Raw genomic sequence first — 142,452 nt, forward strand, 5'->3', positions numbered from 1 at the left:
CTTTTGTTAATTAAATAAATATTTAATTATGAAGATAATCAATCACTTATCTTAAATGAACTCTTAGAGAACATTCATAATGTACAAATGTATTATTAAGTTTGTATTTGAAAATATGAGTACGTGAATTTTTTTTTATTGAATAGAAAATAGTATATTGTCCTACAAGAAGGACAATTATTAAAGCATACAAAATTATTTAAAAGAAAACAAACTTTATATATTAATTAAGACATAAATAAAGTGAATGACAAAAATTATAATATGACAGCTTTGTAACTTTTTTGTGTGAAATTTTCTCAAATCAAATGATAAAGGAAGTAGATTTTATTCCTCCGTTCATTAATTGACATAAAAAGCTTTGATCTATTATCCTACATGTATATATGTAGTTTCCAAAATACACATAGAAATTGTGTTTTAACAGTCATAAAAGAATATATGTTACAGTAATTACTGCAAACTAGTTTGGGAGGCCACTGCCTGTGCCCTTCTTTCTTAACATAGTTTTTATGACCCATAAAGTTTAAACTCCAAATATCACTTAAGAAGATAGATCAATCAAACTCATAACTTCTTGTAATTTAATGTAGTATTATAAAATTCAAAGGACTAAAAATATATCAATATTTTCTAATAAAACATCTCAAAATTACATAAATTGTTTAAGTTTTGGACAAAATATTAAAGGTAAATGTTCTAACTCAATATGAACAAATTAAATTAAATTAAATTAAAGAATTTACTCAACTCAATTAAATAATAAATTTGTAAAAATCTAAATTGAACCATCATACAAGTGCGCTTATTGGAGGAAGGGAAATTGAGGATAAGACTCCTTGATAACTAAACTAGACCTTATCACACATTCTTACACCTCATAAGTCATTTATCATTTCTCTCAGATTTTCTTTATTGTTGATAAGCCTCTTTCTTAACTTGTCTTGTCATATTCTTACATATCAATAATGCTGCTGGTGAAACAGAAGAAACAAACAAAATTAACAGATAAACATGAAGTATGCTAAATAATATAGGAAACTAAAATCAATCGTGATAATTAAACTGAAATTTTTTTCTCCGATAAATACAAATGTATAGATGATATTTTGAATTGACCAAATTTAATGACAACAAGGCCTAATTTATATGTAGGCCCAATTTCCCTTAGTGGGTTTGCATGTAGCCTTCGTTTTCATGAACTCAAACCCACACGATTCATTATACATTTTTTCTTTACGGTGATTATGTCCAAATTGAACTGATTATTTTTGTGCTACTTAATTTGCCTTTTATAAATATGATTATCCGTCAAAGAAGAAGAATAGTATATGTGTAGCGATCGGATTCAATGCATGGAGATTGACACAAACATTACTAAAATATTTTTTCTTTGTGCTATTGATTAGTAAATGTTTGAGCTTGGCACGCTAACTAATTTTTTTTTTAATAAATCGGTAGGTGAAGTTTAATTAGGACTTTAATTTCCCATGTTTCAAAAAAGTTTTTCGTAATAGACCACGACAGGAGGATTTAATTTTGTTTGGTTGTCCTTAATTTCTTTAGTCAAATATAATTTTATGCGAGTTCTTTCTAGAAAGGCAAAAAGAAGTGTAATTAAGCTATTTTAATGCTCTTTTTGTGATATAGTTTCTTTTTTACTTACAAAAATTGAGTAATGAAAACAAATTTTATTTCTAAGTTGAACGATTGAGGAACTCCATTTTACATTTGTGTATCTTATTCTTATATCTTAATGAATGCCTTTTTTGTTGTTTAAGATATTGTTATTTTTTATTTTATATGTACATAAAGAAATTATAACTATGAGTATTTCATTAAAGAAAAACCAATTAAAATGGTTAACCTACTTTTTTAGAAAACATTAATTGTAATTAATTTAATGACTGAAATTTATAAAACAATATTTACATTACATTAATAATGATTGTGACGTAATGTGTAGTAGACATCAAACATTAGAAGCAAAAGTGTATTCACACTTTGCCTTGTTTGTTATACCAACTTTGGAGTGCTCTCTTGTATATTTGCCTGAAAGTTGCCTTGTATTATACTCTCCCCAATTTTAAACATGAATTAAAAATCACAACTTCATGAATGCTGATTTCAAATATAAATAAATTAATTTAAATTAATTTTACATTATTTAGTAAAAATATATTTCTAAAATATCCTTTAATGAATTGATTTTTAATTTTTAACACGCTTATTTATTTTTAATGTCAAGTTTTATAAAAGATAGTTAAGAAAGAATATTACTTTCAAAATGGCAATATTACAACTAAATGGCACTACCTAATTGTTCTAACTAACATATGTTTTTTTGTCTGTATTCAAGATTGGAAGGAGTAAATTTTAACTTCTATAATAATTATGTGAAAAATCACAGCAAATTGGTTGCTAGTGTAAATTTACAATAATATACTACATTAAAAAAAAAAACTTCTAATAAATAGTTTCTACTGGATGTATATGAAAGTCAATTGAAGAGAAAAACAACTGAAAGAATGTGATTCAAAATGAAAATAAATAGAGAGAAAGAAAATGGATACAAATGTTACTCAACTTAAATATAAATTTTAAATGTTTCCATAAAGGTATAGATTACGATACAAGTAAATATGATGAACAATGAGAATTTCATTAAGATGCTATCAATTAGGATGAATTACTTTTGAAATAACTTTAATTAATCCTCGAAATCGATACCAAAAAGAAAAAGCATTATTAAATACAGAATAACATGAAGCTATCAGGTTAGTATAACTTTGGTTTTGGTACAACTGGATGTGCAAGCACATATACCTATATGAGGACATAAAAATCTAAAAATTTATTGCAATCTCAACAAAGGTGTGAAATATAATTCAGATATTGACAATGAAAAGAAAAATCACGATGTACATCACAGTAATTCTCTGTAATACCAACAGACTTAACAAGTTCCCCAGAAAAACCTCTGTATAAATGAAATCCAATAGATTAAAACTATAAAGAAAAAAAATGGAGGTTTAAAAATGGGGGAAAATGGTTATACTCCTTGATAATAAGGAATTAACCTTAAGAAGCAAGCATGTAGCATGACACATTTTTAAGCAGATGGACTCCAACACCAAAAATGGGACAACAGAAGATGTTCTTTCTTAATTTGACTCTACAAGAATGTACCTAGTATCTAGGCTGGGATTTTCTTTCCTTTAACTTTATGCTTCAGAGTTCCCTTGTATGATTTTGACAAATCCAATGCATCATCACCAGTAGTGTGTTTCTTCTGCTTACTAATGTTGGCAGGATTACCAATTGGACCTGACCAAGCTTGGAATGATTCCTTTGAATAGGTGTACGAGGTTGAACCCAGAGAGATGTCAGAAGGAATAATATCTGGATCAATGTGATTAGAAGATCCCAAAGGAAAGCCAAGTTGTCCATCTTCATGCGGTGGAGGAAACTTTTCACTCTTGCTCTTTGCATTTGCATGACTGATTAATCTCCTTCTCTGTTGCACACGAAATCACAGCAACCAATAATCAACGTGACTTTCTTACTTTCAATCATAACTATAGATTTTCAATTCCCAATCATAAAAAATGAAAAAAGAATTTTATTACAAGGAAATTAGCCAAAACATAATTTAAGATAATCAATAGATAGAACTAATTTTCTTGAACATACATCCACATTGGATTGAAGCTCAGCATTGGCTTCTGGAGCAGGAGCAGGTTTGGCAGCGCGATCGCGAATCCGATGCTTCTTTGGACCATCAACACCAGTTTTGCCTGCAGCTCTTGATCTAGTCATCCATATTTGCAGGGAATGTCAGTTAAATATAATAAGATCAACAGATTTAAACTAGCATATGTTAATCAAAATGAACACTCTTCACTCTGCCTGTCACTGCAAGCAAAATTGAGGTCATTGTGTGTGCAAGGTGAAGCAGATTCAGTCATAACATTAAAGCATGAAAAACTTTAATTTGCCACCTATATAGCTAATATAAATAAAGAGATCATGCAAAGTTTTTCAGTCTCCACTTTTTATCATAAAAGATATATTTGTGATAAGTGTCATTGAATAACTCAGATAAAATAAAATATTATTATTAACTGATATGTTTGGCCTGAATGTGTTCCTAAATATATGTTTTTTTTAAAATGTTCACATGTGTGTACATCCCCAATTCTAGTGTGCATCAAACAAACTTCACATAAAGGATACCTCCTTGCTTGATCATCCCGTCTTTTAGCATCCATTTCCTTTGTTGGTGGATATTTTGGAAGACTAAGAGGATCACAAGCATAAGGTTCTGTGGTAAAGAACTGCAAAATAATAATAGAAGGTTGAACAAAATAATAAGGGTTGATTTTATAAAATGGAAAAGACATCTAAATTCAACAAAATTACAATGTTTCCTCAGACAACATTCAATATTTGATGAACCAATTTCCTATAGCAGCAATTTACAACAATCATGCACATTTTTTGGCATAAGACATTAGAGGCAAAAAGCTGAAAAACCATGCCACCAAAGTTTTTTGTCAATAATAGATGCACCCACTGGCAATCCTTGTGGTTAAGAATCATACAGCCTAATAAAACTAGTGATGCACCACAAGACAAAGGTGCTGAAGAAGTTCAACATGCGGCTTATTTTATGTTTCACGAAACAGTCTGGAATATGAGCTTCACTAAGAATATATTAGGATAGAAAAGATGTCTAGTAGCATGAAATAATAATATAAAAATTGAGGAATTTTCAAAATCCCACCTCACTTCTTAGAGCATCTGAGGCATTCTTTCGTTCTGCTGGATCAATTGCAAGAAGAGTCTCGATAAGGGGAAAAGATGAAGGTGGAAAATCTTTAAATGTCTCTCTTATACACCTCCTGTATGGCTGTCGAGGTTTAAACAAGGTTGCATTAGGCATCTTTGACTTCTTCCAATACTCATCAGAAGGTGATCCACAAAGTTTGTATATCTTATGCAGTTGTTCCACCTGTGTAAGTTATCAGTAAAGGGTCAGAAAATATCCAATGAAGATTACAAATAACCAGTAAAAAAGTGCGAGTGATATATTGTTAATGCAATACAAATTCCTTCAAACTAAATAAGAGATGGTAGAGCTAAACATAAAATCTAGCATGTCACTTAAAAAGTGTGATTTGTGGAAAACAGACAAGGGGTGCATTTAAACAAACAGAAATCTTGTAAAGATAATGTTTCGTAGTTATCAGTCTGCATTGATTTGATAACTGAACCAAAATTATTATAACTATCATCGTAGTCACTAATAGTGCTGCAAGAGAAAGTGTGGCTGGAAGAGAAAGTGCTGCAAGATATTCTATTCCTAGCACGGTCGTAGCTATCATGATTGCATTACACATTTCAATATCCTATGACATGTTTGTCGGGCTTTGCATGATATGTTGGAATCTTGGCATTTCCTTTCTGATTTCCTCTCAGGTTCTTTGGGACAATGTATGTATGAGGCAGGGTATGTACTTGTGATTGGCTGGGAGAGGGTGTTATGGAATATCTTATTGACCAACACTCAACAGATATAAGAATCATGCTCCTTTATAGTATTGTAAAATTTTTATCTCCTTTTTACCCAGTTTTTGTTTTCAATAGTACATGCACATTAAACAAGCTTGAACAAGGGATATAAAGGCAAAGGTACTAGGGCTACATCAGAGAGACTAGAAGTAACTAGTTACAATATCTTCCACTGGCATTTACATTATCTGCGCTACAATTTGATGTGTTCCACTTTCACCCATCATGTTTCATGGCTCAACAGAGGCATATGCAGTTGTCTACGAAGTAAAATGGTTTATTAAATCATGAAGTAACTCAGCAATTGGTTCTCATACTTTTTCAGTTTCTTAGTTTATTTCTCATTGATTGCATGTCTTCATATTCATTGCAGATAAGCAGATAAACATAATTAAAAGTTTATCAGATGCATATTTAGAAAGAAGAATGTTCCATTATATAGCTTCGTTTTTACCGTTTCAGAAACATAAAATTTGTTTGATTACCATCTAAGTGTTAGGCACAGATTTGAGGGAAATGAAAATCCATATAAACTAAAACAAGAAAATTTAACTTTTCACCTCAGTACGTCCAGGCATAATAGGTTTCCCAGCCAATAACTCTCCTAAAATGCAACCAACACTCCAAAGGTCGATGGCCACACCATATTCTGTGGCACCAAGAAGCAACTCAAGGGGGCGGTACCAAAGGGTAACTACACGACTAGTCATGGGATGCCTGCGGTCTGGATCAAAGAAAGTTGCAAGGCCAAAGTCAGCAATTTTAAGTATCCCTTCATCGTTAATAAGAAGATTTGATCCTTTTATATCACGGTGAAGTACGTTTCGATTATGACAGTGCTCAAGTCCTGATAGCAGTTGATGTGTGTAACATTTAACCTGCAGTGGGAGAAAGTATTTGGAGACATCAAACACAGCAAATTGAAAAGAAACCAAAGGGTATCTTTTATTTCTTAGATTATTAAGGCAAACATGGTCTAACCTGTGGCTCTGTAAATTTTATGTCAGGGCTTGCAGCAAGGCCAGCTAAATCATGCACCATGTAATCAAACACCAGGTACAAACTCAAGGACATTCTGGATGTAACTAAACCTTCTAGCTTTATAACATTGGGATGATCCAATCTTCTCAAAATAAGAATCTCTCTGGCCATGAATTTTACACTCTCAGGTTCCAAATTGTCAAATCGAACCTTCTTCAGTGCAACAATCTTACCCGTCAATGTGTCTTTAGCTTTGTATACATTACTATAAGTTCCTTGACCAATCTAATACAAAGAAGATTTAAAGAAAATAAAACAAGAATGAGAAAAACAGAACATTGCATCTCAATGAGCAGACTCAATTGGACTTCAAACCACATCAACAAATCCCTGATACGGCAAGACTCATTCAATGTATTTCCATTTTAAGTTAAATGTAACACAAGCACCTAAACTAATAAAGTTCAAAATATTTTCCAATCAATACAAACCCACCTTATCAATTTTCTCAAATGTGTCAGCCCTTCGCGGAATCCACCCACTAAGGGCTTCACCACACACTGCTGTTAGCCAAGGTGGCCACCCAGCTGCTACTTGCTCCCCCTGCAAATGCTTCGGTGGATTACTTAGCCTTGGATTTGGCTTTGACCTTGACCTTCTTCTATCACCCTTCGTTCCCCGGACTCCATCGCTACCACCATTCTCTTCCTTCTCCTTCTTACCGTTCAGAGCCTCTCCCACGTTCTCCTCAGCTCTGCTTGTGGCCACTTCATCAACTTTCTCGTTGGATTCAACACTCACACTCTTCTCCTCTTTCACCTCGGAGATAATTCCCGATGATACTTCTTTGCCAATTATACACCCCATTTACTCTATTCGAATCCAAGCTTCATTCCCTTGACATGGCTCGCTTTTGTGAGGGTTTCTGATCACCACACTAATCCAATAACAACAAGAAAGAAAGTAAAACACGAGCATGATTAAATGATTGTGATTATGACTATGACGAGTAAAAAACATTTTACCCTTGATCAACCTGGTCATCCTGCAACAATCGGTAACCTCATCCGCGGAAAGCAACAAACTTAAGCATCAAGTGACGAGTGAGGGGAATTTGGAATAAAAAGCAAAACTTTTTGACGTCTTGAACAACCACCGGCCTACAAGGTGCCGGAGCACAAACATACAGAGTCACCAATTAAGAATTCAGTTGAAGGGGAGGTCAAAGGTAGCACGATTCAGTGCGCCGTCAAAGTGATCTATCTGCATACACAAAAGGAAAGTGAAAAAGTAGAAATTTTCATTGTTTAATTATATTTTTCCAGATAGAGGAAGCACGTGATGGGTTGTGGAAAAAAGAGGGGCAAAGAAGAGAACGGAAAAAAGAGCATGGCGTGTTGCAGAGCGTGATAGAGAAAGAGTAATTGGAGATTGTTGTCTTGTCTGAGAAGTGTGGGCACTGTTTACCTGCGTTTGTTTGTCTGGTGATGTTGTTTGGTCTTTTGTGGCTCTCTCCGAACGAGACGAGGAATATAGAGAGGGAGGATGAGATCTTCCAGCTCTCACAAAGTCAAACCTCTCAAAATCGCTTTCTTACAACACCCATTTCATTTGTTTTCAACTTGATTCTTCTTTCCAGCCTCCTAAATTGATGCCTATTATTGTTAATTTCATTTCTGTGCCCAAAGAAATTACAAAATCACTGGAAAAGGAAAATTGATATACTCAAGAACCAACACACAAATGATTGCTAATTATTATTATTATTTTTTTCATTTTGAATTCTGTTCAAACTTCAAATATGTTTGGCTGGAGGAAGATGATGAAAATAAGTAGTGATGGAATTCCATTGATTTGTCTGATCAGATGAAAAAAGAGAGTTAAAAAGTGAATAAGTTTTACTAGTCTTTTATTTCATTCTCATTTCTTAATAAAACTTTTTTAAATTTTACTTATTTTTCTTTTACCATTTTATTTTATATCTGTCAAACGGAAATTAACTTTTTATGTGTTAAAAGAAGAAGATATATACATATAAAAAAAAAGTGGAGGGGAAAAGAAAAAAAAAATGAAAATAAAGTAAAAATAAAAGTACGAGCATGTTTTCTTTTTGTTAAATCAATATAATTTTTCAGTGTATATGTTAAAATTTTTTTAAGAATTTAACTTTTTTAAATGACTTATTTTTATTTCTTAATTAAAAAAGTACTGATTAATATTTATTATTTTCTTTTGAAAATAAAATAATTGAAATAATCGGTACTTGTAATTTTAGGACTGATTTAATGTTTTAGTTTGCTAGAAACTTTAATGGATTTTTTCAAGGGAAAAAAATAACGAAACTCGTTTTTACTTATAAATTGATAAGTTAAAGTTATAAAACAGATAGAAAATAACTTCAATACATAAGTTTATAACTCAATTTTAACATAATACAGTTTAATTTTTTAAAAATGGTGAAAAACGTTATCCTTCGGTTTTTTGTGCTTATTGTTTCGTGTAAATTACTGAGTTAAGTTGATTTATTACAAGTAACTTTTTGAAGAATTGTGAAATATATGTTAAAATAAAGAAAACTCACTTTTCTTTAGGTTAAATGAATTGGAGCTATAAATAGATTACCATGAAAAGAAGATGCTAAAAACTTCAATATCATTCCACGAATATATATATATATATATATATATATATATATATATATATATATATATATAATTATACAAAAATAATTATTTTTAATAAAACTCATTCTTTAGTGTATAATTATTTTTAGAAAAACTCATTCTGATTAATTATACAAAAATAATTATCATATACAATTTTAAATAAAACATAGAAGCGAGAATTTATAAATTATAAAATAAGTGTAAGTTCATCTTTCTGGTTATCTTGTACAACATCAATAATTTTTTTACTAAAGACTCTTAACATGGAATCTCACCTCATCAAAAGTTTGGAACCTCAAATTCATCGTGACAATGAAAATACTACATAGGATATATTCAAAAGCAACCAATAAAGACTTAAGATAAAAAGATAGTTAGTAAATAAGTTCACTTACACTAACATTCATTATCAAAGTCTTAAATACGAACTATTATTCAAATGCAATTAAAGTTTATCCTTACATATTCAACAAAGTAGTACGCAAAATTTGTCATCAATTTCTCATATTTTTATCTACATAATCTAGATTATTACTAAAGTTTGAATATTTTATTATTGTAATAATTTAAGTACTCAATACTTACATTATACATAAATTAAACCAGCTTATCATATCAGTAAACAACATTCTCACCAATTATACAATTTATATCTAAATCCCAAATCATTTATTAACACACAACCTTTAAAATTTTAATAATAAATACAAAATATTATATAACAATATAATGACATTTGGAAATATTTTTAAACAATGAAACATGTCATATAAAACATGAAAATCTCTCTTAACAAAATGTTATCATTTTTTTGTGATATAGTACAGAAAAAAAAATAATACATGTAAAAATCTCTTAAGCAATTGTTATTTTATTTAAGTAAAATTTCATTTAGTAAACATATAAAATATTTAACTCTCTCCTTGTTTGAATAGAATTTTGTCACTTGAGCAATAAGACTTATTGTTTGAAGGTAGGAATGACAAATGAATCTATCTCTATGAGTAGTGTCTAAACTTGTTTCAATTTTGATGAAAAATTTCTGCATTGATTGAATACAAGTATGAGTATGGATAATACTTAATTTTTTAAATTGGATATGAGAGCATACATATGTATTAGTTCTGTTATCATCTTTTTATTTGTCCCATCTTAAATTATTAAAACACCTTAAATTAGTTAGGTGCTCTAACAAACTTGTATTAACCTTTATTAATTTGGTTCTTTTCTAAAAAAACACTTTTGATCATTTTTACTTTTATTTGATATTTTTTCAATTTTTATTTGATATTTTTAATTGATATTCATACAAGTACAATTTTTTTCTTGACATATGACATTGGAGAAAAAAAAGTATTTTTTTAGCATTGAATACTTGATAAGATCATGTTTTATTTGTTGTATTTTTAAATTTTGGTAAAAAATATATATTTGAAATAATAAATGGACGGATATATACATAAATACAAATATACATGTTATTTGATAAAAATGAGAATGAGACAAAAATTTCGTAATAATTAGATATAGGAGTGATAATAAATTTTTATTATAGGATAAGAATGAAATAATCAAACTCACACCTACTTTACAAAAATATTATCCTAAACGAACGACACTTTATTACTTGAATGAGAAAATACACCTATATAATACACAATATATTTATTATGTTATTTAGAAGCTCAACATTTTGATCAATAAATCAAATCACTACCTCGTAAGTTTTGCACTTCTCATTTTATGAATTGATACAATGTAGACAACATAAAATGGTTCCAAAGATATGTTTTCACATTCAGATTTGGCTAAGGAATGTTTATTTCAAGATTTGGCTAATTTAACCAACATCAACTCGTACATAATAATCTAGTTTAATTTTTATTAAAAATACAAGTGTGTGTGGTGGTGTATTTCACCTTTAGATATCACCATCCATTTAAGTGTTTTGCACCAAATTAGAAAAAGTGGCAACATTAAAGTTTAGATGATTACATTAGCTTTCAAACAAGATAACACCAACCAATATTACATTTAAACTCCACAAATGTTATACGGTATGCAGAAGTTATAATAATAATAATAATGGATATGATAATTTAGTTAAATTTTACTTTCCAAGATGTTGATGGAAAAATGTTTAAATTTGGAAGCGAAATTATTTTTATATATAGTTTTGTGGGAGATGGTGATTTTCAAGGAGGTAATACTATTTTTTTGTGTGAATGTAGTATAAGTATTGAATTATAGAAGGCCTTGAAGTAGTCGGATGATGAGTGCCCAACAACCTTCACAACATACATTTGATGTAACAATAAGAGATTCTTCTACAAATAATTTGACGGACGGATATTTTTCTAAAAAATATGAAAAGTATTTGTTTCTAGTATTCAAACTATAGTATTTTGAAAATGATCCAATCTTAATATTATTTTATATTAATATTTTATATATTAATTTATTTTTTCTACTTTGTTTACTTTGTAATTGTAAGAATGATATATTGATGGCCGAGGAGATGATAGTGTAAAGATTACAATAATATATATATATATATTATAAATTTATTGGATTTACTTTTATTAAATGAACAAATAAATTATTTATATTAATGGTACACATTGGCCTTTTTAATAATTAAATATTAGTTTTGATAAATTGGGCATTAGATTATAACATTAAACATTGTACTATTGTTGTTCAATGTTTTTAAGTTAATAAGTACATTTCATAAACATTAGTAATTAACAATAAATGTTGAATTGCATAAGGAAAATGATGTCCAGTTTTTAATTTTGTTACAATTATGTCTTATATAGTAAAATACAAATGATGTTTGAAATGATCATTTAAATAATAACATGATTTTGTTAATTGTGTATGAATTATAAAAAACATGTTAATATATTGAGAGGTTTAATTATAAATATTAAATTTTAAGAAAAAAATAATCAATAGAAGTCATATAAAAGGATTATATATGGTTATTTACTATTAAAAAATCATATATAAGTTAATCTACGTAATACCTAAAAGCCAACCCAGATACGCTTCCAGTTACTTGTTTTAAGGAAATTAAAAATTGTTTTATCAATTTATTGTTTATTAATTATTAATATGTTTTTTACTCATAATCAACAAGAAGATAGATATGAAAAATATGATTTAATTTATAACGAGTATAAGTAAGAGTGATTATTTTAAATAACACTCCACATCTTTTATTTAATCCAAACATCTATAATATACAGAGTCGTTTGACATTTTGTTGGCACTAAAACCAAGTACACACATATACTTATAGATAGCAATGGCAACACTAACAAAGCACACTGAAGACATAGATATTGCTAATTATTAATTTTGGTTACGTAATTAGATTGTCATGCCATTAAACCTTCTCTCAGCCTCCTTGTGATCGATGACTCCATAATCAGGACGTTTCACATCATTGAAATTAAAGAGTGGTCGTTGCGATGAAAATCTCGAGTTTCCCTTCGCTGGACTTTCAGGCGCTTTCGTCACAATCTTTTTTAGCTTTTCAGTTTCATCAACCAGATTCATCTTCTTCTCATTCCCATTTATCATTGCACCTTCTTTCTTCAACAACTCCATGGCCTCGTCAATATCATTCATCGGCTTACTTATCGGAGTCCCTTTTTTTGGTGTTTCCATGATTTTGGGCCCGGGCCCAACCACCTTGTTGGGGTAATTACCATGGCCACCATAGTCGCCTCCAGTTGGACTTGAGCCTCCAACACCATATCCATTGTTCTTATACACAGGAATGGACTTGGGTTTCGACCATTCGTAATTACCGTGGTCACCACCATATCCATCATTGTAAACGGGACTCTCGGTGGGCTTAGGTTTGGACCTTTCTTTATTGTTGACGGTACCATAGTCATCACCATATCCATTATTTTTAACAGGACTACCACTGGACTTGGGCTTGTACCCTTCTTTGTTGTTGTAGCTTCCATAGTCACCACCATATCCATCATTATAAACAGGAGTGCCACTGGGCTTGGGTATGGGCTTATACCCTTCTTTGTTACTGTAGTCTCCGTAGTCGGCACCGTATCCATTATTATAAACAGGAGTGTCGCTGACCTTGGGCTTGTACCCTTCTTTGTTATTGTAGTCTCCATAGTCAGCACCATATCCATCATAATAAACGGGAACGTCAGGGGACTTAGGCGTGTACCTTTCTTTGTTGTTGTAGTCCCCGTCATCAGTACCGTATCCATCATTGTAAACTGGACTAAAAGTGGGCTTGGGCTTGTACCTTTCTTTGTTGTTATAGTCTCCATAGTCAGCACCGTATCCATCATTATAAACAGGACTTGAAGTGGGCTTGGGCTTGTACCTTTCTTTGTTGTTGTAGTCTCCATAGTCAGCACCATATCCATCATTATAAACCGGAGCAGAAGAGGGCTTGGGCCTGTATCTTTCTTTGTTGCTGTAGTCTCCATAGTCAGCACCGTATCCACCATTATAAACAAGATCTGAAGTAGGCTTGGGCTTGTACCTTTCTTTGTTGTTGTAGTCTCCATAGTCAGCACCGTGTCCATCGTTATAAACAGGACCGGAAGTGGGCTTGGGCTTGTACCTTTGTTTGTTGTTGTAATCTCCATAGTCAGTACCGTAACCGTCATCATAAACTGGAGTGGAAGTGGGCTTGGGCTTGTACTTTACTTTGGTGTTGTAGTCTCCGGGGTCAGCATAAACGGTGGTAGCAGTGGGCTTGGGCTGGGAGAAGTGGCCCGAGTGAGGTGAAGCAACAGGAATGGACCTTGGAGAATCAACTTGATGCGGGGAAGCAGAAGGATGATGAGGAGGGTTTGTTCGACGTTCACGCTTCCGTTCATCATCGCTCTCGTACTCATAAGGCCTCCTACCAACTGGAACTAATTTTTTGTTCCCAACGTACTCATCAGAGTAAGCACCACTGTTATATTTGGGGACGAAAGGAGCAAATGGCTTTGCGACAGTTTCACTTCTAACAACACTGCTAGTGTTGTAGGTGGATATGGTAGCGCTTTGGTACCTGAAACCAAACAGAGCCATGCCTCTCTCCTTTGCTTTTTAACTTAAATCTCCTGCAACTTCCCCTTTTATATAAGGAAATAAAGATGCTGAAACTTTGCGTTTCGACTAAGCCTGGTACCCATCGTCTCCTACTAAAATAGCTAGAGACACGAATGCAGAAGATTCAAACTTATCGTGATGCATAAGATAAGAGAATCATATGCTACTTATGACTTGTGTGGATTTTATTCATGTTCTTACTACATTCACTATATCTTTATATGCCGCGTGTGAAACAGAAGTAGAATCGTATTCCAAGCTAGTGGATGGAGGGTTGAATTAATTAATTCCACTGGTTTTAGTGACTGGCATTGTTTTTCTACTACGTAAATCAACGTTGGAATCCGACGTAAAGAGAATCAAGTAAAGCGGAAAAACCACTACGAAAAAGGAGGATGTGAATGGATTTCATTTTCGGAGAAGAATCTGTGGAAATCTACACTTCAAAAAGTATTATTCACAGTGAAAATATATACATTTAAGAGGTAAAAAAAATTAATACATAATAATAAATTTGAAAAATTAAAGAGGTGTACTTTTTCACACTGAATTCAATGTAGGTCCCTCATTTGCTCTCGCCAGTGGAGACAGTGATGGCTTCTCTCAATTTAATAAAGGATTAATAATTTCGGAGGTTCTTATGGGTGTAGAATTGTCTGTATTTTTTTCATTGCAATTAGATTTATATAAAATTGAATCAATTTTAATCTAATTAGACTGGACGACATAAAATTTGATGTCCGGTGGCATTAAGTACGTGGCACAGTAAGGTCTCTACGTAGAATTGATTTATTTTTGTCAAAAACATGAATTCTGACACGTAACAGTTGGGATAAAAAAAATACGAAAATATATTTGAGATGACTGTGTATAAATAAGAATTCCGAAATAATTAAACCTTTAATAAATTACTTAGTAACATATTCCTGAAGTGTGACTTCACTAACTTATTCGTCATATATATGCTGATTGTACAGTTTACTAAATGAATGGAGTGAAAAATCTCCCATCTTTAAAGTTTTTACGTAACGTGAGGTATAGGATTAAAATCAAAGTGAATTTGATCTAAAGACATAAATTAACTTTTAAATATTTTTTAGTATTGTATGAGTTTTTTAAATTGTAAATTAAAATCTAAATATTTAAAATTAGTTATAAATAGGTTTTTAATTAATTACAATTATTTGCAAATTAATTAAAAATTAGGACTCAGTCAACATACCTAAATGGACTTATAACCCACCTTTGTTTTGACTCAATTTAACATGATTTCAACATGACATTCTCTAATATAAGTTTAATCTTAGTTATTTCTATCTTAATTAATATGATTTCATTTGATCTAGACTTTTATTAATCAAATTTTAATTGGTTAACATATGTCTGATTTCACTCAATTTGATGCTATCATAATATTTTTTGTTTTATGTGAACTCAATTTTACTCGATCTAGTGTGAGTGACTTATCTGAGAGTAGTATAATCTGACTTTTCTTAGTTTAAGGCTCAAATTAACATGAATCTAATTCTACTCATCATGAGTTTAACTTTATTCGTATTTTTCTTGTCTCAATTTATGTTTCATCTTAATGATTTCAATTTTGTCAATCTTAACTTGGTCAGATCTAATTTGTCTCGGTCTAATGTGTACTATAGCAAATTTGATTTATTTTAACTAACTTAACTTGATTCAAGTCTAATCCGACTTTACCTATACTACATTTGGATTTGGATTGAATAAAAATATTTCATGTATATACAAATTTGCATTTTATTTTTCGTTTTCATGTAAAATCTTCTTTCTATTTTAAAAGACTATCCATAAGTTAATCTTAATCTATAAACTTGATATTTTGTTACTACGAACTCTTTTACATATATATTTTTCAGCTCCACCCCACATTATATATTGAGAGGTCTAATGGACATCTTGACCATGTACTTTTTTTATTTCTCTTTTATATACAGAAATGTAATTAAAAATTAAAATAAGAAACTGTTCAATGCATTTTACTAGTTTTAAAAAGAAGGAAACCCTGAAAAAAGAAATCTAAAGGGTAACGATTTAAATTTCAAAATGATAGATTAGTGGGGGAAAGAATTGAAGCACAAGAATATCAAAACAGTCCTGGACTAATAAATATCCTAAATAATTCCACCCTCCAAATTAAACTTTGTAACAAATGTACTGGTTATAAATATACAACAAATTCCTAATTGCTAATCTGGAACTATAATATGTGTTGAAATCTCCTCCCAGAGGTATTAACATATATTGAGTAATGGAAAAGGATTTTCCAGCCTTAAAACCTCCATGTTGTAGCATCTTTGGGACAATGGGGACATTTGCAATGGTGAAGTCTGACAAAGTAGCAACAAATTAACACTCAAGAACACCACTTAGTTCCTGACATGCAAATCCCCTTTTCAGAAAGAAATCCAGTTACATCATTTTCATATATATTTTCTTTGAAAAATATTTTTTTAACGACTATTTTTTTATAACTGTCTTACAACCGACCGACCGCTTATGTGGTAGTAGCTCGTGATTGATTCATTTCAAATATACGAATTAATAAAATAACGACACATAATTTATTATTAAAAAATTGTTAAAAAATTGTTAACATATTCCATCTTCTTTCAAATATTCTTTCCATTATTGTTTTGTTGACTGTCAACACAACTCTTACTGTCTCTATTTTTTTATCACTTTCTGAAAATATGACTAGAATATCTTTTTTACCCTCTTAATATTTACAATTATATGTTTAATATATTTTTCTATTATTTTTCAATGACCAACATGCTCTCCACTACGACTATTCTTGGGCTTTATGACATTGACAAACAACTCGTAAACTTATGTTATTTAAAATCGAATGATTATAAAGATTTTTTCCACAAGTTTTAGAAAGGTAAGAAATATTGATAGGTGCTATGAAAAAACACAACCAAGCAACAATTACCACTAGGTCGATAAAAACAAACAATCATAAAAAAATGCAACTTGATTTGTCTTACAATTACCATATTACATGTTATCATCATATTTTGGATTTTCTAATATATATCAAGCCAAAAATTAAAATCAGGTGTGAGTAAAATAAATTGCACGGTTTAAAACTACATTAAACTAAAAAATAATTTTGTCTTGATTAAACTGAAAATTAGTTTGAGTAAAATTAATCAAACTTTGTCGGGTCGAAAGTTGAGAACCTAACCTAAATTTAAGACAGATTAGGTCAAAAGTTAAAACAGATCAAGTCACACCAATTCATTGTCTTTGTTAATTGATAATTCATGACAATTAATTTTGTCCAGTAATTAAAATAACAACTTCAAACATCAGAACACACCTGGAGAAATGAATAATGTCTTTCTTTTTTCTAATTAAAGGAAGTAATACTGTAGTATCATCATACAAGTTACAAACAGAAGGATATGTTTACAACTTGTATCAATCATATGCATCGTTCTTAAAAGTTTGCATGCTCTAACAATGAATAAATGCAAAATAGGCATAATCTGCAAACAAGTTTTCTTCTTGGCAGACACAACAGGAAGGCTGAACGTTACTTGGTATTTTCGTTAGAAGAAGGTAACGAATTATTCAATACGCATTCGAGAAACCACCCTGGGAAGTCTTTTTCATCCTCAGTACCATCTAAATGGGTTAACTTCTTCCCCCATTGACCTCCACGGCTTCCCTCAGTAATAATGGAAAGAAGGGAAATGTCTGAGAATTGAAACGGAGGATAAACCATTGCATTAGTCTCAGAACTTCCATCCATTCTTGAAGTTGTATGACTTCTTATACCAATATCCTTTCCAGGTAGTAACTCCCCATTACTGGGGGCTGCACATTCCATTCTTTGCTTTCTTTTTCTCAGCCAATCAGCGAAGAGCCCTTTCAGTGTTTCTTGACCCATGTTAACCTGTTGAGTAAGGTAAAAGTCACAATCTGTTTCCTTATATCTAAAGAAACAAGCAAATGCAACCACTTTCACAATGAAATTTTATGCAGAAAACTGCAGAAGCACACAACAGAATACCTCCAACCATATATAACTCAGTTATCCACGACATGATACCATGGACACAGGTACATGGTATACAACACATTTATTAATTCATTAAGTCATATGTTATTCCCTTGTCTCTGTCACACGAGCAACTTATTTTTCCTTTTTTAGGTGTACTCTGGCATTGATTAGTGTTTACATAAACAAATACTCCTTTCTCTAATCAATTAACCTTTGATCTTTTTTCTTTCTTTGCAAAAAAAGAACCTTTGATATTCAATTAAGTCTTCACATTTCCTTTCTCAACAAAGAACGGTGTCTTCCATTCACCTTTCTTGTCTTCTTTTCAGTGCTCATAGGAACGACAGACCCGAAGCACTTCCCAAGCGAACAGAAAGGCAGACGCACCCTAAACTAGAACACACATCCCATCATAGTCAATGCCAATCAAATTTGGTGACACCCACATACTTCTAATATAAATGTATATAATCATGTCCATGTCAATAGTAACATCATTTCAAATGAACGACAATGGTGGACCCCAAATGTAGGAAGATGGATTACTTAAGCAGAGCTGCGTTAGCTTCAATAATTATTCCCGACAACGATAGCTTCCTCAAAATTTTAGGCTTAAACTTAATTCAGTTCCAAAAGTTATTTCATACGGCTTTCTGGACGTAATTATCTCCATGAAAGCAGTTTAAGGACCCAGTTTTGCAAACATACATGTCTTAGCAGTCAGTACAAGAGCGACACATTAGATGTTTCAGGTTTAAGTCTTTCAAGACTTTTAGCTATAACAGTAATCAACGAATAATTTCTTATTTTTCCAATGTACTCGCTCAAATGTGTAAACTAGATATTAATTGGTACAATACAACCAACAAATAACATGGCAAAGACTAGTAGCAAAATCAGTATGATAAGAAATGCATGTGATTCGAGATGAGGATAAACTCATTTACCTTATCATCTTTAGGCTTGCCTACAATGTTAAGATCTGCCGAGGACATCTCAGCAGAAAAGCATTGAGGAGAGTCGAAATGTACGGACAAACATCCAAATCTGGTATCCACTGTGAACCATGGAGGAATGTTATTAACCTGTGGCAGTATGGAAAAACAAACAAATAAAAAGCTAGCCCCAAAACTGAAAAACTAATATAGTTAGAACAAGTAATAACTGAGTCAAATTGGTGATGATGAATATCAATACCTTCTCGAGTAGGTCCTCCTGTTTTTCCTCTAATGAAACCTACATGAGTTCAAATGTAAAGTATGAGTTATTTTGAACCAACCGATGGGCCCAAGTAACTATAGTTGCACTTTGAAAATTATAAAATGAACACTTATGTATGCTCATTCCAAATGAATGTAAAACTAATTCTTACGTTTCCATAGTCCTCAACTAGAGCACCTTTTGTAACTTCCCACAGCTTCACTGAACCAGAAGTATCCTATAAAGAGCCATTTATCAGCACGGAAGACGGCAAAAAGATTACGGAATAAATCTCAAAATTAACATTTTTTTGCATAATAACACGAACAGAAAACACCATGATTACCTTTGTCAGGACATGTCTCTTATCATCCAAAACAGCATGTTGTACCATTGCAGGGATACCAGGAATAGTTAATGTTGGTTGTTTATATACAGGAACCTATTTGATGTTTATAATTTTGACCACAAAAAAAAGGTATCAGTGTCCCAAACAGAATACCAGAGAACATTGATTTGTGAATAGAAAATTCTTCAGACGACAGTTCCTTCATATCCCCGAAAATAAGATATACTAAAGAGGAATACATACACAAATTAGTGTAATGTGTTCCCAGAGAAATACAACAACACTAGCTAGATAAATTAATAAAATTAGCATGTTGAACTTTTGAGAGAAACAAATATAACATACAGAAGTAGATTCTTCTACTGACACCCGTACTCTCGAAAGTGACAAATTTCCAGTCAGTAGAGAATTGTCTCTTTGGAAAATCTTTCGAGGGTTGCGTCCTTCGGCACTCCATCTGTGAACTGAAGAGTCCGTTGATGTAACCCATATGTTATCATCATGCAAAGCCAATTGAAGAATAGGATTTTCCTCAGTACAGAGTAAAGCACTCTCTCTTGTTTGCAAGTCTGTCAAGTATACCTACACATATAAAACAATTAGGAATCACCAAACGAGCTTCAATGTTTAAGCACAATAAAGAGACATTACACAAAATTCAATTAATCTTTTATGCAAAACTGCACTCACTGAAAGATCTCTGCCACCACTGTAAACATGACTAAATGTTGAAGTGCAGGCTAGAGCCCAAACAGAATCTGTATGAACTACATAAGAATGAATACAACGTTGCTGACCAATATCCCAAAGCCTATAACGAAAAACGGTGAGTTTAGTCAATCATGTAATAAAAAGAAAATAATAAATATTATAACACCATACAGATGCACTTTACCTTATCCTAGAGTCTGAAGATCCTGATATGCAAAACCTGCAATAATAAATGTTAAAAACAATATCAAACGCTTGTGGGGGGAGAAGTATTGCTTAATCTCCATGAAGGGATGGAGAAAAGAGTAGAAAAACGTGTTGAATCAGCAAACCTTCCAGTACTATCTAAAAGTAAAGCCCTGATGTTATCTGTATGTCCTTTTAGCTTTGAAGTCTTTGATCCAGATCTCGGATCCCAAACACGCACAACCTGAAAAAGATAAAATCCCCACTATCTTAGCTAATGAAATTCAATCTAATCTAATATAATGGAAACGATCTTATATCCAAAAGTAAAAGCAGAAGCCAAAAGTGAAAACGTGAATAAGAATACCATACTTTACCTGTTCTGTACCACCAGAGACAAGAAGTGTTCCACTCTCATTCATTGCCAATGCATAAACAGATTCCTTATACCCTTTGACACCAATTGGAGTGTATTCCTGAGTTTGAGTAGTGTCCATGGATATATTCTTTCTTACGTTGGTGGTCACTGGTAAGGAGTTTCCTGAAGCATTAGCACCATTTGAATTATCACCATCAATCGTACCATTGCATTTTGCAACTGGAGCTAGTGCAGCTTCAATATCCCATATAAAGATCTCTCCGCCAAGACCACCAGAGGCAACCACGGTGTTCTAAAATTCACGATACTACTAAAAGATCAGAAATGGATTTGATAAGATACAAAAATATTTAAGCACACAACAAAACCAAGAAAAGCCATTTTCTTCGTTTCCAATTCATAAGAAGCATGAAAAAGTTAAGTGTACATTACATCTTTTTCAGCTGTAGCAAGGCAAGTAACATAATCTTTGTGTCGGCGGAGTGTTCTAGTACATGTTCCATTGGACAAAGCATTCCATGTCTGACGCAAACATACGACAACCAAGTTAAACAAAATTGGGGCGCAAAAACTAAACTAGTACTAATGTATTGTCATCATATGAGTAGAGAGCAAGGACAAATTACAACAAATAACAACTAAGAATCGACAAACCTTAATGGTTGTATCTGAAGAACATGAAACAAGAACATTATCACTGACAAGAACAACATCATTAACCTGCAAATTACACACATAATTAATACAAAAGCCAAAAAAGTTAAAAACAAAAGGGAAAAAAATCTTAAGATAAATAAAGATCACCCAGTCAACATGAGACTCAAAGTTAGCAGAGAATGATGGAACATCGTCAACCAATGCCCATCGTTTTAGCGTGCTATCCCGACTTCCAGTGAAGAGATAATCAAACCCATCAGATGGCGCAGACTTAAGCAGAGACAAACAATTTATGCCTGCAGAATGCTGCCGAAAAGAACAAACTTTTAAGTTAGTATATAAAATTCATCAACCAAGAATATTTTCAATTTTTTCAAGGTTTTTTTGTCTTAAAAAATGCACGTTTGATGCCAAAAGAGTATATTACATGTAATTATTGAAATAAAAATCCAAGTGCGTGAACAAAGTGATAGAGACAATATAGTGTACAACAAACTATTGATAAAGCCTTAATTGACTACAAGGTAAAACAATGGGTTTAAGGAAAATGTCAAAGAAACAATCTGCATGGATAAAGATGCAAGTTACAAAAAAACAAACATAAAATTCTCCGATTTTCGTATAAAAGAAGAACAAAGAAATTATGAGTTCACCTTTGTGTCATCAGCATTATTCACCACGTACGATAATCTCTTCTCCTTCCGTGGTCGATTTGAATTGTTTGCGTTCCTCGCATTACCAACGCGTTGCATTGCTGAAATATGTCATTCCACAAATGAAAAATCACATAGCAAATCAACAAACAAATTACAAGATATGTAAAGGTGTTATACTCATTCCCTAACCAAAAAAGAGATACAACTCTTGAAAATAATCCAACTATAACTAGAGTTCGATATAAATAACAAAATTAAACACATGAGAAAAAAAATCCAAAAACCTAATATTTGAAGTCTTAGGTTAATTATAATGTCAACTCCTTATTTTGATTAACACTGAATATATATATATATATATATATATATATATATATATATATATATATATATATATATATATATATATATATATATATATATATGTATATATATTAAATATATATATTAAATATATGACTACCGTACGTAATTAAAATATTAACAATCTTTATAGTCCATAAAATATCAACCTTTCACTCAAGCACTATAACATTGTATTAGGCATTTAATTCTTTTCGTATGGAGTAAAACAGTTTCTGTTAAGTCGAATTGCAATTGCAACTAGTAAACAAAATAACAAAACCAAATACCATATAAGCAGTTAAAAAGCCAAAGATAGAGTCGAAGTAGGATTTGTAGAATAAACAATTTCATTGGATGAGATCGTTATCAAATGATAAATAACGTCAAAATTGAACTTACCACTAAAGTTTTTTCCTAATTTTCGTTCCATTCTTTCCCTACCAATGCTCAATTTATCAATAATTTAACAACAATTTCATGCTCAGAACTTGAGTCAATAGAATACCTAATTAGTGTACATAATAAAAATAAAAAATCAAATAACAAAAGTAATATGGTGATCCCAAGGCTAAGAAATCCTAAATGGTCTGCATAAAAATTTCATAAGAAGAATGCATTAGAAATATAAAATGGAATGAAACAAAAGATGAAGTATGAAATCTCTGTGAAATCTCACCAGTTATAATTACAAAAGTGCGTTACACATTGTTTTGTGGTGTTAAAAGTTTAAAGTTTTGTTGTGTCTGATAGACACAAAGAAGAAAGAAGGGAGTGAAGAATACATGGAAATATAATTGGTGTTGGATTGGTTATTTGAATTGATATATATTCTTTTATAAATTGATAGTAAGATTGTCATTTTGGTATATATGTTGCTCAAGATTTGAGCCTAATTTATCGTATTACCGTTTCATTATTTGATTAAATCTATCCCATTTTCAGTTTACAGGATGTAACTTTAATGGAATATTCTTTTTCATCTTGAGAGAAGAGAATGAGTCTTAGAAACTAACTTATTTTTTTCAATTGAAAAAAAAATTCTTTAAATTTTAAAAAAATGTATTAATTATTAATATTATTTAATAAACATGATTATAAATATTATTTTATAAACCTGATGGACATAATTATAAATATTATTTGATTGATATAATATTATAAAAATGATTTGTCATTATTTAATTATATCTATATATTTTTATGACTAATAAATTTTAAAACAAGAAAACTTATCTTGTTTCTTATATTCTTTCGTCACTAATATATCAACTCTTACATAATTATATCAACTTCTATTTAATTAGGGACATTATTTAATAGAGATAGTTATCAATATTATTTTATTATTAATTGAAAAATATATTCTTAACATATATATCTATACATCCAATTAAACAAAAGGTAAAAAATATTACTCCTAAAAAGTTGACATAGGGTGGCGAATGAATATAAGAGATGAAATGAATTTTGTTGTTCTAAACTTTATTAGTTATAAAAAAATATATATTTACACCAATTAACTAAAGACAAAAAAAATATTACTCCAATAAAAGTTCATCAAATAATGTCCGTAATGTTATGTACACAAAATAATGTTCGAAATATTATGTTCACAAAATAATATTCATATTTATCAAATAATATTAATAATGATGTGTATTAAATAATGTCCATAATTATGTTTGTACCATACGCTACTAATATATCTTTTAATAAAATAAATAAACTATCTCAGTATATTTTCAAATTTGAATTAAAATTTTTATTAAAATTTATTTATATTTTATTAGCTAATAACTTACCTTTTTTCACCTTCTTAATTCAGTTATTTTTGTTAATTATGCCCATCTCATAAGAATATATCTTTTACTAAAATAATAACCCATAATAATATCTCATATATACTTTCAAATTAATTCAGTTATTTTTGTTAATTTAAATTTTTTAACTTTTTTATGTGCTTATAATCTTGTAACTCCAAAAATTAGAAATTTCTTTTAATACTTTTATTAATTATTCAATATTTTAAAACATTTTTAATCTCTTATTACCGTTTAACTTGAGAAATTATAATAACAATATATTTAAAAATGTGTACGCATGCAACAACAGTTTATTTTAATTATAATGTGAATCACAAGCCTTCGGCAGGAGTATTTCCAAAATTCAGTTATTATACCATGGTTTTTGAATGTATTTTCCAGTTGTTTATATTATATTATATTTTATATATATATATATATATATATATATATATATATATATATATATATATATATATATATATATATATATCAATTAAATGATTACAAGTAAAAATCTAACATATTAGTTTAAATAATATTTAAGATTATTAATATTCATCTAAAAATGTTTAAAGATCTAAAACATGTTTAAACTTTATATTAAATATTAATTTGCTCAATTGACTTGTCTTTCAGTTTGTGAGATTGTCAATAGCCACCAAAGTCCCAAATAATAATTCAGCATACCAAAACAATTTTAAAAGTTAGACCAATCCTTAACAGACCCAAAACATTAAGTTCTTTCATAACCCAATTCCTTTAAAATTTTCCTATAAAACAAAAACGAAACTTTTCATCGTATCAAAATCCAACCGAAATTTCCAACCAATTATAACATCAAATCCATCCATTTAAGCATCCAAATCAGATACATTCTACAAACAATCACAATAAATTTATTTAAATATCGGACAATATATATACAAACCAAATTTCTTTACCTTACCTTATGGATGACCAAATCGCTCCAGAAAACTTAATATAGCTTCAAATGTACAGAAAGTCTTTATATGCTCCTATAAATCACAAAATTACGATCATGGTACACAGTTAGAATAACGAGTTAAAAAATACTTACATTAACTCAAAAGTTACAAACAAATTTAATGAAACCCACATGTAACAAATATAAAAACAAAAAAAAAAAATTGAAAACTCAACACACTCAAACGGAGAAATTGATCGATCTAGATTGAAGTGGTCGTTGATCAATCATACTATTTCGATTCTTCAATTAGATGAACAGAGAGAGAGAAAGAACACTATAGAAGTCAAAAAATTATAAAAAATTAAATAAATAATGTTTTAAAATAATGAAACTTGTTCTTAATGAAACTATTTATATTAAAACTTTTAACATTAAAATAATTAAGTTTTACTATTTTTCCATCATCATCACTCTTAAAATATTATTTTTTAGGGTTTTACTTATTTAATGTGGTGAAAAAAAACAATTATAACACTATTATTTTACAAAAATATAAGGTTTTCACGTCATAAAATAAAAACAAATTTATTTTTTAAACAATTAAAAATGTCAAAAATTAAAAAAATAAACAGAAGAAAAAACATTTTAATATAATATTTAAAAATATACTTCAACTGTAAATTTAATAACTTGAAAAGTTTTCAAAAATCTAAATATATGCTGACGGATAATTTTATTTTAGTGCATTCCTATTCACCGAATTTAACTGTAGTTTGTAAAAATTTATAAGAACAAATAGCTACTTAAATTTAAATTAAATATATTTACAATTAATAAAAGTGATAAGAAATATATAATGAATTTCATTTAGTATGGAATTTTTATATCATACGCAATTATATATCACATTTAAGTTTTGACCATATATTTAAATAGACTCAAAATACGGTTTTAGTTTTGAAATCAATTTCTTATAAAATAATTTTTAAAAATTGATTTTAAAGTATGATATCTTCTTTACTGAGTTATATTTTAAATTAATAAATAATAAAATTGGTAAAATAATTATTTTAAATTTAACAAAAAATATTGAAAGATTAAATTTAAAAACAAATGTGAAAATCAGAAATCTATATATAGATATAAATTCAATAAGAACATAAAGATTGTAGCTAAAACACTTTAATTTTTAATTAGGTTTGTATTCTGTTTTAATTCATAAAAAAAGTGAATAAATATTACTTGAAAAATTTAATTTTAGTTAGATTAACTTTAAATTGAATAGTGTTTCGACTTAGAAGACACATAATTATATTAAGTTTTAATTAATTCAGTTTAAATTTTATTTGAATTTAATTCATTCAACCAAAAAGTTGAACACATGATGTAACATATGATTTAGAAAAAATGATATCCCATATGATTTTACGATTTTGTTAAACATATATATATGATTTTACAATTTTGTTCTATTATCCTAACAATTTTATTATATCATGATCAAAAGTAAAATCTGAATTAAAAAACTATACAAAATTTTAACTATAATATTATTCTTAGTTTATTTTTTAACAAATTTTAAAATGAAAAAAAAAATCTAAAGTTAAATGAGAATTCCATTTTCAACAAAATCATGCCAATAATCTCAATAACCAACCTAACACTTCTATATTAATATTTACAGACACATGTATAGACATAGAGAGGTAGCATAAGAAGTGATACAACAAATTAATAAGTACAACTTCCAAAGCTGTGCAAACCAAAATCTATTGCTTTTTCTGAGGTTTGCTAACAAGGGTAGCGCAGAGGAACACTTGAGAAGAGAGTGAAAAATTTAATATACAAAACATTTATTAAACAATTTTTAATTCATTATAACTTTACTACAACTTCTAATAAACATAAATCAAAATAACTTTAGAGTACCTCTTTTCATTTAAAAAAAGAAAAAATATTAAATAAACTCAACCATTATTTGTATGAGTTCGGGAAGATGAACTAGAAAAGAAATTAAAATATCAATTTTAAAAACAAAAATAAATGAACTTCAAAATCTGAAAGATAAAAGTGTATTTAAATCAAAATTTCATTCATGCAAGGATTTATTATTATTTTAAAAAAATTGTTTGACAAGTAAACGTGGTCATTACTTTTTAAATATTCTGGACCATATTACAACAGATGGTTGGTACATACAGAGTTCTATTTTTCTTAGCAGACGTTAAAATGCAGCTAACACACAAAATAAATAAAATAGCACAGTGACATATCATAAGATGTAGCAGTATCTGGACCTCATTTATTTATTTTCTTCATGTAGAAATTAAAATGTTACGAACTAAATACGGTTGTATTTTTTATTTATTTCTTTATATAGGGAGAACATACGTAATTATTATGCAATGCAATAAATAGAGTATAGAAGTATATCTCTCTTCAATAAATTTTTTGAATGTTAGAAATTAAGAATTTGTCTGAAACAATGCCAGAAAGGATGAACCAACCACGTTCTCCATTGCTTGCTTCTGGTCAAAGTTTAACTCAAAAGCACTGACACTGAGTAGTGAGTTTTGTAAGCAAAAGGAACATCCTTTTCGCTTTAATTTCAACTCTGCCACTCCGCTCCTCACGCTCCCATCATCAAAACTCAACCTTTGTTACACTTCACACAATTCAAGTTCAAGATCTCATCTCGACCAACAAAAAAGATTCTTACTCCAACGCTGTTCTTGATATCATTATTATTATTATTATTATTACTTGTTTCTCTTATTATTGTAGTGTTACAAACAAACTCCTTTTTTCACTCCCAATCAGTAATCAGGATCCTCCAGTGTTCAATCATTGAAAATAACCAACTTCCTCTCTACACCTTTTACTTCGTTCTGTGTGAGTTGAAAATCCGTGCTTACTTTTTTTCTTTTTGGGTTTATGGTTTACGTTACATGAATCATGGAAAATGTTTCTTCTAAATTACAATTTCATTATAACGCGTGTTTCACCTGCTCCATTGCGTGTCTCGAGGTGAAGGGGTTCAATTTCAACCTATAGTGGGTGTCTAGAAGCTTCGTTTCGTTGATCGTTGTTTCTCATGAGTCAGTTAGATTGACTTTTATCTGATAGGAGTCGGAAAAAAAAGGAAAAGAACAGATCTTTGAGTAGTACTAGGTTGCAGTGATAGCTTCTATAACTTTCATAATCGTGTCTTACATAAGGTCTTTTATTTTAGGGGCTGTGTTTCATTTCATGTTCTTGGGTAGTGATAATGCCTGTTCCCAACGGCGAAGAGCGAGTTCTGTTTGCTTCGGAAAATGCAAGTGAGGTTTCAAAGTCACCCTCGTTGGATTTGAACCCAGATTCAGATTCAGTTGATGGGTCCCCACCTGTTTCCACCGTTTACACTGATGTGGGTGTCGTGCCAGAACACCAAAAGAACGAGCTTGAGCACTTTATATCCAATTTAGAAAGTATGAATAATTGAAGACACACCCGTGTCTCTGTTTCATTGTATTGTGGCTTACGGATTTAAATCTGTGAAATAAATGTTGCTGATTCATTTTTCTGGGTCGGGCTGAATTGCTTGTGTAGGAGAAATAGAGGAGTTGAGGGTCAACCAGAAGAAATTGGATAAAAAGCGTAGAGAAGCACTGAGCAAGATATTGGACATCAAAGGTACTAATATACTAATTATATATTGACTGAATAAGGTTATGTTAATTGTTTACAAAGTGTTGAAGAATTGTGTTTTGCTATCCAGGGAGCATTCGAGTATTTTGTAGAATTCGACCAAATCTGGTAACGGAGAAGAGAAGAATTGCTGAACCGGTATCAGCTGGACCAGAAAAAATTCGGGTTAAGTGGGGAGGAACAAAGAAAGATTTTGAGTTTGATAAAGTTTTTACTCAAGAAACAAGCCAAGGCTAGTATTAAGTGTCGGTATGCTTGCGAATTTTGATTATCTTATTGTAGTTCCAAGTTGTACTAAAGAGGGGGTATTGTGCGCTTGTTTGAACTCTGCAGAAAGTGTTTTTGTTGAGGTTGAGCCAATTCTGAGATCTGCAATGGACGGGCACAATGTATGTGTGTTTGCTTACGGTCAAACAGGCACAGGCAAGACATTCACCATGGTTAGTCAATTCAACGTTGTGTTGCTATGATTTGTGTGCTTGTGCTAAACACTTGTGTTACCTAGTATATGGGGCAGCATTGACATGCAATAGTTGTTTTTAGGATGGTACAAACGAGCAACCTGGGATTATTCCGCGTGCTCTTGAAGAGCTCTTTCATCAAGCCTCTTTGGATAGCTCATCTCCTTTCACCTTTTCGATGAGCATGTTAGAAGTTTATATGGGCAATCTCAGGGATTTGCTAGCTCCAAAACCGTCTGGTAGACCACATGAACAACCTATGACGAAGTGGTAACATACTCTTGTTCCTTTTTCAATGATTGAATTCCATGGAATAGTATTTATGAAACTCTGGCTAATTGACCCTTTTGTATAGCAATCTCAATATCCAAACCGATCCAAAGGGGTTGATTGAAATTGAGGGTCTCTCTGAAGTTCAAATAAGTGATTATGCTAAAGCGAAATGGTGGTACAACAAGGGTAGAAGGTTCAGATCCACCTCGTGGACTAATGTGAATGAAGCATCAAGCAGGTCACACTGGTGGGTCATAGGTCTAGTTAGATACTTCAAAGTATTTTAATGGTTTTCTCAGCTTGATGGTTACTTTATCTGTTTAGCTTCATATATCTAGCTTAACGAGGATAAGCATATTTCGACGTGGGGATGCTTTGGAAGCTAAAAGTGAAGTAAGCAAACTGTGGATGGTTGATCTTGGTGGCAGCGAACGGTTGCTTAAAACTGGAGCCAAAGGACTGACACTGGATGAGGGCAGAGCCATTAATCTTTCTCTTTCAGCTTTAGCTGATGTTGTTGCAGCTTTGAAAAGGAAGAGGGGCCATGTGCCTTACAGGTAAATACAATGCAGATTTTGATTCTGTCATTGCCAATTATGTTCCAGCTGCTAGATCCTTTGTGTGCCTTAAAAAGCAATTTAGCTACAGAGATGAGTCCTTTTTTACTGCGGCTAGTTTTTTATACTATCCTTGTTTCTTTCTCGACAGTCAAAGTACAAGTGGTTAGTGATTCATGCTACTTTACTTGCAGGAATAGCAAGCTGACTCAATTACTCAAAGATTCTCTTGGTATGATACTATTTCTCGATTTCTAAACTAAATTGTACACCACCAACTTTTGTGCACCTTGTACAAAATTATAAATTCGTATGCTGTCTTAGTATGTGCTGTTTTATATCTAAAATATAAAAGGTCTGACCTCTGTAACCGCATACTCAAGGGTATGGCTCAAAGGTTTTGATGCTCGTGCATATAAGCCCATCTGAAGAAGATGTCTGTGAGACAATTTGCTCCTTGAACTTTGCAAAGAGAGCGAGAGCAATAGAGTCCAACAAAGAAGTGTCCGTGGTAACTTTCTTAATTTTTTCTTAAGCAACTTCCTCAGTAGACACTGTTTGAAGATTGCTGACTGCATGCATACGCTGTAGGAAGTGAAGAAGCAAAGGGAGAAGAAGATTATGGAGCTAGAGGAAGACATCAAGGAAGCTGAAAAACAACGGCAGAATTTAAGGGAACAAACAGAGAAGATTGAGTTGAAGTTAAATGATAGTAAAAAGCTCATATCAATGACAGATAGTCCTGTGGAAAGTGATGACATGAAAGCCTCAATTAGTCCCCAAGATGATGTGAAAGAGGTGATTGAAACTCCCAAAGCATCTAAGAAGCCCATCAAAAGAAACTTCTCCAACTCAATGCCTCGATTCATGACTTCAACAGTGGCAAGTCGCCAAAGGCAAAGTGCTGCAGAGCGAGACATTGGCACTGTGAAATTGAAAAGCCATAGATCAACAATGGTGTCGAGAAGTTCCATCCATTTTTCGTATTCCCAATCGTTGAGTTATTCAGATATCCGCATCAAAGCATTGCTGCGAAGTTCAAATGGAAAATCTCGGCATGCTGAAGCAGATAGTGTTCCAATTCCGGAGCCTGTTCTCACAGAAAGGCCTAAATGCAATGATTTGGAATCAAAAGTCACAACCCCTCGAAGCAGGATGGTTACATCTTCAGACCAAAGCTTGAGATTTTCGCTGGGTCGTCACAGAAGAAGGATGTCTGATCTGATCTGATCTGATCTCAAGGTTGCAGCTTTTTTGAAGGGATTGCATGTTTAACATTTTGCAATTTATATTTGTGTATAACAAATAGTAGCGAGTGGTATACTAATAGGTGTGTTTGGTTGGTGTTTTCTGGGTTGGGATCTGTTAATTACTTCATTAACATGATCTTTCTCTGTTTTCAAGCTTGTTGTGTAACTATTTGTTAAGACTAACTCACTGAAGTTTGACATTATGACCTTTTAAATGTAGATATAGGAAGAAAGTAAGCAGAGTGTTGAAGAAAATTGTCCATGAAGAATTGGAGGAACTGCTCCCTTTTAATGTTTTTTCTTTTACATCCATTGTTACTAACTGCATCCATACTAAAAAAGAGAAGAACAAAATCTTACTCCACTTCTATTGTTGCCGCTGATATCATTGCAGCACAGCAATGGCACATATTTGGGAATTTTTTAGGGTTTCTTTTTAAGATATGAGAAATATAAAAGTTATATATTGAATGAAAAAAATGTATTCTTTTATTTTATTAATTTTTTTAAATATAAAGTAAAATGTAACAGAATATAAATATTTATAATATCTTAGTATTAATTTTTTTAATTTAAATAATAACTAAATTTTAAAACTGAAAAATATTTTTAACAGTTGAATATTAAACACACACACATATATATATATATATATATATATATATATATATGGGGTTTGTTAACGCAGCCTGTTTTTCAGTTGGTACATTTTAGCAATTCTCAAAACTTAAAAAAAAAAAAAAGAAACCCCCAAACCCTTACTCACCTCTCTCATTCCTCTCAATCCTTTCTCTTTCATCTCTCTCACTCCAACCTTTTCTCTGTCCCTAATGTATCTCCAATTGAAAAAAATCAGAAACACATGCCTTTAAAAAATTTTCCTTTGTAAAGAGTTGAGTCATTGACATATTCACCTTCAAGGCAAAGGTTCAAGATCTCTTCAATTTCAACATCTTCACTAACCTCTCTAATTTCATCATCTGTATTTGTTGAATCATCATTTCTAAAAAAACCCTCCAGGCCAATTACCAATTCTTTCGGATGTCATTATGCTTGTGGAAATTAGATAAAATTATATACGACAAAAATTATAAAATGAAAACTCATTATAAAGTCTTTTTTTGTAAGAAATTGTTTAACAACTGAGTGTTTCTGATTTTTTTCCAGGCCAATTACCAATTCCTTTGATGTAATTATGCTTGTGAAAATTAGATAAAATTAGATAAGACAAAAATTATAAAATAAAAACTCATTATAACATTATTTTTTGTAAGAAATTGTTTAACAACGAGTATTTCTAATTTTTTCCAGATCAATTACCAGTTTATTTATGCTTGTGAAAATTGGATAAAATTAGATAAGATAAAAATTATAAGATGAAAACTCATTATAAAATCATTTTTTTTAAGATTGTTTAACAGCAAGTGTTTCTGATTTTTTCAATTGAGGCTACAGTAGAGATGACAGAGAAAAGATTGGAATGAGAAAGATGAAAGAGAAAAGGTTGAGAGGAATGAGAGAGGTGAGTAAGGGTTTGGGGTTTCTTTTTTTAGTTTTGAGAATGAAAATTATTAAAATACCCTTAACCTTAAAACTTGGAATCCATAATATATAAGGGTATTTTTGTCTACTAAAACCCGGTACACATTGCTAAAATGTACCAACTAAAAAACAGGCGTACGCGGGTTAGCAAACCCATATATATATATATATATATATATATATATATATATATATTCTGTTTTTTTTTTCAAAAATATTAATCTGAAAATTCAATTTTAAAAATTGTTATGAAAAACTTTTGAAAATTTTTCAAAACAGATAATTGAAATTACTTTTATATAATTTTAAGAATTATGAAAAATCAGTTGATTGATACGTCATGATTGATTTTAAAAATTCGGTTAAATTAGATGCTTATTATACTTTTAATCTATATTTCCATATAATTTTCGTTTTAAAATAATAATATTTAGAGACTAAATTAAATAATTTTATTTCAGTCTTCTAAATTTAAAAAATAATTTGTCTTATAACTTTTTTTTTTAAGTTTGTAACTCTACATACAATACTTTGCTTGCAAGGCAATCATTTTAGTTCTGTATTTTTATCATCAAAACCTCTATAATATGTTTACACATTTTTCTTTTATTAAATATATTTAGTCTAACAACATTTAAGCAATTAATAGATTTTTTTTTCAAATTACAGAAATTAAAAAATAATTTTAAATTTAGAGAACCATCAATAAATGTATTCCAAATTTGAAAGAATAAAAACATATTTAAGAGGAAAACTATGCTGTATAAATGCTCATTATGAGTACGGATACTACAATTACTTTCAAAATACTGTATTTTTATATATTTTATTAGCTACATACGCATGAAAGAAAAATACCATAAGCTTACGAACAATGACTTTATATACATACACACAATTACTAGTAATACAAGCGTGAAGTCTTAAAAAACAAAACTTAAAAATGCAGTTTTGGGACCTTTAAATTGATTCTTCTTGATTTCAATAATTTTTACAACTGTAGTCCTAAATTTTTAAAAATATATCTCAACTTCTTTTCAATTTGGCATACTTTTATTCCTTTTATTGTGACTCATTAACATACTCATTAAAAAAATACAATTATAAAGTAGCCGTAATTAAATTTTAAAAATTGCAAAATCGAACAGTCTCTCGCGTGGTATGATATGATACGGATTACTTATCGACAGACAAATAGCAGAATAAGAGTTTCATTAACAAGATCAACGTATATGGTATAGGAGCTTTGGTCAACACGTTCGATGAAACGTACCTTTTGCAAAGTATAGAAATTTCTGCTTGGGAAGTACAGTAATTTACATATTACCGAGTTTTAGTTCCTCGGACAAGCTATCACAACAAATACAAAATGGCTCTCTGCAGTTGTTTGGCCGCAGTGAAGTTGCAGTTGATATTTCCCTCAACACAAACATTTGCCGTTACAAGTTTCGATTTTTTTTTCCTTTTTATTGTATTCTTGTCACCTTTACACGCACATAAATATGCAGAATGCCTACTTATTCACACTTGAGGAGAGACTTTTCATGGGGTGGAATTTACAGAAATCTCCTGCGGCACGAGTGGAGGTACCTGGTCTTGATGCGATGGCATAACCAGACGCTGCAGAGGCTTTAGAGCCACTGTGAGTTGTGCAAACGAGGGCCGCAAATTTGGATCCCTGACACAGGGAGAGGGAAAATAAGTCTAATTGCAAAATTTCCTGAAATCATTTAATGGTGTGTGGAAGGAGAAGAAAAGGAATAAATCAAATTTAAAGCTGAACATTCTTACTGTTGCCAACACTCCCAGATTATTCTTGCAACTATAGGATCGACTTCCTTAGGAATTTCAAGTCTACGATTTTGAAAACCAACAGCACCAACAACTTGCATAGGATTCATTCCAGTCCACGGCAACCTTAGTGTAGCAAGCTCCCATAGGATGACTCCAAAACTATAAACATCGCATCTGTATTTGGGATGATGATTAATAGAGATACATTCAATAGACAGCAAGAAAAGAAACACGCAAATATTTTAATCTAAATACATGTTCAAAATGTTAAATAAAGATCATATATTTCCAGAATTTTGCTTCTAAATCTGTTATAGCCATGTCTACCAGGCGCTAAGTTTTTAGTTACAGATAAAAGTAAAACTAAACTTTTTATGAATGGAGAAAACAATTCAGTAATTGAACACAACAACGAAATAAGGGTTAAGAAAAATGTTTTTCATCAAGCGAAAATATGTAAAGAGTGCCTAGCAGATAGGGGTGTGATGTTCATGGTTTGGATCAACCCGATAATCCAAACCAAACCAATTACACTGGTTAAGATGTTCACCTCAAATTCAATCGGAACCAAACCAATCAAATCTTATGTTGATTAGTTTAGGTATTGGATTTATGATTTACAAATCCAATAAACCTAAAACAAACCGAATATATGTTTCTTATTAATATTACTATATACGAAATTTCATATATAATTATTATTCCGATTCCAAGGTATTGTCCGCTTTGGAATTTGTGATTCGTCACGGTATTGCCCTTAAAAAGTGTCTTGGAAGGTGAGAGTGTTGGAGGAACATAAGCCCCCAATTCCAATGGAGGGCTTAAGGAAATGGTTTGTGTTAGAACCTCATTATTTGTTCCACGATGAGCATCCAATTCTAAGTTCGTCAAGTGATATTCTTAGGATCAATTACCCCTCATATGAGGTATTGTCCGCTTTAGTGTTTGTGCTCCATCACGATTTTGTCTTTAAAAGGCGTCTTAGGAAAATAGAAGGAGTATTTAAACTACCTTAAGTCTTAACTCTTAAGTGATGTGAGATTATTGGGTATGATAGGAACATAAGCCCCAGTCCCAATGGAGGCCTTAAGGAAACTTAGAACCCCTTAATCAGTCCCATGGTAAGAGCCGATGTTCCTATCTCAAGTCCATCAAGTGACAATGTTAGGTCAATCACCTTTTATCCAAAGTATTGTCTGCTTTGGAGTTTGTGTTCCGTCACAATGGGATTATTGGGTGTGGTAGGAACAATTATATAATTCTTTTTTATAATTTTTGCCACTAGTTTGTTGATGTAAGTCAATTACTTACAATACAAAATGTTGCTTATTTCTTATAATCATAGAATTATTTGCAATTTTTTTACTAAAACTATGCATTTTTCCTATTTCTCAAATAGAATTTTGTATATCTGGATATCATCGGATCCAGTTAATCTAATCGCTCCAATTCATTCTTCATTGACTTAGTTTGAATTTTTATTTTTTTATTTTTTAAATCTGAGCTAATGAAAATTGATTGGTTTGGACTTGATTTCCTCCCAAATCCAATCCCAACTGACCTAGGAATACATCCACCAGCAGAACCTGTTTTACTAGTGTGTTAAAATTGCTAACTGTATTCTTTTAATAGAACCAGGTCCGATGCTGTGATTAGCTCAATCCTGTTCCCATTTTTAGAGACTCTCAGACCCACTAGAGTGAAGCAGCTATGGACAAGCATTGATTACACAAAGACGATATGAAATAACAATGACAATCAAGAATAAGAAAGACCTTCATCTAAAATTAATAACAACTCACTTTTCATTTGAGGGTTCATTGCGGAGAACTTCAGGAGCCATCCACTCCGGCTAATATATTGATAAAATAATGTCAGTGAAATGTAAAAGACAGATAAGACACGCTGCATGTGCCTAAGAAAAGACCTATACAGATTTTCCCAAATTCTCACCGTTCCAGCAGTTGACTTGGATGACAAAAAAGTGTTGTGCTTCAACCTTGACAACCCAAAATCGCATACCTGTAGAAAGAACGGCTTACTTACAACTAACATAACCAATAAGATCATATAAAATACACAATAACTCAGAAATTGACGTATACATAATTCAAGAAATCTATTTGAAAAAAAATAATACCCACAAAATTATCATTCGCATTGTAAACACACATTTTCCATATGATTACAATTTACAACTATTCAAAACCCAAGCAAGCCAGACCAAACCCAAGCAAGCCAACTACAATACTGATCTGGTTTTGTTTTCTGTATCTGGTTGGGTTGATTCAAAATCCAAATTTCAGTTTGAGTTGGCTAAGACTAGTAAATTTCACAACTGTTGTAACCCAAAAATCTGTTTTTCACTCGTAAGACTACATAATTTCAACAAGACATCATCATCAAGTTGCTGTCGTTATTATTATTATATTTTCCATATATGGTACCTCCTATATATAACTAACTAATCTTGTATACACAAGTTTAACATGAAAAAATTGATCATTTAGGTGGATGTGAACTTCCACATGTGCATCTCTCTCAGAAATTGATAGTTGGAACAACACATTGCATATGGTTGCATGTGTTTACATCACCCTTCGTATAATATACCAAGACTGGGCTTACAAAATATCATGAAAATAGAAAGGTTTCTATAGATGAAATCCAAAAAACATGCAGGTTGCACAAATAATCAGATAACTATACTCAAACACCATGTTTTTTAAACCAGTCTAGCTGACTTCACTAAACTAATGAACATATATATTTAATATAGCAGAAAAAGAATTCAGGAGCCTATACAAATGAAAAACAATGACAAGCAAGGCAAAGGGACAGTATGAGTTGCCAATCATATACCTTAACATTCCAGTTCTTATCAACCAAAAGATTCGGAGACTTTAGATCTCGGTGAACAATTATAGGTGTGCTGGTGTGTAAGCAATTCATGCCCCTAGCCTGTAAATTTGGAGAGTTCAAAATGTGAAAGTTTATTGGTATAAATGATGGTTGAAAAGGAAGAAGTGTAATTATTTCATACCACGTCCAAAGCCATTTTTATTCTTCGTTTCTCATCGATCTGACAATTAGGGCGATGAAGTAATCTGTACAAGCTTCCTCTGCAAAATGGACATCAGTAACAATAGTGAGACATGTAAATAAGGAAAGAGTAACATGGGAAACAGCTAAGGATTCCAAGGACAAATAATATGGTCAACAAGTAATTATTTTGTAAAAATGTCATAATGGAAAAAAGCTATATACCTTGGTAAATACTCTGAAATGATTGAAAGATTAGGAGGACGAGTGACAGCACCCATAAAAAGAACAATATTTGGATGACGTAATCTACGCATTATCCGTACCTTGCAGCAAAAAGGATGGAAAAACAGATTAATTTTGGCCTTTAAAAGGGTATTGATAGTAGATCCTTATCCATGAAACCACTGCCTACCAAGTTAACTTGTTCTTTTTCCCTATTGGTATTTATGCTCAAATATTCTATGTTTTAAATTGAAAGTAACAAAATTATTTTCTTTAAATTGACAAGTGTACACTATCTCTTTTATTTCTCTCATAGAAATAATAATAATAATAATAATAATAATAATAATAATAATAATAAGCAAAATCAGAAAACAAAATTAGTACTTACTTCTCTTTTGAATTCAGACAATGCAGCGCCTGAAAAATCCTGATCCAAAAATTTCTTTACAGCAACCTCCTGATATTTCAATAGCGGATCATCATTCAGAAAATCAGAGACTACAAATCCTTATGTTTTGGTTAAAAGTTCTGAAATTAAGAAACTGGGAGCTATGATTTTGAGACTTCAGTAGCCTAAAAGAGATCTCATCAATTTTTTCATCTTTTTCCTTTTCTTTCTTTCAGATGTTTTGGCAATTTAACAAGGGTCTAGTATATAAACTCCCCAAACTCTCACAGATTCTTGGGTGTTGATCTTGTTCTTTCGATTTAGCACAAGTTAAATTGAATCATTTACAAATCATGCAATCACAGTTAGTAACGCAATCATGTTCATTAAATTATTGTTGATGATGACACTAAAACGAAGACACGTTATATAAAAATACAATCTCAACTCAGCAATAATTCTATTTTCATTTTTTAACCCAATTACTGTAGTATTAAGCATCCATCTCACTTCTCTAGAATGACGAGTTACTAGGCATATAGACAACTATAGAAATTAACATCTATCCATTTTTGAAGAATGTTATCTAAATGATCTGATCAGGTAATATCTTTATATTATCATTAGCGAGATCACTTTCACATTTGAATCGTGCAGATAGAAGTACATAATAACCATAATTAAGAACATGACAATATAAGAATTTTCTAAATCAATCTATAACAATAATATTCCACAAATATGAAAAGGAATTAAAGAACTCACTGTGCCATTCATGTCGGCATGGTATACCTCACCGTATGAACCTATTAGAAAGAAAGTATGAACATATATATTAAAAAAAATTCAGAAACAAGTGCAATACTTAAAGCACACTACCAGCCTCCCCAACTATCACATATAAAATGGTATAGCGCATGGAAAAAACATAAAATATTGAAGACTTAATAGAGCTTGACATAACCATGCTTGCACAAATAGAAACAAAAATAAAATAATCAATTTAAAAATAGGGTGAAGATTAATGCTAGATTAGTGATTGATTTGCATCAATTGGGAGTCCCACTAAATTAAATAGTAAATCAGAGCAATGTCCAATTTTCAGTAAATATTATTGACGTTTCAAGAAGAAAATGAATGCAAATCATGTACATTACCTATACCAATTCTTTCACCAAGAAACAGATCCTCCCATGGAATCTCACATTCACCAACGTCTACATCATCCAATATTTGATCCACCCTGTTTGTGATGGAATCAATTGATGAGCTAGGACTCTCTGGTTCCTTTAGTTTGAGATTGTTTCCCATGAATCTATCATAAGTATGCTTCCTCCGGTCATGATGTCTGATTTCGGCATTATCTGGTTCTCTAACTGCCTCTACCATGAAGTTTTGAGAATTTTCCAGATCCCCCTGGTTAAAATCAGCATTGTGATCCTCAATCTGGTTCAGTTCAGGTACAGATGATGAAACTGAACCAGTACCATGTGCCAAAGTTTGAACATTTACATCATTATTTAAATTTGAATTATATAATGGTTTGGAACTAAGGTCAACATTTTCAGATGTAGAAGAACCATTGGAAACAAACAAGGGAGGTTTGTACTCATTAGGGTTATAATTAGTTTTCCTGGGGTCTTCATTATAGGCATGACGGTTCTTTTTTGTCAGTAGCACTGGGGGCCGACCAGAAACAGTATTATTTTTAGTACTTTTAATCTCATGAGGTTTAATTTCTACGGGTTTGTTAAGCCCAGAGGCCTTCCCCATTCCTTTTATTTGGAATGGGTTAAGATCTGCAAAAAGGTTTCGAGGGTCATTGGAGCTGTTTTGAGTATATGGTACAACATTGACATTAAGTCTCGTCCCATCACCAATTGTATTCATTCCGAGGGTCCCTTTGTACAGAGAAGTACTAGACATGGCAGGCAAATTCTCCAGTTGATTAGGGGTCCCTCTATTAGAAATTTTAGAAGGACCAACGCCAGTGTCTCTTCTCAAACCTATGTTTGAAGGCTCTGACTTCTCAACATATGATTTTCCATTCCAAGGCAGTGAATGATCTTTTATCACAGGATTTTGACTACTACCTTCACCATGAGACGGTTCGATAGGTCTGGAGTAAGAAAATTCAGTATCCTTGGAGGAAGGTAAATTGGGTAAAATCTTGGGATTAAAAGCCTTGTTAAAGGCACTATCCTTGGTGCTCAAAATATCAGCTGGCATAAGTGGGATAAGTGTCCCTGGAGCAGCCATGAGATCAACCAAAAACTCCCTGAAAGCAGAGAAGGAGATATCAGTACCACAGAACCTGAAGAACCACATAAACTTTCTGGGTAAACTTAGAAATCTAATGATTTCATCAACCAGTGCCAATAGTACACAGGCATGGATATGAGAAGCAAATGGACGCACAAATTAGTGAGCTAACAGATACATGAAATACAAAGATCCTTAACCTTTCACCCTCCAATTTTATAATGTTGACAGCATCATCCTCCACACCAGTGTAATGACTCCCTTTTACCAGTCTACAAGGCATGTTAATGTTGTCAGCTAATACCTGAATGCAGAAAAAGAACAAGTACATTATTACACAGGCAATAGATCAAGAACTATAATATTATCCTCTAAAATGCACACAAAAATTACTGAAATTTAACTGGAAGATATATTCTCAAATCTCGTGTTTAAAACTAGCTTTGCAACTACATCACAACTAAGCCAAGGTTAAAAACCTAAAGAAGCTTTACTCCTACTGATGAGCAAAGTCAGCCATAAGTTTAATGACTCAATCTTCATAAATGGAGCATGATTTCTCATTTTTTTCAGCTAAGCATACTTAGAGCAAATATATTTCTTAATGCAAGCTCAGGCTATATTAGTAGGGGATATTTTTATCAGCATGAGTAATTTTAAAGAAAACTATCTGAAGTACATTTATTAATTTATTAATGTTTTCATTTAAAGAATGTTATCGGGTGATATAATTATTTGATAGTTATAGCAGATATCACGTTCCACTTCTTTTTCTTTTAATGTAGTTGTGTCTGATTTTTTTAACAGATTATGACTGCATTAACCTAACAACAAATTACATTACAGCTAACAAGAACTTTAATTACCAATAAAAGCCACAATACTAACCTTGAAAAGCAAAGCACGATGTCTAGAGAGCCCAATATTTAAGGACCCAAGAGGCAATACAATTGTGTGAAGATTTGTCCTTAACTCTGCTCTTGTTTCTGTCCATCTTGCTAACATAATATTAGCATCCTTTACAGGACCACCCATATGACTTGTAACAAGTTCAGCAAGCCTTTGTGCCAAACTAGTGACTGGGCAGTCTAATGCAATACATTGTGCAATTTGTATCAGTTCTTCCAGTGCAGGATCAATTGTTCTATTAACAATGACCACCTCAGAACCTCCAGGATTTGCTTCAAGATCCGTTCGAGATGGCATCTTTCCTTGCATCACTGAATCATTAGAGGGCCCATATACATCATAAAAACCATCTACTACTTTCTCCTCATAGTCAAGCACATTATATTCCTGATCAACAAAATAGGAATGAAAGATAATCAAACAGAAGCAGTTCAAGAAAGGTCACTAAACGAAAAGGTGAGAAAGCACCAATGGAGGTGAAACAAGTTCCATGTTCCTTAACTACATTTTATAATTTTATTATTTCTATCTTGGTGCTGAACAGATAAAAATAAATTTATGATACCATGTTCACTTAATACAGAGAAAATTTCCAAGACAATGACATAGTTAACCAATACCATGTGATGAAGCGGGTGAGTGTGTAATAATGAGTATAAAGCATATACTTGTACAATTTTCTTAAAATTGCTATGCCGTAGAAAACTAATGCAATTCAAAACGATAGCCACAGAATGTCAAACACACACAACATCCGTACAACAATCAACGCTGATTATGGCAGAAAATTCATCGTATCATAGTGTAAAAATGTAAACTGTCCCACCAAATGTTTGCCAGTGCACCAACTCAATCACAAATATTCCTTGTTTTTTCAACATCAAGCACACAAATAAACACCCGGTGATTCTAATAACAGCATCCCACATTTATAATTCCTAGGGGTTTATTGCAATTCCACAAAAACCACCCAAATATTTAACATCATTTAACCACTGGTTGCCCTATCAATCAGCTTCTACCGGAGTTCCGTCTACTTTCTGCAGATACCAAATTTTAACTCGCTGATCAAAAACGCATTTCGAACCTCACTGGAGTAGCTAGCCCTAGACACATATAAAACCCCGAATCTAAGTTCCAATACACAACTGAATTTACTGCAAGAACAAATAAATAAAAATCTAGAGTGAAACCCGCTCTGTATGAACCTCTACAATTCACAGCTTTGCCTCAATTAACCACAACGAAAGAGAAACATTGCAAGAAGTGGATTACAACAACTGAGTAAGACCTTACCCAGTACTGCCTCGACAGCGCCTCCGACGCGTCGTCCTTGTCCCTCACCGAATCGATTCGAAGACCTCCTAGACTCAACAACGTCGCCGCGTGGATCTGATCCTTCTCAGGATCGTCGCGGAACTCCGAATTGGAAGCGCTGATAGCTAGGGCTAGCTGCACCTGAAACTCCTCCTCCGACGAGAAAAAGTCCTGCCGATTCACCACCGGGCTCATGCCACCGGCGGGACTAACCACGGCGGTGGAGGCCGACGCTGTTGCCGAGGCCGACGAGGGACTCGCAGGAGTGGCACCGGAGCTTTGAGAGTGATCGGCGGCGCATGACGGCGACGGCACAGGTGGCGAATTGTCATTGGATCGCTGAGGATCGTGGTTGCCACCTATGTGAAGCTTCTTGAAGATGTTTTTCATCCTCTCTCTTTTCTCCGTCGGCTTTTCCTTCTTCACTCTCTCACTCATCAAAGCAGCTCAGAAAGAAATTGAAGTCACTTTCGAATTCTAAATATCAATCGAAATCTCTTTCCCTGATTTTCAGTTCACCAGTCGGTTCCTTTTCTCGCCGATTTCTTTTCTCTTCAATTTTCTTCCCCTTTTCTTCGTTTTTTCTGTGCGAGGTTGCCTTCGAGGGTCAAGGGACTCCAAGGGAAAGAAGTGTTAGGAGGGAAAAACTTGGGCGAGTAGAACAAGCGTTGGAATGGCCGGTAATCAAATGGCCTCCGAGTTCCCATAAATTACGAAAATGACATGCACACTTGGATACGCTACGATCACCGCGCTATATGAACGCGTCGATTCGATGTTGACATGGGAACCTACGTGTCTCGTGAAGACTCTACGTGGAGCTCTTAACTTCCTAACTCCGCTTATTCGTTTATACATGCTTTTTCCTTCGTATAATCATTCAATTTTACTTCATTTTTCCTTTTCAAAATAATTTTGTCATTGTTTCGGTGTGAAATATGAGATCACAGTCTATATTATCATTTCATATCATCTGTTTCATGGTAGCTTAAGGTTTTTTATAAAAATTAAGAAAAATAATAAATATATCACTTTTTAAAATGACTTTATTTTTCTGAACATACCTTATTTTGGATGAGTTAATTTGAACATAAATTAAGCAAAAAAATGAACACTTCATTTAAATGCGAGAATAGTAGTTAATTTGGAATTTTTCTATGTATCTGAAATTAATCACCGTGAAAATGGAAGAAATATCAATCCAACAGTGTCTGATGAAATTATCTTCTAAAAACTACATCCAAAAATAGTGAATAGTGTGATAGTTAAAGTTAAAAAGAAAGATTACATTATACTGCACATGGTAAACTTACGGTATCTCTACTATCGAAAAGTTTGATATATAACTAACGGCTCTATAATTTATAAGCATTTATTACATACAGTATCTCTACTGTTTAATTTTTTTTTTGAATTATTTATTAATTTTGCTAAAATATCCCTGCTTTTTCAGAAAAAAAAAAAAACATAGGAGTCAAAAGATTTTGGACTAAGTTTAATTTGATCACACATCTAACCTCACATATATCAACATAATCTCTCTTAGATAAATCATTGAGGTTGTTTTTTTTTTCAAATAATCGAAATTTCACTTCTTGTGTTTTCTAGAAAAATTTGTAATGGTTAATTAACATATTGGGATAGTCTACAATAATATTTAGAAGTTAACTCATTATGAATTTGAATTCATATGTTGATAAGTGGACTAGTAGAGGGTTATATTCTTTAAACAAGAAAGTATTCATAGAAAGTTATTGCAATTGATTCTTTTTTTCTCCTTCTCGGTGCCGTTATATGATGGAGATCTACTTTATGTACGTATGAAAATAATAAATGAAAAAAACAAAAAAATATTAACTACAAAAATTAATAATATTGATAATGACTTTCACAATTGATTAAAATTCATTAAAAGTTACAGAATCATATCTGAATCTCATTAATTAAATCCGTCTAACTTCTAAATTATTTTCAAAAACAACATAAGAAGTTGACAAGCGGTCTAGCTTCTACATTATTTTCAAAATCAACATAAGAAGTTGACAAGCTTATCCTTTAGGTTTGGCTACAGACTGTTTATGATGCTCCCAAATTTTTCTATTCAATACTTCAGATATTGACTCTCCAAATGCAATGAACGTTTAATAATAATAATAGTTGTTCCCCAGACTTTATGTATTGACTGTTGAGAATGTATGCCCCCAAATTAATGTGTAAAAACTTAATTGCACACGTATTTATTGAAGAAAAAGAACCCTAAAACTATGTTATAAAATTTCTTCTTATGCCTAAAACATAATTGACATACTCCTCCATATTTTAAGATTCCTGCGTGTGGAACAGAAATTAATTTTGAGCTAAAAAGGGGACTAAAATGTCATTTTAACAGAACGAAGCTCTAATCTGTATGTAATCTTCACGCTATCAAAGACGGTACAATCAAAGTTCATATTTGGTTTAAACGAAAACATTATCTTATAACTCAATGTATTTGCTAAAAAATAAAAATAAAACATCCTATCTCTTTTGGTCTGTTCTACAGTACTTATACACAGGAACCAGATCTGTATTATAAGGGGTATAGTTCTCTAATATAACACATACGTATACCCTACCCCTGTCCTTATTATTACACTTGTTGACCATTTTCTCTAACATGTGAAATAAATATTTCACAACGGATATTTAGGTATAAGCTCTGTTAGATCTTCGTTCTCCTCATCACTAGAAATCCAGCCATAGCAAGGTCTACGCCTTTTGTGATTAAGCTGTGGAATCTTTGGTCCATGATTTTCCCGCAAAGCCAAATTTCCTGCTGGCTGAGACTCTGCAAGTATACAAGATAATTAATCACAAACATGTTTAATATGCTTTCAACCTAAGTGTCTGAGCCAATTAAAAGAATAATGAAAATGGGAAGTTGACAACCAGATTTCTTTTCTGCAGATATAGTTACAGCCTTGATGGGAGTTTCACTTGGAGCCTTGATTAAAAGTTCATTAGCTTGTCTTCTGTTTTTCGATGATATGTCTACAGACTTCAAGTAATGCACCCTACCAGTTCCACTTGTTGGGGATAAATTATCCACACTCTTGATGGGAAGTTGAAAACCAGTTTTCTTTGCTGCAGATATAGGTACAGCCTTGATGGGAGTTTCACTTGCAGCCTTGATTAAAAGTTCATTAGCGGGTCTTCTGTTTTCCGATGATATACCTACAGACTTCAAGTAATGCACACTACCAGTTCCACTTGTTGAGGAAAAAGTATCCACACTCTTGATGGGAAGTTGAGAACCAGTTTCACTGGTTACCGTTAGAGTCTCTAAGGCCTTAATAGTTAAGGGTTTATCATCAGAAGTTTGCGCTTTACAGCATGCTAGAAGGGCACCGTTCGAGCATTCAGCAGGTGTTACCTCATTGGGACCATCTCCTGGATTAGCCTCTATCAAACCAACAACCTTCACACAAACAATAGAAGACCATAAAACTAGACATTGTTAATGCTAACTTCATAAGAATATATAGGCCATCAGACCAAAGATCCACCAACAATTTTTCATAGGACTGCAGGCCATGCTTGCCAAAAGTCCCAAAAAAGTTTGCATTGTATTACAAGAGAAGCTTGTGTCGTATCTCAATAATTTTAAACCTATTGTTATGTGAATGTTTCAAAATTGTAGGCATTCACCACTATTTGAGGCTATTGAACTTACAAGAAAGGAAAGGTTTTAATTTACAAGTAACATTAGGATTATAAAGAAGGAACAACATAGGTTTTTCAATACATAATCCTATTGACGAGTGTCTTAAAATCATTAGTTAGCGTATAAAGACTTAGAAGGAGTTTAACAAAAAATAGAACATTTAATACACAGAGAACTTCAATGGCGACACTTATCATTTAAATACATATACACACAATAACATCTTACAAGCTATGGCCTTTACAAGGGTGTGTGCAGAGCATAAATTTTTCCCTTGGGAAAAAGGTGAAAGAAATAATAGGTAGAAAATTTAAAGAACTATTACAAAGTAATTTAATAGAGTCTCAGGTTTCAATAACTCCAGAAAGTAATATGACTTTGAAGACACAACAGCTCAGTGCTGCCACTATTTGATTATAATTTGAGTCACAGTCCTTCTTTACAGGATAATTGATATTGTTGAATCAAAGGCTTACCACAAAGCCAAAAGTTATAACTTGTATTTAGAATGCAACTATTTCTACTTAAAAGAGTCATAGACCAAAAATCACAATTTGATTGTAAGTTGTAACCAAACTCACCTAACCTTTGTTATAGGACAACTGATGCACCCTATGACATCAGTTGTTGAGTTACAAGCAATAAGAAATAATCTTTTCAACCAAAAAATTCCCAAATAAAAGCACATAGTTAAATTTGATGTGGTTTGACATCTCATAACCTGCATCTACAAACACTCAATATGCAACTTTTACGGTCGCAGAAAACATACAACTACCCAAATCTACAATACAACCAAGAAACTACCGAGTTATGGTAAAAACAATTGCAATCAACTATTGAGTTTGGCTGTTTACACCTAAGTTTGAAAGCTATGTATGACTTCTCAAAATATGATTTATCATTCCAGGACAACTAATGATCTTTTATCACAAACTTTAGACCACTACCTTCACCAGAAGTTGGTATATATGTCTGGTTTAAGAAAATTCAGAATCCTCGTTGGAAAGTAAATTTGGCTAAATCTTAGGATTTAAAGACTTAAAGGTTTGGAGATTAAAATATCAGCTGGCATAAGTGGTATGAGGGTCGGTCAAGCAGCCATGAAATCAACCAAAAACTCCCTTCTACTTACCAACTTAAATATTAAGTTTTATTATAAAAACCAAAAACAAAAAGAATGAAGCTTAAAAAAACAAAAATAAAAATGTAACTCTCCGTCCAAAAACCCCAAGGTATTTGTACCATTTTTTAGAGTGAAGTAAGTGAGTCAAAAGATTAAAACTGGCTGCTAATATATGCTCATTTTTTCTTTTACAAAGAGAATAAAACAATTAATTTAATTTCCAAGAAATTTATTTTCCAAGAGTCAGATGTGGGTTAAATTTCCCCTGAGCAAGTCCACAGCAGAACATAAAAACATCCAGATAAATCATAAATGAAGGGTTTTATACAATGGAAGCAACACATTACTACACAACAACAGCGGCAAATGAAAAACAGAAAAAAAAAATAGAGATTACAAAGTTGCTTGGAGAATAAGGAACAGGAGAAGTAGAGTTACCGGAGGTGAAGGATTGAGTTGGCTTTCAAGAAGAGTATCGATAAGGAGAGTGTAACTGGAGTCTTCGATGAAGACCCAGCCCTCGTTGCCACCATAAACCTAAACACAGACATTTTTCACATCACAATCAAATGAAATTAAAAAAAATAGGTTGAAGAAAGAGGAGTCAGTCACTTTGAGGAGGCTTTGAACGGTTGTTCGAACGAGTTTTTTGGAAAAGCCATAGATATGCATGGCGTCGAGAGCTGCGTCCATTCGGCTCTCTCCTACCTGTTGATCACAGAAAACGAAACACTGATTCAGTTAATGTGGTGGAAAATGAGAGGAAAGGGAAAGGTAAAACTACCTTAGTGGGACGTCGTTTCGGAGCCATGAGAACAGAAGAAGAGCTTGTGTGAAATGGTTGAAGAATGGATCAGTTCACCTTTTGGATTTGCTCACACATGGATGTCAGGTGGAGTAAGAGAAGAAAGAGGGTATAAAAAGAAAACTCTTTTCTCATTTCAATCAATTAGGAATGCAAATTAGGAGTCCCAATGATTTTCAATGCAGTCACATGGTATATTTATGGTAAGATGCTTACATGAATTATGTAAAAAGTCTTTTATTAAAATAGGTTTCAAATTATATAAAATTTAAAATATTCAATGAGATAAAGTAACATATTTTTTATCAATTAAAATAAATTTTATAATATTTTTTTTAAAATTATATGATATGTTTAATTTTATAAAAACTAAATTAAAAATTGATATAATACTTTTGTGATAAAGAAGGCATGATAGAGTTGATAAGATAAGATTTAGTTTTAACCATGTAGGTTTTGTGGTGCTGAGAGAAACTATGTAAAATTTAATTTGGTTTTATTAAGCCTAAGCTTTATTAAGTTTTTAGGCTTGTAAGTATTAATCACCATGTTGGCTTTCTAAGGGTGTGTTTACTTGGGGGTTGATGGAGGGAGATGATTTGGGAAATAGTGATTGAGTGGATTTGAGGGTAATTTTTTGTGTGTTTATTTGAGTGGATTTTGTGAGAATTAGTGTAGGATTTGATTGATGTGACAATTTTAAAAAATTTGTTTAATTGGTATAAATTGAAGATTACTAAAATGACCTTAGGTATTAAAGTAATATAAAATGATATTTGTTAATGTTATATTTAATTGTAAAAATGTTTATTAAGAGTAAAAAATTAAAAATAATTATTACAAATAATTTTTAAAAAGTAATTAAATTATAATTTAGTAAAATGAATTTATTTGAAAATGTAGTATTTGTTTGTAATATAATTTAGTTTCAAGTAGTATGAATTTATTTGTTGTGAAAGTGAGATTTATTAATTATTAAAATTAATTTTTAAAAATAATTATTAAAATTAAATTTTAAAAATAATTATTAAAATTAAATTTTAAAAATAATTATTAAAATTAAATTTTAAAAATAATTATTAAAATTAAATTTTAAAAATAATTATTAAAATTAAATTTTAAAAATAATTATTAAAATTAAAAATGTTTATAAGATTAAGGAGAGGTATTGGTAATAACAATGGACCCAGCCAATATGAAGGTGCAAAGCATTAGTTAGATATGTGTAAAAATCAAATATGGCCCAGGCTTAAATACATCAAGATCATTCTTCATCCAGGCTTATATATTTATACAGGGGTACATGCGTCTTTTTCAGTTGAATCCCTCCAAATCTCGTCTCCTTTGCGTGTGAGCAAACATTAGCAAATCCCGCAATTCATTTTCAATCGTTCTGCGCAAATCGTCGCAAGTGAACACGACTTTGCTTGCAATTCATTGCTTCTCAACATTCATAAATAGTAATTCACCCTGAAGTGAACACAACATAAATGATTATATTTCTTAAAAGATTAACAAGTTTCAAATCTTGATAAGATTGTTTTTTTCTTTTATCCAATTAAATTATATATTCTAATGTTTGTGAGTTCTGTATTTACATTCTATTTGAATGAGTTTAATTTTTAATTAAAATTTTGCAATGAATTAATTACCAAATTTTAAATTAACTTAACTTTGTTTTTGCTTGGGTTAAAAATTTTAAGTATTCAGATTGACTAGGCCATATAACTTGTGATTTTAAGAGGAAGAGAAAATTTTAGGAAGTAATTAACGAATGTCATAGTTTAGAAAAATTTGTTTCTGAATGCTGATGTCTTAAAAGAACACTCATTTTTAAATATAAATTACTTTAATCAGTAAAATAATATTTATAACAACAATTTGGTTTTAGTTTTGAAATACTCTTCCCTATTCTCAAAAATATTTTGTAAAATAGACACTTAATGAAAAAATATTTTAAATCAATGAAGTAAACTTTTGAAAGAAATGCTTTGCAAAGGTTGTGAGATACTACAAGTTACAAAGGTTGGTGGTGGTGGAAAGAATCATCAAGCAATCCCCCTCTCGTGGTGCAGTGTCGCTCTCGTGTGCGTGGAGTGGTGCAGTGCGTGTCGTGTTTCCTCATATTTGAATAAACCTTGAAATAAAATCCTAAACTAAAAAACGTAAATGGAGGTGACATCCTTCAACGGATGTCAACATCCGTTGAAGATGTCACCTCCGTTGATGTATACTTCCTCACGTTGGTTGATGCTATGGATGCTCCTTGATGTTCCTCCACACCACGACGGCGACGCTCCTTCACACCACGGCGGTAATGAAAACTTTCAAACCAAAAAAAAATTGGAAAGAAAAAGGAATGGAAGTGCGGGAGGTGAGGAGGTGAAACGAAAATGGAGAAAGGGAAAGAGAGTCCCGTGTGTGGGTGCTAGGAAAGTAAAATTAGGGTTTCAAATTATTTAAAATAGGGTAAAAGTAAAAATCTTTTTAACTTAAGGATATAATTGTATTTAAAATAGTGTGGAAAGGTGGAAGAAGCGTGGTAGTGGAAGGAGCAACACCCTTAAGGTATTAGTAAAACTTAAGGCTTTGTCACGTTACTTAATACACACGCGGAGATAATTGGTTTCTAACTTTCAACTTATAACTCATTTATTATTTTATCCATTACTTTTTAATTATAAACTTTTTAGAAAAAGAAATTGCTTATTTTTATTTGTCGTTTTTAAATATTAAAATAATATTTGTTGTCTACTACTCTCTTAATTTAATTAATATGTAGAGAGAAAATTTTATCAAATAATAGGGTAAACAAAACATAGATAACACATTACATATGTATTTAAACAAGAAAATTCAAAAAGTAGTGTGTAATCCACTTAAAACTACATTAAAAAGTAACAGCAAAATTAATTTATTTGATTTTGGTTATTTTGTGTTATTTTGTTATTTATGATGAAATTTACTAGACTAATCACTACAGTTGATTCAAATATTAATGAAGTATGAATAGAAATGTACTTAAAAGAGTTTTTATATCTCATTTTAGTATGCTATGCTTTTAAATAATATTTGTCTCACTTTCTCTATTTACTTGTTTGTATATATTAAAAATAAAATTCAGAAGTTTACTCTGGTTTCACCACATACGACAAATCGTCTCTCAAGAGACATCATAATTCTTCTTCCGAGCCAGTTGACAAACACCAATTATTAACAATTCAATAACATTCCAAGAACGAGTTTTATAACACTTACTTCTGATTCAACCCGAGATGCACATTATTTTAGAAGGACCAATAATGATCATTTTTCTAGTTATTTATAAAAATATATTGTATATTATTTTTATCGTTTTTTTTTCTTTGGTAAACTAATTTTGCACTGGTGATTAAAATAAGTAAAAGTAGTGTTTAGAAGTACGAAAGATTATGTTTTCAAATTCAACGTACACTGATTATTTCAAAAGAAAAACTAAGCCATTTACTTTTGCCAAATAATAGTTTTATATACTTCCAAAATACATATAATTGGTCCTTCCAAAATTAGAGTATATAAATACATTTTTAAAAAAATTAATATAATACATATATTTAACGTCTTAAAAATTTGTATACACTTAAAAAATATTTGGATACCCTGAAAATCTTTCAGCACCAAAGAAGGAAGAAAATGGCAACATATATAGATGAAAAGACCTGGTCAAGGCAGAGACGGTGGAGACGACACTTGTCTTCGCTTTCTCAAAAGAACGTCAAAAACCAATGGTGGGTTGAGTTGAACCACAAAAAAACAAGTTCTACCTAGATTCACCAAAACTTTTGCTCGCAACCCACCGTGTTTCTCTCTAACCTCCATCATCGTATATAAATCCCTCTTATCCCATCAATCCACACCTCTTTAATTCAAAAAATTAATACAAAAAGGTTTAAGTGAGATTGGTGTCCAACAATTAAAAAGATGAGTCAAGAACAGCCAAAGAGGGAGGATTTTCAAGAAGAGGCTATCACATACGGAGACGTCTTCAACGTTCAAGGAGATCTCAAAACCAAACCGATTGCACCGGTTGACGCCGCCACCATGCAAAAGGTGGAGAGTCACCTCCTTGGTAAGAACCCGAAGGGTGGCGTCGCCGCCGCGATGCAATCCGCGGCCATGAAAAATGAGAGAGATGGGGTGGTCGGGCACAACGATATTAACATAACTGCCACTGGTGCTAGTGTGAAGGAGACCGATGCTCCGGGGAGGCAAGTGATATCGGAGTCCGTTGGTGAACAGGTTCTTCTCATATGTATATATATATATATATATATATATGTATACGTATATATATATTATACACACACGCCAAGAAACTTTTAATTATTCTGGTTTGTTATTCATGTTTTTAGGAACGGTGTTTTCTCTTTAATTCTTACTTTTGATTAATTTGTTCCGTAGGTTGTTCAGAAATCAGTAGAGGAAAAGGAGAAGAGAGTTAATAAATTGGTTGAGGTATTAATTAAATCTTTCAAGACAAATGAACATTTCCTATGTGTTTTATACTAACAATTGGTGCTCTTGTTTTTCTGAAGAAATTTGCTTAATGCAACGATTATCAAAAGTTTTATTTTTTATTTTTCCATCCACTTAAAAGGAAGAGAATGAAGACATAAATTGTATTCTATTTTTTTAACTTTCTCTTCTATTTTACGTGCATGAATTGAAGTGTTAACTACGTTTGACATTCAGAAACACATAAAATGTTAATAATATATATGAAATGCATGAATTGCTTACACAGATGGTGGAGCAATTTAGCAAAAAGGCGCCACTGACGTCATCTTCTCCTGTTCAAGACATGGGCATTGGGGGCGGTGGGATCACCATAGGTGAAGCGCTGGAGGCCACGGTTCTCACGGCGGGAAAGAAGCCGGTGGAGTGGAGCGATGCCGCGGCGATTCAAGCTGCGGAAGTGAGAGCCACTGGGCGCACCAACATTGTCCCCGGAGGCGTTGCTGCGGCGGCGCAATCAGCCGCCACTCTAAATGCTCGGATTACAAAGGAAGAGGACAAGACGAAACTCGCAGATATTCTGGCGGTACCTGCACTAATTAAATCACCAGTGTTGTGTGTCTCTGCCATTTAAGAAAAAGAAGGATGCATAGATGACAGTTATTTTGTTGCAGGATGCGACTTCGAAGTTACCGTCAGATAGAGCAGCGACTCGGAGAGATGCTGAAGGTGTGACGGGTGCAGAAATGAGAAATGATCCCAACCTCACTACTCATACTGGGGGTGTGTCCGCAGCCGTGGCTGCTGCTGCTAGGCTTAACCAAATGATCAGTAACTAGTTCTATACCATATATGTATATTATCACCATTGCCCATTTTGTAAGTGATTCATTTTTTTTCTTTTCTTCGTGGAGAACTGAAGAACCTAAATTTTAACTCAACGAGTCCTCTGACCAAATGTTAAGGAGCTCGCCCAATTCTTTTATCTAACCGTGCTGGTTTTCTTCAAAGCAATGCGTTCATATTTTATTTCTGCTTTCATTTGTTTGGAATGTGTAACTTCATGAAATTATAATTTACAAAATAAATAAGAACGATGCCTTTACTTTTTTTAAAATATGGGGTTTTGTTTATTTAGACAAAATTTTACTTGATTTTGAGTTAATTATAATAATCATACGAGCAACGACTTATCATTAGGATATGCTTGGAATGTTGGTAAAAATGTTTTTTTAAGTAAAAATAAATGTATTGGTCGATACAACAAGCTTTGGTTAACGATTAAGTTGTATATAAAAAAATATAATTGTAAAACTTTTCACACAACTTTTTTTCATTTAAAATAAAGCTTTTTTTTTTGTAAAGATAAAGTGATACTTTTACTATTACAATATATGAAATTGTTAGATGGGGTATGTTTCCATAGTACACGGATTTAGGTAAACCTATTTAATAGTTCGTAAATGTATTTCACATGACGGGGTTTAACATAAAACAACCTAGGTGTGTATTCTTCATCACTCTTTCTAATATTGAATAAATATGCATGTTAAAAATGTATTATTATTTACGGACGTTAAACATTTATTACTTTTTATGCATGTTAACTACTATTAAGGTAGATGTAATGCCAACTTATAGTTTCACTCGATTTAACTGAAAGATTGCCATGCTGATCAACTAAATCCTACTCCTTAAACACATCGATCAAATTTAAGTCAATGCTATATTTCAGTTAATGCAGCTGCTTTGTAACAGTTCTTTACATTTTACATGTTCTCTCCTCATTGTGCACAGCTCAATTGATTTTAAATCCTGTTATACTTCTTAAAAACATTAACCATTGACATGAAGCAACTAATTAGAGGTACTATAAACAATTTTTTATACTTCTCAATATTACACTATTTTTATAAAGAAACTTGAGAAAGCTATTTCTCCAATCCAAGAAGTGTACAAGTTGTACCCTATAATTATCCTTATTGAAAACATTTCATATAAGTTGCCAATTTAAAATAAAAGTGATAAAAGTGGGAGGGAATTCCTATTGGAGATGCTCTTAGTCTTTTATGAAACCCCAACTCTTTCTGCCTTTTCTTCTCTTCTCACCAGTGACTTTAATTCTTTACAACAATCTATCAGTTTTTTTTACCAAAGCCTTCTTTGTTAACAAAGATGATATACTCGTTTATGGCATCAAGAGTACAATTTTCTCAACAACATTTAGGAATGACGATGGAATTCAGACTATTTCTTCTCGAGGATTCCGTCATATAATATCCGTTTGTTTGAGTCATAATAAATGAGATATTATACATATCATTGAACATTTAAAGGTGCAAAAAAGATTTGCATTAACAAACAAAAAATTAAGGCCTGGGCCCGAGTTTAAAAAATTGGGCCCAACATCAGACTCATTTCTCTGTGATTTTGTACAACAAAATTGGCAAGTCAAGGGGCAGCACATAGATCCTCTCACTAGGACAATTTTCACAGTTTCTTCCCCCTCCTTTGCCTTTCCTTCCTTTAGAATATCTGATTGTATAAACCACACAATTCTCTCAGCTGCTCCATTGATTTCCCAGATTTATAACTCTCCCAGTTTGAACCCAAGTAAATATGAGAACGGAAAACTTTGCTCTATCGTAACTTGAGGTAGGTCAAGGGCAAGAAGCTTGTAGAGCCGAAAGAGTATGGTTGACAATAATTTATGACAGGCAAAGGAAAAGACTGGGAAAACCTCCTATAGGTGGTTCTAGTCTAGTCTACAGAAAGACAAAAATATACAATCCTAGCTGAGGGTAAAAGGAGAAAAGCTTGGTATTTTCATAAGCTTAATTTTCAATGTAAAACTTATGAAATGGGCTTATCTGGAAGTATTCTTTTCACTCGGTAAGCTGAGCTTTTCCAGAGACAATTCCTTTGTTACTAACTGAAGTAGTCCTTGCACTAGCTCCCGTATTCTTAATTCTCTGTCCATCAAAAGAAAAACATTTAAACACAAAATAATAAGTAACAGATGAAAAAAAATGAAAGAATCTGTTTTCTCACTTCTTTACCAGAAATGAAGGTCGTTTAGTAATAAATACTTGATCGATTTTAAAAAGAAGATATTTTGGACTAGCCTCTTTTGAACTAGCTTGTGCTCTTTGGAGGTCGTTTTGAGATTGTTCGACCGCTTTAGAAGATCTTTTTAGTATTCAGTATCAATTTTTGGTAAAAGGCATGGATAGGATAAAAAAAAGAGAACTGTGCAACTTTTGTTTATATTGTGTATATAAAGTTTTTAAGAAGTCTGTTTAAGCGGTTCCTGGAAGACAGGCTTGTATCTTCACCTCCTTGTGAGTTAAAGCTAATGACTTCTGGGGTTTTATTTATCTATTTGTCAAAGTGTGTCTAGCACTTTTTTAGTGGATATATTTTTTTCTAGCATGGTGATTGGTATTTTGTGCTGCTGGAGAATATCCTATCCAACATACAAATAGTAAATATTTTTTTCTTATTTATTTTTCCCCAAGATGAGAGAAAAATAAAGTTGGAGGATCATTTCTGTTAGATATATTATATCTTTTATCTTTTAGTTAGTTTGTTATTATTTCTCATTTGTATTTTGAGCTTAACCCATATTTCTTCTATTATAAATAGAGAACCCTATGTGTGTATTTTACATAAGGGAGATTAATCCAAATATAGTTTTTCACTATATTCAATATGGTATCAGAGCAGGTTCTCTGATCTTCTTCCGGGGTCTCTGCTGTCTGCCGGCGGCCGGCAGCCCCTAAAATTTCAGCCGGCAGCCCCTAAAATTTCAGTGGGCAGTCCATTCTCTTCTTAAATCTGTGCCACAGTCAGCACCAGTGCAGCCAGTCGCCTCTGCCGTCAACCATCGCCAGCCACTGTCCGCCGCCAACCTCTGTCCGCGGCCGGCCACCGTCGCCGCCGCTGCCGTCGCCGTCGCCATCGCCGGCCACCGTCACAGTTTCGACGGGTGACCTGCGGATCTGGACCGTCTCTTTGAGCGATGGCCAACCACGCCGGTTTCGAGAGCCACTTCTTAGTCACGCGCCGCCACGCAGCGCTTCTTTCCGGCCAGTCCGCCATCGTCGCCGCCGCCGAACGTCGTTTGCTCCGGCGAAGTCAAGGGTTAGGTGCGCCTTGAAAAGCGCAACCCAACCCTAGTGGTCCCGTCCTCCGAAGCCTCCGCACCAGCTGTCACACGCCGCTTCTTCTCGGCCAGTCTCGGCCGCGTGTTCTGCACGCACAGCCTTCCCGGTGTCGGAGTTTCACCGCGTCCCTGCAGATCGTCTCGCCGGAGCTTCTTGAGTGTGTTTTGGTTCCTGTTTCTCCGTTTTGTTGGCTTGGGCTCATACCTAGGGTTTTCTCCCTCACGTTTTTGGAACCCTAGGTCCCTTTTCTTCTCTAAGTTTAAAATGGCTTCTTCTACTGGAAATCTGTTTCACTGCTAAGGATGTTGATTCTAGCAGTGGGTGCTACGGAGAAAGATTTGGTTAGAGATGAAAAGTCTAGGTTTGAGAATGTGATCTTGAGCAAGATCGACTCAAAATTTGATGTCCAGGCGCCGTGCTGTCCAGGCACCCGCCGTTCGCCGCTGTTCAGGCGCCGTATGCTTCCAACCACTGTAGGCCCCATCACCTCGTCAGTTAGTGATGGCAGTCCCTGTAGTTTTGTCGCTTCCAGCCACTACAGGCCCCATCAGTTAGTGATGGCAATTTAGTCCCTACAGTTTTATAGCAGTCAACCGCTGCTGCAGTCGCTATCGCCTCAAACAGACGCAACTGCGTCAGTTCTTCTTGGGCTAGAGTTTAGCCCGATCTTCTTGTGATATACTGCTAAGTATCACCACTTGGGAGTTGTCCAGCAAAGAATTTTGGACCTCCAACATATCTTTGGATCTTTGATGCCTTTGTTTCAGCATTGTAGCTTAATATTTTGTTTTGTTTTAGTGGTCCAGCAACTGTGATATTCCACATTTCCGCCCTTCACACTGCAAGTCACATATATATGGGTGTAGTCCCTGCAGTTTTGTAGATTTCAGCTACTACTGATGATCCCGTCACCCAGCCATCATTGATGAGGATTTAGTGTAGTCCCTGCAGTTTTGTAGCTCTTAGCTTTTCGCTACCACTGTTGATCCCGTCACTCATCCATCATTGATTGGGAATAAGTCCTTGCAGTTTGTCATTGTCCACCACTGCTTTCCTTCATCCACTTTTGAAGTTGAAGTTTGACAAGCTCTTGTTAGTCCATCTATGTTTGCCTCGCACTCTTGAAGACAAATCATCTAGTTCAACACTGAGTTCATCTATTCCAAGCTTAGTTCATACAATTTGTATGCTCCAGCTTGAGGGGGAGTGTTAGATATATTATATCTTTTATCTTTTAGTTAGTTTGTTATTATTTCTCATTTGTATTTTGGGCTTAGCCCATATTTCTTCTATTATAAATAGAGAACCCTATGTGTGTATTTTACATAAGGGAGATTAATCCAAATATAGTTTTTCACTATATTCAACAATTTCCAATCTCAAACCAACCCCCACATAGATTCACGAGCAAAAAGATTCTACAAATTTGCACGCCAAATATAAGGCATGGTAACTCAAGTTTATAGTTACTTTACCTTGATGTAACAAGCTCACAAAAGGAAGGTAACAACACAAACAAATGGGGTCGATTGTTATGCTTCTCCTTGTCCTCTGCTAGACCACTTCTCAACAAGGGGTGTAAAGGGAGAACAGATGCTGCATCTGGATGAATTACAAGATGTGCCAGTTCTCGGAGAACATAAATAATTTCTTCAAGTCTTGCTTTTGGTAAAGGACAGTCACCTGCAGGGAAAAGAAAATATTTAAGTAGGAAAAAAGTGGTAGATGAAATGAAAATTCCATAGGATGTTTATTATCTATCATAAAAAGCACACCTAAGCCATTTTCATCTGCCAGAAACCTGCTCAAGATGTATTCACATCTTGTCATGAGCATCGTAATTGAGATTTTGCTGACTTCAGATCTTGTCATATTCCAATCGACTTCATTAGAATAACTAACAAAACATTATATAAATTGGTCAACATATGAAGATAATATATTTAGTAAAAACTAAAAAGCAAAGAGAAAGAAAAATAAGGAGTTGAGATCGAAGAAATTTTAGGAATCAAATAATGCCTTTATTCAGGTCTCTATTGCAATGATACAGCAGGAGTTAGCAATCAGGCACCCAAGTAATTCAAAATAGTTTTCTTCTGATGAGACTATAAATCATGATTTCATTAGAAAAGAATGTCCAGAGAAGGCAGGCAACTGTATACAAAAATGCATGATAAAGGTAGATTACTAGAAGCATCCATGACAAGTACACCATCTCACATTAAGACATAACTGACACCAAGTCAAAGATAATTTACACTCAGAATTTGGACATTATTTATAGAAAAATCTAATACGAATTGAATAAGTTTTCAAGGGATGGCACCTGCTCAAAGAAAACAACTTTTGTAAACAAGTCAAAGAAAATCTGCTGCAGTGAGGAGGCATAAGCTCTACAGTCTCAACAGGTAATGAGCATGTGCGGGATGCACATCGGTCCAATGTGGAGACCAGTCGCAGCAGAATCTAAGAACATGCACGTTGTCAGAACATATGAAAATCAACCAATTGTTTATCAAGAATATCTTAGAGTATCTAAGTTTATCTCTTAGGATTAGTTTTCCTATTTCATATTTCACAATTTTTCCTTATTTGATTAGGATTAAGAGCCTACTATTAGTATAAATTCAAAATCTCTTCTCATTTCCCTCCCATGATGAATAAAAGGAAAAAGTGAAATGTCCAACAGTGCTTAATCTGGAGTGCAAGAAAAGCTTAAAACAAGTCCAATTAGGTGACTTTTGCAGCAAAATAGGCACGCAACTTTATTTCGGGGAAAAATTATCAATAATCAAAATTAATTATTACTAAAAGAAGTCATGCATATGAAGGGATGAGCAGTCGTTAAATAATAGAGCTAGCTCTAATAAACAAAATATAAGAACTCTAAATATGTGGAAGATAATCCTTAACTTAGATGCTGATTTTATGTTAAATACCAAACTATTGCTATTGAGCTTCTTAATACCAAAGTATCTTCTATATTGGTGGAGAACTTACATCTGTAGGTGTATCAACTGGCAACTTAAGGACTGTGTCACCAAGAATATTTAAGATGGACATCTCAAGGGACTCATCAGCCTCTAGCACCACAGCTGAGAGGGAATTTGAAGGAAGAGCTCGTCCACAATATCCAATTAGGAATATTTCATAAACATCCGCAATCTCCTTCCATATTCTTGTTCTGACAGATTTACTAATACCTGAATCTGAACCTCCATTCGTTAAATTGGTGATGTAATCAACAAGAAGACGGTTGAACGCTTCGACAGCTAATCTCCAAAGTGCACAATCAGGACTGTCTCTTCTTGTTGTCATACATCTGAAAAGTTAACATAATATTATTGTAGCAGAATACTCGTAAGTATATAAAGAGGTGGATATCTTCAATCCATTAGGGTTGCATATGTTATTGCATAAAAAATGAGCTGATCAAATGGTGAAGAGTTTACATTGGTCAATGCCAAGAGTAAAGATTAGGAGGGGCATCCTCAAAAGTTGTTGGTGAGTGAACTGGAATGTACTTCCCTCTTGTCTTCTTCACTCGTAAAAAAAAAAAAATCTTTCATAATTTGATTTCAAATTATCAACTTTTACCCTTTTTTCAGTCCTTTCCTCCTCACTTTGACATCGGAAATAAAAGAGTGAGTAAATGAACCAAAAACATTTTTCACTTGGAATGCAAATTACAAAACTCTTGGACTTTGAGTTTAATATTGAATTCAATCTTATAAAGTCAGCTTGTAAGATGAGAGGTTTGTCCAAAACTTAGAAAGATTACATTGGTCATCATATCTCTAGTTGATATATTATCTGATCACATCCTCTCACAACATACAAATGTGGGCCCAACAACACTACCTTACCTAGGTATACACATTTGGAGCTTAGACAAATATAGGCAACCAATAACAAATCCAGATTAGACTATGACACCATTTTAGAATTTGAGCAATAAGTTAAGCTGAACCTAAGAAAACTAACTTATAAGTGAGGACTGTCCAACCTCACAGAGACAACATTTACCATGTTTCAAGTCAATGTGAGATATTAGCAATAACATTTTAACATATACTACTCGTAAATAGAATGATTATTTGAGAATTTGTTAAAGACTTCGTTACTGAATATTGTCAAATTTTCTGTTGCACTCTATGTATTAATTACTTTTACACAAGGATAACCATTTAACATATTTTATGACTTAATGAGTTTGTTGAAAGGAGTAGTGAAAAAACAGGTTACCAAGGGTGGTACCACTCTAATACCATGTTGAGAAGAGAGAAATTGAGAAAGAATATAATGAAATCCAAGTGTGTTGGGTACACACACGAATATTCTTATTTATAATGAAAAGAGATTCAATGGAAAAAGGAAAAAAAACAATATCTAATAATGGGAATTACCCTAACATATCATATTCTTTTACTTAATGTAATCAAATCATATTTCTAACTCTCTGTCGAGTTGGAGCATATGTATCATATTATACAAGCTTATTTCAAATTTCATCAATATAAGACACCCTTGAGAGACTTAGTAAACATGTTGGCCAGTTGGTTACCGAAGCTGGCAAAGTAAATAATGACAACAATAATATATATTTCCCTTACATGACTTTATCTCTGTCAAAGTTACAATCAATCTTCAACATAACCACACATCTTCCCGAAAAGAATGCAGGAGCCACTCCTCCACAAACAATAATTGAAAAATATCTTAATTATATCTCAATAATTTAGATTACCTTTTAGGATTAGTTTCCTCATTTAGTATATGTAATTATTAGAATATATTGTATTGCCACATTTCATTATTGTCATTTATTAGGAGTAGGTATTATATATTCTTGTTAGAGCTTGTACCTTTTTGGGAATGATAGAAAAATATTCAGAATCCACTCCTTATATTTTATAAAGTTAAAAAGGGAGAATTCTTACCCGTGAAAAGAACTTGAAGGGGCCCACAAGAGTAGCATTCATTTCAAGCATGCATTCAAAATCTTTTTTATCTTTTTTCTTTTCCCCAGTTTCCAATTTAAAAATTTTCAAAGTTCCCATTTTTGTAGCAATCATAACCTATAAAAGCTTGAGTCCACTCTCCAGGGAAACGGGTTCTCAGCATTTCCTGGCTACAGTGTACAAATATCTCTAACTAAATTATTTTTTTGAAGAAAATTTCAACACCCTTTTGTGAGTTATCCCATCCTACCCAATAACAGTGAGCAGAGAAAAAAAAAGATTAAGAGCAATTACTACCTTCCAAGACTTTGAATAATTTCAGGGTACATAATATGCTTTTGAATTGCAGGTGCTTGCAAGAATAGGTCTACCAGCACTGGAACTAGCCTTTCTGCAAATATGTAACTAGGAATGCCATTTGGTGCTGTTACTTCATTGTGTGATATTGGAGTAGCACCATTTGATGCATCATATTTAATCTGATAATCTGCAAACACAAGCATAAATTTCAAACTTAAAGGAAAAAACTCAAAACTAGCAGATACAACCTGATAGTTCCATAACTAAAATAAGGTCAGAACCTCTTGCTTGATCTATTTTACCATCCTCATTATGTAAATGAGAATCCTGCCTAGGAAGATACTGCAGAAACTCTCGAAGAAGAACAGACCACATAGAACAAAGGTGCTCTGTTGGACGTAACAGTGGCAAGATTTCCAGTATAGTCCGTAGCACTGGTGGGACATTCCCCTAGAAAAATGAAACATCACATTACGAAAGTTTCTACTAAAAAGGGAAATTATACCACAGTTAGAAGAAATCTATTATTATTTTCTAGAAAACTTTGTAAAGTTTTCAGAAATCCTTATATGGCCTAAAACAGTCTCCTAGGGCCACTTTTGGAAAATTTAGCAACAATGTTCAACGATTTGGCATGACTCTATTTGAGGCAGATCATTCAATTTTTTATTGTCACTCGAGTGTTGGATGTGTTTACTTGATAGTATATGTTGATGACATCGTTCTTATAGTAGTGACAACCATGACATCTCCTAAATGAAACAACATCTTTGTTACGATTTTCAGACTAAAGATCTTGGCTAACTCAGATATTTCTAGGGTATTAAGGTGGCACAATTCAACGATGGTATTATTATATCTCAAAAAAGTATGCGTTGGATATTTTGGAGGAAACTGGGTTGACAAATTCAAAATCTGTTGACACACCCATGGATCTTAATACTAAACTTCTACCAAATTAGGGATAGTCTATGTTAGATCACGAGCAATATAGAATACTAGTTGAAAAATTGAATTATCTCACCGTTAGTGTGGTAAGCCAATTTCTTAATTTCCCATGTGAAGATAATTGGAATACAATCATTTGTATATTAAAGTACATTAAAGGATGTCCTTCAAAAGGGTTGTTATATAGTCCTAATAACCATACAAGAGTTGTTTGTTATTCGGCTAATTGGGCAGGATCTCCTTCTGATAGAAGATCTACATCCGGATATTGTGTCTCCATTGGTGGTAACTTGATCTCTTGGAAAAGTAAGAAACAAAATGTTGTGACAATTTATAGTTATGGCCTTAGCCATTTGTGAGCTTGTTTGGCTTAGGCAATTGCTTAGAAAGTTACAATTTGGAGATGTCATATTTTGTTATTATTCTTTATTTGTATTTTGAACTTAGTTCAATTTCTTTTATTATAAATATAGTACCGTATGTGTATTTTCTACACAAGGAAGACTAATCCCATACAGTTTTTACTATATTCAATAAGTTAAAACTGCGTGTACCTTATTACTTGGTTCCAATGTACTTGCCCATCATTGGGCTCATGTCTTCTTTTGAAAAAAAAAATTTCTCCTTCCATTTCTTTCCCAAGTGAACCTTTATTTCATGTTTTACGAATTTTCGGTTGTGTACATTTTATTCATCATGTCTTCAGGGTTGGACAAACTTTTTGCAAGAGCTATTAAATATATTTTCTTGGATCTTCTTATCTTTAAAAGGGGTATCTTGGATATTCTTACCCATTCTCAACTTGCCAACAATAGATTGAAATGTAGCACAGGTTGGCCCTTTTGTCCATACATTTACAAGTGATTTTCAGAGGATACAAATGGTTACATATTGTCCCATTATCCAATTTCACCTTTATGAAGTGTTTGTCTTCTTCAACATGCTTAGTTCTGTCTTGTTGCATAGCATATGTTATTGCGTTTTATATAAATTAAGGAAGCGTAGACTTTTGATCTTGTTTGATATTTGTAGATATTGTTCATATTGTTTTTTAACAATATCTTCTATTTACCATATTTATGTTTGGTTGCCATATATATTTGTATCATTCTTCACTATAAATATATTACACTATGTGTGTTTTAGACACAAGGAAGATTAATCTTTATACCTAATTTTACTATTGGTCAATATCGGACATTAGACCGACAATATTTTTATTGTTGACTATGAGAGGTTTAAGAGACCTTGTGCAAGCTGTTGACATCATCAAATTAATGAACAACTCGTCATATAATACTTTTATGAGGGTCAAACATCTATGGACAGACAAATGATAGATCCCACAAAAACGACTTGTAAGGTAAGGTTTACACCCACATATATACTCTAAATTAGTCTTATCCCTAATCAATGTGAGATTTCCAACACAGCCAATGGAAAAGCTTTGGTGGATAAGACGCAAGGTGCATCCAGACAACTAATTGAGCATATAATGTCCAATAACCAACAGTTCAGCACTAGAAGCAACTCTGGGACTCTACTGAAAGGAGTCTATGAGATGGAAACCACATATGTTGCTGATCATAAGAAAATTGAAGGAAAGTTTGATGAGTTGGCAGCATGGTTAAACAGTTGACAGTATCTCAAAAAGCTGTTACTTTATGTGGAATTTGTACTTTAGTTGACCAACCCACTGATGTTTGTTCTATACTACAAGAGGCTGGGACAGACGCTGCTGAGTCCCCCTCAAGCATATTTGCTTGTCAAGTATTTCCCAGTTTTGTTGGAAAAACAAATGAAGGTAACAATAACAGTTCTAAGTTCCAACTTACAAATAAATAAGAAAAAACAATTAAGCAATATTAATAAAGTTAATAGAAAACGGACTCACAAATTCCATTTCAAAGTTATCATTAGTTAACATGGCTTGCTTCACGGCCAAATCTATGATTGATATCAATTGTGTGTATACAACATCATTGAACAATCCTTGAGCCTGTACATACAGCTCTCCTGATAGATGATCAAAATATAAAATAAAATAAGTCTTATATGAATCATACTATATAAAGCTACTGGACTATGGGCGTATGATAAAAAATAGAAACCTAATAGAATGACTTAATTCATAACCAACGTAGACAAAAACATTAAATCTTAATTAAATGAAAATCAATATATTACCAAGCCCATGCAAAATCTCCTGCGTCACCTTATCAGCAGCACTGCCATGGTAACTAGAAGGCTTTCTCAGAACAAGCTCGTAAACATCAATTACTGAAATAAGGTAAGGCATTGACATATTTCCCTAATTCACAAACTTCTGTTAGTATTTAAATGAGTATATTTCAACTACTTCAGCTTTATTGATTTTTATATTTGATAACTGGTTAAAAGTTTCTTTGCATAAACCTCTCCAGAAGCACTTATAGGAAAAGAAAATAAGAAAAGTGAAATAAACATCTCTATAAGCTAAAATCAGATTATGCGTAAGTTAAAAATTAACTTCTGGATAAGCTATGAAATAATTTGTACAGATTATCTTCCACATAAGCCAATTTTAGCTTTTGGAGAAATTCTTTTCATTTTTCCCAGTTATTTTCTACTCCTAGAAATGTATTTAGAGAAATATATTCAAACAGAGTCTAGAAGTAGACATAGCTAGAGTTAAAGATGGTTGACGATAAATTCAGCTACGTATTCCTCATCTACAAACAGAAGATCAGCTCTAATCCAAATCATTATCCCTACCTTAGATGAGTGGGAATTAACAGTTGTCTGCAAACAATTTATTGCTGCAAGTGCAACCTCTTTACTACCATTTAAAATGCTATTTTCAACATATTGAAGCAATGATTCCCAGCCTACATAAAACAAAAGTAAATCAGGACTGCTTGTAAATTAAACCAAATGAAAAATACCAGATACATCATCTTTGAATAGTGAACCCACCAGACCAAAAGTTACTTAAGCTTGTGAAAAAGGGGAAGAACATCCGTAGTATACGTGCTATTCCACCAAAAACAAGCACAAGAGTTTCATCCCACTGCTTCTGAGCTGTGTTACGACTGCAAAATTCATTTGAATGTACACATATATCAAGTGATTTTGGAAAGTGTTAGGTGATTAATGAAGGAGTTAATTACAGTGCACAATAGTTGAAGTTACTTAAACATAACAAAGGCATATATGTCAGTGTTATATTAACCATTTCAGAGATACTACTTCTCTTAATCTTTTCATTCTCCCTATACCCTGTGTTATTATACCTGTTTTACCTTCCTCTTAATTTCTATCCTGGTTTTGCGGATCAAAAAATCATATTCTAACTTGACTTTCTTGTGCTTTAACACATGGGCCATCATCATCCATTGATTTCATTGAAAGTTGTGGCCTGTCAAGATTGTTAAGTTGTTATTTATTGATTTCTATAATTTCTTTCTTGAGTTTGTTAGTTTATTGCTAATTGTTCTTAAAGTTCCTAAGAGTAGATAGAACTTGTCTTGGCTGAGTTTAAGTCTTCAATTTAATAGGTTTAGTTTACTGATTGTTGGAAGTCCCACATCGACTAAAAATAAGGTCAATTTAGAATAAATAAGTGAGTGCAAACCTCACCTTACAAGCCAATTTTGTGGGGTTGAGTTAGGTTTAAAATCTCCTTCTTGACATGTTATTAGATCCATGATTCTTCCTAGCAAGTTTTGTTATTCGTTAGGTCTATTGTTCCACCTGCTATCGAGCCACTATCGGACCACTAATTAATGTCTAGTTCCATGCTCGATATGTATATACGTTAGCGTGAGGAGAGTGTACTGGAAATCCCACACCAACTAGAGATAAGGCCAATTTAGAATATATATATATATATATATATATATATATATATATATAAGTGGGTGCAAACCTCACCTTATAAGCCAGTATTTTGAGACTGAGTTAGGCTAAAGTCCACTTCTTAACACTGACTTTATTCAAAAGAAGCATACAGCTTATGTTAGGTCAACCTTAAGGAAGAATGTCGCCAAATATAGGAAAATTTAGATAAGAGTTGTTGGATTATGAAAATAGAAAGTCTTTCATGTACCCATATTACGGGTTCAGGTGCCATAATTTATTCATATAATGAAATTATCATTCGTATAATTTATTTCTTATCAATTTCATTATGGAAAACAAGAAATGTAGTACAATGTGTAAGTACAAGATCACGACTCCAGAGATCAGCTTTATGCTCACTGTTCCAGACTATTTTCAGAGAGGTCTAGTCTACCCTTACTTTTTTCTCCACCGTTCATTCTCCCCATCTTCTCCCACGAGTATGTCACTTAGGCTAGAAGATGAGTAATAGAGTCAATTGCGAATACCTGTGATGTATGAGCATGTGAACTGCTTTTCCTCCTCGAGTACCAAGCTCTTTCCCTTGCCATTCATCTTTTGAAGAGGTAGCAGCCTACTTATCAAAAATCATAATCAAAGTACATCAGCTTACAATGAAAATAAGTCTTCATTTCAACTTCCGATAGTTTCAGCTTTACCATATGAGAAGCACGGTCCAATGTAGGAAATACATAATTCCAAAGACAATCTTCCCACAAGCTCTTTGAAAGCTTTTGTCCATGAGTTCCTAAAGTTTGGAACAGTGTCCTGACAGAAGAATTCCTCACCTAAAAAACAAAATTTTCAGTTCCAGGAAGCTTTAACATCCAGCAGCAATAGTAGACAGCAATTTTATTTAGGAGTTAACAAGTTTTGTTTTATTGTCCAAATTTCTCTAATTGTTATAGTATTAGTATAGAGCAATGGAGTCTTGAAGGTCTATTTAAATGGTTGTATGCTGTAACACTATTTAGGGATTATGTAATGATTAATGATCTCTTCTTGGTAAGCAGCAAAACCCAGTTATGAAGTACAAGAGACAATAGGAATAATCCCTAGGTTTCTTCTATTTTATTGTGATTTCTTTAATTTTCTATGCAACACTAGCATTTTTTGTGGGAGACAGCTTCGAAAATTCAACTATAGTTGTTACTTTCCTTAAGATAAACCCATCAAAATTAGAATTAATCACTCAGAATATTCACAGCCCCGAATATGATACTCAGGTTGTCTGCAAATCTCCCTTATGCACCCTCTAAACCTTAAATTCTTGTTTCCCACCCTCTTACTTCCTGTCAAAGAACTCTGTTAACCTTTCTATAAATGCATGGGATAAAAAAATTATAAATATTGATGATACTTCTGATGATTCATGGTCGTGGCAACAAATGCAACATCTAACAATAACAGCATTCTAATCACCTGAGATGAAAAAAAAATAGAAACAACAATTGAGATGTTCCAAACTTTCAATAAAAAAGTAAAATTCTATAGCTTTATCATCCTGGGAAAAATGTAAGTCAACATTTATGCAATTACATTGAGTCTCCTCACTTCTCACAAATGATTCTGAGAAATGTTGCCTGTTCCCTTTCATACAAAGAAGAGAAACATCCCCAGTACCTAGCCCTCGAAGAAGCATGCTTCTATACAAGAAAAGATAACATTAGGATTTAGATGTAACCATTCATGTGCTTTCACTCAATAGCTTAGGTTTTTGGGTAGTTAATTGTTAGACTTGAGATAGAAATAATTCTTGAGGGCTTGATTGATCCCTCTCACAATCTTCTATTCATAAGAATAAATTGATACACAAGTACATGATAAATAGGGTAACCCTAGACACAATATAATCATGAAAAGGTAACCTAGACACAATATAATCATGATAGGGTAACCCTAGACATAATATAATCATGATAAATAGGGTAAATATTCTAACACTCCCCCCTCAAGCTGGAGCATACAAATTGTATGTGCCATGCTTGGAATAAATAAACTCAGTCCAACAAAATCAACTTGTCTAAAATGTCGAGGCAATAGACGTGGTAACTCTGGCTTCGAAGAAGATGTACATATGCTTCAGACCGTCAAGAGAGAATGTCTATAAACCAAATTGGACTCACAAACCAGCATAACCAAAGAGACTCCTCATAAGCTTATGGAGAATAATATTGGACAACCACGAAACTTCATCTAGCACCATGAACCTTCAAGTAGGATGACTTTGACAAGTTGATTTCCATCAAAAGTGAATGATGAGTGGTAGACAACGATAAACTGCAGAGACTGGATTGCCATCGAGTAAGGATGGGGCCTGCATGGCTAAAAGTGACAAAAATGCAGGGACTGTCATCACTGACTGATGAGGCTTGTAGTGGCCGGAAGCGACAAAACTACAGGGAGTGCCATCTTTGACTAATTGGGGCCTGCAGTGGCTGAAAGCAGGGACTGTCATCTCTGACTAGTTGGGGCCTCTAACTAGTGGCTGGAAACATATTCCCCTCACTGCAGGGACTAAATTGTCATTACTGACTGATGGGGCCTGCAGGGACTAAATTGTCATCACTGACTGATGGAGCCTGCAGGGACTAAATTGCCATCACTGACTGATGGAGCCTGCAGTGGCTGGAAACATACTCCCTCTCACTGCAGGGACTAAATTGCCATTACTGACTGATGGGACCTGCAGGGACTAAATTGCCATCACTGACTGATGGAGCCTGCAGGGACTAAATTGTCATCACTAACTAACGAGATGATGGCTGGAAGCGACAAAACTGCAGGGACTGCCATCACTGACTGATGGGGCATTGAGTGGCTGGAAACATATTGCAATGGCTGAAAACATACTCCCCCTCACGACAAACTACAGAAATGACAATGCACAAATCATGAAGGTGGACGATCATAATGGTCTCCTTTATTCATTAAAGGATCCAAAAACAGATCTGACAAGGGACTGGTAATATTGTTTGACTAAGATTCTGAATCTTGCCAGAAATAGACTCCCCTCATACCATGAGGAACCTCAAATTTATGACTTTGGTGTTGAAATTCCTTGGTGTTAACCAGCTAATAGCAACACTGACTCTCCTTGGAGACTTGTAAATAAATGACACAAGCCATCAAGAATCATAGCTGCTACAATATGCAAAGCTAAACACACATTATGAAAGAGGCTAAGGAACAATGCTGAAACAAAGATTTTTTTTTTTCTTTTGGTCCGGCGAGACGAACAGTAGTGGCACGATATGATTCTGACATTGGGAAGGTGACTTGTGACAAACACGTGCCGGAAGCTAATCGGAGAGAAGTCGTTTGTGACGGTGCGTGTGGAGGAGAATGAGGCAACGACCACCAAGGATGGGTCACGCTTCTTGAGGCGACAAAACCCCTAACTTTGCCGGAGAAAACGTGACGGCGGCGGGGGACGTCAGACAGATGTGGCGCACGTGGCGGCGCCGGGATGAGAACTAGCCCTCGACACCGGCGGGATTGGTTGTCGATCAAGGAGGCGATCCAGATCCACTTGGTCATCGAACTACATACTGAGGCAGCGGATGGTGGCAGACTACGGTGGGAAACAGCTAAAAAAAAGGCATTGGAAATATCTGAGATTATTAGGAGAGTGAGACTACTCATCGAGGTATTTCAGAAAAGATGAAATTTTTAAGGCCGCCGGTGGCGGCGTTGGCCACCGGCGACAACAAAGACAGAGTAGGAAGAGACTCAGACAACCTGCTCTGATACCAACTTGAGATTGAAAAAAAATAATTCTTGAGGGCTTGATTGATCCCTCTCACAATCTTCTATTTATAAGAATAAATTGATACACAAGTACATGATAAATAGGGTTACCCTAGACACAATATAATCATGATAGGGTAACCCTAGACATAATATAATCATGATAAATGGGATAAATATTCTAACAGGTAGGAACCTGGGTAAGAATCCTAATTATCTTCCTTACTCTCACACTTCAGTACTCTAACAGCAAGCAATTGTAAAAGAAATGACTTGTAATTCACATCAAAGAATCAAGAATACAATTGGGAAACCAGGAGCTTAACCTCCTTCACCAAGTCTAAACTGGTCTGCAACTCAAGAGTAAAAACTGCCTAACGGAAAACAATAACAAAGGTCCTTTTATAGAGACCTTTTTCCCGCCCCCACTTAACTGTTTACCGTTAAGTACTCTTCCTCACCTTTCCCCTCTCATAAACCCTCCATGTCCTAACATTAATTCAGGACAAAGTATTAGATCCTTGTTGCATATTGTTCTAAATAAAAGTTAAATTTCAGCATAAGGTAAGGCAGGCATGTATATTGTCCTTGCATAAAACCTGTCACACAAGTTCCTCTAACAAATTAAACTTCTAGGATAGTGCGACCATAATAGGTGACTTCAAAGAAACATCCACCAGGTCAGACTCAGCATATAAGAAAAAAAATCATCAAAAAAACCAAAGGGGGAAAAGGACATCTTCAGTCTGTCCTACTTAAAAATTGCTTATGACAGCCCTTCAACCAATGTTCTCATTAATACTACTTATATCAACTTACAACAAGGAAGCAATTGGCTTTATAATGGAAGTTTTGAAGTGTATCAAAAACTAAAATAGAGATACCAAGATTATAAATAAAGGGGCCAGCAAAAAAAAGAGAGAGATTCATATGCACACAAGTGGTACTCTAAATGAAAATTAACTGCTAAAAGAAGTAAACATAATAAAGTTTCTGAAAAATGTAACTCGTGTTTTTATTTCTTGTATTTCTCGATCTAATAGAATCAGATTATATACACCGTTGAAGCTTGCAATGCAAGATAGCCTAACTAATCAGCTAACATTAAACCAGTTGGCTAATAAACTGAGCTAACTGGATGCTTAACAGAATTTATACCTAACTTCCTGATCTAGCAGACAAACAGAAAATAAAACTTGATGATGTGGCAGAGACCACTCAGTTTAGAAAAAAGAGCTTTTACTCTTTTTCTCTGTTACTCTGTTAATAGCTAGATAGAAAATTGGCGATAGGGATATCCATCTTAGCACATAAGATGTGTTTCATGAGGTCGTTTGGGTAGAAAAAAAAAGTAGAAAATTTAAAGTGAAACAAGATTAGAAATTTATAAATTGTACCTCTGGTCTCTCATCTGCCCCAAGGTTTTGAAGTAAGGAGAAAACAGAGAATAGAAGCTTCTCAAAATCAACACCATCTATAGAAGAAGCCTTGTCTCTCGCAATATTAGAAATATGTGTTCCATCCTCTGTCTTTTCATTGCCTATCTGCTTCACTATGGAATTAACACCTGAAATAGAAGAGTTGGTATAATTTCAGAACATCTAAAAGTTAAAAACAGAAGGCTTGAAAACAAAATACGAACCTGTTTCCTTTCCTTCAATAGGTCCATTGACAAGACCCTTTGCAATGAAATCAGTCATAGTCCACAGAAGTCCCACTGCTGTCAAGCTTATGTTCAACTCGGTCTTCTGAGCACTGTATGCTCCAGTCACATCAACACACCTGTAATATATGTTTAACACATATTAAACGACAGAAGGAACCAGACTGGGAGCAAATATATGTGAATTTTTGTGTACAAGTGTATGCATCCTAGTATGTGAACATTGATGCTACTCAAATTTGAGCTAGGCTTAATTCCACACACATTCCTCATACCCAGGATTTAACATCCGTATGGTGCAGGTTTCCACTACAAAAATCATGGGGCCAATATCTATGATAAGCTAGGATACTGTCTTAAATTTGGCCTAGGCCTAACTCAATTCCAAATTCAAAGATGAGGATTGCTCAAAGCCTTTATAAGCACTCATTTAGTCATGTTTATTGTCATCGTGAGATCTCGACAACAACATTCAATAAGTAACACCAAATCTAATTTTTTCCACGGATTGCAGCCAGCTATAAAATCCAAAAATAAAGAAAATAAAAGAAATCATATATACACATGCATGCAGTATGCATATAGGTAAATTGGAACAAGGGGATCTCACACTTGAAGGCAGTCTGTAGGTAAGGTGGACAGTCCATCGTTCATTATCACTCTTAGGTTCTAGAAAGAAACAAAATCAGGAAAATTAGTACATATGATAATGTTACAGAGAAAGAATAACACTAAAACCTTTCTTAAAAAGAGAGTATATGATCACTAGATCAAATGTGAAGCTGTAGCATGTCTTACAGAAAACTTAAAATAAGCATGAAGCATATAAAAGATGAGATTCAAAACTATAATTAAATCAACATGATTGTTGTGGAATAAATTCATAATAATTGATATTGGAAATCATTACTGCATTTTGTAGATTAAAACGTAACAAGAACTGAAACATATCAAACACTTAGAAGGCATACATTGATCAAATGGCAGATTAGATTCATGATTTGAAGGCTCCATATATAGGATATGAATATTAAATCCATGCCTTGAAAATGCCATATATAACAAAAATATCATGATAATGATGTCAGTGTCCACAATTTTTATGTAATAGTTCCAAAAAGTAAAGATGAACCAAAAGTGCATAGAAGTTTGGTGCAAAGGAGATACAGGGGAAAAAGGCTCAAAGTCTCCAAAAGAAAATAACAATATGCTTGTCTGCTAATATTTGTAAATAAATACACAGGAAGAAATCCATCAAAGACACAAATCAAGGAAGAACTTATATGATGATATTTTTTGTTTTAGATGTAGAATTCATAACCCCTTTTTAGTAATTTAAATAAATTCAACTTGCCTGAGTTATGTGTAGTCATAGATTAAAAATTAAAAACTAAATGTAGTACATCCATTATTTTCAAAATGCCAACAAACTGTGCCTCATACTGGAATCTTATATGATGTGCTGCAGATGAATGACACATATTGGGTTGCCATCCAAGAGGGATATAAATATGTGCTGTCATGTTTTTGCTTGTCTATTTTTATCAAAAAGTGAAAGAGGAAAATAAATGGAAGGTATAAAATTTTTAATCTAAACACTATTAGAATAATTCCTTAAAAAATGAAAACTAAATAGAAAAAAATTATAAATAAAATGCTCACAAGTTTAGAGAGAAAATTTGGAGGCAAAATGCAAGACTAAATGGAACTAGAGAGCCTAGACAGACAAGCAGTATAGCCAACACTTAGTTATGTCTTGTCACTATTTAATAATGTGTACTTTCCAGAATCATGATCAGAAGTAACAAGAGAAGTACTAATAGTCAACTCAATATACCAATAGCCCCGTTGAGCAATAAATGCTGCAAACTAAATCAGTATACCTGGAAGCCAAGAGTAACAAGATCCTTCTCCACAACATCTGCTACATACCTTACATTAACACAGTGGTACATTGATTAAGCAGAGGATTACCAATAGAGAGGTACATTAAGGCAGAAGAAGGCCAACCTCAACATTTCAAGTATATTAGGCCAGCTGTAATGAAGTTTCTCTCCATACCTCTGAAAGAATTTGTATAAATTAGTATCATGTAAACAAACATTGAGAAAATAACAATAAAACTTGACCAACTAGCAATAGTGTTACCTCCAAGACATGCAAAAGAATTTTCAAAGATCCAACACGAACATCTACACTTTGCGTAGAAAAATAAAGAACCTTTAGGGGAGATATGACTGAACATTCAAGAGACCTCAACTTGTCCACATTGACTTCCATCTGCATATGGTGGACACACATTAAGTCATCTTTTAATAAATTATGGGTCACTGGCAATAAAAATGGTAGAAGGTCTAACTTCCTGTGATGTTTCAAGAGACTTAGATTGTTTGTAGTCTTGGAACCTATCCGAACCCAAGACAGCAGATATAGATTGATCAAGTGCATCAAGTGCCATGTTTTTCAAATGTGGATTAGAATTATCAGCTAGCTGAAAGAGCATATCAAAATATCAAGTGAGATGAAAATGAAACTACCATTGCCACACCAAAGAAACAGTGAGAAAAAGAGACCTCAAGAAAGTGAGAAGTTACTTGATCCCAAAATGGTTCAACTCCTGTGGATAAAAAGGACAATATAAAATTAAAATACCTTCACTTGACAACAAAATAAAAAATGAATATTCACAAAATCCAAAATTAGTGAATAGAACTTAAATATCACAACTCAAGTATCTACTTAGGAAAAATACAACATAGAATGAACAATTGAATAACATCTAGCATACAAGAATTACTATCATGTTTAGAGTTATGGTTTACATACTGTGAACATTATTCACAAGGATGGATATCATTCTTTCCACTGAAAAGCTGATGCTTCCAATTTTTTGACTAGTTGTTGGTCCCGAACTGCTTGAAGTACCTGACATGCACTGATGTGAAAGTTGACACAATGCACTGAGGAGAGACTTCACAGCAGATATATGCATCAGAGCAGAGCTCTCAAAGAGCTTTCAAACAGAAAATAATAACAGGTTAGATCAACTGGCTTATACATTCCTAACAAAAAAATTAGAAAGAAAAAAAATAAACACTTTAGGCACTAATAAAAACAAAAAATATACAGAATGAAAGAGAATCAAAGCTTAGATAGCAATAAAATCAAGCTTGCATTCTCATCATTGGACATGGAAAAGAATTTCCAAGATAAAAGATTTATAAAAAAGAAAATATATTTTGGAAAGGATTGTCATTAAGACAATTATAGTGATGTCCAAGCTCATCCTAAATTGAGTGTAGCAGCTGAAAGTCATCTTCTGTGTTGACTTCCAAAAAGATAAAATAGGTTTATTCACCTGAGAGTTCAAAGACGAGAGTATATTGAAGTCACTGTATTGTGTAGACAACTCTCTTGAGAACTTTACAGGGGTGGAGACCTCCTGCAGAATTAATGGTCATGTACTTTGTAAATTTCACATAAGACTCACCCAAAAGAAATTTCCAACAAAACTATGAAGCATATCAAATTTAATTTTATAATCATTTTGGAAAAAAAAAAGTCATACTAGAAATAAGAATAGAGTACCACAAGAAAAGAATCCTCATTGCAGATGCACAAAAAGGAAACGGAAAAATCAAACAAACAAGACAGACAATAAAGCTTTGTAATCACTTACGTATTATTTGCTAAACAACCCATTACAGAGACCGTTAACCAAGCACTAGAGAAGCAAAAGGGAAAATCACGTCCTAAAAAGAGTTATTACTTGTTAGAAGAAAAGCTTCTTCGACACTCGACATAATAGATTAAACAACATATTAATATAGAGCTATCCCGTCATCTGTTGAACAAAACCCCTGAAGTTGAGTTTTGTTGCCTATAGCTCTCCCAATTTGCAGAAAATCATCAGAATAAGGTTTTAATGAGATCTTGGAGGGAGTTCCAGAAGGAGCAATTTACTGTACTTTTAAAGAGGGTTGGAATGTGAAGAAAGGATTTCTGTGAATGTTCACCAGAGCTATCAAGAATTCACACTCTATTGAAGTAAAAACCAAATGAAAAGGATCCTAGTGTTTGTGGTGCCTCCTCTAGAAGTAGAAGCAAGATTTCAAAAGTGATTCACTATTGGGTATTGTCATCACACAAACTCCTTAGGAAGTAGAGATTTCAGTGAAGATGGAGAAATCCCTAATCCAAGAGCAAGAAAGGATAAGATACCCTCCAAAACAAAGAACACGAAATGCAAAAAGAAACATCAAAAGCCATATTGGTAAGCAACTGAATGGAAGAAAATATAACTAATATTTGTGCACCAAAGAAAGGAAAAAACAACACCCACTTGTGCTCATTGCAAAAATTTAGATTCAATAACGGTAGCCAGTAAAGAGAAGTGAAAATCAAACTCCTAATAACCACTTGAGTAAAATAAAAAAAACTCAAGAACCAATTAATACATAAAAAGCTTAACCTTTTTGGAGGAGGGCCCAAAATGATTTTGACTTGTATCCCAAACTTAACCTAATTCACGATTTCTGTACATACATTGCAAGAAATTTATCACTAAATAATAGAAGAAAACAGAAATAATTACCTGAGTAGAGGCATGTGGAGAATGAATTGCCCGATCTAAAGCTGCCAGAGTTTCTAACACCTACAGCATGATGACCATTCACTCAGATTGGGGTAGGAATGTACATAAAAGAAAACAGCAGAAAAATAACATACCAAGACCCAGGATGGGCCCAGAACATTATGCAGCCGATGAGCAATGTTGAAAAGAGTTCTCAAGGCCTAGTTCATGTGACCAGTGTGGATGAAATATTAGTGGTAATGACAATCAAAAATACAAACTAAGAAAATGAACAGTTAAAAAACCAAACTAAAGACAAATGGGGAAAAGTACAAATTGTTATTCAAAGAACCAGAAGGACCACCTGCACATTCTTAGGAGTAAGCACAACATTATCGCTCTGATCAAGTGATAGTTCTGACCGTTTTGATACAGGAGACGGCAAAGCACTGCTAAAATCTCAAATTTAAGCTAAAATCTCAGTACTGTAAGCTTGAATTAAAGCACCAAAATAAAAGAAACAAAAACTACTAATAACAGATTTAAAACATTTACCTCTTTCTTTCTGTTTCAACAGGAAAATTGATTGTAAATTTGCAAAGGGATGCAAGAAAGGAGTTTAAAGGTTCTACAGCTCGCAGAATACCACAAGCCTGCGAAAGTTTTCAATCCAATATCATTTTAAGTTCAAAGTTGATTCCAGATGTCATGTAAATAGAATAAAGTTAATATATATATATATATATATATATATATATATATATATATATATATATATATATATATACTTCAAGGCAGAACTGACTTACTTGAGTAAATGCCTGGTATCCCTTTAATATTTCTAAAACAATGGCCTCTCCATGTGACCTTCAAATTAACCTCAAGTCAAATGTTAAGAAATATATTGAAATCATAACAAACAATATGTGGTTAGTTAAGATTAATTGTAACCAGGATGGTACAAAAATGTCTTAGAGCACTAAACTACGTTTTATATGATAAAATTACTCCAAAAATCCAGCAGATTATCAAGATCTGACCATGTTCAAATTTAAAATTTCATATGAATCAGAAAGAAGCTTAGGTGCTTTAGCTCTATGACTCGATTCTAAAATAAAACTAATCATGCTTATTCATTTTGCATTGTTCTAAAATTTTGCATGCAAGATCAACATGATTACTTAATCAAAATGTCCATAGATGTTAAATGCTATGACTAGGTTAATGAATGCTGCAACATCTTTCAACCAGTGTCATTTTTTTGTGTATGCTAAAAAACAAACCTTGATAAAATAAGGGATAATGCATCAAGTATTGTCAACCACAGTGAGTCAACCATTGAGATACAGAGAACTGTAGTTTTGCCAGACCATTTCACAGGTGGATCATTATCACATCTAGGAGACTCAATCTGGATGGACATAGAAGAAGTAGGTCATCGAGTAGCATATCTCAAAGAAAAAAAACAATATGGAAAAGTAAAAACAGCAGAAATTATAGAGAATACCTCTCCAACATCTATGGCTTCGTCTGTTAAAGTTGCAACAGTGAAGACAACTCCTAACAGGCCTTCAACTGCCAAAGTTATGGCATGTGCTTCACTGGCAACCAAAACAGCAGCATTCGATGCATCATTATCTAGACTCCACTCAATACCTGCCAGAGTAAAAACATGTCACTCATGAGCTAAAACATCATTATCCAAACTCCATTCAAATACACTTCTGACCCATATCACTACTATACTCAAAATAACCACAAGGATTATGTAAAGACAACACTTTTCAATAGATGATTATTGTGATAAAAATATATTAAATTTCCCCATAGTAACTAAGGAGAAAATTATCTTTAGAACTTTCCATTTCATTTCACCATATTTTTATTTTCTTATTTTAGAGAGTTTGATTGTTACAATACAATAATTCTTTATTTCCTTACATAGTTTAAGTTTGTATTAGAGTTCCCAATCTTGGGAGCTCTGTTTCCCCTGCCATGTAAATAGTTGTTGTTATTGACCACTACCACCCTCTAAAGCTAGTTTTACACTAGAAGGTGCACCCCTCGCCAACAATCACAACACCTACAACTAAGTCACCAACAGAATCACCACGAACCATCACAAGTCACCGTAGTATCTGTGCATGTAGCACATGCATCTAGTTCCGACAAGGCTCAAACCCATGCCCTTCAAATCATAAGACTAAATATCTGAGATGAGATTCAATTCAACCCTTTAGGCCCTAATGATCTTCCATATGTGATAGGTCCCCACCAGTTTGATGTTCTGAATTATTTGCACCGAAGCCAATACATTTAGAGGATTTTGAAGGGACAATCAAGATAAGACCACATCGATGGTGGAGGACCAGGGTTAAATGATTCTAATTTTGTGATTTGGGATAATGAAGTTTCACCACTCATAACATATGTTGTGGAATTTACCAAACAGGTTCACCAAAAAAAGTAGAGAATGTCTACAACACAACCACCACTAACAACAAAGACATGAATAAAGGAACAACTAATAGGCACAGAGACAATGATAGGAAATGGAATGTATACTATAGAAGAAAACTTATTAATAAAATGTAGTTAGGGGGTCTTTTGTGTAAAGCGATTGACACTTTCTGAGAAAGTCGTTATATAGGGTGAGGGGTTGTTGTGTAGAGGAGTCTTTCGAGTTGTGAGATGGTTGACAAGGAATTGTCATTTGAGAATGGAAACACAACCCTTTGTAAACAAAGACCTTGGTTTCTCATTTTTCACTTATTGTGAGAGTACTATCACGAGGAACATTCAGTGTAATTGGTGTTTGATCTTGTTTGTCTGGGTCTTTTCAACGAGGAACATAACAGTTTGGTCTAACATACCAATTCCATGAAAAGGGGAATTATGGAGAATAGAGTAAATGCTTTGGAGAGATGGGTCAGTGATTAAGACAAAGCAATGGTGGAGGTAAAGATGGACATAGCCATCACGAAAGATAGTTTGCAAGATATCATAGGAGTGCTTTGACATTCGAAGAAAAACGGAAAAGTTTTGAAGGGGATGAAAACTCTATTAATGATGAAGGAAAGAGACAAGAAAGATTTGTACACGATAGCAGGTACACGGTAGCAGATTAGGAAGGAGAAGAAATCCAGAGACATTGGTGCAGCATCGATTGAGTAATATCAAAAAGAGATTGGTGCAGCATCGATTGAGGAAACTAGAAAAAAGTTTCAACTCTTTTGTTTAGGTGGATTTTTTTATTAATATATTTATTCTTTTATAGAAAGTTTTCATTTATACAAAAATTACTCAAGCAAATTAAACTCACCTAAAGGCGATCAGATAAGATGTCAAAATCATTAAGTCAAATAGGTGTTAAAAGTTTGAGTAATATCAGTCTTGTATAAATGTTGAATATTCTGTACAGTTTCAGATTCAGTTATTTTCCAGTTATTAGGTGGTTATGTTGGTCTGTAATTGTTATTAACTGTTCTTTTTTGTCCTTAATTTCAGTACAGTATTGGGTTGTGTGGTGTATTTTTTGTAAAATATTCAGTCTCTTAATAAGACTCGAGATTTTGTATGTGACTAGTGTTAAATAAACCAGTTGCTTCAATCATTAATTTCATCTGTTTATCTTGCTTTCTCTCCTCATAATCTAATAAGTAATTGTTTTCAAAATTAAAATAAGAATTCAAAGGAATGGAAAAAGAGAATACAGGATAGAGGAAAGAGAATCCTCTTTGAAGATGCCAATCAATAAAATATACAGAAAAGAACATATACAACACTAAGAAATAAGAGCTATCAGCTAAGATGTGTTAAGGAAAAGAAAAATACACCCTAAATAAAAGACAACCCGAGGAGCAGAAAAATCTAAGAGTTGGCACAATATCTTACAAGCACTTTATGAAAGCAGGAAATGATATTAACAAAGTATCAACCAAAATTGATAGAACAGGATAAAACTATCAACAAAATTAGTATCAGACTTTCCTACTCAGTGCAATATGAAACTCTTTAGTAAAAAATGGAAAAAAAACAAATATTGACTTCAAAAAAGAGATAAAAGTGACAATTATTCTTGTTCAACTAAATACAAAAAATAAAATACCTTTAGCTTTGCTACTAAACATTCCAGCAACAGCAGCCAAGCTCTCCTCGCTTGATTCTTGAACCTACAGAATCATTTAAAGTTTCTTCTAATCATAAATTTTATTTTCAAAAAAAAAAGAACAAAATACCACACCAACTATATCCATGTTATACCATGACCAAAAACCTCAATCAGAAGTCAGAAATAAATAAAAGCATATGCAGTTAAAATCAAACCTGTACATTTGAAACAACCCTAGCAAGAGCTTTGACCATTCCCTCCACAACATTTGTATTCTTGGGGTGCCTGTGATGCCAATTGGTAGCAACAATGAATACTTAATATTGCATTAGGTTATTTTCTAGCAATTCAAGCATCTTTATTACACTAAAATTTGTATAATCCCTTCATCATAAATTTGGTAAATGTGGTAAACATGTCTTCCTCAATTCCCAATTAGTAGTTAAAAAGGTTTGGATATAGTACTAAACTTTAAAACATTTGCACTGGACAAAGTGGCTAGGACAACTCATGTAAGAAAGCACAACTAATATTACCGATGCCCATATTGATTACTACTGAAATATAGTATTGAGCATGGGCCATGATTTAATATAACCATGATTATGTCCTAATTCATGGTTTTCTTTTCAGACAATGCTTTCTCTCTCTACTGTTACATAACTTCAATTTTTTAATGCACAATTTCTCTGGTCATTATGTGGGTTCTGAGCCATTATTTTTCTTTGGCCATTATCACAGCTTAGTTATCCTTTATTATTCCCAAGCATTGAAAGAATTAAATATAATTTCTACATTAGACATATGTACTACATATCATTCAAGATAGAAACTAATTGCAAACATAACCAAAAGGTTAAACACAAAACAAAAACAGCAATTAATTACCTTATTAGAATATGTATTATACATAAGTAGTTGTTAGAATAGGTATTTAATGCAGGTAGTTAGTAGTTGTATTGGAAAATTGCTATATATTGTGATTATGAGCTTTTAGCATTAATTACCTAGATACTCTGATGTAATTTTCTTCTATAAATTGTGATTATGAGCTTTTAGCATTAACTACCAAGATATTTGCGATGTAATTTTCTTCTATAAATAATAGATAAGCAATCACTTAAGCTCTTTTTTTCATATCTATGGTCTTAAGATGGTACCAAACGAGGTTGATAACACTCTACTAGTTTTGCAGTTGTACACCACGGTCCACCTTTATCCTCTGTTGTCGCCATCAGTTGTCGACCACCATCAGCCAACAACTGTCAGCCAGCACTGGCCACCTTTGTCAATGGAACAACTCTGTGTCTCCTCCACAATGCTCCTCAGACCTCCTTGTCCTTGTTTTGACGATGGTTTCTCCAGTTTCAGCTTTGGTTGAGAGGCTCCTCTCTCTCATACTCTTCCTCCACCACTATTTGTCATCTTTTATAGTTGGCATTAGCTGTGGAGTGTAGATTGTTGTTGTAATTCTGATTGTTGGTAAATTCTTCCTTTAATATGTCTTTTCTTTCTCAAAGTGGATACAAACTTCCTCAATGTTCCTTTCATAAGAGAATAGGCCACGCTAAAAAATAAATGCTTCTTCTTTTATATAGTTTTCCTAGCAATAGAGCAAACATCTTCCGATCTAATAAGGTTGAATCACATTTTTCTAATGAAGAATATCAAGAATATCTCAATTTGTCAAAAGCTAGCTTCTCTAAAACCTTGAAATGTCAAATTCCATGGATAATTTGACTAGGGTGCTTCTGCTCACATTTCTAGTAACGTTTCAATATCTTCTTCCATTTCCTTGTCACATTACTTTAGCCAAGGGATCCAAAGTTACTTCTCAGGGAATTCCCCTCTCTCCATCTTTGAACCTAAAGTATGTTTTTTTTGTCCTTAGTCGTACTTTTAACCTAATTTCCTTAAGTCAATTAACTAAATCTTTAACTCGTTTTATATAAACTTCAATGGAAATTCTTTTGTTATATAAAAGCATAGTCTTGGTCGATTGATTGGTGAAAGACATGAATATAGGGCACTAGACCGTCAATGTCTTGCTAAGCATCCCTATCTCCTAAGCTTCTACAAAATTGCTTGGATCATCCACATTTATCAAAATTAAAAAGGATGATTTCCAAAACTTAGTAAACTCCAAGCCTAGACCGTGAGTCATGTCAATTAGGAAAACATATTCAGTCTTCTTTCCAAAAAGAATTGAATCAAAATACAACTTTGTCTTCTTTATAATTCTTTATGATATACATATGATATATATACATACATTCATTGGATAAATTAGGAGACAAGCACAACCTTTTCAAGGAAATAAATCCCTAAGACTGTGGATTGATATGCTAGTAATAAAACCAAGGTATAACCAATATACAAAATTAAAACCAATAAGAATAAAATTTGAAACTTCCTAAAATATCTTAATAGAATAAAATCTAAAACATTCTAAAACACTTCCCCTCTAGCTAGTGAATAAGTGTTCTCCATTATCAGCTTTGGATATAATTTTTCAAAATTATTATTCTTCAGCCCCTTGGTGAGTACGTATGCAAGTAGTCCTTGCGTAGACACATATGGGGGTGCAAATCAAGACACTGTCAAGCATTTCTTTGATCAAATGATTGTCCACTTCAATATGTTTAGTTCCTCATGCTGATTTCAGATTTACTGTAACAATATAACCTCATAGGTTCATCCCACTTTATCTTTAAGGCTTCTAGTATAATCTTCCGTCATAACAGTTCATATATTCCTTGAGCCATTTCTCGGAAATTTGCATCGGCAGTGGATCTAGCTACAACTGCTTTTTACTTTTCCAAGTTACTAGGTTTACACCAAAGAAGGTGCAATATCCAGTGATTGACCTCCTATTCATAACTAAACCTGCATAATCAACATCAGTGTATGTCTCAAGGCTCGCATTCTTGTTTGTTATAAATCTCTCAATGATTTGATGTTGACCTATAATTGTTTGTTGTTCACTTATATTCTTTTTGGTCTTCCTCTACCTCTAACCATTGGATAATCTATCATCTAGTCAACCTTCCTTATTAATGTATCCACAAGTCCTCTGTACACATGCTCAAAACCGTGTAAGATGATATTCTGTCTTGTCGAATGATAGTATTCCTAATCCTATCTTGTCAAGTGTACCAACTCACCCATCTTAACATTCTCATTTCTCTTACATTAAGCTTACTTTTTGTTGGCTCTTTATCCCCCAACATTATCCCATAATGTATTGCAGATTTTTGTCCCACTTATCATAGCAGGTTTTATATAATGTGCAGTAAATTTTTCAAATGGTTACTTTTGTATCGCATATCACGCCCAAAGCAATCCTCTTTTTCATCCATCTTGCCTGATTCATGGTTTCGACATCACTTCCTACGTCCCATAACTTCTATATACATCTAATTCTTTAAAAACATTTATGGAGGCCAATAAGCTATAAGATAAAAGCTTTATTGACAATACTCCTAAGACACATAATAACCAGACAGAACTAGAATTATTAAGCATGATATCATTAAATTGAGAAAAAAAATAAGCGAACTTACATAACAATAATTACAAGAAATACCAATATACCAGTTTTTCCCAGAACTATGCACAATATCATTAAATTCAGAAAAGAAAATTGAACTTACAAATCAAAATTTTGGAAAAGAATCCGCAGTGTCCGTGCCTCAACACAAAACCCCTAGAAACCACCATGTCTGGTTGTTAGGTTAAAAACTAACTGATCAGATCAAAAACTTGTGAAAGAAAATTAAAAAGAATAATACAACAGAACTAAATTACCCTTAAAATCTCAAGAACAAGAATGCGATGCCATAATGGCAAATCAAGAAAAGTAACCTTCAGCAACATACTGAGAAAAACCTGATAATTAAAAGAAAAAGTAATCATCTGTCAATATTGTTGAGATGTGACAAAATATATAAAAGGAACTGATACCAAAGGGCAGCAAAATACAAGGGTGGTATCTTAGATTACAAGCAAAGAATTAGCTCTCGGTTGAGAAGAAACTCTTCACAAGCATTATGCTCATTGTACATTACATCACAAATACAAAATATATCCCTCTCACTCAACCCGAAAAGGAAATCTGCAATATGAATTTCCTTAGCCTGATTGATATGAGCTGAGTGGCTAGATGGAAAAGGAAATAAGAAACTAACCTCACATTCAGTTATAAGGGAAGAACTATAAAGTCTTATGATATGAGCAACTGAACGCAAGACCAAACGACGAAAGCTAGGTTCACCAGTTTCTCCTTCAAGCTAATTACACATTAAAGAATTACAAAAATTATCACTTTACTGTTCAAAAACAGAGAAAGAATCTCAAGAGTTAGACAACATCATTATACATGTTTCAGGGCACTAATTACCTCAGCATTGGTACGAAGTGAAGTCATAAGAAGTGAACAAATTTGTCGTCGTAAAGCCTGAACGATTATGAACAAATACAATGAGATAAAAGAACAAAAGATATGTTAGTATGGTATGATTCAAGTAAATATCAGTAATAGCATCCAGATTCACCTGTTCATAGGGTAACAAGGTTCTGAAGATAGCCACATAATTGGACAAAATGAACCTGCAAAACATGTTTGGAATATTATAATGAGGATTGAAGAGCATTGCAAACTTATGTTTCAGTAGAACAACCAAATTGAATTCACCATACCGTTGAGGCCAATTCACAAGCATTTGGAGGATCTAATTTGAAGAATACAAAAATAAATATAAATAGATGTGTGTGTGTGTGAATGTTCTTCCCTTAAACAGCATTTTAGCATAAGATAACAGAATAAATCAACAATTCCAAGCATCTCAATCAAATATCTGATTGCAAATAATCTGCAAAATGACGTCAACCAGTAAACCACAATGCAAAAATATTTCTTACTCAAGAATATCAAGTGCAAATGTTCTCTGAAGAATGTTGACACGTAACCAATTTGCCTGTAGAATAGATGGAGGTCAATGTCATCCAGGAAGAAATGGCATTTAATGAATATCAGAATTTATACTAGTGATTTGGAAAAAAAAAAAGGAGAGCACCTAACGGATTTCTAGATACTCAGACAAAAAATTCCAATAAAATGGTTCCAAATAAGCACATACAGATCCACCTGCGGCAAGAGATGTCAGGTCTTCAAGCAAGCGCAGTCCAAGTTTTCCGGTTTCAGTTAAATTCTCCCTCCTCACAGCAGGACTCCCAGAAACAATTTCATTATCTAATGAGCTGTGCATGATTATAAACACAATCAACAAGTGATCTCACTGGAATTGTAAACATGATCTAAAGATCATAACCATAGGTTCAAATTAAGAGAATTAATTGGTCTACTTGAGACAACACCATTAAGCAAGTCTCTAATAACAAGGGGGAGAACATACTTTGACAAATTGAAGCTACGGTTAACATCACCAGTAACCGAAGTTGTCCTAGTGAGCTGACCTCCAAAACCAAATTTGCCAGCTGGAAGAGACTCGGCCAAAACTACACGATCAAAAATTAGGGCTACTGCCTGCCTGAAGGTAGCTGCTGCAGTACTGCAAAAAAAATATTTAAGAACACATACAGATAAATAGGATAAGTATATGCAACACAAAAATATTAGCAACTGATGATGGATATAATATTAATATGGAGAAAAGGTTACTACAGGGAAGAGTTAAATGAATCTGTGAGAAAATGCAAGAAAAAATTTGCTTAATGTATTTTTACCACACCGCAGCTGATTTATTTATAACAACAATGATTACAAAGATAATAAAAAACCAATACTAGTTTCAAGATAACAATTAAAACATCACAACTTCATGAGGTACATTAAACTATGTTAATATTAACTCAACTACTTAGAGAGATAATAAACATTAAATACTACAACTTACAGCAGAATCACAACTTTTGCATATCTATATCTATACACATATATGTGTACACATAGAGAGAGAGGGAGGTCTTACTTCCGCACACTATCAGAAGATCGAGTGTTTTCAAGAAGCCTGAGACAGATACCGAGAGCTTGAGACATGGTATCCTGAAATTAACAAGATACGATTATAACTGTTATAATTATAGAAAGAAGGAACTGATCCTATATAATCAGGAATATTGTTACAATTTTAGAAATAAGAAGTTGATCCTCTATAATCCAGAATCTAAATTATATATATATATATATATATATATATATATATATATATATATATATATTATTAGGTTGTATGTGTTATTAGGAACATTTTATTTATTCATGTATTATATCATTGTTATTAGAGAATATCAAATATAAGTTATTTATAGTATTGATTCTTTTTTCCAATATAAATAAAGCATATGTATTGACTCCGAAACACACAGTTCAGCTCAATGTTTATCTCTTGCCTAGAGTCTAACAAATAACTTGTAACAAGTTGGACACAAATTCAAAGGTCTGGTCTATTTATCTTTCAGATAAAAAATATTGAAATTGAACAACTCTAGGACAGCATAATATAATGAAAACAGCCTCCTATATCCTTTTCTAAACAATTTTATTTTTCAGCAATTGCATAATAATTGGGACCATTTGGCAGGATGATGTACCATGTAATTTGTCGAACCCCCAATTCTAAAAAACGCAAAGTGCATAAAAAATTTAACCCTAAAATCATATGATCCATCCTACGATAATGATGCCCAAACCATCATACTTAGTCTTTCTATTGACAAAAGCATACAGAATCAGCACACAAAACAATGAACAATGAATCAATATTCAACCAACCACTAATATTGGTTAACTTTGGCAATAAATCTATTTTTTTATCTTTTGGTCCAGTCTATCAGATTATAGCTAAGGATTTGTCCCTGAGATTGGTAAAGGAATGAGTACACAACTTCCATTGCTAAAAGGTTGCTTTTGAGTGGCAGACAAACTCTAGAAGCTTCCCTATTTCCTATGGCCTTCATGAATAATGATATAGTATATTAGAGTTATATTTTGAGAAGGCATATGACAACTTTTCAACACATTCAAAACAGAGAATCTTCACGGTTATTCCTGGGAACATTTTAGAAAATATTTAGTTGTAATCCTTAATGCCTAATTTATTTCCTTTTAAGTTGAAGGTCCCCTCCAAGACTAAATTTGTTGTCTAACACTACTAGTAGATGTAACACTAATGACCCATCAAATGTAAGGATACCACAAAAAACATTGTCCCAACATTTGCATAAAGCAAGCAACTACTTGCGTTAACATGATGAATTGGCTTGTGAACTCGTAGCTGTATCTGAATTCTGCAAGCTTTGGGCAAGGCAAGGACTAAACAAGCTTTAGCAACATTGTATTTTTTCACCGGAGGTTGGAGTTCTTGATAGAAGTAGCGTTCTAATTTTATAAATAATGTTTTCATCTATTATATCATGTAAGATAAATCCCTATGTTTAACCTCATTAGTCCTTATAGATGAAAGCAACACCTTTGTTTGTACTGTCGGCCTCTTTTGTCTCCGTTTTTTTACCTCATTTCATTGTTTCAACTAACTTTGGTGTTGAGACACATTCTCCCTCTCACAGCCTTAGGGTTCCTCTTCTCTCTTCTCAGGTTTGGTGGCCGTTCTCTATCTCTGAGATGACATCAATAGATTTTGCTCCTTTCTTTTCTGCTACTCATATCCTATCATTACAAGTGCAAAACTTAACTAGAAGAATTATTCATCTTGGTTTTCCTCGATGGAGTTATGCTTTTGTTAGATTTCAGCTTAAAACCAATTAGCATTAAGAGAAGTTGTCCATGACTTGAAATGACTTTAATAGGAATTGCTCCTTTCTTTTTTGCCACTCCTACCATTACAAATGCAACACTCAACTGGAAGAATTATCCATCTTGGTTTGCCATGTAGTTATGTTATGGTTACGTTAGATTTCTACTTAAAACCAATTAGCATTAAGTGAAGTTACCCGACAAATATATAACACACTCCAATACTTGAGCCAGGTGATGTGGGACTTCCCAACATTACCCCTCCAAAAATGTCTTCTAAACTAGACAAGCTTGCAAAAACCAGGTGATTACCAAGATGAGCTACAGGCTTTGATACAATGTTGGCATTGAGTGAAGTTGTCCAATAGACATATAATTCGCACTCCAAAACTTCAGGCAAGTGATGTGGGACTTCCCAACAGGTTCTACGGTCAAGGATATCATGACCATTTAGAAATGGAAGTCAGCTCTATTCCTAATGCAAATAGATCTTAATGGAAAAAGATTAGCTTCCAACTATGTGTTGTTTTATGGCAGTCAAGTTCAATCCCCTTTATGTTAAGTGTATCAACTACATGCGTTACTCAAGCTATGGAAGGTCATAGTCCATGAAACATTTCTTCCTTTTTCCACCATTTTTTACCAAAAAATTCCTCATTGTGTCATTGTTGCCAATGGATCCAAAGTAGCATCTCAAGAAGTTGGCCAAGTTTCATAATCCCCTTCCCTAAATTTAAATTGTCTTGTAATAATTTAAATATCTCTAAATCAATTCACTTGTTCTTTAAATTGTTTTGTGACCTTTACTTCTAATTCCTTTTCTATGCAGGAACATGGCATGAGTCATCTGATTTGAAAAGGACATGAGTAATTGGGTGTTTACCATTTGAACCTGAGTAACTCCGCCCTGTTTTGAAACTCCAGTCCCAAAACATTTGCATGATCATTTGAGCCATCCAAGTTTATCAAGATGGAAGACGATGGTTGCTAGTCTCAAACAAATTCAAGCTTTAGATTGTAAATCTTGTCAATTAAGAAAACTTGTTAGATCTTCCTTTCCTAAATTTCTAATATTCATTCTGATGTTTTGGGGACCAAGTATGTTACTTCTTTTGATTTTAATTATTTTGTAACCTTCATTGATGAATCCCCTTGACATACTCAAGTCTATTTAATGAAAGACAAATATGAACTTATATGTCTTTCTTCAATGAAATTAAGAACCAATTTGGGAAGATAATTAAAATTCTCAAAAGTGATCATGCTAAGGAATATTATTTTGTTGTGTTTCATTTATTCTTTATCTTCCCCAGCAATTTTATATTAGCGAGCATGTTCTCACACTCCACAACAAAGAAGTATAATAGAGAGGAAAAATAGACATCTTATTGAAATTCCAGGCTCTCTAATGTTAAATACTAATGTTCAGTGGGAGAATGTTGTCCCCACTGTTTGTTTCCTAATCAATAAGATGTCTTCTTCCTCTATTGAAAATATAGTTCCTCACTCTAAATTTTTTTCAAATGACCCTCTATATCATGTCTCTCCACATGTGGTTGGGTGTACTAGCTTTGTTCACTGTGTCCCTCCAAGTCTTCACAAACATTCTACAAAGGCTATTAAATGTGCCCTTTTAGGATATTCCCACCTTCACAATGAATATAAATGTCTCCCTCAACCAAAAGTTATTATATATATGTTAATGTTACCTCCTTTGAGGACACAATTTTTTTCTTGTCCTCAACGGAACATTCTTCATTTGTTCAATAGGTCCTTCTTACATTGCAACATTGGGCACAAATAACTCCTTCATCCTTAGCTAAAGATCCTCATGACTCAAATCCTCCACCTCCATATTCCAATACCATGGATCCTGCATCTTCCTCGCTTTCTCCTTCTAATCATTCTTTGCCTATTACCCTTAGAAAAGGAATTTTATATATTCGTAATTGATCTCTTGTTTATAATATTGTAAGTTATCATCATTTGTCTCCTTCATATTCCTTTTTTGTTTTCTCCTCGTCCACCACTATTATTCTAACAATGTTCACAAGGATTTTGGTCACCATAGATGGTGACAAGCCATGATTGGCAAAATACATGCACTTGAACACAATCGAACTAGGGAGCTTGTCCCCTTTCCTCATTGTAAGAAGCTTGTGGGTTGTAGATGGGTCTATGCAATTAATATTGGTCATATTGATGAAGTAGATAGTCTCAAAGTTTGTCTACTAACTAAGGGATACACTTAGACTTATGGCTTCAACTATTGTAATACTTTTATCTCATGTGGCTAAGATCAACAGTTTTCATCTTTTTCTTGCTATGGTTATCATTCACCATTGGCCTCTTCACCGGCTTGACATTAAAAATGTCTTTCTTCATGTTGATCTAGGGAAGGAGATTTACATGGAGCAATCTCCTAAATTTGTTGCACAGAGAGTCTGGTTTAGTTTGTAAAATATATCAGTCTCTCTGTATGACCTGAATCTCTGTATGACCTGAGTAATCACCCGAAACTTGGTTTGATAAAATTAGTCATATTGTGTAGAGCTTTTACTGAAATAGAGCAAGGTAGATAAGTTAGTGCTTTAGTCGGTTGTTCCATTAACAAAAGATCTACCACAAGATATTGTCTATTCCTTGGAGGGAAGCTTGTATCATGGAAAAGTAGGAAACAAATTGTTGTTCACCAATCTAGTGCAAAAGGTGAATATAGATTGATGACCCTAGCCACATGTGGACTTGTGTGGATTAAACACCTCCTTCAAGAGTTCAAATTTTATGAAAATGAGAAGATTGCATCCAATCCGGTGTTTCGTGAGAGAACTAAACATAGAGAGATTGATTGCCATTTTGTTAGAAAAAAGTTGTTGCTAAGGATTTTATTATGGGGTTTACCAATTTTATTGAGCAACTTAGAGACATTCTGACTAAATCTCTAAGAGGACCTATGATTTAGTTTATCTGTTCCAAGTTTGGTACATATGGCCTATATGCTCTAGTTTGAGCGGGAGTGTTAAAACGTAATGTTATTTTATTTCTATTTCTTTTGTACGTACCCAACTTTAGGGTTAGGGTGTAAGGTAAGTGCCTTGCCTTCTTTTGTAACTCCTATATATACATCAACAAAAAGGCACGACACTGTAGGATGAATACACCATTTTCCTTCCATTTTATTTATTCAAGTATTTTAAGCATTTATCTTGCTCTACAGCATTCATTGATCCATATAGCCAATCTAACCTAGCAGATTAAGGCAATGTTGTTGCTGTATTGACTTATAACTTATTCTATATTTCTGCTGAGACTCATAGCCAAACAGCTTTAACTCCAAAATCCCAACATGTTCTTAAAAGTTAAAAAATAGGATAAGGTTCAAACCTCCAACTAGGAAATCGTCCAATGTGAATGTATTAACTGTATCATACAGTCCATGTCACACTACATAAACCTTATTTAGGTCAATTACATCTTTTGTTGAATAAAATCAATATATTATATATTATATTTAACAGAGTACAGTCAGCTTACCATTCAATTTCAGGGTCCGGTTATAATACAGTTTGTATACGGCAAACAAAATCATCTATAGTAGTTCATGTAGTTGAAACTTACCTCATTTTCAGGGTGCAATCGTGATTGAAATATTATTGATGTTGTTTGAAGGGTCTTGAGCTGAACACCCTCATCCGCCATTTCAGCATGCTGCACAGGACAGGGTTATTATAGGCAGGTTATTGAACCATGACTTAGCCTTTGTACTAGAATGAAACTAAAACATAATGTACAGCTCTGACATAAATCTACAAAATTAAACCTAAACATAAAAATTAAATAAATAACACGATTTGAAAGTCACTATATCCAAACAGCAAGACCAGACAAAAAAATAAGACATTTTGACAATCAATATTTCCAAAGTGTAGAGTCAAAAGTAAGGACTAGCTAAATGTTTTTAAACCATTATATGGTTATGATTCAACTGGTTATCAAAATAAACTTACGTCCTTCAGGGTAGATAGAATCTCCCTCAGGGCGGATGGGGAAACAGCATCATGGGATATCAGCTTCTGCAGACACGAAAGCCCAATAATGCTAAGCTTGACTGTTCGGACCTCACAAGCCATCAAAAATATGCGTAATATGTCCTCATTATGTGCAATTTCACTCGGACTTGACAACGTTCGAAGCTGTAAGTGAATAATAAGACATGTAAAGACTTTATAATTGCCATTTTTTTATCCATAAGATAAAATGAACAAAACGCCCGTATAAGTCCCCCTCTGAAATTGCCTATTAACAGTATTATTACACTTCTGCATCTAACAGAGTCATTCAGAACATTGTCAAAGAACTTTCCACAGCAAAGATCCTTAAATATTCATTCTAGCATCATTCAAAATTTTAAAAAAAAAAACGCTCCTCGTTTTCCGAGTAACCAAGCGCCAAGCGTTGAGGTTACTTCAAACTAAATCCAACAATTCAACCCATTTCAATGGTTGTGATGATCTACTAGCCGATAAATGGAAGTCCAAAATTGAAATTCATACAGTCACATTTTCTTCCTTTAAAATCAGTTCCTAAAACAACGAAACACCACAGCACAACCTTCCTGTTTGCAAAATCGAATTGCAATGCAGCAGAGTTTCGGAGGTCACAAAGAGCTCAAACCAGATGCAATTCAAAATCACTAATGCGGAACGAAAACATAAGCAGCGAAGAGTAACCTTGAGGATGGCGTGTTCTGCGCCGTCTTTAACAGCGGGATAACGACGGCGGGCTTCGGCAGAGAGAGCGCGGAGGTCGGACTCCAAGACCGCCATGAAAGCCATCTCGGATGTGCGTCGATGGAGTGAAGACTCTCGTCACTGTAATCTGTTGTTACGAAGTTTCACCATACGGGAAAGGAAGTGCAGTGGTCATAGATCTTGTGCCCGGGAGAGGGGCATAGATCAGCTGTGCAGCAAGTCACACGTGTGAAGGAAATGGATCGATGCAAGACATCAAACTTTTGGGCTAGTTCTATATCCACCCGCAGCCTATTTCTTTCTTCACCCCATATTTTCTTCTGCATCCTATAGCCTAATGGAAATGATCTAACTAACCTTGATTTTTAAAATATGAAAATGACCTAACAGCATGTTTGTCACAGCTATCGCTGCACCTCCACAAAGTTTATGCCTACTAAGTCAAAAAAAAATCCAAATTCATATTATATTTTGGGTTATGTTAACGTACATGATTATGTGGTTTGAAACGTGATTTCATATTTGGAATATTTTAGATTGTACAATAAGACATGTTAAAATATTGTTTGGATTGTATAAATTAGAATATTTTGAAATCTAAAATTATGTTAAGGACTATCATATATGTTACTTAGTAGGTTGGGAATCCAAGGGTGAGTCAAAGTCTCATATTGGATAAAAATGAGAAAGTAGAGCAGTATATAGGGATGGGAAAAAAATTTGCGTCCGCGGATATCCGTGAATAAAATCCACGACGAATAGTTGATACATGCGAATATTTACTACCCGCAACCCACGGGTAGCGGATATTTTAATACCCGCTTATAAACGGGTCGGGTGCGGGTATTATAATATCCGTACCCGCTACCCGCAAAAAATAAAATAAAAATTTAATTTATATTTTATTAAGTTAAATTTAATTAAAATTAACATTAATTTATACTTTACAAGAATAAATTTAATTAAAATTAAATTTATATTTATATTTAATTTAATTTATATTGTATTTTATATATTTTTTGTAATTCTTTTTAAATTATTTTAATAATTTATTAAAATATATTTTTTTAAAATATTTGCGGGTATCCGCAGGTATCCGTGCAGGTAGCGGGTCGGGTAGCGGGTGGATTTTTTTTGTCTGGGTTGCGGGTAGGCACCATCTGTGTTCGACCCGACCCGTTGCCATCCCTAGCCGCATATAAAGATGAAAGATCCATTAACACATTGTCTTAAGGTTTTAGGTAAAGAGTGGTGTCGATATCTTATATAGTTAGCTCAGATGTTATTGGTGTTTGTGTAACCCACAGGAAACCTTACTCGTAGTTGTGGTTGGTTGGGAATCCTTCTGCTGGAGGGAGAGGGTACCTATGTGGAAGGACTCACCTTTGAAGGAGTCCCGTATTGGATAGAAATGAGAAAGTATAGCAATATATAAAGATGAAAGACTCATCGTACCATTGACACCTTTTTTCACATATATATCCACCAACAGCGAATGTCAACAAGAAAAACTTAAAGTGTTGGTGGTGGTCCACGAGCGTGGGAGGAGGTTATTCTTTGGGCTCATAGTTATGTATGATTTCATTTGAGTTTATATTATAATTTTAGATTGTGCAATATATAAATATTATGGATTATCCAATTCAAAAGTAATAAATATCAAGTTTATGCTATACCAAATTATATAATCTGGAAGGTAATAGACCATTATGGATTATACAATTCGAAACATAAACTCGTATTTTGAATTATATAATCCGTAATAGAAATTTGAAATATAATTTGGAATGTATGTTCACATTACAAATCGTATAATTCGCAGTGGTACATGCATTATGGATTGTGCAATTCATTGTAATCTACATATTACATATTGTACCATCAATAAAATTATTTTGTTATTTAAGTGGGTGAGTGAAATTTATTGTGTTACTTTAAAGTAACTTTAAATAAATGAACTATTAAAATAATATATCGGATGGGGTAAATTAGTTTTTTGTGATGGAAAAGCTTAATATAACGATGGGAAGGGATTGTGTTTTGTCATTTATAACTTATGAGGTTAGTTGAATTTAATTTGTGTTAAAAAAAAGTAATAACATCAAATATATTGATGTTGTAATGTATTTGTGTTAGGTATCTGGTATATTTACTTGAATGGGTGTTTATGGTTATCTTTGTTTTTGGTTTTTTTAATAGTAATTCTAAGGTTTACAACGACAAATGGGCAATAGAAAAGGAAGATTTATGCGTTGTTAGGTTGTGAAACATAAGATATGTACAAAAACAATATGGGGTTGGTCATCATTATAATTAGGATAAGTAAATGTGATTGTCAATTTAAATTATAGGGTGAATCAAATCACAAGGGAAAATGTTAGGTTTTGAAGGCATCACTTGATAACCATAATCATGAATTGTCTAATACATTAGTTGGTCACCTTTATGCTAGCAAATTGCAGTCGAATAGGCAATTCATGGTTATTGACATGACCAAAAGTACACTGAAGTAGGTTAATATATTACTCACATCAAAAGAGAACAATGAGGATAATGTCACAACGACAAATCAATTATTCAATGATCGATATTCATATAAGAGATCACAAAAAGGATGTAAAACTGAAAATTAATATTTTTGTTGAAGCATGATAATTATATTCATTGGAGTGGGTTTAATGAGTTGTGATGGGTAATTTTTAGTGCACCCTGACTCATTGAATTTAGTAAATGCTTTTAACATTGTATTCTTGATGAACAATAATTACAAAACCATTAAATATAGGTTGTCTTTGCTTAAAAGATAACATAAGGATCCATAACAACCTAACGAGCATAAAAACGTCTATATGTCATATGTCATATGTTTATATGTCATATGTCTATATGTCATATGTCTATATGTCATGTGTCATATGTCATATTCATTCCATGTGTGAAAATACCTAACTATTTTATTTATTTAGATTATGTTATCTAAATTATTATCATGAATAATTTAAATATTTAATGATAAGAAGAAAATATGGAGTGTTAAAAAAAGAAATTGCTTCCTCCACTTCACTTCCGAAATCTATTGTCCGGAAACAATTTTGAAACATTTTTTTCTAGACAACAATCACCCCTCTCCTATTAGGGAAAAAAAATCCGGTATCTTTTTCTACGGGTGGATGAAAAAAATGTAATAGGGTGCAGGAAGCAATATCGCAAAAGAAATTACATAAACTTCAGACTAATGCATGTTTGAAGCCCATTAATAAACCTGACGCGCAGGTAATTTCTTTTTGTACACAAGTTCAAATTGTCCAAGTAGACAAATTTTGGATTATACAACTAATATAGATTGCACATTCTAAAAGTACATTATTGATGGCATGATATAAAAATGTATTTAAAATTGTGCAATCCATAATTTAGAAATTTATTCAAAATTCTTAATCTGAAAACATATCTTGTTTTGCCTAATCTAAAAATGTATTATAAATTAGACAATTTGAAATGTAATTTTAGATTTAAAAATATAAATGATATGATTTTAAATATATTTCTAAATTTTGTAATTCATGATTGCATTTTGATGATGATCTAAAATAATTTTTTTTAATTACGAAATTTGTAATGAAATTCTGAACTACTCAATCCAAAATAATTTTCATATTTGAAAATTTATTCCAAATTTTGCAATACAAAATATGTTTTCAAATCGTGTCATCCAAAATTCTAACTCATAAGTAGTTTTGATTTTGTTTTCGATAGTATTTCTTCCTACACCACAGAAATATCTTCTTGCATCCCAGAAATACAAACAGTTAAAATTGCCTTCAATTGTTTTTTTTTAACTTATTAGAACACATTCATATCAGAATAAAACAAAATAAAATTTTCTTTTATCTCTTTGTATCTTTCTAACGTAGTGATTTTTCTTTTGGCTTGTTATTTCTAGCTATCTTTTTTTTGGTGAGTTAGGTTTTAGGATGTGTTTGATCTTTTTTCTCTCCTATATTTAGTTTTAAATATAAATAGACCATAAAAATATCACATGTATTTCTCTAAGATGATATTCCAAGTCTTTCATTACTTATTTATTTTTTTTATATGCTTACCTCTCACTGCTTACACATTCATTTATTTTCCTTTAAATAAAGGTAGTATAACACACATCCACATTCATTTGACACGTTTAATAAAGATAAAATTGTTTTAAAAGAATGAATTTTTATATTTTTGAAAATAATAAAATAAAAAATAACGAAAAGTAGTGTCGAATAAATATAAAAAATTTATGTGTTAAAATATATCTTTTTTTACTGAAAAAAAAAACTGATGGCTGTAACTACTTTTTTGACATCAACCAATTGAACTTGTTATTTTTATTCTTAAGACTATTCCTCCACGACTCCTCTCTAACCTTGGGAAGTTTTGCATTATACAGAAACCTCTCCTAACCTTGGATCTAGCTTTACTACGCAGAAGAGGACATGACATTATCATGTGTAGTCGTTGTTTATAAGGTTGTATTGAATGCTTTGTAAATTTTCAGTGCCGAATTTGTTTGAAGTATGGCCAAACTACTAACATTTTCTTTTATCATATTGATGTCACTTATGAACTACATACACCTCTTTTTCTTATTTTATCCTTTCATGTTGCACGTATCACCATTCATATTGTACGGACGAGAAAGCATTATCTAAAACATTATCTAAAACGTTTAAAATTTAACTTTATATATTTATATTTTTTATTTAGACTCATCAAATTGAATTTTTATAATTTTTTTTAAATTTATATATTGGCACAACATATTTAAATTTGCTTTTTGAAAACATCAAATTTACTTGTGTTAATATTTTATTGTTTAATTTGATTTAAATTGTGCTTAAAAATTCATTTTTTAATCTAAGTTTATATTTTAAATTAAAGTTTATTTTTGAATAATTTTAATTAAATGTTTTAAATAATGAAATATAAGAATATATGCGGATATTAATGGATATTTACATATATTTTTTCACAAATATCTCACCAGTAACAAAATAAGTAATATGGTAATATTTTTAAACGGATAGCAAGTAGGTGTATGTATCATCCTTATTTTTAAATATTTATATTATTTATTTTATCCTTAATTTAAAAGTAAGAGTTAGAAAAAATTACATTTTACCTTCTTTTATTAAATTTAAAATGTTTATTCTATCTAGACTTCTGAACATTAAAATATAAATCAAGTAGTTTTTAAGAAATATTATGTCTAAGTAAAATTAAAATAAAAAATAAGAAGAAAATAAAACACATAAAAATTTACAAAAATTTAATGTCTGTTGATTACAGACTCGCGTCATTTAATGTTTATTGACTCTAGATCGATGTTAAAAATCAAATTAAAGTCTTTTATAAGTAGATTCCGTTTCTATGGATGAAATATTTACAATGCGTATTTTTAAAGTCAAAATTTATTACTCAGGAGGTGAATATGGTAACGTCATGAACTCTTTTTACATTAGTGATATAAACGAGAAATAGTACGGTTTAGGAAATAGAATAAAAAAAACACCAATTAAATTGTAATATTTTGCTAAATATTTTGTTGTCATATATTACATACATTAAATAATAACTGAGAAATTTACTATCTGTCTTTAATGAAATTTCTTTATAAGTTTTAAATCAAAATAGCCGGTAATTAGGAAAATCAATGGTTAATAATAATAATAATAATAATAAATAAATAATAAAACTAAAATACATATCTAATAGAATTTAAAATTAATTACAACTTAAACGTAGATTTTTAATTAAGAGCTTTATTATATTTTAAAGCAGACACACAAATTTATTTCTTACATATGGATGCTCCAATCCAAGCTTTAAGTCAAAAATCAACCTCTCACGCTGAATGACATAATCTTAGGTACATTATAAAACAACAATGAACAGTAACACCAAATAAACACTTGTGATTAACTAGATTGTTGTGTTGGTCTTAACCAAATTGTCATCCAACTCTTTGGCAAAGATTTTCATAACCTGTGAAGGCAAGGAAACCAAAACCAGAATCCCTTCCTCTCCCTTCGCGTTCTGACTAGGGACATGAAAGTTCACTGCTGGAAACGTCCCAGCACCAGCAACGGCCATTCCTCCATACACCGCCTTCCCCCACCCCAAATCCAAATCTCTAAATCCAATATCCGTCGTATCCAAAACCAGACACGACCTCACCACAGTAAACAAAGGCCTTCCCGAAGTCGCCATCAGATCCGCCACCGAGTGAACATACTCCTCGCTCACCTCGCTCCTTGCCTTCTGTATAAGCCTCACCGCATACTCCAACGGCTCCGAGGAAAGCTCTCCGCCGGCGGCCACAGCTGCCGGAAACCCGAAGCAGCTACCATAATAATTCGTCAGTAAGGCCGACTTGAACTTGTCGCGCGCATCTACGATGCACATCATTCGGACGTCTTCCTTCGGATTGAACTGAAGCGCTCTTGTGCGGCAGCGCCAGACGTAAGACGTCAACACCTCGAAGGTGGTGGCGTGCTGGTCGAGGTCACGGGGGAGGAGGGCGCGGATGGCGGCAGTTTCGGCCGGGCCGAAGAAGAATGACCGTTGCTCGAAGTTCTGTTGAACGGCGTCGCCGGAGTCTGTGAGTTGCTCGTACTCCCGATGGTTGAATGTGACACGTGGCGGGTCCCTGGCTCTGAGAAGGTCCCTATGCCACAAAGGTTCGAATGGAGGTTCTTGCAAGACTCCCCGAGCTATCCCTGCCATGGTAGTTGCGAACTGAAAGACGCCAACTCCGTCGACTATGGTGTGGTTGAAACGGAGCGCCAAGATGAAACCACCGCACTTCAAACGCGTCACCTGTGTATTATTGAAAAATTAAAAAAAAAAAACAACTTAAAAACATGTATACACTAATTTGTAATTAACTATGCTTGTCACATTAAACTCTCTTTATATAATTCAACTTTGGTGATTTTGATCAATCATGCATATATAATTAAGTTTGTTTAACTAAAACCAGATTTTGATTAGGGCCACGAGTACGTAATAGTCCGTAAAATAATAAATGTTCGATGATAGAGTTCCATATAAAATTGAAAGCTTGGTTGAAGAATATGGTAAGTTAGACCTGTATAATAAAAATGGGTGTATTAGTGACCGCTTCCGAACCGGGAGGTTGGTAAAGGAGTTCTTCGAAGTTCGGGAAAGGGGGTTTAATAGTGTGACCGAATTGTTGGAGTGTAATATCAGCATCGGCCTCGATGAACATCACACCCTCCTCGTTGCAATCCACCACCAGGCTTCCGTCAGGACCGTCCTTAATCCTTCCAGCCAACGGGTAGTAGAAAACTAGGGTTTCAGCGAGAGCGTGTCTAATGGCTTTAACCGGGTCCTTCCCTGCCATTGATGGGTTGTTTCTGTAGAACTGTATGATTGGAATTTGGATTCGGAGGCCCGCTTGGGTGTCTATGTCTGATAGCAGCTTGTTCTCGCGGGGAGTGGGCTTGGCCGGAGCCACCAGCTCTGGTTCGCTCCTCCGCACGTCAAACACAAGAGGGGGAGAAGAGGATTCCACCTCCAAGTCGTGAGAAAAAGCCATGGGTGCGTGGAAGAAGAGTGTAGAAAAGCGTAATGTGAGTAATGAGTGAGTATAGTGTTGCATGGACCTGGCGAGTTTATATAATATCCAAATTGTCAAATCGAAATTCAAAATAATTTAAATCCCGTTTACTTTAAATTTATTTAAATAAATTTATCCCAAATTCAAATTCATATATATATTTTTTTAAATTCAATTCACCTAATTATATTTAGATTTAATTTAAATTGAATTATTTTTTGAATTTTGAAAATTCAAAAATAATGTACATTTAAGTGTGAGTTAAGATAGTTGAGGATTATACAAAGTTAGTCTCTCCAATGTCAAGTAAAACTAATTTAGATTGATGGTGGAACTAACTGAGTCTAATACAACAAATCAAGTTAAAATTAATTTAGGGAGATTAAGTTTATCTAAATTGAAAATCAAGACAAATTAGATTGGGTCAGTAATTAAGTCGAGATTGTCAAGTCTGGTAAACTTTGAGTCAAAGTTAAATTGAGTCAATTTGGGTCAAAGATCGAACCAAGTTCGTATGAGCTAAAGAATCAAGTTGAGTTTACCTATATGAAGATCGCTATAAGTCAAGTCAGATCAAAAGTTTAGACAACCTAAACAAAAGTTTGAGTCGAGTCATCTTATCCCATGATTTAATCAAGTCATCACGAGTCCAAGATCAAGTCTAGAGGACCTCAACCCAAACTGAGTTGGTTCAGGCTTAGTGAATCTGAGTTGACACAAACCCAAGTCAAGTTGAGTTAGTCCACATCAAGGTTGAATAAATGTTACATTAGTTATATAGTTTCAATTTTTGTAAAAGTATCTTATGTAGGTTCCCTAATTTTTGTAGTTTTAATTAAGTTTCAATTTATAAAAAATGATACAATTTGGTCATTTTCATTAGTAATGTAATAACTACGTTAAAGACATGTCACCGTGCCAGTTTGTAGTTATTTTTGCATTTTTATTTTGTTTTTTACTTTTGTCCACGCGTCTGGTTAGCGTCGTGTCACGTAATATTATTAAGGTAATGAAACAATATAGTATTATGTATCATGGTCAACGTTAGTGTCAAGTGTTATTGTTTTCTTTTTCAATTAAGTCTCTCTATATTATATTTATTTGTTTGATTAAATTTGATCCATTTTTTTAAAACAAGAGCAAAGTTGTTTTGCTTCAAATTAAGACAATTTTATTTTATAATTTTATAATGATCCTTTTATTAAAATTGATATTTTTAATAAATATTTTTAAAATTATTTTTAAACCACCTTTAACCTATTGGATTCCTTTTCAATATAACAATATAGTAGTTATAAATATTATATTATTCATGTTGTAAACATATTAATATTTATAATCTTTTTATTAATTAAAATAAATTCTTAAATATCTAAAATTGTATAATTAATAATTATACATGTAAATTTTCTTTACAAATATTTAATAAAAATGCTAATTTTAATAAATATTAAACATTTACACAAAAAAAGTATGAGAACAATTAAAAATATAAATATATAAATTGAATTGAAAATAAAATAATGACATTTAACATTATTACTAACACGTCACATTGCTAAATTGTCATATCATAGGTTAACCATATCAATGTCAAATCACATAGATAATATCACACGAGACAGCTATCTAACTAACATTTCAATATACTTTTTTAAAATAAACAAAAAAAATCACAATACGATACACGTCTTTAACATCATTTGTAAAGTGGTAAAAAAAACATAATTGTATCGATTTAAGAAACAAATGACTTAAATGAGACTAAAAATATTTAGAAGACCTACTTAAACTATTTTTAATCTGGAAACCAAACAACTGATTTATATAAGATGACACAAATAAGCCTAAGTCATTCCTAACCGATTTCATCCATATTTAATAAATCTAATAAATTGATGTGAGAATCATTAAAAATGCACTCAAAAACCCTCTGAACGGACGCCAAGTGTCAAGTGGAGCGGATCCGGAAATCAGATAGTGGAATGCAGGTGTCGGCAGATGAGCCGACGTTCGTTTGACGTGGGAAGCAAAACTAAGTTTTGGAAAAATTTACATCACACTCTCTGCATGCACCTTCTTCCCCAAACTCTGAAAATCTCATTTCTCCTCCTTCTCACTGAAAGCTCTCCCTTCTCTCTACGAAATCTCACCTTTTCTTTTCTTCGATTTCCGTTCAGGCAACCGTAGAAGCACTTCCGACGTCCAGAGCTTCAGTTTGAACCGATCAGTTTCGAGTTCTGAATTGATAAGTTCTTCTTGTTTTTAGCCGTTCGTTATCTGGTACATGCAAACCAAGTTCTTGTTGCATGAGTTCATAGTCTCATTTTGAACCATTTTGGTATGTTGTTTGATTTTGGTTTGAAGAGTTGTTGAGGTATGAATGACATAAATATTTATTTCAATAAATTTGACTTCTTGAAAAGGAATAATTAAATAAATATTAAAAATTGTAGTTTTTTTTTGGTATTTAGTCTTAAAATTTTTAGTTAAATTTTTAAATTTTTAATTTTGAAAAATATAAGTATCAAAATTAAAATTAAATCAACCCCTATTATTATTTTTTACATATTCCATATATTTTGAAAAAAATATATCGGTAATGTTTCATCGTCTATCCGTATATAAGATAATTTATACTTCAACAATATGCCCCTTTTCTTTATGAAAACAAATAATATATCAGTAATTTCTTTTATATTAAGTTTAAAAGAAGAAAATAAAAGAAATATGAAAAGTATGAAAAGACGAAGAATGAAAATTATATTTAATTGCAGTTTTATTGATGACTGGGAAAGAGGAGATGAAAAGTTGCTGTGGAGGACCATAGTTTTGAGGGTCAGGGGCTCAACCCGGCCTTACTTCAGTGCCAACCCATTTAATGGGCTAGTGGGGCCAAATGCTTTGAAAAGGCCCATAGAATGGGTCAAAATAGTGGGCCAGGGCTGGCCTTGGGGCTCGTTGGGAAATTGACAGCTCTAATTACAACATACTAAAAAAACTGAAAAAATCACATTTACATACCTGCATGTGATTTTTAAAAATGTAAAATTAACTGACTTATTCTCCCTAAATAATATAAACAGAAAACAGGAAAAGTAAATCTGAATAAAACACTGCAAAAACCTAACACAATTATGATATTCATGCAATTGGTTATATGAAAATTGAAGTCTAGATAAACAAAATACGTTAAAATGCGTAATAATAAATTATTAATACTTCAACACTCTTGCGTTTATCTACTCTTGCGTGAACTTTCTTCTCTCTCCAACGACTTATTTTGATCATTAATTGTTTAATAAAGAATAGATAAAAAAATATTTGAAAATTATACAATCTAATTAATTTTATAAAAATATAATAACTACATAAAAAGACACGCCATTTTTTAAATTAATCCTCTCCCTTATCTCTTTGACTTATCTCTTTGACTTAGCTGACAAATTCTTATCGTTTTCTTCCCAACTTTTCCGTAAAATAAATACCAAATCTTTCTCTCTAGATATATAGACGATAAAATATGAAAAATATTAAAATTTACACTTGTTCTAAACCATACTCGTTTGTCATATGCATTTGCATTTATACACAATTTATAAAAGACTAGTATAATTAAACCTTTTTCCAAGCCCTCGAGTAACACGCTTTTCAATGAGTAGTAGATGTATACGTCATTCTTTCCTTCTTTGGCACCGACAAAATAATGGAAAAATAATGTCTGTTCGTAAAAAGATTGAGTAAGAATAGTATCACATAAGTTGACATTTACTTGATACGGGTAAAATTGTTTTAAAAGTGAATATTGGTATATTTTTAAGAAAGAAAAAAATAAAAAGTAAGGAATGGTAGTCTTAAATGAAAGTAAAAAAATAATGTGTCAAAATATCATTTTTCAAAAAAAAAATTCCAATGTTCGTATGGCAAAGACAGTGAAATTTTCCTCCAAAAGTGAAAAGATAAAAAAAAGTAGATACGTAACATAATTAATTTAATACAATAGATTATGTTGTATTCTTTTATAGTTTATTTTGTCTTGTAAAAGCTACCCATAATCAATAATTGGGGGCTGTTGTAAATCTTTTATTTTAAATGTTACTTTTTAATAAAAATTTAAATGATAATAACAATAGTATTTAAATAATAGAAAGTAAAATAAAACAATATTATTGTCATCATTTTTTTCTTTCAAAATGAAGAGTTTACGTGAAGGTATGAAAAATAGATTTTAAAAGAGAAAAAAGTTATTAACTTAATAGGATCAGACTTTAAAAAGTCCACTTAAAACATCCTCGTCCATTAGCTTAAGCATGCTGTCTCCTTTTAAGATTCAGTTTCAAATTTTTTCTACCTTCTCTCTACCATAACTCTATCTTCTCTCTACCAAATCTCTTTTCTGAACCGTTTAATCTTTGATCAGGTGCCGTCAAAACGTCCACAACGTAGTGGGCTTCGAAACTAACCGATTCATTTTGGGTTCTAAGCTGGTAAGTCCCTCCATGTAACCTCTTCTCCGTTCTTGAACTGGGACATGCATTTTGTTGGTTGCACGTGCCTTAAGCTTTCTCCTTTTCCATTTTTTCCACTCCATTCTAGTTCTAAGAGCTGTTTCCATCACCATTTTGGTGGGTTGTAGGGTTTTATTGAGTTCTTGCGGTGAAGGAACTGTTGGTGTGTTCTTGCGAGCTATCCAGTCAAGTCACTCTAAGGTAAGGGGAGCTAGAATACTTCTTTAAATTGCTTGCATGAAGTGTATGTATATTGGATTCTGAATTGGTGTACTGTTTGGAGTTGTATTTTGCGTTTTGAGTATGTTGTATTGTATGTGTTGATATGTGAAATCCATGAAACTGTGTTGAGTTGTTTGGAATTGTTTTGGATGGGTTTGAATTGCTATAATTGACCAATTGAAAGTGATTTAAGTGTGAAATCTGGTATATTTTTGGTTGGATAGAAATTTGGAGTTTTGTGATTTTTAGGTCACTTTGAGAGTAAGTGAGGTAGTGATTTTGGACATTTGGGGTCTAAAGCGCAGCTGGGCTGTTGGGGCAGTCTTAGCCACTGTAATGTGATTTGTTTGAGTCACTAAATTGATCAAACTAGGTGCAAAGCCGTGGGATTGGGTTTTGGGTCCCTAGGTTGGGAAAATTGATGTTTTAGAGTTGAATTTGAGTTTTAATCACTTTAGAATGATAGTAGGAATGTTTAGAATCATTTAGATAAGTTTAATTAAGTATAAAACAAGAATTAAGGGTGTTAGAAGTTAGTAAAAATGGTTAGAAATGGTCATGTTGGATTATGCTCATAATTATGCAGAGTTCTGCAAAGTTCTGCAGAACGCTGCAATTGACCGCTCGGTCTTGTGCTGCTCTCAATCATAACTAGGTTGGTCTCTTTTGAGTCTTACCAGTTCATGACCGTTCGGTCTTTTAATGAGTGTTCGGTTTTGTATTGGCACTTGGTCTCAAGGCTCTGAGTGTTCGGCCAAGGCTCTGAGTGTTCGGCCAAGGCTCTGAGTGTTTGGCCAAGGCTCTGAGTGTTCGGCCAAGGCTCTAAGTGCTCGACCAAAGCTCTAAGTGTTCGGTCAAAGCTCTAAGTGCTCGGCCAAAGCTCTAAGTGTTCGGCCAACGCTCTAAGTGCTCGGCCAAAGCTCATAGCGTTCGGCCAAAGCTCCTAGCGTTCGGTTTCTCTTAGTGGTCAGTCTTAAATAGTGTTCGGCCACTTCTTCAGGCTTATCTTTTATGGACCGTTCGGTCTTGTCCATTGGGAAGTGAGATACTGTTTGGTCTCCACCATTTATAGGGTGTTCGGTCTTGCTCATAATGTGTTGATGTTTTCTGTTTGGCCGCCATTTCTATTTATTCCAGTATGCTATTTTGATTAATTGTTCCAGTTGCTTTAAGGGCTTATGTGTGCATTATCATGTTGGTGTTAAAGTTGAAGGTACTAGTATTGGACGTAATTCCATGATCCTCAAGGGAGGATACATAGTGGTGCCCTTTCAGTGTGTTTAGAATGATTTGCATGGTAGCTCAGTCTTGGGGATTTTCCTGACGCTCCAATGGTCTTTCATTCTCAAGTAGAGAGGATTGATCCATGTGGTGAGGAGTAGCAGGAGGTCCTAGTCTTGGGTGCTTCCAGTATGGCCCAAGGTGAGTGATAACGGACTAACCTCGTGAGTGTGGTAGGGTGAAACCCATTGACAATGGCTTTGCAAAGCAGTAGAAGCCACCACGAGTGCATGACCCGCCATAGCTCGGCAATAATTCTAAGTCCGAATGAGTCAAGTTTAAGTGCCACAAGTCATGTTTGTATCTGTATTTACTTGCATATTGCCTATGACTGCTATAACATGATTTTTATATCTAGTTCACCCTTGCTTGTGTGTTTGTGTTTGCTTGGGTATGCTATGTGAGCAGAGATGGATGAGGTGCCTCTGGAGCAGGCTTTGGAGGAAGATTATGCTGCTGCTTAGTCTCCTTAGGATTATATCAGTTATTCCTTATCTTTTGAAATACTCTATTATGTTTAAGTTTTAAATTAGGACTCAATTTGGGATGACTGTAACATTAAAACTTTATTTACAGTCTACTTTAACTGTTCTCTTTTATATAAATGTAGACTTACTGTGTTATATGATTCTATATAATCTGAGATGTTACAGTTTAAGTAAATCAAATAGTATGGATAATTAACAAACTATAAATAATATATATATATATATATATATATATATATATATATATATATATTAAAAATATAAGTGATGATTATAAGTTTTTACAAAGAAGATAAATAATTGTAAAAAATGAATATTATAAACATAATGTAAAGATAATCATCTTATTATTAACATATTCGACATATTTGAAAAGAGTGTTAAAAAATTAATATTAAATTTAATTGAGATTCTTATAGGAGATATATACTATTAATAATAAAATTAGATATTAATAAATGATTTGATAACACATTAAACAATAAAAATAAAAAAACAAGATTTTCACTAATAATTTTGGAAAAACCAAAATAATATACTAAAAAATTATATATTCAATAATTATCTTTAATACAACAAAATAAATAATTAAATCATTAACATTAATTTACTTTGTGTTGTTTTCATTTTTATAAATAACTTTCCTTTTATACATTTTAAGAAATAAATATGTTATTTTATTCTTTGCAAATATACTTAACTAAGAAAAAAAATCAAGATTGAAAAACAAACTACCAAAATCTAAATTTGTTTTATATTCATAAAAAAATACTATAGAAAGTCTTATAAGATAAAATAAAAATAAAAAATTCATATTTTAGTATTAAGTGGAAAAATAGTGACCATATGTGAGAAATAATAATAAAAGTAATGCTTTTTTGTACTCTTTTTTTTTTTTCAGAAACAAGAAAGAGCAAACAAAGAAAATGAAATATCAACTTAAATGATAGATAAATCAAGATGAAAAGAAAAAGTAAAAAATGTTATCTTAATAAATTTTTTATTTTTTATTATATCTAATTTCGTATTTGACTATTTATTACCATTAAATGACACGTGTTATAAAAGAAAATTAACAATTCATCTAATTTAATTTCCATAAATTTTCATTATTCAAAATTTTAAAAGTTTGATAAAACACTACATATTCATACTCGACTTCTAAGAAGATTGATCACCTTGAAAAAGAAGATACATGTGACTAAAAAATAATTGTAGTGATAATATGAAAAAGAAGATACATGTGATTCAAAAAATTAATTATAATGATACTATGTACGTAAAAGTATAAAAAGAAAAATAACTAACAAAAATAAGAAAATATTCATTTATCATTATAATAAAAAGTGAATTAGTAGAAATATCATGTTAAAATGTATAAACCACCCATGAAAATAATGTATATCATTAGGATAACATTAACAATTAATGTGTCCATTTCAATTTTTAAAAGATTAGGTGATCTTTACCCTATCTATTATAAATATTTTCTTTTTATATTATAAATATGACTTAATTTTTCAGAAAGAGTGTTTTAAATTTTTAAAAGATGTCCCAACGCGTTCAACATTTGTTAATTTTCTATTCCTTTGAGATGCGTTTGAAGTTAAACACATGGAGATTTCTAATCGTTTTGAATAAGGGATCATCGTTGGCTTCTCTTGCAAAATTCTTTTGCATTATTGAAGTCAAACAAGTGGTGGATCCTCATGAACAGAGGATCATTACACAAAAAACAAAAATACTCTGATACCATAAAATTCAGAGAGCAGAATTACTTAGGAGATTATCTTAATGAAATGTCATTTGTTCAGCTTCATGCCTAATGGATTCGAACAATGGTGATGACAAATAACGCTCTCCATAACTGGGAAATACCACCTGCACAGCATCGCAGCAAATGTCAGATGACATGATTTATAACAAGTAAAAATCTCTTTTACCTCAAGGAAGAATAATCACAAATTCGCACAATATCAAACATCCTTATCTTGATCTATCGTTTTAATAAATGAGCCGACTATCGTCCAAACTACAGGCCATAAACCACGTTGGTGCACGTGGGAAATCGTATGGTATTTTGAGAAATTTCTGTACTATTTTGTAATCTATACAGGTTTGCATGATTAGGAATTAGGAAAATCGTGTGATAGGATATTTCTGTAATATTTTGTAATCTATTCAGACTTGCATGATTAGGAATTAGGAAAATCTCATGAATTAAGGTAATATTCAACGTTAATGCAATGAAATCAATTCATTGAACCTTTATGTTCCACATGGTGTCAGAGCTTCCCCATTTTGGAGGTTTTCTTTAGCTGTTTGAAGAGTCTTTTTTTTTTTCTTCTTCCGGTGTTTATCTTTTAAGTCACAGTCCCTTGTCTGCACAGCTACGTTTTCTTGTGTTTATCTTGCATTTCTGTCCCTCCCTAAGGGAAGGAGGATTTGTGAATCCAACCCACCCAGAAACAGGGTGACTGAATCCAACAACCTGGCGAACTGCATAACATTCATTCAACATATAAGTTGAATGAAAACAATTATCCGAAGTAGGCCACAGTACTGAAAGGAAAGGAAAAGTTGAATCACCAAACAGAAGAAAAACCTAATAAAAGGGTCCCAAGTTTACCACGTGGAACGTGGAAGAATCAATGATCATGACACGGCCGCGTAATCCTGAGATGCTAGAAAGCAGTGACACTTCCATACGAAGAAAACGTAAAGACTTTGACAGCAGACAAGGGATTACCTTAGTATGACCAGCTTAAGTCCTTATGGATGGAATTGGACCATTAAAGACCAAAAGTTCTAACGATGCAGCTGTTATTAAGAAGTTTTTTTGGGCAACACAGAGTCCATGAACACGGTTTCCTCGTTGGCTTCAATTCTTAATTTGATCAAGTTAGGATAAAAACCTTAAGGAAACAAGAGCGGAAAACCTTCCACGAAGCAGTGACTGTTGTACCAAGTGAAGAAAGTAGGAGTCAAATGTTAGATTTTCCAACACTCAACTGAAAACCTTAGCTATGAAATTTGACTTTGGCCATAGTCATGAAATAGAAGAAAGGAAGATTGACAAATGTGGACAAGAAGGGTGATAGTCCATGTTATACTTTTACCTACCACAATAAGCCTTGCTATACTTGGGAGAAGTGGTACAGACTTTTTCTAAAGCCTACATGTTGAGATCAACAATGGGGACACAAAAGTGGCCTCCCATGATTGGGAAAACAGACCTATGTTTCAGAAACAGGTGAAGAAAACAAATTTGTCCTTCTCAACTAAGAGGAAGTAGACTAGTAGAAAAACATATTAGAGTTTTCCTAAGTAAACTAGAAAAACCTTCGTGTATGTGTTCTTTGGCATACTCAACTGTGCTTTCATTTTCTTCTGGAATAAATGTATAACATTATTAGATACTAGACTTTAGAGTTACTGACAATATGACAACCTTAACGAAAGACTTCTCCACCAATACCCTATACCCTATCAGTAAGAAATTTGACATTGCAGATGAAACTTTTATAACTGCAGCAGGTAAAAAAAGTATTTAGATAATCCCATCAATAATCTTGAAAAAACGTGTTTTGTGTTCCAAAATTATCCTCCAAAATCTCCATACAGAAACTTACTTAAGATTCCACATGTAATCTTAATTTTCACAACAATTGTTGGGTTTCCAGAGAGGAATTGGAGGAGGGCAATTGGACATGCTGGAAAATGCAACAAATTCTCTGCCTAGAAGATCTAAATCTGCCCAACGGGAGGAGCCTTCCCCTAACGACCAACAATACCCTAATTTATCATTATCGATTAGAACATTCTTTCTTCCGAGTTATAAAAAATATGCTTCTTATATATATCTCGTACAAGTTCAGTGTTAATGCAATGAATTATTCATGATTCATCCCAAATTATCAGAAGTGCAAATGTTCTTCAGAGTTGGCACATTCCCATAACTCCTAAAAGCCAAAAATTTTTACATACTTTCTCAGGGTCAAGTGCCCTCTCACTCCTCATCACCTCTCTTCTATTCTGTTTCTTCACAGACATCTTTATTACCGATCCTTTTTTGGGTGAAGTTTTAGAATATAATAATCTCATAATTCCTGTTAAATAAATGAAAGTTTTCAAAGACAAGAAACTCACAACGATGAGTTTTCCGGCATTTTCAGGTCTCTTCCCCAATTTTATGGCAGCGGCTGCTGCGGCACCTGATGAAATTCCCATCTGCAAAAGAAGTAATAATGTAATAAGCATGAGAACTAGTAATTTGAATAATTGGAATTAGAGAAGTATAGAGTTCGCATTTTACACGAATATCCATATAGAAAGTACTGTGAAATCAATAAGAGCCACAATTTATCATTGTCATACCAACAAACCTTCTTTTAAAGCAAGCAGCTTAGCAGTTTCTATTGCTTCTACACTTGATATCTGCAGTTTACAGACCTTGTTAGTCTTGACAGAATGCGTTGTAATAGCAGCTAGCTAAGCAAACATAACGTAACTTGCTTATTCTACTGCATAACATTGTGTCTTAGCTAGAACAGGAAAGCTTGTGATTCTTTCGCTTGTAAATGTACAAGACTGAGAGGATTTTTTCTTTTGCTAGCAATTCAGTGATACTTCTCAAATTTTTTCACGCATATCATCAACTCATATGTTGTTATAAAATATAAACATGTTTTATGAATCATAGTTCCAGAATCAGTATGTCTCACTTTGAAATGACCGGGACAAGATTAGTGGGGTGAGATTGGGATAGTATGCATGAGGTCTAGTAAGCTCGTTACAATCGGTATAAAACTAGCGTATTGAAGAGCATTAAGTATCAAAATTAAAAGAAAAATGATTAAGAATGGCTCCATAAGTTCATATTGCTTTAACTTGGATCTTGCACTTTTTGGCTTAAGGTTATGAGACAAAAGTAACAAAATAAAAACCATTTCTGATTTTTCCTCGTACACACTATTTTTGTTTTCTTCGCATGCATGATTATATATCCACAGACACAGGAAACTATACTCTAAAAACAATACCAGTCAGTTTAAAACCTAAAAAAACAAATTTGAAATAGTTGAAAAAGGTATCCACACACTGCAAATATTCTTTCAACTTTCGACATAGAGATGAACCATTTATTGGTAACTGAGATATATTTGCATAAAATCTAGATATTAAGATTGCTTGAGAACATTTTCTGCAAAACAGAAATAACAAATAGAGGCTATACTTAGGCTAAGAGATAGACAGAGAGAGACCCAGCAAAATGAAGGGAGTTGTGATCTACCTGGATGACTTCATCTAGGAGATTAACATCCAGTACATTCGGAATGATACCATTACCAATCCCTTGGATTAGGTGATCACCTGTGTAAAAATTTATAGAAAAGTCAGTAAACGGTCTCATATTGTAGTTTGAGGTCTTGCTAAAGCTTAAAGAACAAATTTTCAGAGTATATGTATGCATCCGAATGAAAATGTTTACAATTCAACTAATAACAAACATTTCGCGCATAATTTCCAATCCAGTTCACCTTAAGCTAGATTATGGGTTCAACGCCTTCACTGCACAAATACGGGTGTTAAATTACCATACTACTTGAATATTTATATATATAGTACAATAACACTGTTCGGAGCACATACAGACAACTTTCTTCCTCCAGCATACCGAGTATCTGGCATAACAGAGAGAAGAGGAGTGGAGAGGACAACAGTATTTAAAATAAGAGAAACGAGAATATAATTTAAGCATTTATGAGGATAAAAAAAATATTAAATATTTCTTAATAGGGTGGCATTAAATTTTTTAATTCAGTTTATATTGGGTTCAACCAAATCCAACATGCCGTTTGAGCAATGAAGGCAATTTACGTCAATCCATTGGATTGACTTTCTTCTCTTTGAATTAAAAAAAATCCTATATATATTATAACCCACAAAGACTTATAATGCTAGATTTATTGATGTTAGGGGACTAGCTTTTAGTTTTAATATTTTCGGAATGAATGTTAATACAGGTTCAACTCAACATGTTAAACAAGTTGACTCATCTAAATGTGTTAGATTGAGCGGCAAGACAAATCTTACAAATTGTAGTTGACTCATTAGATGGAAATTTTATTTTTCTATTTTTTAGTTTTAAAATAGAGGTACTGCAAAATTTATCACAATATCATTATGATTTATTTGAGTTTGTTTCATTTTAATGTATAGTATAGCTTTTTATTTTTTATTTTCTTATTTATTTGGTGGGTTAACCCAATTTGTTTTATTGACTTTTTTTTTTATCAAATTTTGATGATTCAGCCTAATAAAGCCTAATTTCTAACTGGGCAGATTGCCAATCTATTCAACCCAATTCAAGCTTGCGTAAATTGGAATGAGTTGAATGGCAACATAAATGTGTATGATATTACAGAATGTTTTGATGGATTATTATAATTATATTTGAAAGGTTTTCGTTTTTTTATAACCACCAATGAAAACAATGACTAAAACTATAATAAAATCCACATGTCTTTTAATTAAATGTCATAACTAGCTTTGTTTGTAGAATAAACACCAACTGAATGAAAAGATTAAAAAAGGATGAGGGCATAAGTATAGTGGTAAAATTACCTGGAGGTCCTCCACTAAGAACTGCACTTTCAACTGGTTCTACACCGTACAACTGAGACCAAAACCAAAACCAGAACAGCAATGCAAAGGTGAAGTTAGCATAGAAGCAAGGTTTGGTTCCTCAATACCTATTTTACTGAAATCATGGAGGGTAAGGTAAAATGGTAAAGAAATCCACCTTGACATTGGGGTTCCTCTCCTTGAGAAATCTGCCAGCACCCGTTATTGTGCCCCCTGTTCCTACCCCTGCAACCAAAGCATCAACTTTCCCACCGGAGTCTCTCCATATCTCAGGCCCAGTACTCTCATAATGAACCTATAATTCAGAATATCACCATCAATACACAGATCAAATAATAATAACAGCAGCAATACTAATAACAGCCTCAAATCAAATATGGAATAGATTGTACTTTTGGATTGGCAGGATTATCGATCTGGCGCAGCATGTAACTGCCGGGGGTGTTATTCACTATCTCCTCTGCCTTCCTAAGAACTTCATCGGTTCCTTTGGCAGGGTCTGTGAGATGCACCTCAGCTCCGAAGGCTAGAAGCACAATTTTTCTCTCCAGACTCACCGAAGCTGGCATTGCAACTATTACCTTGTAGCCCTTCAAAATTGCTACGAATGCCATTCCAATGCCGGTGTTCCCACTCGTAGCCTCCACAACAACACTCTTCATTTTCAACCATTGTAATAAGGAAAGCAAAAAACACAAACTCAGCAATCAAACATCAAAATAAGCACTTGAACAGCGTGTGATGGCATGGAATTTGAATAACATTATTTCCCAAACCCTAGACGAGGCTCTCACACCTCTGATTGATGGTACATTTGAGTTTCATTTCTCTCTTTCAGTGACTTTATAGCACTTTATATCTATGGTTTTCAATTCATGATTAAATAATATAAAATTAATTTTTTATTTACACAAAAAAAGTTATCTGTGATGCAAAGATTGACAGCATTATAATAATATAGGACCAGGATTCGTTTTTATTTTAGTAACAGTTAGTTCTGGTAACTTCTTAAAATATTTGAAATTTTTTGTTCTTAAAATTATATTTTACTTCACAACTAATAAAAAAAAATATTTTAGCATTATATTGTATTTAATAACTGTTCTGAGTTTTAATCAGTCCTGAACAAAATAATTTTTATTTAATCTCATAAGGAATAAAACAACTGTCAATTATTCATGTAGAAGAATTTAGACTCATGCAAAACCAAAATCATATAAATGGTTCTCTCTCTCTCTCATTCTCTCTCTATATATAAATTGTATAACCAATTGTTTGAAGTAGTAAATGCGTTACAAACTTTTTATAAAAATAGAAAAATAAGACCATTTGTATTTAATTATTTACACATTGTTAATTTCATAAAATTATAATGTAACATAACCAAACGTCTATGGCTCGATCTATATTTTATCATTATAAACGCTCAAATCTACCACTTCATTAGAGTTTGGTGGGGTCAAGAATGCTATTAGATTTTATTGTGTTTCGATTTGATTCAGTTAAACTTTAGCACTAAGAATAGAAAAATTAATTTGAAAAAATGTTCATCAAATTGATATTGTTTTTTTATCAATTTAACATATAGAACAAAAAAAAAATACTACCATACTTAGAAATTATAATTGAATAAATCGGTTTATTAGTTAACTCAGTTTTGTAATTTTTAATATATTTTTACCTAAAGACAAAAAATGTCTCAGGAAATATCCTGTCAAAAGCACTTGATTGGTTTTAAAAATTTGGTGTACGAAAGTTTCTCCATAAATTTTAAACAGCAACCGCCACTAAGAAAAAAAAATCTAGATAGGTTTTCACTTGTTGGAGGAAAGGATCGAAATTGATAGACTAACCTTTCCCGGGGTAATGAGACCTTTTTCCTCAGCATCTTTGATCATGCTAAATGCTGTCCTGAGTGTAATAAAAGAATATCATAATTAAAATTTCTGAAACTGAAATTCCAATTGTAGTTTGTAGAACAGTGTCATGTTCATGCCTATCTTTGATACTGAAGCAGGGTTGCATGGATTCTAACTTAGCAGCAATGCGGGCCACGCACCCCTCCACTATGTTATTCAGATATACCATTGGGGTATTACCTATTAGCTGGACAACAAACATTGAAAATGTTCATTCTTTTAACAACACTTGATAATAAAAAAATTGTACAAATCAAAGCGTGACGGAATAGAAAAGATGGTAAAAAAAAGAAGAAAAGGTTATTGTGACAGTATATACTTCAGTAGCATCTTTCTTGATTGCACACTTTGGCTCCATGTTTGAAGGTCTGCAAGCTGAACCAATCAAAGAGCTTAGTTAAGAGAAGAGACGAAAAGGCAAAGAGATATTTACGTAGGAGCTTATGATTGTTCGGCAAAGGGGTATGTGGAATATTGAATGAGAATGATTATCAGTGCCTGTTTGGCTCGGTTTACAATTTATAATCTCTTCTCAGAGAACATTGCTTGGTATAAATAGCCAATCATTTTCAAGAAAATAATAAAGAATTCATTGTAAACGTACGTACGAAGGAACTACACAATGCAAGAAAATACAAAACCAATGATCCCTTTGGGGTTTGAGCAGAGTGGGACAAGTTGTTCATCAAAATAGATTATCTTGGTTTTATTAATATGACGGACACTGATTCTCATGGACACGGGTACATACGATTGTCGTTTCAGATAAGGATTGTTTTAGTGGCTACAAAAAGGCCTGGAAAGAGTGGCATAGGACGTGCTTTGTAAAATTGATTTAGCAATTCTTGCTTTGGCCCATACGGAATAATTCAATCTTCCGTCCTTAAAATGATTCTTTGATAAAGCGTCCGAAAACCAAGATGTCCTGTTATCCAAGAAAATAGGTTTTCAGTTTAACTGCTGCAACAACAGTTGAACAAGTTACAGAAGGAGATTGACACCATAAAGAGTTGTGTTTTATGTAACAAAAAGTAGTTTTTGTATTGTTCTTGGGGTTTGGTAAAACAAATTTCATTTGCACAAGAAGAATCCAACATACTTGAAAGGTAATCTTTTCTTTGTCTTTATGAACAACTTGTTCATATTCTTATATTTTCTGCTATGTGGGAGCCAACAAGACAACCACGTCAAACTTTTTAATTTATATTTTCTGTATTTTTATTCTCTTGCTTCTCTGATCATAACCAGCTTAGAAATACACTCTTCATATTCTTATTTTTAAGTAAGAACTGATATATTGATATGCCTATTGGCTTTTGGATAAGAAATTATATCGATATGCATATTGGCTTTTGGCTTTTCATGTTTTTTTGACCTAAAATTTTATATAATGTACTCTCACACACACTTACATAAAACTTTTCTATCAAAAGAAGTCATTAAAATACTCAAAATTATATAAAATCACACTTAATTACCATTAACACATGTAAGTGATGCATATCCCAAAAACTTCAGGAAAAATAAGTGGACGAAAATAGTATTTGCATAATTCTCAAAAATATAAAAAAGAAATATCATATGATTATATATATATATATATATATATATATATATATATATATATATATATATATATGTATGTATATATAATGAGAGTGAGTTTTTGACAAAAAAAATTGTTAGCCAAAATTTTTTGTTTCAATTAGCCGACCAACGTGAAGAGGCAGATTCTTTTAATAAATAAATTTGGGGACTCTCGGATGACATGTCCAATTCTGAATGGACATAGATAATATAAAAACTGAAAGGGTCTTTTCCATTTCTATTTAAATGTCCTTTTCTTTAACAAGAATAGTGGATGTCTATTTTTTAACAAAGTTTTTTTTTTTGTGGATATGGGAAAAAAAATATAGACACGGGATTTTCTTTTTCAGTTTTTATTTTTTTTGAGAAAATTTAATTTTGAAAAAAAAAACGTCTTTAGAATTTATTTTATAAGAAATCATTGAAACTGATAAAATTGTTGAACTGGAGCTTTGTCATAAAAGAACATGAGAAAAACTATAAAACAAATTTAACTTTATAGTCTGTAAACTTTGCGTTGAGTAATTTTAACGGTGGTCCATTTTTTTAAGTTTTTGAAGTAAATTCAATAGTTTTTAAGGAAGTCTTTTAATTTAAAAATGAAGCAAAATTCATTTTTCCCTATTTTATCATTTCACTTGGAAAGGTATTAGTTAATAAGAGAGATAAGGATACGAGTAACACTGATTTTTTTTCCACTCAAGACATCTCAAAGAGTTGTTTTGAAAAAAAAAACTTAACATATTTTATTTGTCTGTCATTTCATTTTTAAGTTTGTGTACGACTTCTGATAGATGTAGAAGATACACTAATGTATGTAAGCCTCTTCATAATATTTTTTTATGTCAAATATATGATTATTTTTAATCTAAAAATGAAGAGATTTTTTTTTTCTAAATTAATATCGACCAAACATTTTATAGACATGAAAATAGTTTTGCCCATAGAAGAGCTTTTTGCTCTTTCAAAACACACAAAAAACGCCGAGTAAGGGATGAAAAAGAAGTTAGTTTGTGCAAAATATCCTGCAGCTTGATGTAACCTTTTGTATATGATCATATTCATACCCAGGACATAAAATCAAACGTCAACTTGCATGTTGTGTGGTCAGTCATATGAAGAGCCAAGACTTTGTTTTTGACTTTGACACAGATTGATCAACAACGACATTGTGCACTACAACCACTACTCTAACTTCCTTGTAATCAACTACTAACTATGACAGAATGAAAGCAGACACACTGTAGGTCTCATTCTTGAGTGTTTATTTCCACCTTAATGATAATTACGAACTACTTTCCTAGCTAAATGTATAGATCTGGGTTTTCCTCAACAATTTTGCATGTGGGTTTTTTTGAAAATCACATTTTGAGAGAAACACATGTCCAACCATATACATTACTAGTAAACTGCTTTTGGTTGGGTTAAAATTCCAAACTCACAATAACTGACATTGCTAGTGTTTATGGTTTTCTACCTAAAGCTCCATTTGAAAGAATTTGGTTTTTGGTTTTTGGTTTTAACTTATTTGGCCTTGCCTTTTAAAAGCATCGTTATACTTACTATGATGTCTGATTGGTGAGTACACATAACTTTTAAAAACTGATGCATAAAAGTTAAACAGTGACTATTTCATTATAGATGGATGATCTCAAAACAACTTTTGAAACCTCATACAAGTGTTGTTGGGCTTATTTTGATTCTGTTTTCAATCCAGGTGTTTATTCGACTTATATTAGACCAACAACTGATAGTAGTCCTTGAAAACAAGTACTCGATGAGTACTAACTTCAGCTATTGATGCACCTTAGTCATATGTCATTTGTTCAGCTTCTTGCCTAATGGATTCAAACAGTGGTGAAGATAAGTAGCGTTCTCCAAAACTGGGGAAAATCACCTGCACAACAAAGATTTACCGTTGACATTAACTAATAATCTGCCATTCAATGCAAACATTACGCAATTTTTTGAAATTTATAAACTTATCAAAGATTACAAACTCACAACAATGAGCTTCCCTGCATTTTCTGGTCTCTTCCCCACCTTTATTGCAGCAGCTGCTGCAGCTCCAGATGAAATTCCCATCTGCAAAAGATTTGTTCATATAATCAACATGAAAAATAATAATTTGCATATTCACAATTACAAATGTACAGGTTCATATGTATCAGGAAGAAGCCTATGGACATTATAGTAAAGACAATAGCTGAATCACAAATTATCGTTACCATACCAGCAAACCTTCTTTCACGGCAAGCAACTTGGCAGTTTCTATAGCCTCTTCACTTGAAATCTGCAGTTCATAAAACCTTGTTTAGAATCCCTTATAATATATAGAAGTAGGTAGAAAAGAAAACATTGTGTAATTTGCTCAAAATCTTAGGATGTTTCAAGAATAGAAAATCTAGCATTAATACGTCTCAGTGTAATTGAAGATTGGTAGATCACATATAATAGATAATGAACGTCAAGATATGTTGCTTTATTAATTGTACATGTCAGAAAAATGTTAAAAACACTATCTATAACAATCTTTGCTGTTGACTGAAATTTATTAGAAATTAAAATTTTTAAGAGCCACATTTCTCATTTAATAATTTTATTCTGATTTAGAAATAAGACCCACCACAAGTTGTAATTTCAATAAATATCAGTCAATGGTAAAGAAAGTAAAAAAAAAGAGTGTCAGAGAGAAAATTGCTGAGTGCCAAAATTGACACACAGCCAAGCATGTAAAATCAACTTAAACCACTTCGAGTTTCAAATATGAGAACATGAAAACAATTAAGAGCTGAATTTAGGCCGAGTATGCATGACACTATGTTAATTCGACAAGACAGTCTATTTTCTCTACTTAGGATGGCTATTTCTAAACTCATGAGCTACTTTGGCTCATCGACTTTGTCGTGTTCAGTTATCATACAGAGAAACAAAATGATAAATTAGGACCTCCTATTTTTTCCTTGCATATGTTTGCTTACTCTGTTTAATTAATTAATCCGAAAATTTTAAAGCATCTCCTTCAAACAAGGGCCAGGAATATATTTCGCAAGGAGACAATAACCTGCGTATTACTAAAAAGTTACAAGTCCTGTAAAATTTATTTGGCATATAACAACTGCATACAGTACATTATGAAATATTTGAAAAATACAATCAATATCCGCTACTAAACAAATTTTCATTTCCACTATGACATTGTTTGGTCATTCATGGAAAGATAGATATTCATGCATTATTCTAGTGCATTCAGAGCAGAATTGGACTAGCCAGCTTTTGGATCAAGATTGAAAATTGAATGCCAATGTATTAGTGTTAAGAGCTACCTCAATAACTTCATCTAGGATATTAACGTCCAGAATGCTGGGAATGATGCCAGCACCAAGTCCTTGGATCAGGTGCTTACCTTTTACATGTGTGCAAATGATAAAAAAAAGTCAGTAACCAGCAGCCTCTAGTAGTTTACGTAAGGACTGCTCAAGATTAGAGAATAATTTTGTAAGAATTTATGTATGACATCTGAATGAAAGAGACATTTAAACAAATAAAATAATTAGTACCTAGATTACAATTAAAGTTAAATGATGAATTAGCTGATAGGTTAAAGTATTCATACCCCTTTTACTTGTCCTTTAAAATGTCAGTGTCGTTTATAATAAAGATTACAAGTATCCAGAGAGAGTTTATGTGGGGTTGGAGGAGTGAAAGAAGGAGAATAACCTGGGTCAATTGGGATAAAATATGTAAACCAATGACCTCGGAGTCAAGGATATCAAATTGTTTAATGAAGCTCTGTTAAGAAAGTAGAAATGGAGGATGGCTACGGAGAGCAATTGATTGTGGAAGCAAGTCTTGGAATCTAAATACAAGAACTGGATAAGTCTTAAAAAGGAATGCAAAATGAGACACAAATCTAGGTGGTAGAGGGATTTGAGGCAGATGTGTGGATCAACAAATCAGTGAGAGAGGGATTTGAGGCAGATGTGTTGGTTGATAAATACATGACATGGAAGATAGGATGTGGCAAAAATATATAATTCTGAGCTGATAGGTGGAATGGGGAGGAGACATACGACAAAAAGTAGTACAAGTTGTTTATGAATTCTAACCTTTAAGAGGGCTTGGTGGAGGAATGGTAAGTGGGAATGGAATTTGGAGTGGAGGAGAGAATGGTTCCAATGGGAATTACCCCAACTGGAACATTTAAGAAAGGAGCTGTTAGATATTATTCCAGTGAGAGATGTAGTTCAAAAAGTTGTAGAAGATCATGGCGGTATCAGCAACTCATCTTTTTGTTTGGCGACTTGCTCTAAATAGAGTTACAAATGAGAGTAGTGTTTTCAGGGTTTAGGAGGGGAGCAGTGTGGAGGAAGTAGGAATCTGTGAGTGGGAGAAGATGTCCAATTTAGTATCCTGGGAGAAAAGTTTAGAAGGTTTATATTAGGACCGAGTATGTTGGTGTTGTCATCCGTTTATTCTGCAGTATAGCAGACTCACCAATGCAGTTTGAAATAGGCAGATTTTAAAGTGGTGAAAGGTGGTAAAATCACCTGGCTTTCCTCCATTCAAAACTGCACTTTCAGCTGGTTCCACACCATACAGCTGCGGGAAACGAAGAAGAAATTATATAGTTAGCATAAGAAAACTTGTCCCATGATCACTGCCAGCATAGTATGTACGATAAAAAATTATACCTTGATGTCTGGGTTTTTTTCCTTGAGGAATTTTCCAGCACCTGTTATTGATCCTCCAGTTCCTATCCCTGCAACCAAAGCATCAATTTTCTCTCCTGAGTCTCTCCAAATCTCAGGGCCCGTTGTCTCATAATGAATCTACAATGATGGAAAATTATTCAGCTGCAGTTTTTCTTAATGCAACCACCAAATTAGAAATGTGTTGTGAATAATGAGAATACACTTGGGTTGGCAGGATTATCAAATTGGTTGAGAAGGTAACCATCAGGCGACTTGGCTAGTAGTTCTTCTGCCTTCTCAATAACCCCAGCAATTCCTTTGGCTGGGTCTGTAAGATATACCTCAGCTCCAAAGGCTCGTAGTATAATTTTTCTCTCAAGACTCACATAAGATGGCATAGTCACCTGAAGTTTATAGCCCCTCAATGCTGCTATGAATGCCAATCCTATGCCGGTGTTACCACTTGTGTACTCTATCAGAACAGTCTTTTCAACCATAAGTAAAAAATACTAAATTTAGTTAGTATCTTGAACAAAACAGATAATATAACAAGTGTCTGATGAGTAGTAGAAAGGGCCAATCTTGAGCATTATAAGCAATAATAATATTAGACAATCTCAGTAAACCATGTTTTGTTATTATGATTTGAAAAACATTATTGTCCAAAACTCAAAAAATATCATTACAGGCCAAAGTTGAAGGACATTTAGAACTTGTTTGATTCTCTTCTCGCTCTTTGGTTTTAAAAACTATTTTCTAAAACAATTATACACTACTCGGCAATCAATTTCTTTCCCAAATATTATTTAAGTTTTAAAAAATATTTTCATAACACGTATCTTCTTCAATTTTCATCTTGTTCAACCTCTCTCAATTCCACATTCTACTCCGTATTCTCTGCTGAGCATCTTGTTTAGTTTCATTTTGAAAACAGAACAACTTTTGAAAATGAAAATCAAACACGCCCTTGGTGATGAAACTAGAAAAACAATTTTGTCCAAATAAAAGCCGTGTTCAGAAGTTCATGGCTGTATTGTCACATGCCCCATGCAACACAAAGAATCTCCACACCAGAATAAAAATATGTAAATGTAACTTTCACACAGCTAACCTTTCCAGGTGTAATAAGGCCCTTTTTCTCAGCATCCTCAATCATGCTCAATGCTATCCTGAGAGAGAAAAAGAAGATTATCAGGAAAAAACCTCATAAATCTTTAAACCTTACAGATCCAAATAGCTCTAGTCTGTGAAATCAAGGCATTCCATGCCTGTCTTTGACACTACAACAGGCTTGCATGTACTCCAATTTAGCAGCAATGCGAGCCACACATCCTTCCACAATGTTGTTCAGGTATACCATTGGGGTATTCCCTATCAACTGCACGGCAAAAAGAAAAATATTTCTTAAAATTTCAACAAAACGTAAAAGGAAAAGAAAATACCACAAACATGGCGGAACAGAATAAATAAGCTTTTAAAGGTAAAAGAACAGAGAAACAGCTCTACTTCAGTGACATCCTTCTTGATCGCACACTTCGGCTCCATTGTATCAACTCAAGAGCTCCTGCAAGCAAAGGGTAAATTACATGCAGCAAATGAAATTTTTTTAGCTTATCTTATAATTCGTCTGCAATAATGACAAGCTCTGCCTATTGATTCCTTGAACAATGTATGAATACCCAATCAAAATCTTTCATTTCCAAAAACCCCAACTAAAGACAAACACCTTAACAGTTGACCAATCGTTGAGCACAATATCAGAGCCAAAAGCTCGCAGTACGAAAATATGGAGATTGAAATTACCAAATAGGACTTCACTTTTATGCCTTCAAAGACAGGAAGTAAAAGCTTTGAATACAAAGGATGGCTCCCTGTTTTAGGCTCACAGAAAACGCAGAACTGAAATATATTGGATTGGTGTAAATGTTGTTAAACAATTAATTATATTTTATAATATCAAGCTAATATGACAATATAAGTCGTTGGCGTCTTCTCGCTAACATCCAAAAGTTGCAATTCTATGTTGAAAAATAGGCCTTAGACATTTCATCTGGAGTTTTCCCTCTTGGATAATTTTTCCCTCTTGGATAATTTTTCCCTCGCTTAGATGGTTTTTTTCTTCGACCAGCAAAACTCCTCATACAATTTTCTTTTTTAATAATTTCAAAATTTTCTGACGCGTCTATACAATTTTTTTGTCTGTTTTTCTTTCCAGTTCTCAAACCCATTATAGCAATTAAACAAGAATAAATTTTAACTCTTAAAACTAAGAAGAATATTGATTTTTTCGAACACGTATCCATACTACAAATACCATATATATATATATATATATACGAACTTTTTTTTAAATATCTATTCCATAATCAAAGTACTGTGTTTTTTTAAAATGCCTTTTTAGTATTATATTTAAAATAAGTGTTAAATATTTTGTTTTCCTAAACTTCAACCTCTGAAATTGAAATTAATTTTATCGATACATTTTAATATTAAAATTTGAAAATAAATTATTATTATTATTATTTTATTTTATTTATGTTAAAGTTAACATTCGAGTTTGGATTTATTAAATGGTGGTCTAAAATATTTTTTAGGTTTAAACCTCGATTAGTTCTCAAATTTATCTAAAATTCTTAATTTGGTTTTCAGATTTTAATTTGATTTTTTTAAAATGTGTAATAAATATGTTATTTTCATTAATTTTACTTAAAATGTATGGAATGAATTACGTGTTGTTTTGTTTAATAATATATTGTAATTGACGTTTTTAATCCATTTCTTTTAAGAGATTGCTTTATTTATACTAATATTTAAAGGTATAGGCACTAGTGCAAAATAAGCTTTTTATGTTTTGTATTCAACATCACATTATGAAAAAAATCGACTTAAAAAATTACCATTGACATTTTTATAAATAAATTTTGATGTCAGAATTCTCAATTTTTGATGTATATTAGGAAAATTTTATGAAAATGTTTGATGAGAAAGTAAAACTATAATCATGTTTGACGTTGAATGCTCTAATTTCAAACATCAAAGAGGTATAAGACGTCAGAATGTCACTTTTCAGATGTTATATGTTATTGAATTAATTAAAAATTTGCATATCGAGGATCATGGCTTCAAAATACATTCCCTCCTAGACTTCAGTTTATGCATAATGTTTGGTTTGCCTAGTGAGAGGTGTTGAGGTGGAATAACAATAATATGAGATGATTGTTGAGCATAATCCCTTTACATCCAAACATTTAACTTCTTCTTATCATTCTTAACAATTTTTAAATTATTCGCATTTGTTAATGCATAAGTTTGAATGACTTCTATAAATTCATTTCGTTTGAGTGAAAAATGTTCTTATTTTCCATTTATAGTCATCCATACTTGTTGGCACTGAAAACGTTGCAAACCTATCATAACTTTCTCCATCAACACTTTCCTTCTTACTATTTATAGCACTAAGTAACTTATTCAAATGCCACTTAATATTCGACTTGACTTTTAGCCTAGGTGAACTTAGCTTCACCTCTGGTGTCAGGTGACTCATCTAGATATTTATATTGAACAACTTTCCTCAATCTTTAACTTGAATAAACACGTTTCAACTTTCAACTTAGGCTAATTTAACTTGACCTTTCAACCTAAGTCAATTCAGCTCAGTTTTTTAGTCGGGGTCAATTTGACTTTAGCTTTAATATGGACAAATTTAACTCTTAATCAATTTGGCTTAATCTTTATTTGGATTGACTTAAATCAACTTTATCCCATATCATCTCAATTCAATTAAGTAGATTTTATTTTAAATAAAAATGTGTGGATTTAAATTTAGAATAATCTATTTAAATAAAAGTTAAAATAATATACATTTGAATTATTATAAATTGAATCTTGGAATTTTTTACTTATAACGTGGGAAAAAAAAAGGGGTGAAAATTTTCATATGAGTAAAGAAAAAACTACTGAGTGAGATGGAAGGGGCGAAAAACAAAATAGAAAAAAATAATGTAAAGAGCAGGAAAAATGAGAGAAAAACAATACAAGCAAATGAAAGATTCACATAAATAAGTAAAAGAGATAAAAATGAAGTCTTAAATTCTCAAATCACAAATCACGTTTTCACCTTTTATTGACACGATTTTAAAATAAATAAGGTTTAATAGCCAATTTAGTCCCCACTTTGGTTGAAAAATCTCAATTTAGTCCCTCGTTATAAAAGTGTTTTACATTAGTCCTAACTTTTAAAATAGTGGGTCAGATTCGTCCCTTTCGTTAAATATAAGTTAACGAAATTAATCGATGATGATGTGACACAGCTTAAAGCTGATGTGTTAGATTGGTCCCTCGTTAGCTTTAAGTTGTGTCACATCATCATCCATTAATTTTGTTAACTTATATTTAACAGAAAGGACCAATCTGACCCACTATTTTAAAAGTTAGGACTAATTCAAAACACTTTTATAACGAGGGACTAAATTGAGATTTTTCAACCAAAGTGAGGACTAAATTGGCTATTAAACCAATAAATAAATAGTGTTTTCTAATATGATTTTGACATATATTTTAGTCCATTTAAGTATGGAAGTCGTGACTATTATAATACTTTTATCTTTTTGGATGTTTTTTAAAAATCGTGCACCAAAGCAAGTTTGTAGTGTTTTTTTTTATATATATATTTTAGGGAATCTATTTGAAATTGTGTTCACAAGTACTTTTTTTAAATATTTTTTTTAGTAAAATCGTAAAATAATTTGAAATTGTGTTGAGAAGTGCAATATCATCTTCTTTTTTTTTCCTTTCATATTCTGTTTTTCTTTTTTTTTTATATTTTGTTTTTTTTTTCTTTTCGGATTCTTGTTCTCTCCACAAAACTCTTGGAAAAGAAATTAAAATGAGTCACTGGCATTCTCATTGAAATAAGAATTACGCTGTGGAGAAGGTTCCACCAATACCAAAACACTCTAATCTAGCTGCAGATCAAAATTACACCATTTTTTTTTTAAATTTACCTTATTTTTTGTTTCTCTAATTCTTTTTTATAAATTTACTTTGATTTGAGTGAGGCGAGTCTTTTTAACTATGAAACAATAATGTAAATGGTACTATATTTCTTTTACATCGCATCGCATCGCATGTATATGCTTTTTTCCATGTCAAATTTGATAGACTAATATAAAATTTAACAAGAACTTAGAAGGAATTAAATTGAAATTAAAGAGCTTCTTTTTAACATAATAATTAACTGGAATTTCAAAAACAAAATAAAAATAAACTTCAATAATAATGAGAATAGATTAAGAATAAAACATTTGAGCTCAGGTGGTTTGACTAACGAATATTGATGTCTCTGATCGGATGAACAGTGCATCAGTGTGAACGACACAGATCCAAAATTTTCTTCTCTCTTTTCGTCGTTTGCGAACGAATCAACCCACCTCAGCTGTTACTGTAACTATGGGAGTGCCAGCGTTTTACCGGTGGCTCGCCGACCGTTACCCGCTTTCCATCGCCGACGTAGTAGAGGATGAACCCGCTGTTGGCGACGACGGCGTTCCGTTGCCTATCGACGCGTCTAAACCTAACCCCAACGGAATGGAATTCGATAACTTGTACTTGGACATGAACGGCATTATCCACCCTTGTTTTCACCCCGATGGCACGGTTAGTGTATAGCGTTTCTTATTTCCTCCTCCTTACTCCCCAGCCTGAATGGAATATGAAGTTCCGAATTTCGGCTTATACTTCACGTTTCAAGCTCTGGTGTTGATTTTCTTAATTTAATTCAATTAGCTATTATATAGTGAAATAATGCCACGTTATGTTTCTGCTTGAGTTGCTGAGTGGTTTTGCTGAATTTACATTAATTCTTGGAATGCAGCCGGCACCTGCTACCTATGATGATGTGTTTAAATCAGTATTTGATTACATTGACCATCTCTATTTGTTGGTTCGTCCAAGGAAGCTTCTGTACCTTGCAATTGGTATGAGTATAATACATTTATGATGTTTTTTCTCATTTTTGTTGGTTGCCAATACCTTTGTTTCTGCAAGGATGTCTTATCCCTTCTGACGTACTCCTCTCTTCTTCCTTAGTAATTTTCGTTTTCTAGCAAAATGAACTTGACTCACATAACACAAAATTACACAAGTGTTCTCCTCTGCTAAACCTAGAGTATTGCTCTGAGATGTAGTGCTCCTTTGATTCATTTTCACATTTTATCGATAAAGAAAACTAAATGTAATGTAATAAATGGAAAGATTACCTATATCTATAGACCCAGCAAAGTTGAACGTCCTAATAGGCTATTCCTATTCTATGCTAGAATAGGATAATTTAACATAGAAAAAGACTCTGGAGTTCGAGAATGTAACTAAGTAAATGTGCAAGACGAAGGTCAAGACCTCTATTTACCTTAATGTAATCCACATTAAAACTGATACTGGCAAATCAAAAGCCTACATTGGTGTATTAAATTTTCCTAAAGCTACAATCTTTCTGTGTGTCTGTAACTTTCAAACTGATAGTTCCTAGCTTTTGTTTTTACTTTGAACCCACTTTCTCATTTCATTTGTTTCTTACCGCTCCAGCTTTTCCCTGTTCTTTCCTTACTTTGTACTTTGCAGATGGTGTTGCACCACGAGCCAAAATGAATCAGCAACGTTCTCGGCGTTTCCGAGCTGCTAAAGATGCAGCTGAGGCTGTAAGAATGTTAATATTGCTCTTGAATGCAAGGGACTCCTACGTTTTCTGTGATGAAGTTTGAGTTATTGTGCTTATGTGACCTTATAGGAAGCTGAAGAGGAAAGGCTGAGGAAAGAATTTGAGGGTGAGGCAAACATTTTGTCTTCTAAAGACAAGCGTGAGACTTCAGACTCTAATGTCATTACCCCTGGAACTCAATTTATGGCAGCCTTGTCAGTGGCTCTCCAGTATTATGTACAGACTAGATTGAACCACAATCCTAGCTGGCGGAATACAAAGGTGCAATTTACTCCTTATCCAATTAATTCTTTATATGTCTTGATACCTTCAAGATGGATCATTCCTATCTGTGGAGTAATCCCGTATATTTTTTTCTTTACACATCTGGTTTTCAGGATACTTTGTCTCTATATATTTATTTATGGGGCTGCATTGGGTGATTAATTATTTGAAGGTTATATTGTCTGATTCAAATTCGCCTGGTGAAGGAGAACATAAAATAATGGAATACATCCGGTTACAACGCAACCTTCCCTGTTTCAACCCAAATACTCGACATTGTTTGTATGGATTGGTGAGTTTTTGTCCTGTTTCGAATTTTCATTTTATCTTCATTTGGTGTCTTTATCCTTTCCCTGATATTTGCATGATACAATCTTTAAACCAGGATGCCGATTTGATTATGCTCTCCTTAGCTACACATGAGGTTCACTTCTCAATATTGAGGGAGGTTAGTTTCTAATGTATGACTTTTTATGATATTAGCTAATTGATCTCTATGGATTGTCTCAAATGATTACTTATTGCATGAACAGGTAGTTACTTTACCTGGTCAACAGGATAAGTGTTTTTTGTGTGGCCAAGTTGGCCATTTTGCAGCGGATTGTCAAGTTGAGAACTTTGATACTCCTGATGATAGTCCAATTCACAAGAAGAAATATCAGGTTTGAGAATTAAATCCCAGCATATTGATCTGAATCTTTATATTTATATGCTTTCTGTTTTCAATTTTAAGTTAATTCATATTATTTACAGTTTCTTAACATCTGGGTGCTGCGTGAATATTTGCAATTTGAATTGGAGATACCGAAACCTCCATTTGAGATCGACTTTGAACGAGTTGTGGATGATTTTGTATTTCTATGTTTCTTTGTTGGCAATGATTTCCTCCCACATATGCCAACATTGGAGATCAGGGAGGTAAGCATCCAAAATGCACCATGTTACACTGAGCTGTAGCTGGAAACGAGAAATATGGCATTGCCATCTACATCTTTTTGCAACTATATTTGGGATGTGTGGGATGATCTAAACATGCTTTGGTTATGACTTTTGTTACTCTGAACATGTCTCTTTCTATTTATGAATGCTATTATCTTTGATAAACTTTCTCCTATTTCAGGGGGCTATAAATTTATTGATGCATATATACAGAAAGGAATTTTCTATCATAGGTGGTTATCTTACTGATGCAGGCCAGGTAAATTTATTTTCTCTATATTTGTAGTATGTTACTCGTTTATAATTTGTTCTTCAGTATGATATAGTCTTATCCAGCAATGTCTCTTCACTTCAGTTGCTTGTTTTGTGCTTTGAATATGTTAGAATTGTTTAAGATGTTTGAATAGGTTGACTTGTTAGGATAGTTTAACATATTTACGTAATACCTATTTCTCACCTAGGTGTAGTCTTTTCAGATCTTTTTGTGTATCTCTAATGTAAGGACTCTTGTAAATACATGAATAAGCTAAGAGATGCATGAATCTCTTGAGCACTCTTTCTCATATTTTTGTTCTCAAGTTGGTATTAGAACAGATTAATTTTGCCCTATCGTCATTGTCCAATGAGAATACTGCCACTTGCTGTTGTCAGCCGTTGACTGCTGTCATTTTTTCTCTATCAAACACCCGGTCATGTAGGTCTCATCAAGCGATAGAGAATCCACTGTTCACGGTTAACATCTGCCACCACTATCTTCCCCTGTATGCCACCATTGGCCACTGCCATCGAGCGACAGAGAACCCAACTAGTAACAAAGGCTGGATTGTCCCCATGCGCACCCACATACACCATCTTTGTGCACCCAATCATGCACGTGGAAGACAAATGCTTGCATGGCCTCCATAGGGTTTGTCGGCCTCCTTTGTCCATATTTCAACCCTTGGTTCTTGCTTTCCACCACTGATTGTTTCAACCAATAGGTTGGAGCCTCTTGTCCTTCTTGAATCCCTTTTTTTTTACCTTCTTTCTTCAAAATGTCTTCAAGACCTCCCACCTCTTTTCTTGGGACTCTCAATTGCTTTAGAGAAGCTTAATGGAGAAAATTATCTCTGTTATCATAAATATCCAAAACTAAAATGTAGCAGCCAAGCACAAAATCCCACTCAGTTTTGTTTGTCAACTTCTTACATTTCTCAAACTGCGGAAAGTCAAAGTTCATTGATACTTGATTCAAGAATGTCTGCCTTCGTGGTGTCAAGAATGTCTTTTTTCATGGTGATTTGGAAGAGGAAATCTACATGGAGCAACCTTCTAGCTTTGTTGCTCAGGAGGAGTATGTGTTACATCGTAAATACACTAATATCTATGATTTTAAACTATCTCTGCATGCTTGGTTTGACAGATCTAATCTTTTATTGTCATGTATATCCCAAGATATACATGTACTAATTTGTGTATTTTGATGACATAGTCATTAAACATAATTATGCCACTAAAATTTCTTAGCTAAAGAATCATTATGCAATTACTTTGAGAGAAAAGATCTTGGATTTTTTAAATATTTTATGGGTATTGAAGTAGTTGAATCAAAGGAAGGTATTGTAATTTCTCAAAGAAAATTTGCCTTAGATATCCTAAAGGAAATAAGTGTGATTGATTGAAGAGCAGTGGACCGTTAGTTTTAGGGTTTATGATTAAATAAAACATTGATGGCAGAACAAAGTGAGCCTTTTTAAAACTTAGAAATATATGGAAGATTTTTTAGGAAACTTATTTATCTCACCAATATTGGACCTAATTTGTTCTTTGCATTGGATTGGTGTCAATACTCAATTTCGTCCGGATTGACTATATTAGGTGTTGTCAACACCCAATTTTGTCTGAGTAAATTAAATTCATCACAAAAATGAATAAAAAAAATATAAAAAAACCAAAATGAAAAATACTATTTGTTTTACTTTTTGCACCCCAAATTTTCTTTTAAACACTTAATCCAATGGCCCAAAATAATCTTACTTTTTTACTTCCTCACCACCCATCTTCTCTTACCACACCCCACTCTCCACATCACCCTCCATATCACATTCCACGTAATCTACCTTTTTCATTCACTTTTTCCACCTCATTTCCATATTAATTTTTATATACCAACTTTTCTAATTATTCCACTTACATTTTTTAATCATATTTTCTTCATCAACTTTTTATATTATTTCTTTCACTTATTTTCCACATTAACTTTTATTATTTACTATATTTTATTTTACCTACTTCTCCACCAACTTTTTATATTATTTCTTTCACTTATTTTAACTTTTATTATTTACTATATTTCACCTATTTTCTCCACACACTTTTTATATTATTTCTTTCACTTATTTTCCACATTAACTTTTACTATTTACTATATTTTATTTCACCTACTTTCTCCACCAACTTTTTATATTATTTCTTTCACTTATTTTCCACATTAACTTTTTCTATTCATCTTTTCTTATTATATTTTATTTCATCTAAATTTTCCACCAACTTTTTATATTATTTCTTTCACTTATTTCTCACATTAACTTTTACTATTTACTATATTTTATTTCACCTACTTTCTCCACCAACTTTTTATATTATTTCTTTCACTTATTTTTCACATTAACTTTTTCTATTCATCTTTTTTCAATTATATTTTATTTCATCTAAATTTTCCACCAACTTATTATATTATTTGTATTCATCAACTTTCTTCGTTCTTAACTCTATAAATACCTACATTCCCTTCACTTCACACACACACAATTACATAATATCCATCTCTTCTCTCTCAAAACCTTTTCATTCCATCCCAAAACTCTACTTCATTTTTCTCTCACATTTTACTATTTACTAATCCCTCTATACATAGTAAATCCCATATCACATTTCTACTATAAATTCATCTTCTTCACCATCAATCTATCTCTCCTCACAACTTATTACAAGCAAAGTCTTGCTTCATCTTTCAAATCTTCAACAAGGTACACATTTTCTTTTCATTCTATTTATATGCATTTTGATCATTTTTTTTAGTTTATAAATTTATCCTATTTTCTACCACAATTTTATCCTATGCTTTTTCACATTTTTATGTCATAGATATTTCAACTCACCTTTCTTTCTTAATAAAAAGAAAATAAAAAAATATAAAACTTTAAAAAACATGTAATGATATAAATATCGGTATGAGTACTGGTGCGATCATGCGCATCAGCCTAGTACTCATTATCCAAAATATAAAATAAACAAAACAATCGTATGAGTACTCGTGCGATCGTACGCATCAGTCTAGTGCTGATTAAAAAAAAATAAAAAAAATAAGAAAAAAAACCGTGTGAGTGCTCGTGCGATCGTACGCATCATCCTAGTGCTCATTACGCAAAAATCTAAATATTATATCAAAATCCCAAATTTTTTTTTTAAAAGTTAAGTACATGTGTGATCGCTCGCATCGTCGTTGTGCTAAAAAACCTTTTCACCATCTTTTTCTCAAAAAATACCAAAAAATATTGAATCTTCAAAAAAAAACTAAAAACATCAACATTTTCAAGCAAATAAAAAATCCCTCAGCCAGAACTACGTGATCCTTGATTCTCCATCAAAAGTGGAGATACGTAAGAGCAAGGCTAGTTCTTGTCAGGTTCATTTCCCCAAAATCCAAAATTATCCATAATCCTTTCCAAACAAAATTCTCAAACAATTTCCTAAACAAAATTTCCAACACGGTGCCACTTGGGACATACTTCCTGTTTGGCTATCGTGAGAACCCCAGCTAGAGTCTGTTCTCTTCATTTGTCTCTCCGCATCCAGTTGATTACTCGACTGTTGTGGAGATGCTATGAAGGGGCCCATAGCTCTAGTGACCATTAATCTTTAAGTTCAGGGAACCATCCTTGTGACATTGCATATAATTGACCTTGAATTCAAAGTATTGAACCTCTATTAGGGCACAAAGGGAGAATGTATATTCCTGTAACTCTCACGCTGTTTATTCTTCTTCGAAAATAATGACTTTTCATTCTCATACCATGCATGCATTTTTTGTCATGTTGTTTTACTTTACTTTATGCATCATGCATCATTCGATAATATGATGGTTTTAGGGGAAATCACTAGTGTTCACTTGATATCGTACAAGATGGAAGTTGATACAAGATCTGGTGCTACACAACATACCGATTCTGTCATGTTAAGAAAGAAACCTCGCCTGAGGACTCATGGTGGAAACTTGACAAGTCTGATAAACTTAGGCAAAAGGCTAAAGACCATAAAGAGAGAAACCTTCAAGAAGAAGTATGAAAATCTATTGAGTCTAATGGAGGTGGAAGTACAATTGCTTGCTATCACAGCCCTTGCACAATATTACGACTCTCCGCTAAGATGCTTCACCTTTTAGGATTTTCAGCTGGCGCCAACTATAGAGGAATTTGAGCACATCCTGGGATTGCCACTAGAGGGTACCACTCCGTATCAGCACTTGGAGCATCACGTCTCTATCCCTACCATTGCCGCCATAATGAAAGTACATCCCAAAGAACTTGAAGACAGGTTGGTAACGAGGAATCAAGTGCGTGGACTGACACAAGAATATTTGGCGCAGTACTTGCATCATCTAGCTGATAGAGAAGAGTGGGAGACTTTCATGGACGTGTTAGCCCTTACCGTGTATGGCGTCGTTTTGTTTCCCAAAGTAGAGGACTTTGTGGATTATTCCGCAATAGATGTCTTCGTGGCAAAAAAGACAAGATCAGAGAACCCTGTAACGACAGTCCTCGTAGATGTTTATGGGACCATGAGTTTTTGCCATGAAAGGAACGGGAAGAAAATTCTTTGTTGTTTGCCAGTGCTGTATGCGTGGATGACTGCGCGTGTATGTAACGGGGTGGTTGATGTAAGGTGTCCGTTGCACCAACGGCTTAAAGACAGAGGAGGAAATGAGTGGGCCCATTTCTTTGTTGGCTTGAATGGGGAAAAGGTAAAATGGCGTCTTCCTTGGCTCGGGCTTAAACCCTCCATCCATCAGTGTGGCAGCTTTCCCAATGTACCCCTCATAGGTGCTCGATATTGTGTCAACTACAACCCTGTTTTGGTACAAAGGCAATTCGGGCATCCCATGAGAGGGGAGCCATCACCGGACTATCTCACTACACTGTTCATCTACTTTGAGGATGGGCATTTCGCTGAAATGTTAAGGAAGGTCAGAAGTGCTTGGGAAAGTGTGGTGCGGGCTGAAAGGGATTTGAGGGTTGGAGTGGTAGATAGCAAGGTCACTTATAACACTTGGATTCTAGAAAGGGTAAAGGAAGTCAAACTCCCTTTCAAGCCAATCAATGATCATCTGGCTAAGGAAGGGCAACCTCAAGACATAGAGAGTGAAGAGGTGAGGCAATTGAAAGCTGAGATGGAAGAACTAAGAGAGAGGAATGCCAGGTTGGAAAACGAATTACAAAGGACGCGCAACGATTTTGTGAATATGAGGAAGAATAAAGAGGATAAGTCGCGAGCCTACAAAGAAATGATTAAAAGCCAAGAGGCTGAAAGAGGATATACATTCCGATTGAAGCAGGATCTGGCGGCCGCAAGCAAAGAACTAGCCGTGAGAATAAAAGAGAAGAATGCGGCTTTGGAAGAAGGGAAACAGTGGAAACACCTCTACGAAGAAGCCAAAAGAGATAACCGAGAAGCCTTGAAAAGACTAAGAGAAGCGCAAATTCAAGTAGAAGAAGTAGGGCATCGGATGAAGGAAATGGCTACGTCGTTTGAGGCAGATTTGTACCAGGAACGGTGGAAGCTGGCAGAAGCTGAAGGAGAGCATCGGGCCATGTTAAAACAGATGGAGGGTTATATTGAGGAGCAAGAAGAGCGATGAAGGATGGTGAAATGCGAAGAAAGTCACCAAGCCTTGATAAAACGGATGGAAGATCGCATTGCAGAACAAGAAAGGGTTGTGGATCATTGGAAGGAAAGTTTCTCCCAACTGGCTGCCTTAGCAAATGGAGCAATTGAGAACATTCCAAGGATGGTGTCAGACGCCGAAGCGATGACTCATTTTTGTAACCCGCCGATAAAACTTTTTATTAACCATTGTAAATGGTTAGTGGGCGAAATAAAAGCCTTCATCGCCCGAGCTAGAGAGTGATAAGTTATTCATGTCTTGTTCTCTTCAAGCAATGTAATGAATTAGACTTCTCTATATGAAAGACCTGAGATGTTTTGTATGGTATCGATTTATATTAATTTCCATCATTAACGTCGTCGTGATCCTGTGATTTCCACCTATTGCTAGCATGCATCAGGTTTTCTTTTATTCATAGGCATACGCTGACGTGGATGAGTAGCTGGTCGTCATAGGCATACGCAGCCATCTTTCTGCAATACATGACCAGATGGTTTTTAGGGCATGTACTACCCTTGTACTTTTCGAACTCTGGCGCCTTGAACTTATGCGGTATTTTCGCACCAGGAACCAAGCTTAGTCTTGTAAATTTTCCAAACCCATAATTTTCCACCCCTTCAATAGCCCTCAATCTTTCCTCCAGAATCTCTAGCCTGTCTTTAGCTCCGTCAATGCCACTGAATCCCCCACGCGCCGCAGTTTGCGATGCGGCCCTTGTTGAAGAGTCATGATTAACAATCATATGTGGCACCGTAGTTACTCGTGTTCTTTCAGCTGTAATTGCTTCATTCATTTGTGTACTCACCAAGGGAGCCGACACGGAGACAGGTCCCTGAGTGACGATTGGCGGTACATCAACAGTTGTGGGAATGGGGAATGACGCATGCTCTCCTTCTAAGTACTCTCCTACAGGAGGAGTGTATCCCGGGGGTAACCCATACAAAGGGAAAGGAACTGATTGGCTCACAACATTGAACAGCGGGGATAAATATGGGCATTCCCGCCAACCAGTGCAGATGAAGACTCTCCAGTAGTCTTCAGGGATTCAAGGGCAGCCAAGATTTGGCCAACCTGGTCTTTCAACTGGCTCACATCAGCTTTGATGGATTCTTGTGACTCTTCCCAACTTTCCATGACCCTTGAATTGGATCGAGTCCTGTAGGGATGTCGCGGAAAATTGACCGTTGTTTTCTGTTATTATTTTTGAATTAGATGAGAATAAAAGAAAACCTGATGCATGCTAGCAATAGGTGGAAATCACAGGATCACGACGACGTTAATGATGGAAATTAATATAAATCGATACCATACAAAACATCTCAGGTCTTTCATATAGAGAAGTCTAATTCATTACATTGCTTGAAGAGAACAAGACATGAATAACTTATCACTCTCTAGCTCGGGCGATGAAGGCTTTCATTTCGCCCACTAACCATTTACAATGGTTAATAAAAAGTTTTATCTCTTCAGGCGGGTTACAAAAATGAGTCATCGCTTCGGCGTCTGACACCATCCTTGGAATGTTCTCAATTGCTCCATTTGCTAAGGCAGCCAGTTGGGAGAAACTTTCCTTCCAATGATCCACAACCCTTTCTTGTTCTGCAATGCGATCTTCCATCCGTTTTATCAAGGCTTGGTGACTTTCTTCGCATTTCACCATCCTTCATCGCTCCTCTTGCTCCTCAATATAACCCTCCATCTGTTTTAACATGGCCCGATGCTCTCCTTCAGCTTCTGCCAGCTTCCACCGTTCCTGGTACAAATCTGCCTCAAACGACGTAGCCATTTCCTTCATCCGATGCCCTACTTCTTCTACTTGAATTTGCGCTTCTCTTAGTCTTTTCAGGGCTTCTCGGTTATCTCTTTTGGCTTCTTCGTAGAGGTGTTTCCACTGTTTCCCTTCTTCCAAAGCCTCATTCTTCTCTTTTATTCTCACGGCTAGTTCTTTGCTTGCGGCTGCCAGATCCTGCTTCAATCGGAATGTATATCCTCTTTCAGCCTCTTGGCTTTTAATCATTTCTTCGTAGGCTCGCGACTTATCCTCTTTATCCTTCCTCATATTCACAAAATCGTTGCGCGTCCTTTGTAATTCGTTTTCCAACCTGGCATTCCTCTCTCTTAGTTCTTCCATCTCTGCTTTCAATTGCCTCACCTCTTCACTCTCTGTCTTGAGGTTGCCCTTCCTTAGCCAGATGATCATTGATTGGCTTGAAAGGGAGTTTGACTTCCTTTACCCTTTATAGAATCCAAGTGTGATAACTGACCTTGCTATCTACCACTCCAACCCTCAAATCCCTTTCAGCCCGCACCACACTTTCCCAAGCACCTCTGACCTTCCTTAACATTTCAACGAAATGCCCGTCCTCAAAGTAGATGAACAGTGTAGTGAGATAGTCTGGTGATGGCGCCCGTCTCATGGGATGCCCGAATTGCCTTTGTACCAAAACAGGGTTGTAGTTGACACAATATCGGGCACCTATGAGGGGTACATTGGGAAAGCTGCCACACTGATGGATGGAGGGTTTAAGCCCGAGCCCAGGAAGACGCCATTTTACCTTTTCCCCATTCAAGCCAGCAAAGAAATGGGCCCACTCATTTCCTCCTCTGTCTTTAAGCCCTTGGTGCAACGGACACCTAACATCAACCACCCCCTTACATACACGCGCAGTCATCCACGCATACAGCACCGGCAAACAACAAAGAATTTTCTTCCCGTTCCTTTCATGGCAAAAACTCATGGTCCCATAAACATCTGCGAGGACTGCCGTTATAGGGTTATCTGATCTTTTCTTTTTTGCCACGAAGACATCTATTGTGGAATAATCCACAAAGTCCTCTACTTTGGGAAACAAAACGACGCCATACACGGTAAGGCTAACCCGTCCATGAAATTCTCCCACTCTTCTCTATCAGCTAGATGATGCAAGTATTGCTCCAAATATTTTTGTGTCAGTCCACGCACTTGATTCCTCGTTACCAACCTGTCTTCAAGTTCTTTGGGATGTACTTTCATTATGGCGGCAATGGTAGGGATAGAGGCGTGATGCTCCAAGTGCTGATACAGAATGGTACCCTCTAGTGGCAATCCGAGGATGTGCTCAAATTTCTCTATAGTTGGCGCCAGCTGAAAATCCTGAAAGGTGAAGCATCTTAGCGGAGAGTCGTAATATTGTGCAAGGGCTGTGATAGCAAGCAATTGTACTTCCACCTCCATTAGACTCAATAGATTTCCATACTTCTTCTTGAAGGTTTCTCTCTTTATGGTCTTTAGCCTTTTGCCTAAGTTTATCAGACTTGTCAAGTTTCCACCATGAGTCCTCAGGCGAGGTTTCTTTCTTAACATGACAGAATCGGTATGCTGTGTAGCACCAGATCTTGTATCAACTTCCATCTTGTATGATATCAAGTGAACACTAGTGATTTCCCCTAAAACCAGCATATTACCGAATGATGCATGATGCATAAAGTAAAGTAAAACAACATGACAAAAAATGCATGCATGGTATGAGAATGAAAAGTCATTATTTTCGAAGAAGAATAAACAGCGTGAGAGTTACAGGAATATACATTCTCCCTTTGTGCCCTAATAGAGGTTCAATGCTTTGAATTCAAGGTCAATTATATGCAATGTCACAAGGATGGTTCCCTGAACTTAAAGATTAATGGTCACTAGAGCTATGACCCCCTTCATAGCATCTCTATAACAGTCGAGTAATCAACTAGATGCAGAGAGACAAATGAAGAGAACAGACTCTAGCTGGGGTTCTCACGATAGCCAAACAGGAAGTATGTTCCAAGTGGCACCGCTACACAACCCCTCTATTTCTAAGTTGCACTCAGACCCGGGTATAGGGTCCCACTCATGATATGCATAATGTGTGTGAAGGGAGAATATAATGTAAAACAACACTTGCAAAATAAACACAAATAAGTAGATATATAACATGTCATCTACCCTAGGGTTCAATATGGAACAATCAAAATAATTCACACGCAATTACTTTAAATATCAAACATAGATAAAGAAAAAGGGAAGAAAAACCACATCGAATTCGCACATCTAATTAAATGGCTTGACTCTCTTTATCCCCAGTGGAGTCGCCATCTGTCGCAACCGGAACGCGACGGGTCGACGACCCAAAAAGGAGAACGCGAACAGGTTTAGAAAAAGAGATATTTGGAGTCGCCACCGTAGTTTATTCTGGAAAACTACGGAAAAACCATAAAATGATAAGGTATGGTCTACGAAAATGAGATTCTAAGTTCGGGAGTTGGTTACGTGTAGGGTATTAGCACCCTACAATGCCTGCCCTAAGGCAGTACCTTTAACTAAATACGCGAATATGATGTGGTTTTCAAAATGTTTAACTATCCCCTAAAATAATACTCTAAAGAAACAAAATATAGTTTTTAGTTTTTTGTGCCCGACAAGGATTGTCCTTGCTCCTACGTATTCTCATTAAAATGAGAAATCAGGATTACGTAGTTCTTTTGAAACCGTGTTGGAAATTTTGTTTAGGAAATTGTTTGAGAATTTTGTTTGGAAAGGATTATGGATAATTTTGGATTTTGGGGAAGTGAACCTGACAAGGACTAGCCTTGCTCCTACGTATCTCCACTTTTGATGGAGAATCAAGGATCACGTAGTTCTGGCTGAGAGATTGTTTATTTGCTTGAAAGTGTTGATGTTTTTAGTTTGGTTTTTTTTGAAGATTTTATATTTTTTGGTATTTTTTGAGAAAAAGAAGGTGAAAATGTTTTTTAGCACAAGGACGATGCGAGCGATCACACATGTGCTTAACCCTTTAAGACATATTTTTATAATTTTATTTGAGAAAGGAGAAAAAGTTTTTAGCACAAGGACGATGCGAACGATCACACATGTACTTAACCTTTAAAATATTTTTTTGGGATTTTGATATAATATTTAGATTTTTGCGTAATGAGCACTAGGCTGATGCATACGATCGCACGAGCACTCACACGACTTTTTTTCTTATTTTTTTTAATGAGCACTAGGCTGATGCGTACGATCACACGAGTACTCATACGACTTTTTTGTTTATTTTATATTTTGGATAATGAGTACTAGGCTGATGCGCATGATCGCACGAGTACTCATACTGATATTTATATCATTACATGTTTTTTAAAGTTTTATATTTTTTTTTATTTTCTTTTTATTAAGAAAGAGAGGTGAGTTGAAATATCTATGACATAAAAATGTGAAAAAAGCATAGGAGAAAATTGTGGTAGAAAATAGGATAAATTTATAAACTAAAAAAAAATGATCAAAATGCATATAAATAGAATGAAAAGAAAATGTGTACCTTGTTGAAGATTTGAAAGA

At 33.3% G+C, this 142,452-nt stretch overlaps 12 protein-coding genes across 21 annotated transcripts in view; 3 read left to right on the forward strand and 9 right to left on the reverse strand.

Annotated features, from left to right (window-relative positions):
• Positions 1-2,831: 2,831 nt before the first annotated feature.
• Positions 2,832-8,287, reverse strand: LOC124826940 (putative serine/threonine-protein kinase At1g54610). 2 transcript variants are annotated; one of them, XM_047299913.2, is made up of 9 exons: positions 8,023-8,287; positions 7,592-7,818; positions 7,051-7,492; positions 6,556-6,840; positions 6,135-6,452; positions 4,787-5,014; positions 4,237-4,337; positions 3,694-3,811; positions 2,832-3,517 (listed from the first exon to the last, which is right to left on the reverse strand). In XM_047299913.2, exons 3-9 carry the CDS (start codon positions 7,420-7,422, stop codon positions 3,197-3,199), a joined length of 1,743 nt encoding a protein of 580 aa, XP_047155869.1. In that variant the 5' UTR covers positions 7,423-7,492; positions 7,592-7,818; positions 8,023-8,287; the 3' UTR covers positions 2,832-3,196. The 2 variants fall into 2 exon arrangements, with proteins under 2 accessions (XP_047155869.1, XP_047155866.1); XM_047299910.2 differs by having other exon boundaries at positions 7,581-7,818; positions 8,023-8,286.
• Positions 8,288-12,367: 4,080 nt separating this feature from the next.
• Positions 12,368-14,320, reverse strand: LOC148194557 (uncharacterized). Its single transcript, XM_088097842.1, has one exon. It carries the CDS (start codon positions 14,289-14,291, stop codon positions 12,597-12,599), a length of 1,695 nt encoding a protein of 564 aa, XP_087953968.1. The 5' UTR covers positions 14,292-14,320; the 3' UTR covers positions 12,368-12,596.
• Positions 14,321-17,675: 3,355 nt separating this feature from the next.
• Positions 17,676-22,591, reverse strand: LOC124826932 (uncharacterized). The gene is made up of 14 exons (XM_047299903.2): positions 22,493-22,591; positions 21,987-22,145; positions 21,837-21,902; positions 21,615-21,704; positions 21,181-21,474; positions 20,950-21,047; positions 20,802-20,837; positions 20,597-20,717; positions 20,252-20,488; positions 19,904-19,999; positions 19,730-19,795; positions 19,555-19,593; positions 19,305-19,442; positions 17,676-18,249 (listed from the first exon to the last, which is right to left on the reverse strand). The coding sequence occupies exons 1-14, from the start codon at positions 22,589-22,591 to the stop codon at positions 17,887-17,889; spliced, it is 1,902 nt and encodes a 633-aa protein (XP_047155859.2). The 3' UTR covers positions 17,676-17,886.
• Positions 22,592-28,047: 5,456 nt separating this feature from the next.
• On the forward strand, positions 28,048-32,114 carry LOC124826939 (P-loop containing nucleoside triphosphate hydrolases superfamily protein). Of its 2 annotated transcripts, XM_088097845.1 has the most exons (11): positions 28,048-28,465; positions 28,806-29,043; positions 29,165-29,248; positions 29,334-29,495; positions 29,597-29,703; positions 29,807-29,994; positions 30,080-30,244; positions 30,336-30,554; positions 30,749-30,786; positions 30,938-31,065; positions 31,146-32,114. In XM_088097845.1, exons 2-11 carry the CDS (start codon positions 28,842-28,844, stop codon positions 31,782-31,784), a joined length of 1,932 nt encoding a protein of 643 aa, XP_087953971.1. In that variant the 5' UTR covers positions 28,048-28,465; positions 28,806-28,841; the 3' UTR covers positions 31,785-32,114. The 2 variants fall into 2 exon arrangements, with proteins under 2 accessions (XP_087953971.1, XP_047155865.1); XM_047299909.2 differs by having other exon boundaries at positions 28,048-29,043.
• Positions 32,115-34,604: 2,490 nt separating this feature from the next.
• Positions 34,605-43,948, reverse strand: EDR1 (Protein kinase superfamily protein). Its single transcript, XM_047299908.2, has 13 exons — positions 43,266-43,948; positions 41,949-42,356; positions 41,261-41,364; positions 39,956-41,076; positions 39,564-39,604; positions 38,799-38,867; positions 38,408-38,508; positions 38,184-38,262; positions 38,003-38,101; positions 37,094-37,162; positions 36,943-36,992; positions 35,138-35,314; positions 34,605-35,024 (listed from the first exon to the last, which is right to left on the reverse strand). The coding sequence occupies exons 1-13, from the start codon at positions 43,722-43,724 to the stop codon at positions 34,889-34,891; spliced, it is 2,913 nt and encodes a 970-aa protein (XP_047155864.2). The 5' UTR covers positions 43,725-43,948; the 3' UTR covers positions 34,605-34,888.
• Positions 43,949-45,715: 1,767 nt separating this feature from the next.
• LOC124826936 (uncharacterized) lies at positions 45,716-49,067 on the reverse strand. The gene is made up of 5 exons (XM_047299907.2): positions 48,900-49,067; positions 48,728-48,823; positions 48,554-48,652; positions 46,215-46,743; positions 45,716-46,113 (listed from the first exon to the last, which is right to left on the reverse strand). The coding sequence occupies exons 1-5, from the start codon at positions 48,924-48,926 to the stop codon at positions 45,959-45,961; spliced, it is 906 nt and encodes a 301-aa protein (XP_047155863.1). The 5' UTR covers positions 48,927-49,067; the 3' UTR covers positions 45,716-45,958.
• A 3,577-nt stretch (positions 49,068-52,644) lies between these two features.
• LOC124826931 (late embryogenesis abundant protein 47-like) lies at positions 52,645-54,399 on the forward strand. 2 transcript variants are annotated; one of them, XM_088097349.1, is made up of 4 exons: positions 52,645-53,198; positions 53,361-53,414; positions 53,704-54,000; positions 54,089-54,399. In XM_088097349.1, exons 1-4 carry the CDS (start codon positions 52,881-52,883, stop codon positions 54,251-54,253), a joined length of 834 nt encoding a protein of 277 aa, XP_087953475.1. In that variant the 5' UTR covers positions 52,645-52,880; the 3' UTR covers positions 54,254-54,399. The 2 variants fall into 2 exon arrangements, with proteins under 2 accessions (XP_087953475.1, XP_047155858.1); XM_047299902.2 differs by lacking the exon at positions 53,361-53,414.
• A 1,237-nt stretch (positions 54,400-55,636) lies between these two features.
• LOC124838341 (ARM repeat superfamily protein) lies at positions 55,637-94,522 on the reverse strand. Its single transcript, XM_088097718.1, has 44 exons — positions 94,270-94,522; positions 93,547-93,732; positions 93,158-93,247; positions 87,756-87,829; positions 87,180-87,335; positions 86,904-87,024; positions 86,686-86,741; positions 86,319-86,373; positions 86,165-86,221; positions 85,953-86,054; positions 85,573-85,653; positions 85,419-85,471; positions 81,981-82,050; positions 81,763-81,826; positions 79,162-79,310; positions 78,938-79,065; positions 78,464-78,521; positions 78,210-78,307; positions 78,019-78,106; positions 77,810-77,875; positions 77,676-77,735; positions 76,440-76,523; positions 75,908-76,094; positions 75,655-75,698; positions 75,441-75,572; positions 75,230-75,361; positions 75,092-75,144; positions 74,965-75,013; positions 73,692-73,750; positions 73,061-73,200; positions 72,816-72,985; positions 68,328-68,456; positions 68,157-68,242; positions 66,745-66,860; positions 66,544-66,656; positions 65,977-66,100; positions 65,684-65,805; positions 63,123-63,291; positions 62,839-63,028; positions 60,581-60,902; positions 59,907-60,046; positions 59,356-59,477; positions 59,056-59,263; positions 55,637-56,386 (listed from the first exon to the last, which is right to left on the reverse strand). Exons 1-44 carry the CDS (start codon positions 94,372-94,374, stop codon positions 56,281-56,283), a joined length of 4,914 nt encoding a protein of 1,637 aa, XP_087953844.1. The 5' UTR covers positions 94,375-94,522; the 3' UTR covers positions 55,637-56,280.
• Positions 94,523-100,074: 5,552 nt separating this feature from the next.
• Positions 100,075-101,956, reverse strand: LOC124838345 (benzyl alcohol O-benzoyltransferase-like). The gene is made up of 2 exons (XM_047313937.2): positions 101,423-101,956; positions 100,075-101,151 (listed from the first exon to the last, which is right to left on the reverse strand). Exons 1-2 carry the CDS (start codon positions 101,954-101,956, stop codon positions 100,255-100,257), a joined length of 1,431 nt encoding a protein of 476 aa, XP_047169893.2. The 3' UTR covers positions 100,075-100,254.
• Positions 101,957-110,069: 8,113 nt separating this feature from the next.
• On the reverse strand, positions 110,070-117,688 carry LOC124838353 (cysteine synthase-like). Of its 4 annotated transcripts, none has more exons than XM_047313950.2 (11): positions 117,589-117,688; positions 117,300-117,355; positions 117,058-117,167; positions 116,915-116,972; positions 115,454-115,717; positions 115,219-115,356; positions 115,041-115,092; positions 113,707-113,786; positions 112,791-112,850; positions 112,563-112,643; positions 110,070-110,294 (listed from the first exon to the last, which is right to left on the reverse strand). In XM_047313950.2, exons 2-11 carry the CDS (start codon positions 117,336-117,338, stop codon positions 110,205-110,207), a joined length of 972 nt encoding a protein of 323 aa, XP_047169906.1. In that variant the 5' UTR covers positions 117,339-117,355; positions 117,589-117,688; the 3' UTR covers positions 110,070-110,204. The 4 variants fall into 4 exon arrangements, with proteins under 4 accessions (XP_047169906.1, XP_047169913.2, XP_087953989.1 ...); XM_047313957.2 differs by having other exon boundaries at positions 112,799-112,850; positions 117,585-117,681; XM_088097863.1 differs by having other exon boundaries at positions 117,585-117,681.
• Positions 117,689-120,177: 2,489 nt separating this feature from the next.
• Positions 120,178-125,222, reverse strand: LOC124821101 (cysteine synthase-like). Of its 3 annotated transcripts, none has more exons than XM_047292925.2 (11): positions 125,065-125,219; positions 124,768-124,825; positions 124,530-124,639; positions 124,373-124,430; positions 123,483-123,746; positions 123,262-123,399; positions 123,118-123,169; positions 121,894-121,973; positions 120,801-120,860; positions 120,572-120,652; positions 120,178-120,464 (listed from the first exon to the last, which is right to left on the reverse strand). In XM_047292925.2, the coding sequence occupies exons 2-11, from the start codon at positions 124,804-124,806 to the stop codon at positions 120,375-120,377; spliced, it is 972 nt and encodes a 323-aa protein (XP_047148881.1). In that variant the 5' UTR covers positions 124,807-124,825; positions 125,065-125,219; the 3' UTR covers positions 120,178-120,374. The 3 variants fall into 3 exon arrangements, with proteins under 3 accessions (XP_047148881.1, XP_047148878.1, XP_087951777.1); XM_047292922.2 differs by lacking the exon at positions 125,065-125,219 and adding an exon at positions 124,988-125,043; XM_088095651.1 differs by lacking the exons at positions 120,178-120,464; positions 120,572-120,652; positions 120,801-120,860; positions 121,894-121,973 and adding an exon at positions 122,900-122,980 and having other exon boundaries at positions 123,065-123,169; positions 125,065-125,222.
• Positions 125,223-128,564: 3,342 nt separating this feature from the next.
• LOC124828378 (5'-3' exoribonuclease 4-like) overlaps positions 128,565-142,452 on the forward strand; it is a 24,161-nt gene continuing 10,273 nt past the window's right edge. For both annotated transcript variants that reach the window (XM_088096697.1, XM_088096698.1), the window contains exons 1-9: positions 128,565-128,916; positions 129,134-129,236; positions 129,880-129,956; positions 130,046-130,237; positions 130,413-130,532; positions 130,626-130,688; positions 130,774-130,902; positions 130,994-131,158; positions 131,361-131,438. In XM_088096697.1, the coding sequence (XP_087952823.1) occupies positions 128,710-128,916; positions 129,134-129,236; positions 129,880-129,956; positions 130,046-130,237; positions 130,413-130,532; positions 130,626-130,688; positions 130,774-130,902; positions 130,994-131,158; positions 131,361-131,438 (1,134 nt within the window). In that variant the 5' untranslated portion in view covers positions 128,565-128,709. The remainder of the gene's footprint in view (positions 128,917-129,133; positions 129,237-129,879; positions 129,957-130,045; positions 130,238-130,412; positions 130,533-130,625; positions 130,689-130,773; positions 130,903-130,993; positions 131,159-131,360; positions 131,439-142,452) is intronic.

The sequence above is a fragment of the Vigna umbellata genome, chromosome 8 (assembly GCF_029865625.1).
Source record: "Vigna umbellata cultivar VRB3 chromosome 8, Vumbellata_1.0, whole genome shotgun sequence".
Classification (NCBI taxonomy): Eukaryota; Viridiplantae; Streptophyta; class Magnoliopsida; order Fabales; family Fabaceae; genus Vigna; species Vigna umbellata.

What these genes read in the sequence shown, in the direction of transcription:
- LOC124826940 (XM_047299913.2), bottom strand. Translation starts at nt 7,422, where the DNA reads ATGGGGTGTATAATTGGCAAAGAAGTATCATCGGGAATTATCTCCGAG. An exon ending in CATTTGAGAAAATTGATAAG is followed by an intron (nt 6,841 to 7,050) that starts GTGGGTTTGTAT and finishes TCTTTGTATTAG; the next exon opens with ATTGGTCAAGGAACTTATAG. An exon ending in CAGATGCTCTAAGAAGTGAG is followed by an intron (nt 4,338 to 4,786) that starts GTGGGATTTTGA and finishes ATTATTTTGCAG; the next exon opens with TTCTTTACCACAGAACCTTA.
- LOC148194557 (XM_088097842.1), bottom strand. Translation starts at nt 14,291, where the DNA reads ATGGCTCTGTTTGGTTTCAGGTACCAAAGCGCTACCATATCCACCTAC.
- LOC124826932 (XM_047299903.2), bottom strand. Translation starts at nt 22,591, where the DNA reads ATGCAACGCGTTGGTAATGCGAGGAACGCAAACAATTCAAATCGACCA. An exon ending in CTTTTAGATAGTACTGGAAG is followed by an intron (nt 20,838 to 20,949) that starts GTTTGCTGATTC and finishes TTATTATTGCAG; the next exon opens with GTTTTGCATATCAGGATCTT. An exon ending in AGAGACATGTCCTGACAAAG is followed by an intron (nt 19,796 to 19,903) that starts GTAATCATGGTG and finishes GGCTCTTTATAG; the next exon opens with GATACTTCTGGTTCAGTGAA.
- LOC124826939 (XM_047299909.2), top strand. Translation starts at nt 28,842, where the DNA reads ATGCCTGTTCCCAACGGCGAAGAGCGAGTTCTGTTTGCTTCGGAAAAT. An exon ending in TACTCAAGAAACAAGCCAAG is followed by an intron (nt 29,496 to 29,596) that starts GCTAGTATTAAG and finishes TGAACTCTGCAG; the next exon opens with AAAGTGTTTTTGTTGAGGTT. An exon ending in ATTACTCAAAGATTCTCTTG is followed by an intron (nt 30,787 to 30,937) that starts GTATGATACTAT and finishes CGCATACTCAAG; the next exon opens with GGTATGGCTCAAAGGTTTTG.
- EDR1 (XM_047299908.2), bottom strand. Translation starts at nt 43,724, where the DNA reads ATGAGTGAGAGAGTGAAGAAGGAAAAGCCGACGGAGAAAAGAGAGAGG. An exon ending in ATTTCAGAGTATTTACCAAG is followed by an intron (nt 38,263 to 38,407) that starts GTATATAGCTTT and finishes TCCATTTTGCAG; the next exon opens with AGGAAGCTTGTACAGATTAC. An exon ending in TAAAAATGGCTTTGGACGTG is followed by an intron (nt 38,102 to 38,183) that starts GTATGAAATAAT and finishes CCAAATTTACAG; the next exon opens with GCTAGGGGCATGAATTGCTT.
- LOC124826936 (XM_047299907.2), bottom strand. Translation starts at nt 48,926, where the DNA reads ATGGCTCCGAAACGACGTCCCACTAAG. An exon ending in CGAAACGACGTCCCACTAAG is followed by an intron (nt 48,824 to 48,899) that starts GTAGTTTTACCT and finishes TGTGATCAACAG; the next exon opens with GTAGGAGAGAGCCGAATGGA. An exon ending in ATCTGCAGAAAAGAAATCTG is followed by an intron (nt 46,114 to 46,214) that starts GTTGTCAACTTC and finishes GTATACTTGCAG; the next exon opens with AGTCTCAGCCAGCAGGAAAT.
- LOC124826931 (XM_088097349.1), top strand. Translation starts at nt 52,881, where the DNA reads ATGAGTCAAGAACAGCCAAAGAGGGAGGATTTTCAAGAAGAGGCTATC. An exon ending in CGGAGTCCGTTGGTGAACAG is followed by an intron (nt 53,199 to 53,360) that starts GTTCTTCTCATA and finishes TTTGTTCCGTAG; the next exon opens with GTTGTTCAGAAATCAGTAGA. An exon ending in GAGTTAATAAATTGGTTGAG is followed by an intron (nt 53,415 to 53,703) that starts GTATTAATTAAA and finishes TTGCTTACACAG; the next exon opens with ATGGTGGAGCAATTTAGCAA.
- LOC124838341 (XM_088097718.1), bottom strand. Translation starts at nt 94,374, where the DNA reads ATGGCTTTCATGGCGGTCTTGGAGTCCGACCTCCGCGCTCTCTCTGCC. An exon ending in CCCTTATAACTGAATGTGAG is followed by an intron (nt 85,654 to 85,952) that starts GTTAGTTTCTTA and finishes TTTAATTATCAG; the next exon opens with GTTTTTCTCAGTATGTTGCT. An exon ending in TGGGCCCATCCTGGGTCTTG is followed by an intron (nt 77,736 to 77,809) that starts GTATGTTATTTT and finishes ATCATGCTGTAG; the next exon opens with GTGTTAGAAACTCTGGCAGC.
- LOC124838345 (XM_047313937.2), bottom strand. Translation starts at nt 101,956, where the DNA reads ATGCAACACTATACTCACTCATTACTCACATTACGCTTTTCTACACTC. An exon ending in CACCCATTTTTATTATACAG is followed by an intron (nt 101,152 to 101,422) that starts GTCTAACTTACC and finishes AATAATACACAG; the next exon opens with GTGACGCGTTTGAAGTGCGG.
- LOC124838353 (XM_088097863.1), bottom strand. Translation starts at nt 117,666, where the DNA reads ATGAACAACTTGTCCCACTCTGCTCAAACCCCAAAGGGATCATTGGTT. An exon ending in TCTTAGTGGAGGACCTCCAG is followed by an intron (nt 113,787 to 115,040) that starts GTAATTTTACCA and finishes ATTTTTACACAG; the next exon opens with GTGATCACCTAATCCAAGGG. An exon ending in ATGCCGGAAAACTCATCGTT is followed by an intron (nt 110,295 to 112,562) that starts GTGAGTTTCTTG and finishes GATGCTGTGCAG; the next exon opens with GTGGTATTTCCCAGTTATGG.
- LOC124821101 (XM_047292925.2), bottom strand. Translation starts at nt 124,806, where the DNA reads ATGGAGCCGAAGTGTGCGATCAAGAAGGATGTCACTGAA. An exon ending in ATAATCCTGCCAACCCAAGT is followed by an intron (nt 123,400 to 123,482) that starts GTATTCTCATTA and finishes CCATCATTGTAG; the next exon opens with ATTCATTATGAGACAACGGG. An exon ending in TCCTAGATGAAGTTATTGAG is followed by an intron (nt 120,861 to 121,893) that starts GTAGCTCTTAAC and finishes TATGAACTGCAG; the next exon opens with ATTTCAAGTGAAGAGGCTAT.